This window comes from Pygocentrus nattereri, chromosome 3 (assembly GCF_015220715.1).
Source record: "Pygocentrus nattereri isolate fPygNat1 chromosome 3, fPygNat1.pri, whole genome shotgun sequence".
In the NCBI taxonomy this organism is placed as follows: Eukaryota; Metazoa; Chordata; class Actinopteri; order Characiformes; family Serrasalmidae; genus Pygocentrus; species Pygocentrus nattereri.
Window position 1 is genome coordinate 27,924,348 of NC_051213.1, and position 144,179 is coordinate 28,068,526.

Here is a 144,179-nt window from a genome sequence, read left to right on the forward strand (position 1 = left end):
GCCCAGCTCAGGCATGGATGTGAAAGATTTTGGTGTGTTGAGATTAAATCCAAGACTAAACAGACATCATTAGATAGAAAACCAGCCCTATATTTCTCAGTTTAACCACTGAATCTGATATACTGGACATAGAGTTCTCAATTACAATCAATAGCAATCATCCACAGTACAATAGCTGTAATAGTGGGTTCATTAGAAAAAGAGTTTTACTCCATCATCACTCAGTGTGATGGGAATTTGGATAAACTCACTGCTGCCATGTGAGAGAAACTATAACACAGTCATCACTGCAATCATGGGTTTCCCCAAACTATGTAAATAATGAAATACAGAGCAGCATTTCTAACAAAGCCGTCACTGAATCTCTAACTTCAAATGTGTTTGCTCATTACATTAAATTAGACACTCTCAGTTAAAATCATATGCAAGCACACATAAATTGTATAGACCACTAGTAAAAATACTTCTAAGTTAATACACAATTTCTCATTTGAAGTTATAATATCAGCAAAACAATTTGATTGACACATAGAATTTTTGAAATATTTACATGAATTTCAGAATTTTTTAGTATTTGGTATGTCCCCTTTTTGTTTTAATGATAGTATGCATTGGAGCTGGCATGGACTCCCTAGGTTTATGCTAAAAGTCTCTAATGAGTAGATCAAATATTCTTGTCTCAACACAAGCCTCAATGGAAGAGTAAGACAAAAAAAAAGATATTTTCTGAAAAAAAAAAATATAGCATAAAAAATTCACGAGACTTTTGGACCCCCTTGTAAATATAGTGATGATGAAGCAGAATGATTGTGAGCCCACAGGGCTCCATATAATTACCACTCAGGCAAAGCACCACTTTCAAAATATTATGCTTAATGTCACAACGTTCACGTTAACACAGTGAAAGGTGCCTTAGAAGGGCATATTGAGAAACAATGGGCAAATACACATAGCTCCTTGTGTTGAGCTACAGATTAGAATACAGAGATGGAGAAAGACGAATTAAGAAAGCTGTAAAGTATTACACTGAAAATTTGCTAAATTCATCCAAATTTTCAAATTCACCCACAAAGTCGTTTTCACTGCTGTGAATCTACTAAAACACACAAAGCATCCCTAGATTCTTTTGAATCACTGTGTTTCATTACCAAAACAATGACATGTAATGTGTTATTAAGGATAGGAGAGGGTATTCATGAGTTCTTTGTAATTCCCCATTTGATGGTTGGGCTTACAGCAATTATGATGTTTAATTTACGGATTTAGCTTGGAGTATTCAGATGAGGCGAAAGGCACGGGTGGCTAAAGTTTGGTCGAGCGTGTGGCAGCAGGCAGGGTGTGTGAATGTTGATGTCGCTCCTCTTGAAGTCTCTCTGGGACTGAGGATGTGGAGTGTTGATCGTTGCGTCGCACTGATAAGCTAAAATGTTTCCAGAGCGTAAAGAATTGCACGGTGTGCGAGAGGGATAAACCATAATCTAGCGCTGCACACTGAACTTGACTCGCTAATATTTGCATTGGAAATCAGGTGCAAGTTATGCTAAGCTCCCCATTATAGCCTCATGTATGTGAAAAGGTCTCCCCCCTTCATTTGAATATGGCCTCTACTGCATGGGGAAAAGATGGATAATAGAGTGCAGTTGGCAGCAAAAGCTTTACAAATGCACAATTTATTAAATTAGCTATTGGTAATATCATATCAATATCCATGTGCATCTACTATGTAGAGACTGGCACTGTGTAAGTAAAATATTTCATTAATAAACATTGTAACAGAATGATTCTGGTCAGGAATCCTCAAGCCCACCCCTTCATACAGTGAGAGAAGACTGAATGATCACTTCTGCTAGATTAAGGATCCATTCAAATGAAACGGCTGGGCTAAAATGGGAGTAAAGAGTTTCATATAGGATTATATTAATAATAATAAAGTAATACAGAGATCAAAAGAAGGCCGGCTATGGAGAGTCCTCCATTCATAATCCTCTAAGGCACGGTAATGCATATTTCACTCAGTCATTTTGTAAATGTCCAAAAATCCATTTGCAAGTGCTGCGGTCGCTCAGCATTTCAAATATTGCACATTTGTAAGAGAACAGACCACTTATTTTATTGCGTATACTTAGTGAGCTGTACTTATTCTTTTTGATTTATATGATTTAAATTGTATTATCTTTAGCTTTGCATACATGGCTTACATTGCACTGAAAGGTTGCGTGTACAGTAAACTGTATTGTAATAAATATTGCATATATTGTTTGTTTGACTTTTTTACCATTTCGTTATCACTGGTAAGAGCTCATGTAATACTCCCCGGGCATAAACTATGATTATATATAAAATATGATTATTCACTGTCAGCCATTTTACAATAATACAATAAATGAAAGATCAGCATTGTCAATGAAGCTGGCTTAGACCATGCGAATGTTCAACTGTACAGGTTTGCTATCTGCATCTCACTAATTTTGGCATTTAGGCTTATTACAATCCCTTTTTAAGAGGGTAACTGCAACAGAAAAGTGATTTAAGTCATTTTTTGTAATGGCAGAATTGCATAAAACTGTGTGAAATCGTGTGGATAATCGGCTAAATCTCTCAACATGAAAAGATAATTGCCCCCTGAAATTAGCGTACCTGGGGCCCGTTGCCTTTGGTCATGCCTAGTTTCTTACATAGTGATGATGGCGATATTACTGCTTAATTAAGATCGGGCTAGAGTTGCTGAAGGTCGGCCATTAGAGCCGGGATCATTGAAATGCTAATTATAAACAGATTAGAAAGTTACGCTCCTTTATGGGGGGTTATTAGATAATTACTCACAGTGTACGGTTTAGTGTAATAATGATTATAGGCCACACAGAGTGTGTGTGTGTGTGTGTGTGTGTGTGTGTGTGTGTGTGTGTGTGTGTGTGTGTGTGTGTGTGTGTGTGTGTGGATTACAGAAGGCTGAGCTGCTGGAGAAAGGCATTATATAAGAGAGCTACAAAGAGAGGTAGCTTTAGTTCACAATAAAGCAACATATAAGTTTAGCTAAGTTTCACATAGACTGCTTATGGATGTCATCTTTGATATACAGTCAAAGCCTAATTATATGCAAGCAAACATTTGTTGTTCACTTTTAATGAAACCTCTATCTTTTACGTTTACTTACCGGCTACTTAATGAAGTTCACCTGCCTTACAGATACACTATATAAGTAAAAATGTCCAAGAAAAGCTCAATGGTCAGAAAGTGACCATTGATGAAGGGCTAGAGGATGGCTAACACAAACTGTGCATCAACACATGACTTACAATCTCTAACTGTGCACTGTGCAAGGTGAAGCTACATTTGTAATATAGTAGGTTTATAATACAGTAGACACTGAGTGTTCTACTAAAAGGAGCATGAGTGTTAGACATCACCTTGGTTAACAGCAAAAACAAATCTGGTAAGGTCAATATACATTTCCAAGAAGTTCCACCCCAGGTTAGATAATGCAGCTGGCAAACAACTGTATCTGAAATGTTATTTGCTCAAGTTGTAGTGTTTCAGTAAAATACATTATAGATCAATGTTAACATGTAGGTTCCAAACGGCTGTGGAAATGGTGATAACTCCTTGCAACTGACCTGAGTTTTCAACTTTGATACCACACAGAAATGTACAACTCACTGAAATGTTTCTAGAAGGCTTAACACATATGCCAATTTTTAAGAAGCAGGATTTAGCAGATGACCAGTGATAAAAGTGTAATGTCCATCAGAGCATTTTATTCTTTAGCACTAGTCTTAGTTTTATCATAAACAGTTATGCAGTTAACCCTTTAAGGCTGATGTGAAACATGGCTATTACTGCTATTGTATCGGCTCACCTGCTTTAATAGTGCAACTTTTCAATGCTGTTGAAACATTTGTTTGATATATAAAGAACATGAGCTCATAAAGCTGCACATCTCTGGATTTTTATTCAATTTGTTTAACAATTAAAGTTCTGAATTAGAAAATACATGAATAAGAAAATATGCCACACTTACACAACAAGAAAAAGAAGAGATGTTATACCAGATTACAGTGGAAAACCAACATGTAAAGTACTTGGTGACTTTTGGCATTTTGAGTGTAAATGTATGCATTTTTGTTTACTTGCAAGTGGATAATATTCAGTCAGTTGTAATTTCTGATGAGTTACCGACAGTACTGTGCAAAAGTCAGAGACCACAGAACAATGGACTGACCTCCCCAGAGTCCAGACTGTAAAGTCACTGAATGTGTTTGGGATTACTTGAAAAATGGAAAGCAAATCAAGCTGCAATGGATGCTGGTATAAAGATACATTTCATACTGAAATAAGCGATATTACATTTAGCTGTTGGGGGTGTGTGTAATTTTCTATTAAATATATATTAAATATGTGTTGAATATTTACATTTTCTTTTTACTTTTTGATGCTGAATCTTGGCTGTTTTGATTGAAAATTGTGTTATTTTTTTCTTCGTTGTTGTATGTTGAGTCAAAACTATAAATTTATATAGCTATACAATTTTGTAGGTTGAAATATCCTCATCTTTGCAGATTGATTTCTGAGGTCTTCATTAATATGAAATAATTTAACAATAGCTCCTTGAACAGGGCCAATACAGCACTGAGGAGGAGAGGGTCTCTTCTGGGACCCTTCAGTGTGGGTTCAGTGGGGTCAGGTGTACCACTGTAGGAGGTGTGATGAGAAAGAGGTCACTCCTACAAAGAAAAAAATTATTTAAATACTTGTTTATCTTTTACAGCTGAGCAACAAAGCAAATGTAGGGACCAGCCCTTCAGCCAAAGTTTTGCAAAGAGCAGAGGCTACCATGAAAAAAACATTTGGGCAAAAAATTAAAAGTGACCAGGTTTCCGTTTATTCAATGTGATTACCCAAAACATGTTTGGTGTCTGAATTTTACTTAATTTTACAGTAGTGAGACTTCTGAATCAAGATCTTCTGCTTTAATAGTGCAACTTCTCAGTGATGTTGAACCATTTGTTTGATATATAAAGAACATGAGTTCATAAAGCTGCACATCTGTGTATTTTTATTCAATTTGTTTCACAAACTAAAGTTTTGAATTAGAAAACACATGAATAAGAAAAGGAAGTAGAAGATAGTGGAAGGTCATATCTGCACCTAAACTGTCACCTAGTCATTTAAAATCATAATAAGTTGTAAGCTCAGAGAGACTTGTAGGTGTGGTTTCTAACACTGTTTGTTAAAGATTTCAGACTACTATGGCTGTTTTTGGCCATGCCACATACTTTATTTGACTTTTCACCAAACTATTCTTTTAAGAGCTTTAGAACTACCAGCACATCACAGAGAGCCATGGGCAAGGAGGTGGTGGGGGTCTGCCCAACGCAGGCCGCCCAAAAAGAAATTGTTCTTAGAGCCAACAAATGCTTAGATGTGGCGAACATCAAGCATGTGTTTAATGGCCCAGTGTAAGTGGGGAGTGGAAGAGAGGGAAAAGACGATAAGCAACAACGAACACGTCTGGGATCACAGGGACGATTAGTCATCAACGGGTGGCGTAGCCCATTGGGTCCCCGAAACGACAAGCTTTACTCTCTGGCTTTCCTTGAGGAGTTCATCTCATGGCTGGAATCAAATGTCTAATTAGAACCTACAAATAATTCCTAAGATGTTCCCTACCACTTAACCCAAAGCTACTAGAATTGCCAAAGCATATAAAACCTTTTTGTGTGTTTTGGTGCTTGGCCCCAAGCAGATGTTGTTGTTGGGGTTGTTTATCAAGAGCGTGATTGATGAATAAAAAGGAAAGTCAGACTAAACACGTCCCCTGGTGTTCTGGTTCATTCTATTCACAGAGCATCCCTAGGTGTCCTTGTAAATGCAATAATTAAAATGATTACCACTGCGCACGACTGCGTGTATGAATACAGATTGCAGGGAGCTTATCATCAGCAAACTGCTATCGAAAACAAAGTGCTTGGGTTTCGCTGAGTGGCTAATCAGGAGCATGCCAGCTTATTTTCAGGAAGGATTCAATGAGATTTTTTCTTAGTCCGTAATATTGTGCTTTAGTTTTAAATAGGCTTATTTGAGCCTATTGTAAGCCAGTCCAATGTGAAATGCACAGGGACTAATGTTTTGGGAAAGCTGGAAAAAACAAACAAACAAAAAAAAACATTCCTAACATTAATTCAAACATTGGAACACTACCATGAGAGTGCAGAATGTAAGCTTTGATTCAATATAGGAACCATACAGATCTTTTATACAGTCTCCTTTTAGGTCATTTCATCTTAGTGGTCACCAAACCTTTTTGTGGAGATCTACCTTCATGCAAACTGTAGCTCAAGCCCTAATCACCTCCACCTGATCCATCTAATTGTTGCCTTTAGGAAACACTGATTAAGTGAATGAGGTGAGTTAGATTTGATCTACAGGTGAAATATCCACTAAAGGAGATTTTCAGGAAGAGGGTTGTGGCCACTCTTATGTATATTTTCCCCCTTTTTAGGTCGAATGGACCGTAGTTTATTGGCCAGTTGTGCCCTGCTGTTCTAGAGAGCTAAAGTAAGGTCTAGAGGTGATTCTAAATGTTGCATCTTCTTTTCTATCTCAGTATGTGTCACGCTTCCAGGTTCTCCTCCCTTGCCTAACATGCTCCAGGACTCCATTTCCCAGAACTCCTATCATCATGACGTCACCCTTTCCGCCAATCACAGGCCTCTGCCCCATTCATAGTTACTCGATTCCTAATGCAACACACCTGTGTTTGTTTGCTTCAGACTTTAAAAGAATCCTGGTTTGTTCTCCTTATTGCTAGGTATTGCCATTCTACTGATTTACTGAGCCTTGCTCTTCTGATTTCATGACTAGTGTACTGAAACTATTGCCTGTTTTCCGACTATTACTCTTTTGGATTTGCCCGTTTGCTCTGGTTGCTTGTGTTTTTGTATTTGCTGTTTTTTTTACTTTTTGCCTGTCTTTGGGTTCTGATTTTGGATATGCCCTGACTCTTTCCTTTCTCCCAAGTGTTCTCTCATTAGACCAACTTTTGTTTTTAAGAACCACGAGCGTCTTTCTGTGCTTGTGCAGCGTTACAGTATGAGTACTAAACATGCAACAGTGCCTGAAATATCAGGATCAATCAATTAACAACAGAGCCCATGAAGTTGGTGTGTCAAAATTATTAGAAAGACAACTACCAAATAGATAAAGATGTAGGTGGAATGTAGATGATTAAAAAGAGAAGAAAACACCAACATGACCTCAAATAGCTTTCTACTATGTACAGACCACAGAAGGGCAGAAAGGCCTGGTTAAGGTTCAATGGAAGAAAGGCATTTTCAATAAGGAGTAGGTATATAGTTTGAACAAAGGATGCAAATGAAAGTAAAGGCTGATCATTTGTATCAGTTTCCTAAATGTCTTCTGTTTTGCAGTCTGCTTGCGTTCCCTGCTGGACAACTAGAAACGTAAAATTTGCCTCAGCTCACCTGAGATTCACGATTCTAAGATGTCATGATGCTCAAATTGATTGTCACACCCCTGAGCAAAGTAGAGATGCGCCTTCCTCGTACAATGTGTTCTCCTGCTAATGAGGAATTTGTGAGCTGGTTTTTGTGTTTGGTTTGGGGCCGAGCGTGACCGCGCCTCTGTCAGTAGGCGAGATAGACCAGTCTCGCCCTCCCTCTTCTCTGCACTGGCGAGATTAACAACAAAGGGGCTCAATTAATCCATTTGAAGTGACATGGAATTTGAATGCAAAAAAAAAGAAAAAAATGGAGGAAAGAGGAAAGAGGAAACAGCAAACGTTGTTTGCAGCCGTGTGGGCAAAAGATAGAGGGGGAGAGTGAAATTAATTGACCTCCCTGTTTGCAATTAACCACAAAAGAGATGCCAAGCAATAATACTCTCTGAAAGCTGGATCTACTCTGCTAAAGTCAAAGAGAGAGAGAGAGGGAGAGAGGGAGAGAGAGAGAGAGAGAGAGAGAGAGAGAGAGAGAGAGAGAGAGAGAGAGAGAGAGAGAGAGAGAGAGAGAGGCCTGGATGACATCGCCCTAGAGCATTACATGCTAATCAGTAAATTCTATTTGCTTGTTTCCTGACAGACATGTCCCTATATGCCTGTTCAAACTCAGCAAAAACATGATGCTAAAGCTCCAGTGCTCTCTAATTTAGTTACTTTTAAACACAGGCCAGCTAGACAGTCTGACACATGTACAATTCCCAGCAAAGGCTTGAAGACACCTAGCTTCACAAAATGCTTTTAATAGATGATGTTCCTTTATTCCTTTAATAGATGATATTCCTTTATTCCTTTAATAGATGATATTCCTTTGTGAAAGTGTGGCGTAGCAACATATTATACTGTATACACTTTCAATTCAGTACACATAGGTATAGAGCAATACATTCAACAGACCGGAGCAAATTAATGTGTTTTCATACTGATCATAACGCTTCAAATTTAAAAAATAAAAGAAGCATGCATATATTGATGGCAGAGCCTACTTCCTCAGAAAATATAGCTTTCTCTTTACCTCAGAATTAAGATCAGATAGGAAAAGAACACATTCAAATATTAGCTATTACTTGTGGCTAGAACACTATTACATAATGTTGTACTTTTAGAGTCTTGAGTGTTCTAAAACACCAGAAAAGCAAATGTGAATGTATTAACCTCAGGCAGATTTTCAGGCAATCCTTTTTATTTTGTTGTATCACACCAGCACAGGGCAATACTTTATTTGGAAAGTCCACTTCAGATGCTTTGGAGATTCTTCATTTACTTTCAAGTTTGTTCTACTAAATAGCTACTAAATTGACTGTAATTCCAAACCTGGCTCTGATCTCAACGTTTACATTAACATCAACCTAAAACCTAAACCCAAGCCTTACCCTAGTGCTAGCCCTAACCTTAATCCAAATCCTAACCCTAACCAATCACAGTTTAGAATTGACTGAGTTTCAACAGATTCAACAGTTAATTGTTAACAATTTGAACATCTGTAGATAATCTATAAGTGACTATAGTGGACTGTGCAAATAAAGTGATACCCAAAACAGCACTGTATAGTATCTAACCAAGTTATGAATTGCTACACGTCTATCCTATTGTCAGTGTGCAAGAACATAAACGCTTGGATCATATCATTTTTATTTGCAAATACTGCAGAAGTGAAGGAAGAACTGATAAAAGACTTACCTGTACACCACACATTTTATGCACACCACATTGTTGTGATGTCAGCACTCATTAGCACTCAAACCTTTGAGGTGTTTAAATCCCCTTTAGGGCATTTTTTTCCATATATGGTTTTAAGAATAGCTTGGAAGGAGAGGACTGTCAAATCATTATTGAGACAAAACCTTGTCTTCATATCAAGGACGACACTTTGATAGACAAGATCTACACAAAGTATTAGGAAATGGTAGTTTTATAACAACAAAACATTTGAGTTTTTCTGATTGACTTGTAAGCTAACAGTGAAAATCATTACTTTGAAGATTGTAAAAGAAGAAAAGATGTCCCCAAACTTGTGATGTGCCCTGTGTTAGCCTTAGCATTACCATGAGCACGTTCACCCGGGAAAATCAGCTAGGCCGAGCAGTGGTGGAGCAGCCGGGTCGATTTCGTTTAGACAAATAATTGCCACCTTCAAACATGGCAAGGAATTAAAGAGCACCCAGTGCCGTACCTCCCAGGTTCACCTCTTGTCGGTTCATGCAGCGACATGAGTGTATGCTCAAGATCACATTGAGGCCTAATCCTCCTTCAGCCCTAAATACACCGCCGGACTTTTTTAATGACTGTTTGTAGTAGACGGCATAAAGCTTGTCTGCGGCACAAAGCTAACTCGGAGCCTAGGTGGAGATTAGGCTTGGACACCCATCAAGGGAAGCCTTCATTTCATCTCAGTGCGGTTATTACATGTGTATGATGGGAACAAATCCTTGATTGTGTTCCTGTGAATGGGAAAAGATTCCAAACATTTGACTGTCAAAGCTACAAGACAGAGTCTTTTTTGTGTGTATTAGCATGTGTCTGTGTGTGCACTTTCTGAAGATATAAAGTGTTTTCAGTTGCTTCAAGAGCTGGTTTTCTGCATGAAGAGAAAGCCTCAGCTTATTGAATGGGGAGCCCTTGCTTTGTTTCAAAAGCAGCCTTGCTTAAATGGGACTTACTAGCATCATCATCAAGAAGGTCTAACAGAGGCTTCTTCAACCGGAGAATTATGCAGTTAAAGAAGCAGCTGCTAAAGCATCTCTGTTCTACAATCATCCAAAGCATTCTGGCATCATCTATCACTTTCTGGTACAGCAGCACATGCTCTTACATTAACAGAAAACTTCAGATTGTGAGCAAAGCCTCAAAAAGTAATCAGACGTGATGTCCCATCAGTGCAGTCAAGGTAGATCACATACATCAAGAAAGGGGCTTTAAAAATGACCTCTGACTATTTCCACCTGGATCACTTTGCAGCACTGCTATGCACAGTTACAGTAATGTATAACCACACATAACCACACATTCCATCAGAAAATATCACTCTGGCATTTTATAAATGTCCAATCACTTGCTTGTTAGCTAGCTTAGCTATTTAAATACTTTAACAAGACTTGGTACACTTAAAAAGCATTTAAGCAGGGATTTGCAACACCAATTCCATCCAAATTTGGGATGCTGTGTAAAATGTAAATAAATGTAAAGAAATATAGAATGCAATGATTTGCAAATCTCATAGAACCATATTTTATTCACAGCATAACAATTTAAACAGAATCAGTGGTTGAAAGTGAGACATTTTACCAGTTCATGAAAAACATATACCCATTTAGAACTTAATGGCAGCAATGCATCTCAAAAAAGTTGGAACAAGGGCAACAAAAGGCTGGAAAAGTAAGTGGTACTAATAAAAAAACAGCTGGAGGAGCAATTTGCAACTAGTTCACATGAAAAGCATTTTAGAGAGGCAGAGTCTCTCAGAAGCAAAAATGGGTGGAGCTTCACCAATCTGTGAAAAACTACATCTAAAAATTGTGATATTGTATAGTAACAATTTCAGAAAAATGTTCCTCAATGTAAAATTGCGAAGACTTTCAATATCCCACAATCTACAGCACATACTATCATCAGAAGATTCAGGGAATCTGGAGAAATCCCTGTTCGCAAGGCCAACAGTCAGTATTGGATGCTTGTGATCTTCGGGCCCTCAGGAGGCACTTAAATTAAAAACAGGCATGACTCTGTACTGGAAATCACTGCATGGACTGAGGAACACCTCCAGAAATCATTGTCTGTGAACACAGGTTGTTGTGTAATCCACAAATGCAAGTTAAAGCTGTATCATGCAAAGAAGAAACCGTATGTCAACATGATCCAGAAACGCCACCATTTTCTCTGAGCCAAAGTTTATTTAAAAGGCACTGAGGCGAAATGGAAAACTTCTGTTTTAGAGGAATCAAAATTTTGAATTCTTTTTGGAAACCACAGACACCATATCCTGCGGACTCAAGAGGAGAGGGACCATCCAGCTTGTTACTAGCACCCAGACAAAAGCCTGCATCTCCGATGGTTTAGGGTTGGCCTGGGCAGTTTATACATCTGGAAAGGCATATTATTAATGTTCTCTTCAGATACACAGTGAAAACCTTTTAATCCTTCTTTCTAAAATTGTGGGTGTATTTTTCAAATAAGCACCAAGAATTTAAGAGTACAAATCCTTTCCTTGGTAATTGAAAACTTTAACTTAACATGCTGACCTTGAAAGATTGTCATACAGTATGATCATTTGAATCAGGATTTTCTCAAGGAAGGAGATACACATGATCCAAAATGTTCAGTCAAAAAGTTTGCATGAATGTATTTAGGCATAACGTGTACTATGACATCGCATTTTATACATGTGCTAGTTAAAATTTCAGCTCAGTGAAAATAACTTCAGCTTCAAATTCAACTGTTAAAAACATTTTCAGGTACAGAAATGACAGGAACTGACCTCAGCCCCCTCATTAGCAAAAGATGTGTTTGAATTCTGCTGATTCTAGAGCTGCCCTATTAGCTGGTGGCATGTTGTGTATTATTTTAATTCCCCACCCTATTATTAAACTTATAGCAATAACTAACAGCGTTTACCAGCAACAAAGATAACTTTGACCAAAAGCACACACACATGATTATTTAACTTCCAACAAATTAGAGGTCCCAGTATTTCAGTGTAAAGTCTGAAGTGTTGCTCTACAGCTGTACCATGTTTGAGTTCAGGCATATTTTCAACTCATGTCTTGTGTGTCATCTACAGGAAAACCAGCGGCATTCATTGTTCGCTATCAGAGGTCTAAATGGGACAGGCGCAGCTTTATCCCTCCATCCATTACCCATCTCTAATGAGTCCCTGATGGGTGCCGTATTTGAAGAGGAATGTTCCAACGAAAGCGTGAAGGGTTAATTTGGATTGGCTCAGGTGAGTTAATTATTCTCTTCACCCACTTCGCTGCACATCCATAATGATTATTAACAAGCTTAAAATACTCAAGGACCTCTGGGAGCTTTCGGGTAACAACAGACAGCATGAGAGAGAGGGAGAGAGAGAGAGAGAGAGAGAGAGAGAGAGCGAGCGAGAGAGAGAGAGATGAGGAAGGAGGGAAGAAGAGAAGGGGGAATCATTATGCTAATGAGAGTGCAGTAATGCTTTGCAATCACACAGTGGCCACAGCACTCCAGTGGGACTGGGCAGGGTCATGCTTTTGCTCTCTCTCTCTCTCTCTCTCTCTCTCTCGCTATCTCTCTCCCTTTCTCTGTCTCTCTCTCTGCTGCTAGGAGGAGAGCAGTGGATTGAAGATGATTAAAGAACATTCATGCATGGATCCCCAATCCTTTGTGTGCCTAAAGATGGGGATAATGGCAATTTAGCCAATCTGTTCTGGGATCTCAGCACACATGATTTGTTCTCTTCACAGTGATATTACATATAGCAGAATCTGACTGAATGCATTGATCTCTTCTCCACTTGGTATGTACACACACATATATAATACATACATATATATATATGATACAAAGAGGGGTGTGTAATGAAGTGGTGAATGCATAAATATATATATATATATATATATATATATTCATACCAATGTCAGAGCATATATATATATATATATATATATATATATATATATATATATATGCATTGACCACTTCATTACACACCCCTCTTTGTATCTAGTTTATTTTATGCTATTTTATAGTTACAGAGGGGCAGTCGTGGGCTGGAGGTCAGGGAACCAGCCTCGTGACCGGAAGGTCGCCGGTTCGATCCCCAGAGCCGACAGCACAAGACTGAGGTGTCCTTGAGCAAGACACCTAACCCCCAACTGCTCCCCGGGCGCTGCGAATCGGGCTGCCCACCGCTCCGGGCAAGTGTGCTCACTGCCCCCTAGTGTATATGTGGTGTTGCACTTCACGGATGGGTTAAATGCGGAGGTGAAATTTCCCCGTCGTGGGACTAATAAGGGTCACTTAATCTTAATCTTTCACCCTGTTCTGCAATGGTCAGGACAGTGATAGTGTGGTGGTAGTGCCGTGTTAGTGTGTGTTGCACTAGTCTGGGTGGATCAGATCAGTGCTGCTGGAGTTTTTAAAAGACTCATTGTGACTACTGGACTGAAAATAGTCCACCAACACAAAACATCTAGCAAACAGCATCCTGAGGGCAGCTTCCTGTGACCACTAATGGAGGACTACACAGCAGCAACAGATGAGCCAACTGTCTCTGACTTTACATCCAAAGAGAGGACCAAAAGGGTAGGTGGGTCTGTTAGAGTGGACAGTGAGTGTAAAATCCTTATGGGGACTGTGGAAAAATATAAATATATATACAAATAGGTGTTTTCCAGGCATCTTTAAAATTGCCTTGGTGAAGCCTCTGATAAAAAAGAGTAGCATGGATCCTTCTGCACTAAATGATTTTAGACCAATTTCAAACCTACCTTTTCTAAGTAAAGTCTTTTAACTGTTAGAAAACAACTTTTAAACATGCATATCTAATATCAAACAATTTAGATGAGAAGTTTCAGTCAGGTTTTCATTCTAACCATAGTACAGACACAGCATTTATTTGTGTTATGAATGGCTCAGTGCTGATGCACAAAATCCTTCTATTTTGGTTTTATTAGATCTTGCAGCTTTTGCTACTTTTGACTACAATCTAAGCTACTTTGGACTAAATAGTATCTAATTATCTAAATAGTTGTGGCCATCTGTGCACTTCTGGAGCCTTTCCATCACTCAGGTGCAGGTTAATCCCTTTAAAGGCCTAGGCCCACCGATACATTTTACAACACACACTTTTATAACCTAAGAATAGCTCAGCCTGTTTGCGCTGGAGTCTCTGTAGTTACTGAATAAGTCTTAGCATGTAAACAGTCAGGGATTTTAAGGAGGTAATCTCCATCTCTTTTTTGTCCTAGAACAGTTTTATGCACTTTGTAGCAAACTATAACTTGATCTTTCTGTTCTTGAGATCTACCACTGCTTTGCATCTGTTAAACAGTCTAAGATAATGCTGGTGTTTTCTTCTCTTCATGATCATCTCTGACACATCTACATATGCCCACATTCAGTATTCTTGCTCTACCCTGTAAAAATAGATCTGTTGTTTTAATTTAATATTGTAAGTATCGGCTGCCATAAACAATTGAGTTGACTGAACATCAACTATTAAGTTAACAGTACAATAATCTTTGTAAGGCAGCTTAGTTGATTTTTTGAAGTAAAACACCAAATTATCTTTTATAGCACAACTCCGGTCCTGGAGGGCCAGTGTCCAGCACAGTTTGATGATTTACCTGCTCAGGGGCAGTCGTGGGCTGGAGGTTAGGGATCTGGCCCTGTGACCGGAAGGTTGCCGGTTCAATCCCCAGCGCCGACAGTCCATGACTGAGGTGTCCTTGAGCAAGACACCTAACCCCCAATTGCTCCCCGGGCGCCGTGGATAGGGCTGCCCACCGCTCCGGGCAAGTGTGCTCACTGCCCCCTAGTGTGTGTGTGGTGTTTCACTTGCATGGATGGGTTAAATGCGGAGATGGAATTTCCCCGGTTGTGGGATCAAAACAGTATCACAAATAAATAAACAAACACACCTGATTACACTCATGTGTTAATGGCCTAGTTTAGTGGGTATGTTGGAGTAGAGACCAGAGTTGTGCACCTCTGTTTTACAGTATTTTTTACAGGTGTTGTTTATGCTGATTCTGAAACATATAATATTTAGCCATGTCTCTCATCGATTTGTTGGCCTCATAGCATAGCTTGTTTATGCTGGCTTTGACATTATATGTCAGCAATAGCCTCTAAATGCACTTAAAAAAACAAAAGTTGCATCACTGTCCAAATACTTGTGGACTTCAGACCACTTCCATATATTTAAATACTTTTAGTATCACAAATCCAAAATGAACAACACTTCTGCCTGTAAAAAAGCTGAAATGTCTTCGCCTGTCATCATCTGGCAGGGTTTGTTTTCACTGGGGTCTGACTAGTGAGGTGGAGGAGATGGTATTTCTCAGACATCTGTTCCTGGCAGCGGCTGTGGTGTGCGGCTGCCCATCGGGCCACTCCCTGGGGCTCCCTGATGGAGGAAGAGTGAAAGATTTGCAGTGGGCCGGTTAATGGTAATTATGCGAGGGGCCTCCAAAGACAGAGGCGGACCCACAGGGGCAGCCACCGAGAGACCTGCCCCAACTCCCCCCATGACCCCTTTATGGAAATCCTTATAATAAATAAATAAACATACTGTACATTAGCCTGTAGAACTGTACAGATGTCAGCCACTTTGTCCATTATTAAAACTTATTACCAGTGGCAATAACAAGATGCAATTTAATAAGAATTACTTCTTTTTAAAGAAGAAAAGACATCCTCTCAAAAGATTCTAAACTTAATTCATACCAAATTTAGGATAAATTGTTACATAGTAGAGAGATATTTTATACGATTTAAATTTTAGATTTGTTTTGCAAAAAAAAAAAAAAACTGAAGCAAAAAGTTGAAAGTGCAGACTCAAACCTGTTGATACAGAATGCAAATGAAATGTAATTATAATTCTGTATGTAATCAATTATATAAATCATAAACATAATGATGTAATTATGTGCAATTACATTTAAATAACTATGTAATTACAAGAGAGTTTAGTTATTTTAAATAAGCACTGAATGCATGAAAAAAATAAAAGCCTGAGAATAATCATACAGATCCAGTAGAGGTTAATATGTTATGCATCTGCAATCATAATTTGACTAGAATGAGTTTATTTCAGTGCTTTATTTCAGGCCTGTTTAAACCCTGAGGTGTGAAGGGAGGCTTTGGCATGGCTTGTTCAGGCTTTCTCAGGGCGTGTGAACTTTACTCCAGGATCAGGCTACTATTTTAAACAATTACAGATGGCAGAGGCAGAGGTGGAATTGACAGCAACATCAGCCATCTAGAGATGTCTTGACAGGCTTCACCAAGCAATGATTAATTACCACCAGGCTTCCTTGGGCATTTCAATTTCCTTTGGCTTTTAGCACTGGGCTGCAGGGGGATCGCTATACAGTAGCTCCTGTTACAACTTACACATACTACAGCAAGGAACGAGCCCTCTCTCTCTCTCTCTCTCTCTCTCTCTCTCTCTCTCTCTCTCTCTCTCTCTCTCTCTCTCTCTCTCTCGCTCTCTCGCTCTCCTCGCTCCTCTATCCTGTGGCCAATCAAACCAGAGGAGGTCAGCCAAACAAGGCCTGGCATGATAAGTCTATGTAATGCTTCTACCTGCCACGAATGTTAACTAGCACTCGAATCCTGTGCTGCGGATTCGAGATTATCTCCACCAGGAAGAATTGCAGCTCTCTCCTCTCCTCTCTTCCCACCTCCGACGTTAAGTTCCAATTTATTATTTGAAAGACTTTTATCGTGGAAGTTTACCATCCGAGCCCACTTCATTAATCACGGCAAACTCTTCATTTGTTTCCAGATAGTAGCCGGTTCCTGGCACCGATGCAAATATGGTTAAAAAAGAGGTCTGTTTATCACCAGTCCAAGGGATTAATAATAATAAAAAAGGTTTTGTAGATGTATGGGAGGGAAGATAACTTTGCACCGCACCTTATTTTGGAGTGCTAAGAAAATATTTATCAACTGGTTCGGTTTTTATTAAAAACGCAGGGAGAGGACCGGCTGGCATTTCACAGCATATAATGTATGGACGGCTGACGTAAGGATTCCGAGTGGCTCTGGAGAGCATCAACATGTTGACATGTGAAATGGTCTGAAATAGAGAAGCTCTTAAAAAGCACAATTAAGGAAAGGTGTCAGTGCATAGTGGGCTTGGAGGACATTGGTAGAAGTTCAGAGTGATTACTGTCATTTTGTGATAATACATTATTTTTTCCACTGTTCCAATGTTGAAAAAAAATAAATTGACACAGTTGACAAAATTTCTTCATTTGTAACTGCAGATTATAAACTAGTTACCTTCAAATTAAACATAGTTTTTTTTTTTCTTCTTTTTTTTTGTCTGTCCTTTTCTTCCAGTGTGCGCAAGTGGAATTGAATCATATGGTTTGCTGCTTTGGTCCTGTAATGTGGTTAAACACAGGGACAACAATGGCTGGAGGAGCACCACATGACCATAATGGGCAGTGGAGGAGGGAGGACGTGAATACCCGCTGACCCAGGAGGAATAGGACCCATATTGAAAGTTGGCCTTGAACTGTAAGGGGGTAATCCTGTTTTTCTGCCCCTGCCGACCACATCCTCATTGGGCCACTACATACTGCCTCTCCTTCTTAAAGACTCCATGTGGTTCTGCCGACTAATGACAATCAGCGGATTAGACAATATTACAATATTGGCAAGCACATCTGAGAGGTGTATACATATATTAGGACCAGTGGGGAATGCTTCAGAGAATGCCTAATGATTTCTGGGAATTAAAAATACATGTCTGTAATTTTTAGTTCCATTTTATTTCATATTATCACCAAGCTTGTAGTACTTAAACTCTTGAAGGTTTGCAATAATGCTCTTATTTTATTGTTAAGTTTTGGTAAAAAAATTGACTAAGATCTTAAAACAGCCAAGGGAAAATTGTCCAATTAAGATTTCTTCCTGTTGTGGTATCTAGTAACATACAGATAGAATAGTTCCCCTATTGCTTTAAAATTGAGATTTTATTGAAATATCAATAATAATTTAACAGAATATAAAAATAGATTAAGCATTGTGTTTGATGTTCAATGAAGCAGTAATAAGGCAGCCTGAGTACAACTATTTTAAGGGCCCATTTCTTACATTTTTCTTGTATTTAAATTTTTCCACTCCATGTGTGGCTTTGAAAATTTAAAATAGTCATATTTCATTGTTACAGAACCATTTTATTTTCCAACACCTTTTTCCAGGCACATCAAATGTTTCTATGTTTCTCTATGCTTGAGATATTATAACACAGAAGTATGGTTCAAACATTTCCTAAATCCATACAGTCGCCCTTTTAATTCCATCTTATTGTGAAATCCTACATGACTCACATCTGGAGTTATGAGGCTATGAATATGACATCTGCATTTCACCATGAGTAATTGGTGGATTTGTGTGTCTTTCTACATGTTGTGTGAAACTGACCAATGGACACTCAGGAAATCATTAAGGATTTACCTATTATCAAGAACTGTCAACAAATTGTCAAGAACCCTTCATTCTTTGTTCATTTGAAGCACTGAAGCAGTTTTGGAAAGAAAGATAACAAAGATAATGGAGCACTTTAATATAAAACATGTTATCATGTCATATACAAGTGTTTTATAAGAATAAGAATTTTATAGGATCTGCAAAAATCAATAAAATGCCCTTTGAGTCCAGAGGCATAAACAGTTTGTTTTTGTTACTGTGATATAAGAATGATATATGTAAATCAGCTCTGTTCTGATTGGCTGTGTCTACTTTAAATCCTCCTTATAACTTCAATATGAATGGGCAGAGCTAAACCGCTGTAAAGTGCTGTTTATGTAAATTTGCTAGTGTTTGCGACATCACAGACACAATGAACTCAACAACTCTTTTTGTCCAGTTCAGTTTCCATATATAGACTAGGTATATACTAGAAAGCCAAAGGTACATTTTCATTAACAATATTTATACATTACATCAAGTGTTTTTTTCTGAAAAAAAACAGGTTTTCTTGATATGGTTAAAACAATCAAAACAAAACAAAGCAATGGCTTTGAATATTGTATTTTTCTGATATTACCACTGCCACCCACACTACCTTACCTGTACCTGTGCCGCTGCTGTGTTGAGAATGATCCACCACCATAATAAAATCTGGTCAACAGTTATTGTATAGGCCAGCCAAACAAATTACTACAATAGGCCTACAGTTGATAACTGTACGCCCTTTATTGGATCTATAAGGTAGGCTGAACTTGTAAAGTGGCCTTTGAGTGGAAGTAAAGCATAGATATTCCTAATACAGAGCATGGTGAGCCAAAATGCTAAGCTGCTAACCTCAGTTAACAGATTATCACAGTGCAGCAATTATTTATGGCATTAGATGTGTTGATTAGGCTGATAAAAATAGATGCACCAGAATTCATGGCCATGTGATGTTGTCTTCATCTTCCTGGAAGGGGCCAAACACGATCAGATCAGAGATGCTGGGCCTTATTCACCAACATCTTTCTAAATTGTTTTCTTGTAAAAAGTCCTAATAAAAAGATGTGATACTGTTCTTAAACCCCAGAATTGTTCACACCTTTTTGCTCTTGAGTGCAACTTAAGAACAAATCCAAAACAAGTAAATATTGGTGAATGTCAGAATCTTCATTAAAAAACAAAACAAAACTGTGTTTTAAGGAAAAAATTCTTCACAAGAATGGCTGGTAAATGAGGCCCAGTGTTTGTTCACTACAGAACTTGAATGCGATCCTTTTGGAATGATCCTTCTGCCACCTGATCTATAGCAAGAACCACCTGTACCTTTTGTTTTGTGCACACTTCTGACATATCAGATTAAAACCACCCTGACGTTTCCAGTCATGAACTTGCTTTTAATGACCAAAGCCTGGATTTATTTATGGATTCAAACTTGCAAACAAGCCCTCTAAATAAATGTAGAATCATTTTTCTCTGGCTCATTTCACAACTTTTGTCTTTTTTCCATAACGTCACTGTTTCTGTAATAATGCCACCCTCTGGAGCATTGTGCAATGTTTGTGTTTTCGACAAGCAACTCCAATGCCCTAATTCGCCCAGAATCAATGATCTTTTTGTGTGCAGAAAGCAAAGGAGTGAGAGAGGAGAGGGATTCCCCAGCCGAGAGCTCGAGCTTGCTGTTTCGTCCCTCGGGCTGAGAGATGCAGATGAGCCAGGCAATTGGAGAGAAGGGAGAAGGAAAAAAGGAATTATTAAAATACACTGTGCAAGAGAAAGAGAGAGAGAGAGAGAGAGAGAGAGAGATAGAGAGAGAGGGAGAGAGAGAGAAAGAGAGAGAGAGAGAGAGAGAGAGAGAGAGAGAGAGAGAGAGAGAGAGAGAGAGAGAGGGAGAGAGGAGGCAGCTTCAAAAGACGATATTTTCCATTGCCGTAATACAACATGACAGGTTTATAAAACTTGCCACTTGCAGTTGAAGGGCTGGAAATTGACTCGGGCAGCGGTAAGCGATAGCATATTCGACTTTAAACAATGCCTTTAATGATGGGATTATTGTGTTACTGGAATGGAAATAAAACTTTAATTCCCTTGGCGAAGGGCGATCTGCATGCTTCAGTGTGCACACGCTCAAAAGGGGATTTCGTCTGGCTTTCCCATGGCCTAGTGCTCCGAAGCCTCTCTCAGTCTCTCTCTCTCTTTTTCTCTCTCACTGTCTCTCTCTCTCTCTCTCTCTCTCTCTCTCTTTTGCTTTCAGTTTGCAAAGGTAATGAGAAGCTAATGAAGCTTGACTTGAATTTTTTCAGTGTTCCACTCTGGTCATGTTCCCAGAGGGACTAAGGGAGATGTTTGGTTTCTATAGAGGCTGTGCTGATGGATAGATGGATGGATGGGTGAGTGAATGAGTGGATGCAAGAAAGCGAGCCATGGCGTTTGGGCTATTCAACACACTTGCAGAGGAGGGGAGGGAAAATGGCCATTGAGGAAGAGAACAGGAGCTCTCGAAGTGAGATGAAATCCAGACTGCAGGCTTGAAAAAGAAGAGGCGGTATCAGGCTGGGGCTGCTTTGGAGGTTCCCCTGCAGTAAATCGGCTTTGATGATCTGCAGGCCCATGCAGGTCTGCTGAATGTTTAGACAGGAGCTTAATTTAAGAAAGGGATAGAGAGAAGCAATTTCACTCCCCTCCCAGTATAAGGTCAAAACATAAATAATAAGTATTAAAATTATAAGGAAGCAGAAAAAATGTTAATTGGAAAAATATTACTACATCAGTTACAAAAGTCTTAACTTCCAACAGGTGCAATAAAAAGTCTTAACTTCCAACAGGTGCAGTAATGCCTTTAGAAGACAGGATCTTGTTTATTCACACTCACTTTGTAAAGAGTTTGCTAAAGTACCTGTAACTTGCTAGGCAGCCAATGCTGCATGCTATGATCACAACCCCAACCTTAAATGCACCGTTAGACTCTTAGACCACCTCTTCAAAGAGCACAGAAAAAAAAACAACATTTGACCTATGGCACTCCAGCACTTGACCTCCACTTTGGTCAAATGCTGACTTTTGAGAGAGGGAGAAAGAGAGAAGAAAAAAAACAATAAAAACCAGTCAGAAAAAAGAGTGCAGCTAAAGTTGAGTCTTCTCGCCATTGACCTTGCTGCAGCCTGCCAGGGCAGAATGACTTCCTGGGTGTAAATGACAGAGCTGGCCATGCCGCTGAGCTTTCGGGGCTCGTTTAATGAAGTCGTGCGAGTTTCTCCTGCTGATAGGCTCATTAATGAGCTCTACTTCTGAGACTCTGGTCCAGGGGAAGTGATGGGAGGGAGGGGGTGGGGATAGCAGGTAGGCATAGGCACCATGTTGGATCATTAGTGTAATTTAAGCCGAAAAAGGTCTTTGTTTCTCAACGAATTGCCAGCGAGGCCGGGGAGGGACCTTGGGCCCTCTCGAAAGCATTTTGCTGGCAAGCTCGTCGAGAATTGATTGTCTTTGTTGTGGTAATCTGAAATTAATTTGCACTTGAACCCATCTTTCTTCTAGGATCAATTTAAAACACGGTTATAATTATGTGCCCGGCATGAAACTGAGAGGAGACACTGATATGATATTTTAATTCCCCAGGTACTTAAGAGTCATTTTTTTTCTCCTACCCTCCCTGACTTATCTTCTGAGGTAATAAAACAAAACGCTCCCCATGCATAGGCTTAAGGGAGGGCTTATTTGCCTGAGGGGTACCAGGCATAAGTGCTGTATCGCTACACGTTTCTCCGTGTACTCTCTCGGCAGGTCACAGCTTTCTCTCCAGTGATGTTAAACGAGTGCTAATGCAAGCTGAAGCTTGAGCTGAACCAGCTGATGGCAGAGCTCTGACAAATTCTCGTTAGCCCAGCCAGCCATACTTGTCTTGTCTGTCCAATTTTGATGCAGTTTAAAACTATTAGAGACAGATTGCTAATATCATTTGATCCCAGTAGCATGGTCCCCACAGCTCATTCTCAGCATGAGCTTTTTTAGACCCTATCAACATTCTGATAAGTTCTTGCTTTTGATATGTGGTACTGTTATAGAATCTCATTAATGCTTAGAATACGAAGTGATTGCTGGCAATAACAAGTGCATGTTGTAGTTTTATTATAAAATTTGATCATATAATTTTATTACATTCATATTTCTTATAACTCATAAGAGAAGTTCTGCTCAAAGTGCACATGCAATAATTGTATTATTAAATATTTATTTGTATGTATTACAGCAAGAAATCAGCAATAATAACTTCATTTATTCAATATAGCACTGCCCTGTTGCAAGAGGCCACTGCCCTATTGCATATGGCCACTGAGGTCGCCACCCTGGGTGGGAGCAAACAGAGCAGCCATCATCGACTATCTGAATTAACATTCAGAGACATTCCTGGCCTATCAAAAGTGAGTTATTCCAATGCACTTACATTTTACTCATAAACTCAGGAAAGAGATAAAGGATGTTGTTCATCTTCTTAGAGCAATGACCAAAGTTTTTAAATCAAAAGGAGAACATGGTGCTCTGTTGCAAAGCCTTCCTCTGACTCGTTCCTCCAAGTGGGAATGTGCTGAAGATGATGTTGTCAAAAAAAAAAAACATCTGTGTCTCCAAAGATTAGTTCTTGGAAAACAAGAAGACAATGCACCATTAACAGAGTCTTATGTAAATAGAAGGGAAGGGAAAATACTGTTCATTTGTAATACACAAGCAATTTTTTATGATACATAATTCACTTTATGCACATTTTGTTCTCACAATTCACCCTGTTTTACTCAGTCTGAATATGCAAAAGCTTTAAATAATTAAACACGTCGGCGTTTGTTTTTATACTGTGCGCAACGAATGATTTGTTTGAATTTTGTAGCAGTTTGTTTTTTCACTTGTTTATGTGCCCTGTTTTTTCTTCCACCGGCTGTCGAGGCACTGGAACTGTGTCTTTGAGTGTACGTTTCTGAACGCAGGGGTCAAGAGAGTGCACGCACCGTGACCACACATGGTGCTGTCTACCTCTTGCCTACTCCGCTCACCTCCCTGGTCTCTCTCTCTTTTTTGGTCTAAAACCACACCTTATGTCAGACTGCTTAAACTTTATCTCCTCTCAGACAGTCTGGCGAAACAAATCAGGGTCAGCGGCTGCCTGTGCCGAGGCCCGGCCCCTGATGATCCAGACATTACCCAACCTGAGGCTGCTTCTGCCTGTTGATAAGATCTTCCCCTCAAAGATTATCGATCACCCATACTTAGACAGTGGGTGGGGGGGCTTTGTTTTTGCCCAAACTTTGACAGGGGACAGCAGGGGTGGCAAAAAATTGACACGGGCACCCAGGAATTAACCACTAGCCTTTTAAGAGAGTCAGAGTGCAGTATGTTAGGGGTGAAATTCCTGTAGAAGGAATTGAAGAAGCAAGGGTAGAGAGAGAGAGAGAGAGAGAAAGAGCGAGAGAGCGACAGAGAGAAGCAGCATGCTTAATCTTTCCTCTTATCTCCCCGCTGTTGCGAGTTCTTCTGGGCAATTTTCTATTCAGGCTATTGATTTTTATCACCTCTGCTAAACCTCTGTGACAGATTATTTTTCAAAGACTAAAGCTACTTTTCCCACACCGGCGACCCATATATTGTTTCAAATGAATGATAAATAGAGAAATAAAGTTTCAGCTATTACGCTGAGCGCACTGCGCTTTTGATTATCCCATCTGGAGCAAAAATGCCTGCCTCTATTTTTCTTGATACTGCTGCCATCTCAAAGGAACACATGCAAGAAATAAGCAAGTGGCCTATTTACAAGGTATTGAAGTTGTTGACAGAAATAAAACTTAAAATAACTGAAAAATGTAATATTGCTATGATGTATTTTACTATGTTGTGATTGTAATTTATGATTTTTATTTTGCCAGCTTTTCTCCAATCTGCTCCACAAGCTATCAATGCTGAAGAAAAGCTAACAGGGGTCTATTAAAATTAAGCAAAATAGATTATTGATTTCCACTGCCATTTAATCAGTGTTTACCACATTAGTTTTTTAAAAATAACGTATACATTTAAAAACAGAACAAGAAGGAAAGTTGAAGGGAGCTTATTATTAGCTCAATAGTAGGTACCAGTTTATCCACTGTTAATACCACTAACATTCAAAATATGAATGCTATTTTTAAAAATATACTAAAACCCTCAACAATGCAAACACTTCTTCTTTCTCATTGTTTTTAGCTCATCATTAGCTAGTACCTGCTATTTAAATGTTAAATGTGTTATAACAAGCCTTCACTCAGTCGACCCTTGATATGAGACTGAAACTCAGTTTCTGATTAATTCCTTCTACAGGAATTTCATTGATTATTCAGATTCTGTCTCGTATGGCGCCTTCCACAATGTTGTACTGAAGTAAACATTCAGGCTGTATAAATCCTCTCTGATAAAATCTCTCTCTCCCTCTCTCTCGTGCTCTCTCTCTCTTACACATGAAAGAATACTCATATTTTCTTCACAGTACACATTCAGCATGTTACTGCCTTTGCGTGACAAGTCAACTTCCCCTTACTCTCTTTCAATCATCCAGAACTGAATTAGTCATTGCCACTGTGGTGCACTTCATGGATGCCCCCCCGACCCCACCAACTGCTTTGCTCTTGCTCCCCCATGATTGCAAGGTTACAGGATGGCAGCGTGGTGACTTGTCGAGACCGCAGATCAGGTACGTTCTTATAGATTTCCTGTCAGAGAGCCGAGGCCTCAGTGCTCCGTGGCAGAGAGAACGACTTCAGACGGACGGTGAAGACAGAGGATGGGCGGGGCTGAGAACACCTCTCCCGCCTCTCCAGCTCAGCCAAGGTGCCGCTCCATCCATCAGCGCTGTCGATGACATGATGAATTACCCGTGTCACTGTCAGCGCCGTCAGAATCAGAACTTCTGATAAGGTGCACCAACCACCCGCGCCCAGCCCTGAGTGTCCGCTGTTCTCGCTCCTTGAAACAGAGCAGAAGCCACAGTGGGAGTGAATGGCAGTGATTGCAGGGGAGTCAAAAGTCTGGGGCCCTCTGCTTGATGTCAGCAACAGTGAACAAAAGTACATGAACCAGATTTGTGTACTGAACTAGATTTGTGCATAAAATGTATTAAGTTAATTTTGTTCATTTTACAAAGTAACCCAAACAACTTCACTGATGTTTACTGAAGGTTAAAGGCCCCACATTCAACATTTGCATTTTTCTGTTACCAAAAAGTGAGTTCTGTTCTGATTGCCCTGTATTGTGCCTCATGCAAACAACAGTGTGGGATGAAACATTCCTTATAACCTTAGTGTAAATGGACATGGCTAAACTGCCCTAGGCTTACTGACCAGATATACTGAAACACATTGTTTTGAAATCAAATCAGGCTGCTGGATGCTATGGACTGGGGTATGAACAATATATTTTAAAATATTTAAAAAATTTAAAAATTAAAAAAAAAAATTCACAATGTTTTTACACTAAAATCCAGTTTTCAATTATATAAGCTCTTTAAATGATTAAAGTGTCCAAGTACTCAGGGCCAGTGTATGCCACATATAAACAGCAAACAGCATAGTATCAGACATCTTTAAGTCTGGTTATATTTTTGTCTATTTTAATAAATTAATATGTTTCTTAAGGTGCCTAAAAACACATGAACAAGCCTATTTGAGAATAAGCGCAGTTCGTTTCAAGTGTGAGACTGAGAGCTGAGCTGGTTTGAGATGGTTTAGGCGTGTAGTTTGCAAGAAGCTAACTGGTGGAGTGAACCTAATCATTCGCTTATTCTAATTCTAGTATAAATTCTAATAACTACTTGCTAAACTATCCTTTTAAATTTGGAATATGTGAAAACACAACTACGGAATTTGGAAAACATTTGGTTTGCATGGATGATCTTTCCAAACAAACCTTTTGAATCTGGGAGTAATAATTTCACTTAATTATGATAACATATGCCAATATTAGAGAATATTTGGTAAGAGACACCAATGATTTTTGCCATGATTAACAGAAGAAGAGCATCAGTTAGTAGATGACTATGAAAATACTCATCTGTCAGGGAAACTCGGCGGTGGGAGCCGAACGAGGGGCTGACTAATGAACAGATAGGCACTAATGAGTATTCCAGCGGTGGCCCATTTGATAGAAACTCTTTAATTTCCATGATTGAATGTTTCTTTAATTACCTGAGACTCCCATGGTGGTTCTACACATATGAGAGGTCACTCTCTGCGCAGAGGTTGGAAGGGGGAGTTTCCACAGAGAAGCTACCGCGCTTTTGTGGGCCAAAGAATCCACACAACCCTGGGTTTGCACCTATAATGCAGATGCAACATTAGTAGCAAAGCATCTGATTATACAGTGCTCTTTTTATTTTCTTTGTGATTGGTTGAAAGTTGTAATTGTAGGAACTACACCAGCCATCCACTTTATTATAAATCCTTACATGCATTTTTACAGAGCTGCACTTGACTGTATGCTCTTGACATTCTCAACATAGCATGTAAACATATAAATATGTGAAAAAATCCTCTGTGCCAGTGTCACTGTTGTGTTCAGCATGCTCCACCACCCAAAAATATCTGATCAGAGCAGTCCCGTGGTCAGAAACTGGCCACTCATAAATCAGGGTGGTTGGCAAATTGTGCATAACTATCAATGGACAGCAGTCTGTAAATTGTACACCTATATAGTGGACCTTTAAGGAAGGTGGACCTCATATAGTGGTCGGTTCTTGTTCAGTGGAAGTACATGCGTGAAACACACTCATATCATACTTTCTTAAACCAACTCTGCAGAAGCAGGAAACATCACAGGACTCTTCAGGATGGTCATACTGTGCCTGCCTAGACAGTTCTTGTTGGATTGTTTTCAAATTTCTCTTAATTAGGTCTCCGCAGTCCTCGTCAGGGGTCTGACCTCAGGAATGGGCTACGGGGTCACTCCCGGCTCCTCGTCTTTGAAGCCGAATGCCCCTGCCTCTTGCCGCCACTCTGTGTGGCCTTGAATTGCAAATTGTTTTAAAGCAGGCATAATGAGCTCCAGTGCAAAAACGCTCGGCTCTTTGTCTTCCTCCCTCAGCCCTCAGCACAGCTAAATGAGTTACGATTGCTCCGCTGAATTACAAACGATTATTTCCCGCCGTCGGCATCCGTGGCCCACCACAGGCATACGGAGAGAGCAGAGGCAACTGGTATAGCAGGTTTCTGCGGCTGCAGTGAAAGGAGTCCCTTCGCTTAAAATGCTGAACATTAATTATGCCTGTAACTGACAGCTTCCTGCCTTCCTAGCATGCACTAACTAGTTACTGTTATAAAATAATCATAAGCAGCATACAAGAATTAATGGTGAGATGTGTTGACATGCTAGTGAGGAGCATCTCAGAGGCCTCACCATGCTGATGAACCTCTGTTATGCTATTGTTGTTCATACCTGTGAAAATTCCACATTGAGCGAAACTGCATACACTCAAAAGGTTCCATCACAGACAGTACCACCAAAAATGGAAAACATGATACTATTTGGTGAGCACCGCAAACTATCAGGTGAGCACCCAATAATATGTATGTATACTATGCAGCATCTGGTGCTCACCACACAGTATGTAGTGCTCACCTAATAGCATTTGATGCTCTCCAAATAGTATCTAGTGCTCACCTGATGGTATAGGGTGCTCACCAGATTTATACCTAAAAAAATACCTACATCCCTTTCACCTAAAAAAAAAATTAATAAAATACACCACGTCCCGTCAGGGGCTCCGTACCGTATGCATTTGATCTGTATTTTTATTACTTTGTTTGCTTTGCTTTTACTTTCTTTTTCTGAAACGACACACTGTAAAGATTTACAGCTTTTTGAGTTTTCTTCAGTTAACCAGTGCTTATGCTGAGTTAATTCAAATAAGTATTAAGTTCAGGTAGGTCTCTTAACAACTAGACACTAGACAAAGGTGTGATGATTTAACAAATTTCAGTCAACATGTCTTGGCTGACCTCATTTATTTTAACCCTTTAAGGCTGATCCAAAAACATGTCTTTTCTGCCATTTAATCTTCTCTTCTTCAATGTTCTGCTGCATTTATTTGATATGTGCAGAATATGTGATATACTAAAGCCAAAGGTTGTTAGATCTTTGTTTAAATTGTATTACAAAACACTTTTTGAACAAGAAAACACAGGAATAGTAAGAGGGCACACATCAGTCATGCTTTATCATGACTTTAATTAAGCAAATCAACAATAAGTGCTTGTTGAATAGCACTGTAGATGAGCTCCCTCAGAAAAAAAATCACATTCAACAATAAAGGAAGTCTTGTGCATCTTTTATACAGTGATACAAAACACGGTAGCGTCAGTTCAAGTCCAGAACTGAAAAATGGATTTTGACGTTCTAGACCTTATTTACCCACCCATGCTGACACGTTTCACTCTGGCCACGTGTTAAAAATTCTCAGAATAGATTACCAACGAGATGCTTGGTTTGATAGTGTTAAGATAAACATTGTGTACATTTGTTTTTGAGTCTTTCACCTGCCTATTGCTTTAATGGTAAAATATAACGAACAGAACTGAGCAAGAAACATAGCTGTTCAAAAGTGTTCTTCCTCTGGGGCTGAACAGATTTCTATAACGCAGATTCAAAGCTCACACTTGTCCCCTTTCTCTCTCTCTCTCTCTCTCTCTCTCTCTGTCTCTCTCTCTCTGTCTCTCTCTCTCTCTCTCTCTCTTAATATGAAATCTTTGTAATCCTATAAGCTGGTGTGTACAGAAGCTTGTTTTTGAAATTTGCCTGGTGTGTGTGTTCTGGCCTGCGGGTAAGCAGGTGAGAGCCCCCAAGGCCTGGTTGATATGCATGCTGGAGGCTCTACTGCGCCCTCAGTCCACAATCTCTTTTCTAATTAACTGCCTTTTACTCATGTTGGTTGTTTTGTTATTTATTTTTTTCCCTGCTATGAGGCGAACTGTGCTGCCTGTGAAGTCTGCGAGTGAGTTGTCCTGGCACTTTGTTGTCACCGAAGGCCTTTGCTGTGCATGTTCCATCTTTTTCCATTTTCTTTTTTAGCTCTTGTGGGGAAAGGGTTCAATTCTTTGAGGAGAATTTTGTAAGGGATGAATGGTAGTAATTGAATATGCTTGAGTGTGCATGACAAAATCAAATCACATTCAACCATCTAAGAGAAAAATTAAGGTTATATATCGGAAAAAGTCCCATCTTGATTAATAAAAAATAAAAAATATCAGTTAGCGTTGGTCAAAAAAGATGCTAAATGCTTAGCCATGTATTTTTTTGTGTGTGTGAACGTCTGTGTAACCCTTACTTAATTAATTAATAATCAAGCTATTATGACAAACAGATGTATTGATTTAATTGCATATGTACATATGTAAGCAAAATTTACATTTTGTTCTATCTGTCTTTGTTTCTTTGTTTTTCTCTGTTTGTTTAGTATGCTCTCCATTGGTTAATCATGGCTATTCGTCACAGACTTTCAGTTTGGGCCTTAAATGTGACATCTATGATAATGTTAAATTCTGATAGTGCCCCTATGGGATTCTAATAGTATGTTAGTGCTAAACCAACAGTGATTGAAATGAAAACATTTGTAAAATACATTCTATATTTATTTCAAGCTTGTAACAGACACATAAACATAATTTTACCTTGTAGCAGTTTTACAGAGACTCCCATGGTGTTTTACAGAGACTCCCATACTGTCTTCTATCAGGTTCAAATGCATTGGTAAGGCTACTTATACTCACAGAGACCTATCTAGAACCTATAAGCCTATAATGACATTTTTGGTCCCACCTCTTGTAAATCAAAATGTTATTAGTTTATTACTCCTTTTTCAATTCCTTATTATGTTAAAGGTTACTCTGACATATTAGGCCTTCTGAAGTCCTAGCCAATGGGAGAGATAGCTTGGCTGTATTAATCTAGATAATACAGGAGAAAAAAAAATCCTGAGTAAACAATTTTCTGTTGGGTATTTCACGAGTTTAACCCTTTTGTTTTCAATCAAAATTACCTCAAATGACCTGAAGAAGATCAATTATTAGGCAATAAATACACAACTGTGTGTGTGTGTGTGTGTGTGTGTGTGTGTGTGTGTGTGTGTGTGTGTGTGTGTGTGTGTGTGTGAGAGAAAGCTCCTTTCTGAGACTCAGTGACATCACCAGTGGTCGTATTAGGATACATTTCATGCTTGGCCCCCTCAAAAGTGCTGCACTGAAATATATACCTTTATTTGATGTTCCTCTCTCTGCTGTTAATTGGTAAAGGTCTCTCTGACCCTTTTGATCTCCTGGACAATCCCTTAAATTCCCAAATCTGCTGAGCCTCTCTGTGCAAGACACTCAACCTACACTCAATAACGTAGTCTCTCTCTCTCTCTCTCTCTCTCTCTCTCTCTCTCTCTCCTCTCCCCCTTTTTCCTCCCCAACTTTTTTTTTCTCGTTTTCTTGCCTTTGGTTCGAGTCCAGACTCCACAGAAAAAAGAGATGACAGTTGTTATAGATATGCTGGTTTAATTACTTGTCAGCTTATAGCCGATATCTCAGCTAGCCAATGCGGAAGCTTAACTTTCTTCTCTCTCTCTCTCTCTCTCTCTCTCTCTCTCTCTCTCTCTCTCTCTCTCTCCCTCTAGTAGCTTAAAGCACGCTCGGCCTCCAGCGCCTTTCAGCATTTAGCCGTAAAAACCCAGGAAATCTGAAAGATAAAAACAGGAACAGCTTTTCTAATTTTTATGGGGACGAGTGGGCAGTTTTCTGTCACTGCTGGAATTGGCTCTCTCTCCTTCTTTCCTTCCTGATGGAGAGAAAGAGAGACAAAGAGAAAAAGGGAGAGAGGGTGGACTCAAACAGAAATCTCATGGAGAGAATAAAATTACATCCTCAGAGGGCCGCATCAGTGGTGTGGTGTGAAGAGTGAGCAGAATTTTTTTTTTCAGGTTTGTGTTGAGGCTGCTTGTAAATTGAGAGATAGTCCAAAGCCTTTTACAGACCCAGAGCTGCCCTTCACTTCCAAAATCCTTTTAGGAGCATATGCTGAAACACAATCACTTATGCTACAAGCTGCAGGCTGTGGTCAACATGGCCAAGATAATTTGGTCAGAACAGATGGGCAGCAAACATACAAGCAAGAAAAAAATAATCAACATTTAATTTGTTTCAAGTTGCTATCACTGGCAATAACAAAAAGTAAATATGAATTCATGGAACCAGGATACACTGTGGGAAGAAGACAAGTTAGCGGAGGGAGTGTGATGCTCTGGGCAGTGTTATGTTGGGAAACCCTGGGTCATTCGTGTGGATGTCAACTGACACTTGCCACCTACCTAAACATCATTGTGAACCAGGTAAACACTTTCATGGCAAAGGCATGGCAGTGGCCACTTTCAACAGGATAATGCACCCTGTGACACTGCACACACTGTTCAGAGTGGTTTGATGAATGTAATGCAGAATTCAAGGTGTTGCCATGGCCTCCAAAGATTTCAATCCAATCGTGCATTAGGCACATAGAATTTCATTCAGGACAAACGGACACATTGGGTGGGCCACTCTCCAATTTGAAAGAGTATAGCTAATATATTATCATTGCTTTATTCAGGTGCTGAAAATTTCTGATAGCTTTCACATGTAACGCAGATGTTTGTAGCATCATTTGACAAAGCAGAAAACAAACGAATCTTTTTGATGTTTATTGAACGAAATAGTTGCTGGGAGCTGATCTGTCATTTTGACTGTCACCATGCCAACCACAGAGACCATTGTGACTAGTCAGTCAGTTTATGTCACCGGAGTAAAATGAAAAAGAGGATGCATAACATAATGTCACATTTCAACCATCCCAAAAATTATGCAAGATGTAATCAGTTTTACACGTGTTTGCATTAATTTATTGTTGTCCAAGTTGGGATTCTCCATTTTCTATTAATGCCACATATGTTGTTTGTAAGTAGAAGAACTAAAACACTGGACACCTTCCCCATGTCTCTCTTATTAACACCTATTAATATCCCCCACCATCTTACATACTTTCCATTCAGCACAGACAGGTTCTTTGTTACAATATCCTTGGTTACTATAGTATTGCTGCTCCGTCTCTGAGGAAAACCTTAATAAATTCCATTGTGGGGGTGGACAAACTCACAATACACATGAGATTTGCTATCTTTGATGTCATCTTTAGTGAATTTAGAGTATTTAGGGGAAATGCTAGAGCTTTGTCTACATAAAGTATATCGTCATTGTTCAAACCTCTGCCTTGTAGCTCCACCTTCCTTCTAAGTAATCACAGATTGTAGCTCATGTGTTGTCATGCACAGTTTGTCAAACATCCTCTACGCCATTCATCACTGTTCAGTTCCTGACCACAGAACTACTGTTGACTATTATTTGGCTGGTGGATCAACACAGCAATGACAGTAACATGGTAGTGGAATGGCAACAGTGCTGCTAGGGTGTCAAATTTAAGTTAAGAGTGGTCCACCACCCAAAGATATCCAGTCAATGCAGCAGCTCTTTGGCCAGAAACAGATCACTGATGAAGGGCAAGAGGACTACTAACAGAAATTGTGTATCAACAGGTGAACTACAGTCTCTACCAGCAAGATAAATCTATAAGGTTGGGTTTTCTAACAACGTAGAGAAGGAACAGCTTTCATAAGAATCTGGCTGGCTAGCAAATTTTGCTTACTGTTTATTTCATTTGTTATGCAAAAACAAAACAAACTGACAAACAAATGTGAACAGATGGGCTACAGTCTCTAACTGTACACCAGCAAGGTGAAGCTACAAGGTGGAGTTTTCCAATAAAGTGGCTGAATAGAACAACACTGACATGTAGTTTAGCCTCTTAAAATGTATTGGTTAGACAAGACAATATAACCCTAGTTATATATGGTTATCGTGCTATGCTCAGTAAGCTCATATGGCTTTGCTAGCTCTTCTTCTCAACTCTACTCATAGATTTTATATACTGCAGCAAAAACCATGTGGAGGTCACATGTGCTTCAGTGTGAATGTGTGCATTCATGCAACGGACGTCATAATGTATGTTGTTCTACAATGTAATATTATGATATCAAAGCCATCATCTTCTTATGTGTGTCCTTTGAAGTGCACACACACACTTGCCAAGACATGGGGATATAAGATCTGCATGACTGAACAATAAGGGTTTTTATTAATAATTGCATTTCTTTACTGCCTCTATTTAAATGGGTTTAAGACGGCTCATAAAGCAGGCCACTGTGTTGTGTGTGTGCTGAGGCTCATAAAAATGAAGATCATCTGAACGATTGCTCTATTTCCACAGGCTCATAATTTAATTTTGGCATTGCTATCAGAGGAGCTCACACTTAAGGCTGTGATTCACACCAGCGTGGGCAGCAAAGGCAGCATCACATGAGCACAGGAACAACTTTTAAAGCACTTAATGTGATGTTCCAACCACATAGCTTAATATCATGGTTATGAGATGGCTAATTAATGAGACGTTTCATCACCCAAGGAGATATGAGGAGAAAGAAAAACAAAGAATTTGCCTTTTTATGGAGCAAGAGGTGAATCAGAACGACCTCTTGTGTAACTCAACCCACCACGCTCAGCTCACTGTCTATTTTATTGTAAACTCCTACCTTGTAGCTGTACCTTCTTGGAGTACAATTAGAGACAGTAGCTTTCTGACCATAGAGCCACTCTTAGTTGGAGAGTTTTAGTTGGTGGACCATTCCTAACCTAGTGGTGACAATGACCACTACCATACCACTGCTATATTAGCATCGCTCAGCAGCAGCCAAATGGGGTAAAGGGTGTTTGAAAAATTGTGTATGACAACAGATGGTCAATAGTCTTTAATTATACTTCTGCAGAATTGTGCAAAGCTCAGAGACCACCCTTGATGTATTTACATTTCTATCAAAATGGCCATTACTAATAGAGATAAAATAATAAGAAAATTAGTAAGTCTATCTGCTCAGGTTGAACGAGTAGTGAGTAATCTAGGTGTACTATTTGATTCTGAATTAAATTTTAAATCCATAATTATTTGGATAGTGACACATTTTTGTAATTTTGCCTCTGTACACCACAATGGATTTGAAATGAAGCAGTCAAGATGGGTAAACATTGAGCTTTAATTCAAAGGGATGTAACAAAAATATGGCATTAACCATTCAGTAATTACAATCATTTTTACATAGCCTCACTATTTTCACATTGTCAAAAGTAACAGGACAAACTAACACAATTAGGAATACAAGGATTCTTTTTATACTTGGGTGCAGATCCTCTGCACTCAATGACTGCCTGAAGTCTGGAACCCACGGACCTCAAAGAATTCTGAGTTTCCTCCCTTGAGATGTTTTGCCTGACCTTTACTGAAGCTGCCTTCACTTGCTGCTTCTTTTTGGGTCTTTTTGCCTTCAGTTTTACCTTCAATAAGTGAAAAAAGCTCAATTGGGTTGAGGTCAGGTGACTGACATTTCATTTGCCTTAAGAAGCTCTTGGGTTGCTTTCAGAGTACGTTTTACTCTTCTCTTCCCATCATTCTGGTACAACCTATTATTGTTTTCATCTTTCTAAAGAGTCTTGTTCTTAAACTGAGCAGACTTCAGCATCTTTGAAAGTGTTTTGGATCACTTGGATCAAGAGAAGCAGAAAACGCAATGAATGTCTAAAACTGAACTTTAGAAGTGTGGAAGTATGTCCCTGTAGATTTCTTTGAAAAACTGAAAGCAAGTTGCCTGAAAAGAAAGGAAGCTGTAATAAAGGCAAAAAATCGACTAAATTCTGAATATTTTGACATTTAGCTGTTGAGGGATTCTGTTTAATTTTATGTTAAATATAGGTTTTCTTCCTTTTTCATGACACTGACAAATTAATAACTTAATACTTAGCAGATGTTTTAACTAGAAATTAATTTTGTTCTGTGAATAATTGATAATGTTCTCTGAATTTTGCACAGTACTGTATATAGTGGATCTATAAAGCAAGTGGGCCTCATAGTAACTTAGTGATTGGACTGATAAGGCAGGAATTTTTAATATAGTGGACACTGCATGTGCACAGAATTCTGAATATAAAATCAATGGTCTGCACTTGACTTGGGTCACCAATTACGAGTTCTGGACATCTCTCGGCCCATTAGTTCAGTTTGAACAAGGATGCAAATGTGATGATGTAATGGAGGAAAGGTCACCAGACAACAGAAGAATATGATGCAAAAATTGCTGTTTATTTAGAAATATTGTACCACATGTTTATGGGAAAATAATGCACTAACTGGGAAGATGATCATGTGTCAAATATTTGCGCAAATTTCTCTGTCTTGAGCAAGAATCGGAGGAAAACATGCCTCTTGCCGTTCAGTGTTAGCTATACCTCCGAGCCACAGCAGGCTATTTAGACACCCATCTCCCAATTATTTACAGTATTGATTTATTTAGTGAGCAATTGGGGGACTGGGATGGGAAAATGAAGTCAGCCATCATAGCCGCTTGCCTGGGGACGGAAACTCTGCAACAGAATCTCATGCACTGATCCGTGCTGAAACCTCTCACTTCTGTCATCACAAATGCTGATCTGAAGGTGGGAGATTAGCCTTTATAAGTCTCAGTTCTTGCTGGCAATAGCAGAAGCATATTGCAATTTTAAATGACCCTTATAGCTCATTGAAATATTTGGAAAATTCTGTTAAATGTGTGAATTCTAAACTTTTAATCGGTAACATGTTTGTGAACCTGTTGATACAGAATGGAAATCAAATGTAAATGTAATTCATTATGCAAATTACTATGAAATAAATAATGAAATTACACAATTTGCTTTAAATACGTATATAGGTTACAGGCCAAATGACAGTATCCCAATGAGTAATGAGTTTGTGCCTTTTGCAGTCATACAGTGCTTGTAGCAAAAATAAACAAAGGTAAGTTTTCAAAGTTAGACACCATGGATCTTGAAATTTGAAGTAGTAAATGCTTACCTGGTTCAATATTAGTGTCTGGTGATAGCCCTTCATTTGATTCACTGTCATTGCTTAGAGTTTTAAAGCTGCTTCTAATTATTTTTGGTACACTCCTCATAGCTGCCCTCTCTCCTGATGACAGGCCTCTGTGAATAACTGTATGTGTGTTTAGTTCTTTGTTGGGACCAAATGTTCCCAGCATGATGGAAAACGTCTGCAATTTGACATGGTGGGTACATTTAGCTGCTCTCCATGAAGGAAAATGCTTTTTCCCTCACTGCTTTCATTAGCAACAGCAAAGGAAGTTAAGGTTGGAATTGGGTTATGTTTTGAACAGCAGTAGTTACACACACTCATACAGAAGAACATGAAATAATCACAAAGACAGAGAAGTGTACTAGTGAGGAGGATGCATGCCCTGACATGTCCCTAGACTTAAAGAATTTGATTAATCTTCAGAATCTGATTCAGAATGCACACTCTTTGTTAATTAGGAATCACTTCTTTGTAGCTCTACGTTCAGGTATGTGGTTAGAGATCACATCTCATCTGTTCTTGATCAATTTCATTTTTATGTGATCAAGAATTTTTATTGTTTCACAAAACAACAAACAACAAGGGGATGGGGAGACACACATAACCAAAAAAAGAAATGAGACACTGACAGCAAGAATGGTCATGGGTACAACATCACAACATCAAAGAGGGGAGGTCTATATTCAATGCATACCTTGTAGGTAATCCAAAATATGTAACACAAAAGTTTGCCATGCTTCAACAGTCATGGGCTTAGAACAGTCAATTCGGCAGTACATTAAAGTTAAGTATGTTAAGTAAATTAACAGCCCAGAATGATTTCAAGTGACGTCCAGGGCTAATCCAGTTTGGTAGAATTGTCAAATCTAGCACATCTAGAAAACAACAGTTTACTCTGTATAACCTTTAAGCCTATATTGGATTTGTCATTCAGGAGACACAGACATGGGTCATAATTATATTCCATTCATAGTAAATCAGACAACACTGAATTTACATATTTCCAGAATTTGTCAACCAAGGGACATTCCAAGAAGATATATAAAAATGTACCAGAAGCAATGTACATATATGACAATAATGGCTCGTTTGGAGCTTCATTTTAAATCTTCTATACGGTGTAAGGTATGCTCTACGAATAACCTCGAAATGAATAAGTTGATGTGCTAGATTGTTGGATGATCTGCTAAAATTAGACCAAATTGTTCCCCTTTCTGGAGTATAATTTAAGACAGCAAGCTCTCTGTTCCATAATGCATTAACCGAAAGAGGTTTCATAGTAGCTTCAATCCACCATAGGATGAGCAGCTATAAGAAAGCCCCATGCAACCCCATAGGCTTTAAGCACTGATCTTAATTACAAATACACAAAGTAAGTAGAAGCTGGTAGACACAATGTAATCCTTAAAGCTTCAAAAGAGCTAAAACCTCCATCGTCATAAAGATCACCACAAACATTAACGCCCCTAGAAGACCAAGAAGGTTGAGTAAAAGGTTGTGCCCCTCTTAAGAGAATCAATTTCTGTTAAAGGTCCTCTAACTCTGCATCACAGGTCAATGAAGGATGGATTAAAGGGGCTGACAAATTGTACATCAACACATGGGCTACAATCTACTGCACACCAATTGATTTTTATCTATGTAGTAGTTGGGCCTAATAAAGTAGCCAGTGAGTGGATGTATAACGCAAGACTTTCTAATAAAGTGGACAGTAAATGTATCTATGCCTGTACAAACATTTTTGAAGGGTTATTAGTATATTTAATGTGGCAGTCATTGACTCCTTCCACATATGCAGGCATGGTTTGGTTCTGATCTGGGTCTTAAGTTATTCTCAAAAGCCTGAAGAAGCTTCCTCTGCCTTTTCAACCACAGGGCGATGGATTTACCACAGCGGAATCGAAAACACGCTGTGAAAATCGCTAATTGACACTTGTTGTTTTAGCTGCACTCACTTGTTCTTCTCCAACCTGCCAACATGTGGCATTTGTAAAGTTCCCGAGGAGAGACGAGACGTGCCCTCTGGAGCCTCTGAGCCACCGCGGAAAGTTTTATTTAGAAAATCAGACCTCAGTGAGGGAGTTCTCCACGGTCGAAAGGTTAGGCTTTTGATCTGAGCAAACGGATCCTTTTAAAGAGAGACGGAGAAAAGGAGAAATATTGAATGCGTGTTTGCGTTCACCCTCACCTTATTTTAGTCAAACACTGTGCCTTTGAAGTCCTGTTTGTTCTCCTGGAGCAAAGCTCAAGAAACAGTGAAGTACACAGTCAGCTAACTGCAACCCAAATCTACTTAAGTAGAATAGGGAGAGAGGTTACGGTGATGGTGAATGGTTTAAAATACAATTAGCTTTCATTTGATAGCCTGGATTCAGAAAATAATAATAATAATAATAATAATAATAATAATAATAATAATAATAATAATGATGATGATGATAATAAAGAAGGTTTTCATTGAAAATTAGTTAGCTTGTGACTTGTGAAAAGAAATTTCCAAAAGAAATTTTCATTTTTTACTTTTTAGAAATTTAAGGAATCTAGTACTATGTTACTATATGTTTTTCCATATCACTATGTCTATGAAAAATTACACAGTGAATATATATATATATATATATATATATATATATATATATATATATATATATATATATATATATATATATATATGTATATATGTATGTTACCCTTTGACTAACATCTTTGCGTTCGATGGATCTGTGTTTGAAATTTTGAGTTTGGATTGTTTGTGAGCTAAACACCAGCTAAACGCAAGGACAGATCATAGTCTAGCAAGGCCCCTGGGCACATGTGTCTGGAGATCCCACCCCCACCCCCCACCCACACAAACACACATATACACACACACACACACACACACACACACACACACACACACTCACACACGCACACACACACACACACACACACACACACACAACAGTGCTTAAAATAAAATACCTGAAGTGAGTACACAATATTTCATGTTTATATGCACTTTGCAAAATGTACTTGTAACACTTGATACCCTGCTGTGTCTACATTTTAACAGAGTGCTTTTTGTGTAAGATTTGAATCATGATTCCTTTTATTTTTTCTTTTAAGTCAAGTCATGGAACACCACTATGACATACCGTCTAAAACATCATATTTGAGTGACAACATCCCATGAGGCAATAGTAACATAAATCTTGAGAGGCCTGAGAACCAATAACATTTTTTCATATATTACATTTATTTAGTCATTTGTAATAAAATAATCTAATGTTTACATCTACTGTAGATTTGTGTGCATGTTTGGGTTACCTTATGCCTCATGATCTTTAGGGCCCTTGGCAGTCAGAAACCCCTGGCTAGTTATCCCTCCCTGTACCCAACCCAACTTATCTAGAGAGACAGATATGTCTCTTCAAAAACTAACACCAAACTCATCAAAATGCAGGCCAAGTTCTGCCCAGAATGAATGGGAAAAGGAAAGAGAGGGTTCAGATATCTCCTGGCTGAGGCCTGCTGAGGATGAGAGAGGACGGCCCCGCCATCTTTTGGAGTATATGTCTGTGATGGGCCCATGATAAATGAGAGGGCTCTTGTGGCCGCTGTGTTTGCTTAGACCTCTTGTTTTTGACATCGTCTCGCTTCAGTCCAGCCTCGGAGTGTCCACTATTAAAACATAACCCAAACTGACAACGACCAGTCCTCTGGGTATTCTACCCACATGGCTTTTCTGTCTGTCTCTCTCTCTCTCTCTCTCTCTCTCTCTCTCTCTCTCTCTCTCAGACTGGTGCTGTTCTGGACCAGAGCCTGCTGCGCTTGACTGTGGCCGGCTTTCCAGTACATTAGGAGTATATGAGAGAGCTGGCCAGAGTCCGTCCTGCTTCTCCACACATGCACATATGGGAAAGTGCTAGCTCCCTACCTGCATGAAGCTTTATTTATCCAAGCTGCTCAGACCCCTAAGAAAGACTCTCACTGTGGCCCAAGCTTGGGGGCATGCACATCCCAATAAATAACAGTTTCCTGGACGCCACTTCCGCTCTTCACGCATCTGTTTGAGAAAGAAAGTGGAGAAGTTTCAGCTTGTAAAGCATCTCAGCAATCCAGCAGGGTGGTGGAGGGGGACGGTCTGGCCAGTTGTTCTGAATCTGCCCACTTCTGGTGTGCTTGTTATGTCTTGGACCACTCGACGGCCTCCCGCCTACACTGAATAAGAGCTGCAGGCCGCGGCGCTTTTATTCAGAGCCGGAACAGTGAGAAAATCTTGAGGCGGCAGGGGGTCTGGGAAATGCGAGACACTTCTCACTCCAGTTTATGTTTTTACAAATGTTCAGAGCAGACAAGCGACGGCACAGGCCATCAAAGCCTAATGCCGTGTGTGAAGAGGAGAAAAGTGAGGGAGAACACAATGCATGGCCCCTCTGTGAGGGTGTGTGTGTTGGTACTGAAGCCTGTAATACAAAACTAAGCAAGCAGCAACCAAGCTTAGACAAAATGTACACTTTTTAAACTTAATTGAAATCTATATTTTATGGCTTATTGGTGCATGTGCAGTTAATTTATAATCAAAATGACCATTAAGGAGACGTTTTTCAGTATTAGTACCAAAACAGTAAAATATATTGGTAACACGTTCTTTGCAGTGGTGCTTTGTAGATGACTTATAAACCCTTAATAGATTATCAATAACACATCAACAACATATCAGTGAAGTAGTGATAGTGAAGCATCTGAATATACTGAAGTAAATATCTTGCAGATTTACTGTCGATACATTATTTATATTAAGTAGATGTGTTGTCAGTATATTACTTCTATTACACAAAACCTAACCTAACCCAACGTTACCCAAAACGTGACACTAAACCTGGCCCTAATCCTAACCCTAACCTTAACCTCAACCCTAAACCTAATCCTAACCCTCATGTTTTGACATGTTATTGAGGCTTACATTTTGCTTACATTTTCACAGTCAGAGTAATACAAAAACATTCAATGATGTTGAGGTCTGGGTTTTTTCTTCATTATTCTGAGAGCACCAGAAGCATCTTTGTTTAATTTGACAGCTACACATCCTTTCAGACTCATAGTGTTGAGTTGTCTTCTCACAGTGGAAGGATGGACAGAAAAAACCTGTGGATTTTTTCAGATCTAATGCAAGAACTGAGCTTTATTTTCTCCTCTCTCTCTCAAAGATGAAAGCTTTAAGAACTATTTATCTGATGGTGACAGTTTTGGTGGTCTACTGGGTCTTGCACAGGAGTCTACTTTGTTTTCTTTGACTTTCCCCTTCCTTATGCAAGTGGATTATCTTATATCGAATCTCCCAAGAAATATCTGCTAAAATAACTTGGCCGGTTTGACTAGAAATTAAATAAATGAAAGGTGGTCTCCTGGACTGCTGCATGTGCATGTATATGGAGTGAATGTATATGTGTATGTGTGAGTGCATTATAGAGTGAAAGAAATGGAGGAATAATTTTCTATTTTGTCAAATGTGTTTAGGTGAAATTGGAAGCTATGTGTGTGTATGTACTGTAAGTGTGTGTGTGTGCCTGTGTGTGATGGGGTGGTGTGTGGGGGGTGGTTTTTCAGCTCGTTATTCAGTAGTAGTGTCCTGGATTTAAATCCTGTCGGTCTCAAGTGGGCACATCACAAACCCAGCAGACTTTGGCAGGGAGCTGGCAGCCAGAGCTCTTAGGAGGCCTCCAGTTTAATGAGCATGAATAATGAATAACACTCGCTACACACCGCACACCGAGGGGGGATGCCAGTTTATTAGGCCAAGCCCTTCTTCTTTCCTCTTTCCTCCCTCTCTCCCTCCATCTCTCTCTCTTTCTCTCTCCACGGCCCTGCCGTCTTCAGCGAAGGCAAACTGCCTCTCCACATTCGCCGTGCGTCTGATGTGCTGAAAATAACTTTTCCGACACGCCGAATAAACAGCAGCTGTCATTCCTCGTCCAAGCTATAAATAAAAGGGGTCGTTTATCCGCCATGCATCGGAATAACATGGCCACAAGCTCACAAACGAGTGGGAGACGCAAGGAATAACGGAGAGGGGCCTGAAAAATGGACATGATGAGAAGGACAGCAGGGGGCTGCTGGTTTTATGATGACAATGTAAATATGAAACACACACACACACACACACACACACACACACACACTGAAAGACAAAGCAGGTTAAGCCAAGCCAAGCATGAGCATTCTCTTTTTGTGAGTGTTTCTGAATTATTGATAGATCTGATCAATATTTCCCCAGCCCTTAATACGCCCATCGATTCCTCCATTACCGTCAGCTTTATTTACCGGCCTGTCTCTCTTCATATCGGCTGTAACAAGCTACCACCGACCAGCGCAGCGCTGTAAATCTGGCCTTTAGGAGCAGCGCCTCTCAGGAAGGCCTGTGTTAGACTTCAGAAGGTCTCATCATCATCTAGTCAAACGTTTTGACACATCTAACTGAACCACATGTTGCCTTTACATTACAACTAACTGTTCCAAGCCCACTGGCTGCTTGGTGGGCTTGTTACTACTATACAAGTAAGTTTAGTTCTAGGCTTTTTTCTGTGTTCTGAATAGATGCAGGTGAGAAATAGTCTAACACTGTCAATCAACCAAATGTCAACTGATGTAAAAGCCTCCTGCTAACTTTTCCATCATCTTAACACTGATTTCACCATGTAGTTTAAATATAGGTGTGTGTCTCATTAAAGTCCATTAGTGGGGTCTTTATCCTTGCAATGTGCTTTAGCCAATCGGTTGTGTTGTGAGATCATTTTAAATCAGTGATCAAAATGGACCAAAATGCACCAGAACATCATTCTGGGAGTGAACGATGGAATGGTATTTCCAAGTGTGATTTCGAAAAATCTCCGGAGTTGTTTTTATATGTGAAACTTTGTAGTTGTTTTGCACTTCTGTCTAAAGTGTATGAATGATGTGAAGTATATTTTCTTGCCATGAATGCACTCCAAATGCAGCCCACAGTCTGTACAGCCCATGAGAGAGTATTGTACTGCAGGGTCTGCCTAAATAGTCCCCAAATTGGCCTGTTTTGCTGAAATATAGTGAAAACAGTAAAGAAACTCCATAATCAACAATAATAGTAGTTGCTAATTTTCTCATTTCCTCAAATCTAAGTGACATCATTGGGATATGCATAGGCAATATAATATTACTGAATGTTCTTATGTTACAAGTGTATTTTGAAATGTCTACAAGTTAGTTAATTCATTAGCTAATATAATTAGCTGATATGTAACAAATAGAAGATAATCATCTAGCTAGCAAGCCTGCTTATATCAGCTATTCACAGTGATCAGTCTTTCTTAATATCTGATAATATTTCTATATTTGGCATTTGGACATTTTGACTTTCTAGCTAAGTACATCACATTGTACATGAATCAGTTAGTTTAGTAACTTAGCTCTCTTTGTTCTGAGATTTTTCCCGTTTCCACGTAGCGCTCTTTGTTATAAATAAAGCTTGTCTTCTAACTGTTAGGGAACTAATGTTCATTTAAAATGCTGCTTGTCTTCCTTTTCAGTTGTAGGAAATCTTCTTAGGAATTCTTCTTAAGCTCCTGTTCATTTAACAAAATGTTTATTAATAAATTCATATGATGTTCATTTTTTTTATTTCCTTTCCTACATTTTTTAAATGAAGTGTCTCATATCTTTAAAAAATATATTTTTATCTCTAATTATGAAAAACAATGTGTAGCAAATGTATTTAATGCATTTAATTTAAGCAAATTTATTAAATCATGCTAATTGTAAAAATGTGCAATGACAATGTCAAAACTGGAAAGACACCTGTATATGTTTGCAACAATTTCTTTATTAGCATCTTTCAGTTTTTAAGTAGCTTAAAAAAGAGAGAGACCTCTGAGACCTGTGATGTAATATAAAAGTCAAACAGTCAACAGTCAAATTATAAATTTTAACAGAAAAATCTACATTTTCAAATGTACGAAATGCTTCAGACTCAAGCATTTAATTGTTTTTGAAATCAATACACATAAAAATCTGTAGTAGTAGTAAAGGTAATTGCACTATTTGGTTGAAGGTCTAACCCTCTGACTGTTGTAATTCCATAAGTGTTATTTCATAGTTTTGATTCATATTCTTCATTTCATATTCTAGGTCATAGGCTTCACTCTGATTCTAATGTAGAGAACAATACAAAAATAAAGAAATACCTTCTGTGAGTAGGTATGTCTAAACAGATGATTGATACTAGTACTTTACTTAGTCTTCTGAACGCAGACACATGCAGTGCTGACCTCCAGAATGAACGTGGTCCTGCATCAAACGCTCCAGATCTGTCAGTCATGCTGGCTGTTGTTACAGGGCCACACGATGACAGACGAAAGGGAAAGACTTAATTATTGATCAGACTGTAGGTTTCTCTTTTTTCTTCACCCTTTTAAAGCTACACCCCATGCTCTGGTTTCAAAAGGATTATAGTGGTGAGGTGTTCAGGGAGAGGCAGTGATTGTGAGAGTGAACAACATCATTTTATGAATTGTATCTTTTTTTTCTCTGCATCATGTGACTATAATATAACATCAACTTTGATTCAATTCTCTTGCTGCTCTTGTTCATTCCTCTCTTTTGATGGATCTGTCTTACATGAAGGAGGGTTAAGTAATAAACAGCACTACCATCAGTCTCAATCTCAGTCTGGGAATACCTCAGTGTGAGTGTTAGAAAAATAAAGAGAGAGACAGAGAGAGAGAGAGAGAGAGAGAGAGAGAGAGCAGAACATCTGTGCAATGGTATTTTATTAACATCAGCTTATACAATTTCTTGCTAACTTCTCCAATGCTAGCATCAAACAAATTTGGAAACATATTTTAGCTTTTTATTATGATATGTCAACAGAATCCCAATCACAAAATCAGATTCCAGATACCCACTGAGTTCATTCAAACCTGAATGCTTTAAAATGTGACTCTTTATGTTCACACAAACTTTTCTATTGACCGAGCAGATCTACTGGTCCTGCTAAAACATACACCACTTTATATACTACTACTTTAGTCCACAGCTTCATTCCTTCTCTTGTCAGAAATAACCTTCAGATAAATGTGTTTGCTATTGACATACAGCTAGTGGGGGAAAAAAAAAACTCTGCAGAGCACATCAAGCCGTCCACCATGTTCTGTGAGGCACTATGGAGGTAAAGCTCAGTGACAGCATTCGCGGATGCTGCCTGGAACTTTTTTCAACTGTGATTGCTGTCAACCATCCATGTCCTCCCATGTCCTCCCATGAAGGCAAGAGAAAAGGTGTTAGAGAGAGAGCACAGCCAAGACATAGGAAATTGATGATATTACTGTTGTAGAAAAAAAAATCTGTCCCTAAAAGTGTAATATGGCAGTGAAAATTGTACTCATCTCATCTTGTCCACGGTTTGTCCTCTCCTATGCTTATCCTGTTTACATCCTGTCCCGTCCCATTCTCATCCCATGCCTTCTTTTTTTCATCCCATCCTCATTCTATCCTATACCACCCTCATCCTGTTCCAACCTCATCTCACACATCATCATCTTGTTCTATCCTATCCTCATCCTGTCCTGTTGCATCCTCATCCCATCCATGTGTCATGTCATCCCAACTCTTCCTCATCCTGTCCCATCCTCATTTTGTCCCATCCCTTCCTCATCCTGTCCCAACCTGTCCTCATCCCTGCCCACCCTTATATTGTCCTATGCCATACAATCTCTATCCTGTACTTGTACAGTCCCATATCATTCTTATCCCATTGCATACCATTTTCATTCCATCCAGGCTTATCCTCATCATGTCCTTGTTCCATCTGTCCCATCCTATCATCATCCAGTTTCATCCTCACTGTATCCTTATCCTGTCTTGTCCTCTTGTCCTATCCTGTCCCATTCTCATCCCATCTAAATCCCACCCGTATCTGTGGTTCTACAGACCTTCCTTACAAAGCAGCAGCGATGGAGTTGTTTCCTCATGCCGAGGTTGCTCTTTTAGTGGTCAGGACATGAGTTGTCAGGTAGCTCATGAAAAAGTAATCACCACCCCTTTCCCCTCCTTCCCAGCCCTCCCCTTCCTCATCTGTCTCTCACTGTCACACGACATCATGTCTCAGCCTCGTCCGCCTGCCGGAGGAGGAGGAGGCGGAGGAGGGCGCCTTGTGCAGGTACGCCGCCACTTCCTGTCCCAGCCCATATGTTCCTGCCTCTTCTGACAGCGAAATCACGTCTTACGCCGGCGGCTCGAGTTGTTTACAGAAGTTTAAACTCCTGTGATATGCCCGGTGCACCCCTCCTCCTCACCCCACCTTGCCTGTTTTTAGACCCATAGATAATACATGAGCATGAGGTTTTAAAGGAGCCTGCCATATGCATGAAGGCATTAAGCGGAGAGCCAAACTGACAGCTCCATCTGCCAAACAAGCTCGGCATCGAGGAGAGACGAGACCCCTGGAGCTCTCCTCTCCTCTGTCTCCCTTTGCTCCTCACTCTGTCCCTCCCCTCTGTTCACCTCCTTTCTCCTCCTCTCTCCTCTCCTCTCTTTTTTCCACATCTCTCTGGAGGACGCCACGCTGTCATCAGTGCTGATACTAAATATTAATAATTTGTTGACCTCAAAGTGTTTAGGAAGTCTTGCACAGGCACAAGCACGTCCCCTTTGCAAATGCTGAATGGCATATGCAGATGTCAGGTGAGCCTTTCTCTCGCTCTCTGTTTTCCAGCCGCCCAGAAAACAGACAAGTTGCTGCAGAATTTGTCATGAATATTGCATTGTGGACGCCTGCACACACACACGCGCACACACACGCCACTCCTCCCACTCCAGACACAGGCTGAATTTGTAACAACAAAGCAAAGTCTGCACTTCTGTAGAGTATTTTTTGTGCAAACATTACATGCCTCCCGACATGCTTCCAGGACAAACCCAAAAAGGAAGGTGGCTCGCACAGATCCACTCAAATTAAGGAGTGCGTGTGGGATATGCACTTCATCCCTTGAACAGCAAATGAAACAGCCACTCGTCTTGAAAATACAAACAAACAAAAAAATAAACAAACAAAAAACACCCAGTAACTTATACGACTGAACCCTCTTTCTTCCAAGAGCACAAATAAACACAAGTTGCATCTGAGGACCTACACTTCTCACATTTCTACAGTTTAACTATCAAACGTGCAGATTCCTGCCTGAAATGTAACCTGACAAATAAAAAATAAAGAAAAAAAACACTGGCCCCATGTGTCTGCAAACAAACACTGTGTTTCAGTGCTTTAGCTGTCGACAGGCCATGTGTATGTGTATCTCCTTCAGCCCCAACGTCTTTATTGGGTCTTAACTGATGCCGCTCGGTGGGAAGTCGCTTGATGAGTATCGGAGTGTCAGTGAGACTCATTTATTCCACCACACTTGTCGGGCATCTGTGCCAATAACCCTCTCCCTCCGTCTCTCTCTTTCTCTGTCTTTGTCTTTCTCTCTCTCTCGCACTCTCCCTCCACATCTCTATCATACTCTCTCTGTCTCTTTCTATCTCTCTATAGCACCATGGATGGGACTGTATGCTGCAAGAGCTCCTGTTTCACAGACCCTGTATTGTGTCAAAAGCTTGGGGACACCTACAAACATGTGAAGTAAGTACACCCCATGAAAACTTTTTCAACATATTTGGAGATACAGATATCAAGTCTTTCAAATAAACAGTATTTATAGGTAAAGATGATGTAATTGAACAAGTGAAACTTAAAATTAACATTTGTAATTGTATATACTTTTTTATCTTTATGTAGTTTATGAATTTATATAATTGAAATAAACAGTAATGTTGTTTTTTCATGTGAAAAAAGTAAGTACACCTCTACGCATTTCACTACTTCAAACGTGTCAGTTTGAAATCAGGTGTACCTAATCACATGCTAATAATTAGAACACCATTAGGGTAATTTCAACCTCAGATATCCTGTCTGCTTTGCTTTTTTTATTGCACCATGTAGTATGCCTAGATAAAAAGAGCTCTCTGAGGCCTTCAGAAAGGTGGTTTTAGTTGCCTATAAGTTTCAGTCTCAGGGGTTTCAGAGACTGAAATATTGGAAATCAGTCCTTCTACTGTCTGGAAGATCATCAACAACTTTTCTGTGCCAGGCTGGCCCAGCACATTTATCTAAGAGCAAACACCAAGATGCCTTTGTAAGAAACATTTCATCACAGGATTTGTGGGTAGCTCTTGCCACTTTTGATGTAAAAGTGCATTTAAATGGAGAATTTAGAAAAAGACTGCATACATTTGACTTACATGGATAGGCTGGGGGAGGCACCAGGATGAAATCTTTGCTGTCTAAAAAGAACATCAAGGAAGACTTAAGTTTACTAATAAATATCTAGGTGAAGTCCTGGTTATTCTGGAACAATGTGCTCTGGACAGACAAGTCAAAGATAGAGCTGTTTGGCCACAGTACCAGAAACATGTTTGGCTAAAGACAAAGACAGCATTTAATCAGATGAACTTCATAGCAGCTATAAAGCATGGTGTTGGAAATGTTATGGCTTGGGGCTGGTTTGCTGCCTCAGGGCCTGGCCGACTTGCAATCAGAGAATTCCCCTTTATACCAGAGAGTGCTTGAGGATAATGTGTACCATATGTAAAAAGGGTGAAGCTGAATAAGTGGACCTTCTAACAGGATAATGATCATAAACCTATAAGTAAATCCACCTAATCAAGGAATGGCTTAGCCAAAAAAAAAGCAAGAAGTGGAAATGAAATGGAATGAACACGCAAGATGCTCTTCAAACACTGCACAGTTAAGAAAATTCTGCTTGGAGGAGTGGACAAAGATTTCTTCAAGTAGATACCAGAAACTGGTAGACAGTTATAGAAAATGGCTACATAAAGTTGTTTCTTTCAAAAGGGGCAGTACCAGTTACTAAAGCCAGGGATGTGCTTACTTTTTCAACATACAAAAATGACATCTCAGTTAACATTTTTCTCAAATTGCCTTTGTTTTTTGTTCTATTAAATAACATTTAGCCATACATACTGTTTAAATGATGATCAAGTACTGATATGACCATGCATGCTAAAAAAAAGAGAAAAAATCATTACTTTTCATGTGACTACAGCATTTGAAAATGGCAATGTAAACAAACATGTTTTCCTGGTTAGTCTGCAGTAACTTAACATTTGAAATATAATGTTATTCAAATATTACAACAGCAAAACAGGAAAAAACTGACAAAAGTTCTACCTCAATCAATCCCCTTGTTGTAATATCAGCATTCATCACTAGGACATAATTTCACCTGAAAGCTCAAACATTTCCAATGTTTAAATCATTTTTGTAAAAGCAAAATGGCCATTTCATGTCCATCAAATGTTTACAGGAATTTTAGTCTGACTGATTTGGAAAGTAAAATCAAGTTAGTCAAAAAGTAGCATCAAAAATGTGTGCCTAAACTTTTGGGAATTGTGATTACAACACCAGGGTCAACACAGCAAGATTTCTTACATTATCTAGACTACAGTGACACCACTTTAGTGTCTGTAATTGCAAGTGGAAGGCCTCTCTGTTGTAAATAGGGTTTGTTGAATGATTATTTCCATGTACATTAAACCTAAAGAACAACTTACAAAGATCAAAACAGCAGTTTCAGACATGTAGACATCCAATCACAGCAGACTCAGCTGTTGCTAGAATGCAACATGACCTCAGTGGTGAATTACATAATGTGAGACTGCATTCCAGCCTACGCTAGAGTTACTGTAGAATACAAATCACTGCAGATGATAAATGAAACATTCTAGCATAAGACCTGTGCAGAATCTTTCATGATCAATCATCATCTAATGGCTGTATTCATGTATACAGTTGTTGTTGATGTCACTCCCCTGCCAGAACTCTGTCCTGTGCTTCACACAGCTGATACCACTGCCTCACCCTGCGGTCTCAGCTCCTCCTCAAATATCACAGAGATGGAACCTTAGACGAAAGATTTGAAGACCCAGAGAGGTATCAGCACAACTGCCCAGTCAGTTCTCAGTAATGCCATAACAATCGCTGAAAGGCTTAACACTCTCACTCGGCTTTATTAGGAACTCCTATCATGTACGTCCCCACAAGGGTTACTTATTGAGCTCTGTCTAACTTTTAGATTCACTATATGGGTATACAATTGCAGACTGTGGCCCATTTGTTGCACAATTTATTATTCACCCTCAACCCCTTTCATCATTATTTAGATGGTGGGCTGTTTTTAAAAACTACTTTTTTGATCTTTGACATGGTAGTGACACTGTGGTGTGGCTGGAGTTTGTACACAAGTCAATGTCACAATGCCATTGCTAGGTTAAAGGTTCTTCATCACCCACAAAAATCCAGCCAAGAATGGCTGTGTGGCCAGAAACTGATAACTGATAGATAGTTAGAGGATGGCATGTGCATGACAGCAGAGGGGATACAGTCACTACCTATACACCAGCATATGAACTTTCTACAAGTCCTATAAAGTATTGGTTTCTAATAAAGTGTAGTTGCTCCTAAAGTGTAGTTGCTCCATTCTGTGGTGTCGTAAAATTCTGATTGCACTTTATTGCTTTGCTCTACAATGTGTTTTCCATAAACTGACTTTTACCTCAATACTTATAAGAACAGATTGGTACTGACTAAAAATGTAAATGACTAATCAATTAACCGTTAACTGACAAATAAACCATTGTTTGACGAATACTATAATTTAAAACAACATTCATTTCATTTCCAGCAAACGACAGTGCCTATTTGAACAGATGGCTTCATCAAGTTGAGGAACTTTTCTGAATTACAACAGGCAACTGGTTCCAGTAGATAGCCATGCAAAAAATTCACACTGCTAAAAGAGTGGTGTTCTAGAACCAGTTTTCTAAAGGACAATAAACAAATGCAATATATCATATCAAAAGCAAAGAATAAGAAAGACAAATATTTTGTTAATGTTCGCAGAGAGAAAGTATGATGTATGGTGGTTTGAGGAAATCACATGGGAGTGTACAAAATTCTAGAGAAGGCAAGCTACTGATACACTGGGCAAGACGATAAAGTCATCATGTGGTCAATTAACATAGTTCTATAGCCATTTCCTTCATGTGTATGTTTGTGCCTGGCCACATCTATCAGGACTATAAGGAACACATTTTAGTATCTCAGTGCATTAATACAGAATTCAGTTGAATTCAGCACCTAAGATATGCATAATAAGTATTTTGCAATGGCTTCAGACATGGTTTAGCCAGGTTTGAAGCCTCTCTTAGCCAGGTTAGTCAGGTTTCAGAACTGAAACTGTCCATTTTTTCAATTGATAATTTGATGGGTCATGTCCATGATTTTAGGTTTGGTAGTTAATACTTAACCACCAATTAACCACAGTTGGTTAGCAGGAATCAGCTAAAACTTGCTTCTCTACAACCCAGCTGTTTAGACCACTAGGTCAATCCATTTACACCAGACAGGCCCGGCATTCTTCTGGTTAGCGGATCTGTGAGAAGGAAAGTCTTGCACGTCACTGCAGAAGCCGGAACAGCTCAATTACCCCCTACTGCCAGTCTCATAACCCATTGCCTCTGTGCGCCTCCATTGATTGGTCTGGCTCTCAGCAGAGCACCAATGCATTTTTGTGGGCAGGCTGCCGAAGCCCTCACAAAAGGGGGGTGGGGAGGGGGTGGGGGCGGGTGTCAGCTTTTAATTGTAACTGTCTTACCGAATAGCGTCGTTTTAATATCCTGTATAGATTTTTATGTAATACACTTACTTGCAGGCAGCCTGGAGCAAGAATCAATTCGGCACAGGAATCTCCTTTTGTTAAAAGCCAATCTTGTTTTAATGATGCATGAAGAAATATTCAAGCATTGACATTTTCCTGTCAGGTTTCTTTAGAAAAAAATCAATTAAGATAATACCGCTTTGACCCAGTTATCCAGTTAATGCTTATTAGGAATGTAATATGATTTACTGTCAGCATAATTTTTTTTTCTTTTTTTGTATCTCATCCTATTAGTTTGTGCATGTTTCATAGGGCGACAAAGCAGTGGCTCCCTTTTTAGTGGAGGCTGAAGACGTGAAGGAGAGAGGAGGTGGAGGATCGACATTGATTGGAGCTGCTAGATAGGTTAAACACACAGCTGCAGGCCATTCTTTCCAATGGGTGGATCTGTTCTCATGTGTTTATTTTAGTCCCTTTAGTCCTTTTAGTCCCTTTGTTTCTCTTTTTTACCCTACCGCAGCGGCGAAAGAGACACGGTTCCGCTCAGATGTGTATTTGCATTCATTAACAGCACCAACTTAAGGCAGATTGCAATGATTTGCACATGGTTATAAACAGAGTAAAAGATGCCAACACTAACTGAAGCAAGTGAAGCCCATTGCAGTATTTGAACCAACACTGTGGTAAAGTTTATAGTCACTGATGACGACACCTTATGTACTTCATGAAGGTGTTGCACAGTTGCATTACACACTTAATAACTGTTTTAATAAAGATATTTGACACCATGCCACCTGTCATGAACAACTCTTCTTCTGCTTAATCTATATTCAAAATATTTTTAAAAACTCCACCGTGAACATAAAGCCAAATAAGTAAATGCTAACTCCAATGGTGGTATGTTCATAAATGTTTATGTCCTGCATTTTGAAAATCATTAAAGACATTAAAAGATATTATGTAATGATAGAAAAAAAAATCAGAACTGGCTAAGATTTTAGACAGTAACAGCAGCTCCTCTTTGCCTTGATGCAATGAAACACAATCTTGGCATTCTCTCAAGCATCGTCATGAGGAGACACTTGGGATGTTTTTCTAACAGTCTTGAAGAAGTACCCAATATTGAGCACTTGTTGGCTGTTTAACTACTTGTTAAGGGGGCAAAAAAGAAAGGAAACACAAAGGGGAAAATAAGAACAGAAAGAAAGGAAAAACTGACAAAATTAGCTATCCCACTGTGACATGCGAACAAAGTGCTCTATCCCAAGGGCTCAAGGATCACTGGTGGCTTTATAATGGGAAATTTTAAACCTGTTTTATGCTGTTTAATGTCTTTTCTTCTTTAAATCCTATGACAGCCTTTGTTTTATTCCTAATTGTCTTGTCTGCATGTGAAGAGGACAGCTAAGATGAAATAAAGCTCCATGTCTTGCTCTAGCTCCTATTCTCGCTCTTGCCTGGCCCACGCTGAACCCAGACACACTTGTGACATTTGATGCTGACAGTGGTGTCTCTACAGAGAACGTGGCATTCTCGCGTAGGTCTCCTGCTCAACACGGAGACAGGTGGCGAGGTGAACACGGAAAGTTTCAGGTGGCTTCATGTGTTCTTCTTGCTTGACTACTGCTGGCTGTTGTCAAGTTTCACACAACTGCTATGTGTACCGCCGTCCACAAGTCATGATATGCAAATTGGATAAGAAATGAACCCTATTTGTCCAGTTTGGATTTTGGATGGGATATTTGCAGCCAAGTGTGTCACTAACAACCGTTATGAACATAGTGACGAAAGTACTGGGACACATACAGGAGCTTAAACGACATCCCATTCTAAATCCTAAAGTGGAGTTAGTCCCCAATTGCAGCTATAACAGCTTTCACTTTTCCGGTTAGCTCTCTACAAGATTTTGGAATGTGTCTCTGGGAATTTTTTGCCCATTCATCCAGAAGAGCATTTGTGAAGTCAGACACTGATGTTGGATGAGAGGGCCTGGCTTGCAATCTCTGTTCTTCTTCATCCTAAAGGTGTTTAATGGGGTTGAGGTAAGGGCTCAGTGCTAAACTCACCCAACCATGCCTTTATATACCTTGCTTTGTGCACTGGGGCACAGTCATACTAGAACAGGAAAGGGCCTTCCCCAAAGTGTTTCCACAAAGTTGGATGCAAACAGTTGTCCAAAATGTCTTGGTCTGCTGAAACATTAGAATTTCCCTAGCACAACCTCTGAAAAACAACCCATAGCATTGTCCCTCCTCATTTTCAGTTGGCACAATAAAGGCTGGCAGGTAACGTTCTCCTGGCATTTGTCAAACCTGGACTCATCCATCAGTCTACCAGATAGAAAAGCATAATTTGTCCCTCCACAGAATATGTTTCCTCTGCTTCAGAGTCTAGCGTTGGCATCTTTTACACCACTCCATCTGATGCTTGGAAAATCAACCTGAAACAGTTGGTTAACATAGTTTATATAGCAGCACAATAGCTATCATAGCTAAAGTAGCCTGTTAATCTATCTGTTTTACAAATCATATTTATATAACACATAACTCACACTTGCACCCCATAGATTCATGAACCTGTGAAGATACAAAGAAGGGTTTTGTAATAAAATTGACAATAAATATATGATTATTACATTTTACATATTGGAGGCCTCCAGTAGAGGTTGACGCTCAAATAATGATCAATACAGAAGACTTTGTGCACAAAGTCACTTTTATTTACCAACTCAAAGCAGAACCCTAACACGCCGGTATCTGATCACTCATCTGATCATTCCCTTCAGAAACTACAAATCACTTCAAACAACTGCCTCCCAGATCTGGAAAGCCATTTGAGCGAGTTCAAATAGGTCATCTGTGGTGGTCTGTCCATGTCCCCAGCTTCCTCTGCACCTGGAGGACAATATGGCTGTCCTGCTAAGATAACTGAGCCTTCAGCTCATCTTTCAGGAAGGTCAGAGGTCAAATGCTGCAGAACCTGAGCCTGCTGAAATGTTGAGTAACATATTGACTGAAAGATAGCTCATCTGGGAGCTTTAGACTTTGAGTTTAATATCATCACACACATCACAATTTATGATTAGTATCCCAAGTGACATCCCAATATTAGAAAAGGCTTCAAAAGATTTAAAGAAATTATGAACTGATCTGGGGCAAGGGAAATTCTCTCTAAGAGATTATACCTTTCGCTTGTTCAGATCAGATTTGAACAAATAGGTCAGGAAGCTGTGTTTTTTTTTTTTTTTTACTCTACATAAGCCTGTTGTACACAACTGAAAGTGCAGATCTTAGACAAAGGCAGTCTTTGCACACTCTCTTTCCAAACGGCAGTCATGTTGGATCCTGAATCTCAATGGGATCTCAGTGTGACCTGAAGCCCATCTGCTCTGTCACAGGAGCTTAGCCACCGAGTGGCAAACTTCGCTCCCCCTGTAGCTTTCCCAAGGCCCATCAGGATTTGTCCAGCCCTCAAGAGCCATTGTGTGCCTGCTCCAGATCACAAATTGTATATTCATTGTAAGTGTAGGAGGCAACCCTTTTTATTCCCCCAAGTCCTTAGTGCACACTCAACATATTGCTATTTAACGGCACAAAAGAACTGCTTTTTCACCTTTTGTGGTTATATTAGAACAAGCCAGTATACTCATGCATTAAATTACAGCAGAAGTTGTTGTCATTAGTGTTGAGCTCAACAGAGCTCTCTGACCCATATTTGTGTAAACTTCAACAAGTATGAAATTAAGGCCTAAAAGATTCGATACTCGTCATTAAATCACACTTCTTACAAACGTGTAGAGGGATATACGTAACTGGATGTTAGAAGACTCAAGTTCTAATTACATAATTAATTAGCCTACATTTACATACAACTTACATTCTGTATTGACAGGTTTGTCCCCACACCTCTGACAGTTTTCCATTTTTGCTGATGTCAAAGCACGACAAAAACATGGAATGCGAAGGATGTTTTTTTTTTTTCTTTCTGCCAAATAAGATTGTACATGCAGCAATAGCTGCTCATCAAATGCTACTACTCTATTAACAAACACAAACCTAATATCATTTGAAAGCTTGGAAGCCATACTTTCAGCTGAATATCTCTACCTCAATCAACCACGATTGAGAACTAATTCACATATAATTCCAGCATGCTTTTCTTATTACCAGCAATAGCTACCACTTATAAGGGACATAAGAATCTAATATGAAGGTCTATGAACTTTATCATGCTTTGTATGAAAATGTACAACAGTATCAGACAATTAAGGTTGGTGTGGTGTAGTGGTTAACACCTTTGCCTTCTACCTGTAGACTAGGGTTCAATCCCCCACCTGGGCAAGCACCCTACACTATGCCAAATATGAGTCCTTGGACAAGACTCCTAACACCACCTTCGCCTACTTGTGTAAAACGGCTCTGGATAAGAGCGTCAGCCAAATGCCATCAATGTAAACGTAAATTAAGCCAGCATGCTGGGTGCCCGGGTGCATATAGCTGTGTGTCACCACTGGCTTAAGGCCACGTTAGCCGAGTTAGGCGAGTGTGCTCTTCATAAACACTATGGCGTTACCTCATCTCTCACATTATTTTAACGTGCAGTGGTGCTACCGTGGTTATTCAATGTCATTCGTCTTCGTCAACGTATGCCGTGGAGAGGCAGCCAGGGGGTGGGTGAGTTGACAGGCAGGAATTAATTCTCTAACACGTAATTATGGAGCAAAATGTTGACTGGCTTGCAGAAAGTGCGCTGTGACACTTCCGCGGTTCCGGGGAGACATGGCAGCGACATTAGCATTGGTCATTAGCGGCACCCATCCCTGCCGCGGTGGCGGGTAGCGACTCGCGTGCAGACCTATTTGGTTGCCTGCGTGACAGGCTTGTTCAGGACAGCAGAAACAGCTGTCTTGGCCCGTGTGAGCCGAAATAATTAGGCCTGTCATCTTCCCCGCTCTGATATCCCCCCCTTCAACCCTGCTCTGCGAGCGAGAGAGAAAAAAAAATGCAAATATTTTGCTTTCATTGTCACGTTCACCTTGACACGGATATTGCCTGGGCGCCTAACTGGATGAGATGACTTCTAAATTTGCATTGTTCGTTCTAATAAATTTGCTTCTTTCGGGAGGGCCCCGTGGCAGGGACCCATCAGATAAAGTCCCGCCGAGTGTCATCAATCACTGAGGTGGGGGGGTGGCCTGACAGACGGCTTTCGCCTTCATTTGTTACATACGCGAACACGCTTAATTATTTGTACTGTAATTAGTTGGGAAAATGTCAGGAAATGTCAGCTCTCTGTTCGGTGTGGAAACGGGGGGGGAGTGGCGCTTGAAAGCTGCGGTGACTGAAGTATCATTAATGCCACGGAACAAGATGAGGATCAGCTGGGGAGGAGTGAGGGCTTCTTAGAATGTAATCATGGCAAGGAGGGGGAAGAGAGAGAGAGAGAGAGAGAGAGAGAGAGAGAGAGAGAGAGAGAGAGAGGCAAATCAGTCGAGCTAACATGATGGGCATCTTATTAGTGAGCAGCAACATTTCTCCTCCATGTCTTGTTTTCCCTTTCTCTCTCTCTCTCTCTCGCTCTCTTCACTTTTCCTCCCAGCCGTGAGAAATAAAGGCAGCGAGCAGGAGAAATAAAGTCGGGTAAACAACCGCGGCTGCCCTCACACAGAGCTGCTGTCAAACTGGGCACATTTTACCATGTTGTGCCCGCCTGTCACATATATACACACACACATTATGCACAAACAAAATAGAATGGGGAGAGACTTTCTGTCAAAAAATTTTCAAACTTAGAGGCTTTTTTTTTTTAAAATAAACTGCATTAAATCCATGGCTAAAAACTTTCATTATGGAAATTGGTTGATGGGATCTGCATGGATTAAAGGCCCTGCATGGCTAATTAGGGACTGGGCAGTGGTCAGGAGATAGACTGCCGCTTAAAATCTGTCCAGAAGCCTGATCGGGCCTGATTGTTTGAATAAATCCAATCGGAATGTGTTTTTCGTGGGTAGGGGGGGGTGAATGAGGGAGAATTAGAGGCTCTCTTGGGGGGTTCTCATCATTCGACTTCCAAGGCCTCACACCAGGAGAGCGGGAGGGGGATCGGCTCTGAGCTACCTTACCCAGAAAGAGCTACTGATGGTCATCCAAGAGCTCCTTAATTAGCTGGCAATCTGGCAACAGCGTGTGTTTCCCGGGCCGTGGCAGGCCTGCTAGGATACTGCGCCAGATGCAGTTCCACCTTCAGCATGTCATTTCATTGTGTAGGCAGAAAGGCGGGGAGGTGGGGGGGCTGGTGGTGGTGGAAGGGCACGGACAGACAGGCCACGGTCCAGCCGGCTGCCTCTCTCTCCCCCACTCTCTTTCATACCACAGCTGAGAGTCAGGACAGTAGAGGTGACCTCGGCCGACCTCGACCTTGAGCAGAGAGACTAATGCCGCTGTTGGAGGCCCTAACCTCTCTGAATCCAGTCCTTCTTCCATTTGGAAATGGCTGCAGCTTCACGAGTGGGTTAGAGACAAATGCCAGAAGACTCTGAGACTTTTTATTTAGAGGCAAGCAAGGCATTCTCGTCTACTTAGTGTCCATATAGTTGCGATTATTACTAGTGATAAAAAAGTGTTGTAAGGAAAAAAAAAGATGCTGTAAAATGAACTGTAATTATTTAAATGTGAAAGTGAATTATTTCTCAGTCACAGCTCAGTAACACAAGTGGAGAAAAATGAGAATTCCAAACTAAAACTATTTTTGTGTTTACATATAGAAGAGAAGAAATTTGAATGTGATGAAAAGTTATTGCTGGGTCTTCTTTTGTAGAAACACCACTCAGATTCTGTCCTGAAATTGAAATGAAGACTGAAATCTGATGATACTGAATGTAAATGTAATTTATTATAATTGTATAATTCAAAAGTATTACATAAGAATGTATGTGTGCAATTATGCAATTGCATTTTAATAATTATGCATTGTCAATCAAATGTATAACAAAAAATAATAACTTTTATAACTTTTAAGGGTTAATGGTAGACTTTTAAAGGTTAAAGTATTTTGGGATATATAGTTTTTACTACACCTTATAACATTAACATTCACTGTTGAGAAGTCAGTATGGTGTCATAATTTGGTCTACTGTCATAGTAAATGTAAACTGAAATAAATAGGGGTTAGAATGCGTTACCTGCTGCTGAAATGTTGGAATTGAACCTTCACTATTTTTCAGTGTTTTCCACAATTTTTCCCCCTGGCAGACAGTCTGTCTAAATGTCATGTGTGTTGTATTCTTTCCCCCCTGACTGTCTGTTCGGGATTTCAATTCATTAACCGAAAAGACGCCTGCCATCTTGGCAGTGTGGAGCTTTTGCTTGGGAGTATGAATACGCTCTGGGTTTGCAAATGAAAAAAAAAGTACTCTGCTTGTGGCAGATATCGTCCATGTGAGCTGACCACAGCCCTCAAATCAGGATGTTCATGTAAAGGTGTTTAACAAAAACCACTTAGGTTCCAGCTCATAGTTCGCTATTAAGCTAATCAGGTGTTCGATTTGCAGTCTTAAGCAAAGGGAAGCATCCAAGCTTGTGTAAACACTTCCAAAAGCCTCCTCCAATACTTCTAATAGTTTTTTTTCACATGTGTAAGTAGTCGTTTTTGCTGTGTAGTTGTGGCTTCGGCATTAAGCTTTTTTACTGAAGTATTGGATTGGCCTCACTTCAGCTGTAATTACTACAGCAGAGTTGTTGAGTTTGAAGAAAAACTCCAGGAGAGAGAGAGAGAGAGAGAGAGAGAGAGAGAGAAGTGGAGGCATCAGCTCCTGACAAAGCACTAGATGGGTGACAGCCTAATAAACTAGCATGACATGCCATCAAATAAACAAATGATCTCCTCTCCCAGATTCCTCCCGGCTGCTGGATGCACCCCAAAATCTACCACGGTGCACTGCTTTCACCCTTAAGCTCACTTTTTCACAACAAACAGGGCTACTACTGTACCTTCCCCTGGATGTATGATGTGTGTGCCACAGTATTGCTATACTGCAATTAGAGACTGTAGATCATCTGTTGATGCACCATTTGTGTTACCCATTCATCAATGGTCAGTTTCTGACCACAGAGCTGGTCTTGGCTGGATTATTGAGTGGTGGACTACTCTCAACCTCACAGTGATGCTGATGCGTGTACAACCTCCAGCCACACCACTGTACCTGATACATTCATGCCAGCTCCACTACCATACTACTACCACGTCAGTGTCACTGCTGTGTTGAGAATGATCCACCACCCAAGGAATATCTGGTCAACAGTGGTCCTGCATTCAGAAACTGACTAATAATGAATGGGCCACACTACTAGAAAAAAATGGTACTAAACTGTCAGGAGGGGGGACCCTTCTGATGTACCTTTGAGGGTGCATTTCCATTGTTTGTACCTTAAAGCACGAAAAATGTACCTTCACAGTAGAGTAGACGTTCCAAACATTTTCATGCTAGGACCCACATAGACTGAAAAAAATGTAGTTTTAAATCACATAGTTACCATGCTTGAGTTAGTTGAATTGCAAATGTTAAGTTAACAGAACAACAGAATCTCTGTTTTAGTTCAAATACCCCAAAACTTTAAAGAAAACTGATAAAAAATGTTTCAAAGTTAAAATCTCATGTTTTCTTATACAGTGAGCTGAAGGCCCGGGGAGCAATTGGGGGTTAGATGTTTTGCTCGAGGACACCTCAGTCATGTGCTGCTGGCATTGGGGACTGAACCAGCGACCTTCCGGTCATAGGACCAATTCCCTAACCTCCAGCACACGACTGCCCCTTAACCCACACGGACACAGGGAGAACATGCATACTCCACACAGTAAGGACCCGCTTGGGGATCGAACCCAGACTGCATGTTTTTGGAGTGTGGGAGGAAACCAGAGAACCCGGAGGAAACCCACGCAGACACGGGGAGAACATTTATATTTATATACATATATACATTCATATTATAATATCTATAAATTTATATATATATATATATATATATATATATATATATCAAACACTGAGTATATATTCACCCTCCTGTAAAGTTAATGGCTAATCATAACACATTTATCCAACATGTTTTAAAATGATTCAGTCCCAAATATTTGGAAAATGTAGACTTTAAATGACTTTAAACTTTTTCTAAGTACTACATGGATATTCTCACCCTTCCTGTCAACCAATTAAGTAGACAGCAATGGGGAAAGCCAACAAATGGATGCTAAAAGATGGCTTTGAATCAATGATAGCCTTTGAACATGAGATGCCAGTTTCTTTGTGCTTGTGCATTACAGAGCCCCATCAGCTCCTTGAAGAACTTGGTTCTAAAGTTATGGATGAGAGGCTCATATGTGTCTCTTAGAATATGTGTGTGTGTGTGTGTGTGTGTTTATGTGGCCAGGGGGCTGATAATCTAATAAAATTAAGAAAGCAAAGGCACAAACAAAAGGAGGTGAAATCAAACTGTCCAGCAAAACGGCAAAGCCTCTTAGAACATTGTACGTCTTTATTCTTCCCACCATTATCACACCCGTTTCTCATTGCGGAGATTACTCTGAAAAGAATTGCAGGCGTTGCTTGTGTTGTATGTCTTTATAATTACACCTTAAAGCCATAACTGGATTTTTTAACCCCCCCTCCCCCTTTCCTTTTTATTACATATTCATGAAAAGCAGAGTTGTAATTTGATAAAGGCAGGCTTGTGTTCTCAACTTCACTGAGGCGACGAGCGTCGGCGTTGCCGTATTGAAGTGGCCGTGTGTGTTCTGCGAGCATTAATCTGCTCCAGCACATCCCGGCTGCTGTGACGTGCAGGCCGGAGATAAGTCTTAAACAGTCTAAAGCTAAGCAAACCAGACAACTCTATTATTGCCTTCATAATTGCTTAATTAAACTTTTGTCACTAATCATTATGAGGGCAATAGAGCTGTTATACAGGCCTGGGCCGAGGCAGGAAAAAAGAGAAAAAAAAAAAAAATCAATAAACGGTTGGAGTTAATTTCACTGCATTCTCTCTCTCTCCCTCTCCCTCTCTTTCTCTCCCTTTTTTTGTCCTACAAATGAAATTCATTGCTGGTGGTTAGTGATGTGTGGTGCTGCGAGGAAGCTGATATGGCCTGCCATCACCATTTGAATTGAGGGGTATTCAGCAGCACATGAATATGAACAAATGGTGAACATAAATCTCCTGCATGAAGTACACCTTCTATCCCTTTATTAGGGAACAATTGACCCATCTAAAATGAATTCTAATGCCAGGAAAGCATTTAGATTTAAATTACACCGTGCTCTCCCAGACCTGAAAGATGACGGCATAAAAAAGATTAATATGCTAATTATCCCCGCTCCCCTTATTCCTCTTTTCGACATTTGCGGTGGGTTTATTGTGGAGCGTGTAAATAAGATGACTGTTTTGTCAACGGATGACGATGGGCCACGCGCCCCCTAGACGCCTCTGATCGCTGGAATGCATCTGCCCAGGACGTTATCTTTTATTATTTTTATTAGTGTGCTTTCAAAAAGGCACTTCATAAAAAGCATGTTTATGTGCGTATAATTCTTCTTGCACCTTTCTGACCCAGGAAGCACATCAGATGGAGACAAATCAGAGATAGACAGGGAAAGAGAGAGGTGAAAAAAAAATGAAAAGAAAAAAAAAAACAACAGAAGCAGGCAGCCTTCTCTCAGGGGCTGGATGCAGCGGGGCACGAAAGAGTGTCCAGAGATCCAAATGATCCAGCGGCGCAATTTAATGCATCAAAAGATGTTTAATTAGGCCAGCTTTGAGATTTAGCCCTCTACTCCTCAGATATTTCCACATGCACGCCAGTTGGCGTGCCCACAAAAGTGGCAAAAGGGCCATTTTTAGCTGTTAAGGGTGGTTTATGCTTGGCTAGGCATCAGAATCAATTGAAAAAAGCAAGGAAAATGTGGCCCTGTACCACCTTGATTATTTGCTACTGCGCCACTGTGGCAGCATTTCTGCCACTCCAATGCTTAATGTCAGTGGTATCACTGAAAACCAGTGCTCTACAATCTTTGGTATCTTCTCTATACTTTTGGATTTATTAAATATTTTTTCATTTACTGTATGGACAATGCTTCTTGCACATGACAATCTAATAATTATTTTCTGTACACTAGCACTGCATCTAAACTTGATACTTGTTATGTCTACACTTTCTGTGTTCACACTAATGCTGTGTCAACACTATTTACTGTGTCTACACCGATGCTGTTTCTAACTAATCAGTAACTAATTATTGTGCCTACACTAAAACTGTGTTAAAAGCAGTTACTGTGTCCAAACTAGTTCTGTCAAAACTAGTTACTAGGTCTACATTAGTACTATGTCAAAACCAGGCACTGTGTCTATTGTGTCTACACTAATGCTGTGTCAAAACTAGTTACTATGTCTATAGTAATACTGTGTCAAAACCAGTTACTATGTCTATACTAATACTGTGTCAAAACTAGTTAATGTGTGTACACGAGTAATGTGTCAAAACTAGTTACTTTGTCTACACTAATACTGTGTCAAAACCAGTTACTATGTCTATACTAATACTGTGTCAAAACCAGTTACTATGTCTATACTAATACTGTGTCAAAACCAGTTACTATGTCTACACTAATACTGTGTCAAAACCAGTTACTATGTCTATACTAATACTGTGTCAAAACCAGTTACTATGTCTACACTAATACTGTGTCAAAACCAGTTACTATGTCTATACTAATACTGTGTCAAACTAGTTAATGTGTTTACACGAGTAATGTGCCAAAACTAGTTACTATGTCTACACTAGTACTGTGTCAAAACTAGTTACTATGTCTACACTAATACTGTGTCAAAACCAGTTACTATGTCTATACTAATACTGTGTCAAAACCAGTTACTATGTCTATACTAATACTGTGTCAAAACCAGTTACTATGTCTACACTAATACTGTGTCAAAACCAGTTACTATGTCTATACTAATACTGTGTCAAAACCAGTTACTTTGTCTACACTAATACTGTGTCAAAACCAGTTACTATGTCTATACTAATACTGTGTCAAAACCAGTTACTATGTCTATACTAATACTGTGTCAAAACCAGTTACTATGTCTACACTAATACTGTGTCAAAACCAGTTACTATGTCTATACTAATACTGTGTCAAAACCAGTTACTATGTCTACACTAATACTGTGTCAAAACCAGTTACTATGTCTATACTAATACTGTGTCAAACTAGTTAATGTGTTTACACGAGTAATGTGCCAAAACTAGTTACTATGTCTACACTAGTACTGTGTCAAAACTAGTTACTATGTCTACACTAGTACTGTGTCAAAACTAGTTACTATGTCTACACTAATACTGTGTCAAAACCAGTTACTATGTCTACACTAGTACTGTGTCAAAACTAGTTACTATGTCTACACTAGTACTGTGTCAAAACTAGTTACTATGTCTACACTAATACTGTGTCAAAACTAGTTACTGTGTCTACACTAGTACTGTGTCAAAACCAGTTACTGTGTCTACACTAATACTGTGTCAAAAGTAGTTACTATGTCTACACTGGTACTGTGTCAAAACTAGTTACTATGTCTACACTAGTACTGTGTCAAAACTAGTTACTATGTCTACACTAATACTGTGTCAAAACTAGTTACTCTGTCTACATTAGTATTGTGTCAAAACTAGTTACTATGTCTACACTAATACTGTGTCAAAACTAGTTACTCTGTCTACACTAGTACTGTGTCAAAACTAGTTACTATGTCTACACTAATACTGTGTCAAAACTAGTTACTGTGTCTACACTAGTACTGTGTCAAAAACAGTTACTGTGTCTACACTAATACTGTGTCAAAACCAGTTACTATGTCTATACTAATACTGTGTCAAAACTAGTTACTATGTCTACACTAATAGTGTGTCAAAACTAGTTACTATGTCTACACTAATACTGTGTCAAAACTAGTTACTCTGTCTACACTAGTATTGTGTCAAAACTAGTTACTATGTCTACACTAATACTGTGTCAAAACTAGTTACTGTGTCTACACTAGTACTGTGTCAAAACCAGTTACTGTGTCTACACTAATACTGTGTCAAAAGTAGTTACTATGTCTACACTAATACTGTGCCAAAACTAGTTACAATGTCTACACTAGTACTGTGTCAAAACTAGTTACTATGTCTACACTAATACTGTGTCAAAACTAGTTACACTGTCTACACTAGTTCTGTGTCAAAACCAGTTACACTGTCTACACTAGTACTGTGTCAAAACTAGTTACTATGTCTACACTAATACTGTGTCAAAACTAGTTACACTGTCTACACTAGTACTGTGTCAAAACCAGTTACTGTGTCTACACTAATACTGTGTCAAAAGTAGTTACTATGTCTACACTAATACTGTGCCAAAACTAGTTACTATGTCTACACTAATACTGTGTCAAAACCAGTTACTCTGTCTACACTAGTACTGTGTCAAAACTAGTTACTATGTCTACACTAATACTGTGTCAAAACCAGTTATTATGTCTATCCTAATACTGTGTCAAAACTAGTTACTATGTCTACACTAATACTGTGTCAAAACTAGTTACTATGTCTACACTAATACTGTGTCAAAACTAGTTACTCTGTCTACACTAGTACTGTGTCAAAACTAGTTACTATGTCTACACTAATACTGTGTCAAAACTAGTTACTGTGTCTACACTAGTACTGTGTCAAAACCAGTTACTGTGTCTACACTAATACTGTGTCAAAAGTAGTTACTATGTCTACACTAATACTGTGCCAAAACTAGTTACTATGTCTACACGAATACTGTGTCAAAACCAGTTACACTGTCTACACAAGTACTGTGTCAAAACTAGTTACTATGTCTACACTAGTACTGTGTCAAAACTAGGTACTCTGTCTACACTAGTACTGTGTCAAAACTAGTTACTGTGTCTATGCTAGTACTGTGTCAAAACTAGTTACTATGTCTACACTAATACTGTGCCAAAACTAGTTACTATGTCTACACTAATACTGTGTCAAAACCAGTTACTCTGTCTACACTAGTACTGTGTCAAAACTAGTTACTATGTCTACACTAATACTGTGTCAAAAGTAGTTAGTCTGTCTACACTAGTACTGTGTCAAAACCAGTTAATATGTCTACAATAATACTGTGTCAAAACTAGTTACTATGTCTACACTAATACTGTGTCAAAACTAGTTACTGTGTCTACACTAGTACTGTGTCAAAAGTAGTTACTATGTCTACACTAATACTGTGTCAAAACTATTTACTGTGTCTATACTAATACTGTGTCAAAACCAGTTACTATGTCTACACTAATACTGTGTCAAAACCAGTTACTCTGTCTACACTAGTACTGTGTCAAAACCAGTTACACTGTCTACACTAGTACTGTGTCAAATCCAGTTACTGTGTCTACACTAATACTGTGTCAAAAGTAGTTACTATGTCTACACTAATACTGTGCCAAAACTAGTTACTATGTCTACACTAATACTGTGTCAAAACCAGGTACACTGTCTACACTAGTACTGTGTCAAAACTAGGTACTCTGTCTACACTAGTACTGTGTCAAAACTAGTTACTCTGTCTACACTATTACTGTGCCAAAACTAGTTACTATGTCTACACTAATACTGTGTCAAAACCAGTTACTCTGTCTACACTAGTACTGTGTCAAATCTAGTTACTATGTCTACACTAATACTGTGTCAAAACTAGTTGCTCTGTCTACACTAGTACTGTGTCAAAACCAGTTACTATGTCTACATTTATACTGTGTCAAAACTAGTTACTATGTCTACACTAATACTGTGTCAAAACCAGTTACACTGTCTACACTAATACTGTGTCAAAACCAGTTACTATATCTACACTAATACTGTGTCAAAACCAGTTACTATATCTACACAAATACTGTGTCAAAACCAGTTACTATTTCTACACTAATACTGTGTCAAAACTGTTTACTATGTCTACACTAATACTGTGTCAAAACTAGTTCCTATTTCTACACTAATACTGTGTCAAAACTAGTTACTATATCTACACTAATACTGTGTCAAAACTAGTTACTTTGTCTACACTAGTACTGTCAAAACCAGTTACTGTGTCTACACTAATACTGTGTCAAAACCAGTTACTGTGTCTACACTAGTACTGCGTCAAAACTAGTTACTATGTCTACACTAATACTGTGTCAAAACCAGTTACACTGTCTACACAAGTACTGTGTCAAAACTAGTTACTATGTCTACACTAGTACTGTGTCAAAACTAGGTACTCTGTCTACACTAGTACTGTGTCAAAACTAGTTACTGTGTCTATGCTAGTACTGTGTCAAAACTAGTTACTATGTCTACACTAATACTGTGCCAAAACTAGTTACTATGTCTACACTAATACTGTGTCAAAACCAGTTACTCTGTCTACACTAGTACTGTGTCAAAACTAGTTACTATGTCTACACTAATACTGTGTCAAAAGTAGTTAGTCTGTCTACACTAGTACTGTGTCAAAACCAGTTAATATGTCTACAATAATACTGTGTCAAAACTAGTTACTATGTCTACACTAATACTGTGTCAAAACTAGTTACTGTGTCTACACTAGTACTGTGTCAAAAGTAGTTACTATGTCTACACTAATACTGTGTCAAAACTATTTACTGTGTCTATACTAATACTGTGTCAAAACCAGTTACTATGTCTACACTAATACTGTGTCAAAACCAGTTACTCTGTCTACACTAGTACTGTGTCAAAACCAGTTACACTGTCTACACTAGTACTGTGTCAAATCCAGTTACTGTGTCTACACTAATACTGTGTCAAAAGTAGTTACTATGTCTACACTAATACTGTGCCAAAACTAGTTACTATGTCTACACTAATACTGTGTCAAAACCAGGTACACTGTCTACACTAGTACTGTGTCAAAACTAGGTACTCTGTCTACACTAGTACTGTGTCAAAACTAGTTACTCTGTCTACACTATTACTGTGCCAAAACTAGTTACTATGTCTACACTAATACTGTGTCAAAACCAGTTACTCTGTCTACACTAGTACTGTGTCAAAACTAGTTACTATGTCTACACTAATACTGTGTCAAAACCAGTTATTATGTCTATCCTAATACTGTGTCAAAACTAGTTACTATGTCTACACTAATACTGTGTCAAAACTAGTTACTATGTCTACACTAATACTGTGTCAAAACTAGTTACTCTGTCTACACTAGTACTGTGTCAAAACTAGTTACTATGTCTACACTAATACTGTGTCAAAACTAGTTACTGTGTCTACACTAGTACTGTGTCAAAACCAGTTACTGTGTCTACACTAATACTGTGTCAAAAGTAGTTACTATGTCTACACTAATACTGTGCCAAAACTAGTTACTATGTCTACACGAATACTGTGTCAAAACCAGTTACACTGTCTACACAAGTACTGTGTCAAAACTAGTTACTATGTCTACACTAGTACTGTGTCAAAACTAGGTACTCTGTCTACACTATTACTGTGTCAAAACTAGTTACTGTGTCTATGCTAGTACTGTGTCAAAACTAGTTACTATGTCTACACTAATACTGTGCCAAAACTAGTTACTATGTCTACACTAATACTGTGTCAAAACCAGTTACTCTGTCTACACTAGTACTGTGTCAAAACTAGTTACTATGTCTACACTAATACTGTGTCAAAAGTAGTTAGTCTGTCTACACTAGTACTGTGTCAAAACCAGTTAATATGTCTACAATAATACTGTGTCAAAACTAGTTACTATGTCTACACTAATACTGTGTCAAAACTAGTTACTGTGTCTACACTAGTACTGTGTCAAAAGTAGTTACTATGTCTACACTAATACTGTGTCAAAACTATTTACTGTGTCTACACTAATACTGTGTCAAAACCAGTTACTATGTCTATACTAATACTGTGTCAAAACTAGTTACTATGTCTACACTAATAGTGTGTCAAAACTAGTTACTATGTCTACACTAATACTGTGTCAAAACTAGTTACTCTGTCTACACTAGTATTGTGTCAAAACTAGTTACTATGTCTACACTAATACTGTGTCAAAACTAGTTACTGTGTCTACACTAGTACTGTGTCAAAACCAGTTACTGTGTCTACACTAATACTGTGTCAAAAGTAGTTACTATGTCTACACTAATACTGTGCCAAAACTAGTTACAATGTCTACACTAGTACTGTGTCAAAACTAGTTACTATGTCTACACTAATACTGTGTCAAAACTAGTTACACTGTCTACACTAGTTCTGTGTCAAAACCAGTTACACTGTCTACACTAGTACTGTGTCAAAACTAGTTACTATGTCTACACTAATACTGTGTCAAAACTAGTTACACTGTCTACACTAGTACTGTGTCAAAACCAGTTACTGTGTCTACACTAATACTGTGTCAAAAGTAGTTACTATGTCTACACTAATACTGTGCCAAAACTAGTTACTATGTCTACACTAATACTGTGTCAAAACCAGTTACTCTGTCTACACTAGTACTGTGTCAAAACTAGTTACTATGTCTACACTAATACTGTGTCAAAACCAGTTATTATGTCTATCCTAATACTGTGTCAAAACTAGTTACTATGTCTACACTAATACTGTGTCAAAACTAGTTACTATGTCTACACTAATACTGTGTCAAAACTAGTTACTCTGTCTACACTAGTACTGTGTCAAAACTAGTTACTATGTCTACACTAATACTGTGTCAAAACTAGTTACTGTGTCTACACTAGTACTGTGTCAAAACCAGTTACTGTGTCTACACTAATACTGTGTCAAAAGTAGTTACTATGTCTACACTAATACTGTGCCAAAACTAGTTACTATGTCTACACGAATACTGTGTCAAAACCAGTTACACTGTCTACACAAGTACTGTGTCAAAACTAGTTACTATGTCTACACTAGTACTGTGTCAAAACTAGGTACTCTGTCTACACTAGTACTGTGTCAAAACTAGTTACTGTGTCTATGCTAGTACTGTGTCAAAACTAGTTACTATGTCTACACTAATACTGTGCCAAAACTAGTTACTATGTCTACACTAATACTGTGTCAAAACCAGTTACTCTGTCTACACTAGTACTGTGTCAAAACTAGTTACTATGTCTACACTAATACTGTGTCAAAAGTAGTTAGTCTGTCTACACTAGTACTGTGTCAAAACCAGTTAATATGTCTACAATAATACTGTGTCAAAACTAGTTACTATGTCTACACTAATACTGTGTCAAAACTAGTTACTGTGTCTACACTAGTACTGTGTCAAAAGTAGTTACTATGTCTACACTAATACTGTGTCAAAACTATTTACTGTGTCTATACTAATACTGTGTCAAAACCAGTTACTATGTCTACACTAATACTGTGTCAAAACCAGTTACTCTGTCTACACTAGTACTGTGTCAAAACCAGTTACACTGTCTACACTAGTACTGTGTCAAATCCAGTTACTGTGTCTACACTAATACTGTGTCAAAAGTAGTTACTATGTCTACACTAATACTGTGCCAAAACTAGTTACTATGTCTACACTAATACTGTGTCAAAACCAGGTACACTGTCTACACTAGTACTGTGTCAAAACTAGTTACTCTGTCTACACTAGTACTGTGTCAAAACTAGTTACTCTGTCTACACTATTACTGTGCCAAAACTAGTTACTATGTCTACACTAATACTGTGTCAAAACCAGTTACTCTGTCTACACTAGTACTGTGTCAAATCTAGTTACTATGTCTACACTAATACTGTGTCAAAACTAGTTGCTCTGTCTACACTAGTACTGTGTCAAAACCAGTTACTATGTCTACATTTATACTGTGTCAAAACTAGTTACTATGTCTACACTAATACTGTGTCAAAACCAGTTACACTGTCTACACTAATACTGTGTCAAAACCAGTTACTATATCTACACTAATACTGTGTCAAAACCAGTTACTATATCTACACAAATACTGTGTCAAAACCAGTTACTATTTCTACACTAATACTGTGTCAAAACTGTTTACTATGTCTACACTAATACTGTGTCAAAACTAGTTCCTATTTCTACACTAATACTGTGTCAAAACTAGTTACTATATCTACACTAATACTGTGTCAAAACTAGTTACTTTGTCTACACTAGTACTGTCAAAACCAGTTACTGTGTCTACACTAATACTGTGTCAAAACCAGTTACTGTGTCTACACTAGTACTGCGTCAAAACTAGTTACTATGTCTACACTAATACTGTGTCAAAACCAGTTACACTGTCTACACAAGTACTGTGTCAAAACTAGTTACTATGTCTACACTAGTACTGTGTCAAAACTAGGTACTCTGTCTACACTAGTACTGTGTCAAAACTAGTTACTGTGTCTATGCTAGTACTGTGTCAAAACTAGTTACTATGTCTACACTAATACTGTGCCAAAACTAGTTACTATGTCTACACTAATACTGTGTCAAAACCAGTTACTCTGTCTACACTAGTACTGTGTCAAAACTAGTTACTATGTCTACACTAATACTGTGTCAAAAGTAGTTAGTCTGTCTACACTAGTACTGTGTCAAAACCAGTTAATATGTCTACAATAATACTGTGTCAAAACTAGTTACTATGTCTACACTAATACTGTGTCAAAACTAGTTACTGTGTCTACACTAGTACTGTGTCAAAAGTAGTTACTATGTCTACACTAATACTGTGTCAAAACTATTTACTGTGTCTATACTAATACTGTGTCAAAACCAGTTACTATGTCTACACTAATACTGTGTCAAAACCAGTTACTCTGTCTACACTAGTACTGTGTCAAAACCAGTTACACTGTCTACACTAGTACTGTGTCAAATCCAGTTACTGTGTCTACACTAATACTGTGTCAAAAGTAGTTACTATGTCTACACTAATACTGTGCCAAAACTAGTTACTATGTCTACACTAATACTGTGTCAAAACCAGGTACACTGTCTACACTAGTACTGTGTCAAAACTAGGTACTCTGTCTACACTAGTACTGTGTCAAAACTAGTTACTCTGTCTACACTATTACTGTGCCAAAACTAGTTACTATGTCTACACTAATACTGTGTCAAAACCAGTTACTCTGTCTACACTAGTACTGTGTCAAATCTAGTTACTATGTCTACACTAATACTGTGTCAAAACTAGTTGCTCTGTCTACACTAGTACTGTGTCAAAACCAGTTACTATGTCTACATTTATACTGTGTCAAAACTAGTTACTATGTCTACACTAATACTGTGTCAAAACCAGTTACACTGTCTACACTAATACTGTGTCAAAACCAGTTACTATATCTACACTAATACTGTGTCAAAACCAGTTACTATATCTACACAAATACTGTGTCAAAACCAGTTACTATTTCTACACTAATACTGTGTCAAAACTGTTTACTATGTCTACACTAATACTGTGTCAAAACTAGTTCCTATTTCTACACTAATACTGTGTCAAAACTAGTTACTATATCTACACTAATACTGTGTCAAAACTAGTTACTTTGTCTACACTAGTACTGTCAAAACCAGTTCCTGTGTCTACACTAATACTGTGCCAAAACTAGTTACTATGTCTACACTAATACTGTGTCAAAACTAGTTACTATGTCTACACTAATACTGTGTCAAAACTAGTTCCTATTTCTACACTAATACTGTGTCAAAACTAGTTACTATATCTACACTAATACTGTGTCAAAACTAGTTACTATGTCTACACTAATACTGTGTCAAAACCAGTTACTGTGTCTACACTAATACTGTGTCAAAACCAGTTACTGTGTCTACACTAGTACTGCGTCAAAACTAGTTACTATGTCTACACTAATACTGTGTCAAAACTAGTTACTATGTCTACACTAGTACTGTGTCAAAACTAGTTACTATGTCTACACTAGCACTGTGTCAAAACTATTTACTGTATCTACACTAGTGCTGCGTCAAAATTAGTTACTATGTCTACACTAATACTGTGTCAAAACTAGTTACTATGTCTACACTAGTACTGCGTCTTAACTAGTTACTATGTCTACACTAGCACTGTGTCAAAACCATTTACTGTATCTACACTAGTACAATGTCAAAACCAGTTACTTTGTCTACTGTGTCTACACTCCTACTGTGTTATTGTGTTTAGTGTTTCATATTGTAGTGTCAATACTCTCTTACATTATTTACAATGCTCTGTCTATATTCATAGTTTATGTACACTTATACGCTCTCAGAAAAAAAAGGTACGGCACTGTCACTGAGGCAGTACCCCTCTTGTCACTGTGGTCGTACCCTCAGTGGTACATCCCAGTACCTTTAATCAGGGAACCTAACTGTACCATAATCCACCTAAATTATATTTTCTAAGATGTACTGACTCAACGCACCCTGTCTCATCTCCAGGCTTTTTATTTTATTGTTCTGTTTTAAAACATTAAGTTATGAAAAGGTACAAATATCTACTTTTGCACAAGGAAAAACTGATGTATGGTACTCCATTGGACCTTAAAACCTCTGCTGTACCTTTGAGGATACATTTCCATTGTTTGTACCTTGATGAATGAATCATGTACATTCATCTACATTTATTTCTACACAAGTGTTTATACTTGCACTGCAGCCACCTTAATATTGTGTTTATATTATGAATATGCTAATTTTGATTACAATTATATCATGTCTACACACTTAATATGTGTAGATATTGTGTTTACACTTATACTTTGTATACAATTATATTGTGCTCACAATCACATTGTGTCTACCTAATATTGTATTTACACCTGTACTGTGTCTACACTCATATCGTGTTTACAGGCGCACTGATTCTAGACTCGCATTGTGCCGACATTTGTAATGGGTCTACGTTCATAATCTGTCTACACTCATATTGGGTCTACACGCATACTGTGTCCACACTCATATTGTGTCTACATTCATATTTTGTCTACAATAGCATTGTGTTTACAGTTCTTTTGTATTTTTATGTGTACTGTTCATGTTACACCTATAAGTCTAGTGATTAAGCTTTTTGCTATGCTTTACATATTAATACATTATATAATTAAATTGAAGAATTGTTAATGCACATATTCTTCATCAATCAAAAACATTCTCCATTGTAACCAGAGTTTGTATATTCAGTTGTTTCTGAGCCGCATGCACATGGCATTTGTTACACCACTATGTGCTAAATGAACCCATAACTAGTTTAATGAAATGCATTTTAAGCCTAGAGGGAAATGTTGAGCTGTTTAATTCAACACTGGGGTTAATAGTTGGTAGGCAGGTGTTTTATGCATTGTAAATATATAACACCTAAAACACCTGCCTACTAACTATTATCCCCAGTGTTGAATTAAACAGTTCAACATTTCCCTGCAGAGGGGATACTATGTAAAAGTATCATGATAAAGGCACTGCAATGATTTAGTGAGTATGCTGATCTGTGAATTACTTAATGCATTAAACATAATAAAGCCATGATTCTACAGATCCACAGTGGTTTGAAGCAAAGAAGCCGCTGAGTATCACACACAGGCCCGTGATATTTAATTTAGTATATTTTGTGGAATGTGCTTTTTTAATCTCTCCCTGCATGGTGTTAGTTTACCACCCTCCTCTGGGACGACCGTTGCCAGAGTGTGCATTTTTCAAAAATCTTTAAAGTGCAATTCCTGAACAATTAATCATTTTGGGCTGCTTGTGAAAATATAAGCTTTCAAATAGCAGTTCAGTTACAAACCAAGGGGAATAACGTGAGTTAAAATGCTCCCAAAGCCACTCTGTGAGTCTGAAAAGTTCCCTCGCTACTTTCATACATCCCATAAATGATATGGTGTGGATGGTTTTGCGTCTCCTAGTCTTGAAATGTAATCTGCTCTGGACCTACAACAGCAGGCAATTTTCCTGTACCTGCTCTAAATTCTTGACTATACATAAACAGTGTATCTACAAGTAACTGCTGAATTAAGAGTATTTGCATGGTTCATAATAAGAATATATAAAAATAAATAAAAACACCTATATCTGTTTTAGTATAATTAAAGTTTCATATATGAGGCATAAAATGAAAAATCATCACTGGTTGAGATTAGAGCCTGGAGGAGATTTTGGTCTGAATGTTTTTTTTTTTCCTATTAGCAATTATATGCCAGCACTTACATTGTAACCATGACATTTCTTAAACCAAATTTTCATTGTTCTACAGTAACAAACAGCAGCCTTTTCAAAAATATGCTAAAAAATGTGCTGATTGTCATCTATCATTTTAAAGTATAGAGTAAAACAGTATATAGAGAGAATTTAAATGGGCTGCTGGTTGGTCAAGAGTGCTATATTAGTGCATTTTAAAATCTTTTTGTTGTAAATATATGTATATAAAAGTGCCGATCAGTGCATTTATTCATGTTCTTTACATATGTATCAAATTACAATGTTTGCTAAATATGGTAATTACATAGTATTTACACACTTGAAAAACTAAATGGCAGATTAACATACGATTATCAAGGCTTGATTTTATTCTTTATTGATGAGATTGATATTTGTAACAACAAAAGTGTAACAATCACACAGTATTAATTACATTTTCAAAAGTATAAAAAAGATCTTATTGCAATTCACGTGAATGAGTGAAAATAAACCAGTACTTTACAAAGTTATCACTCAATTTTTTTTAACCTTCAATTTAAACTACAACAATTGCTAAATGTTAAACAAGAGTACCTAGGACAGTAGGTCTGCTTAGCTAGCAGGCTAACAGCTTCACGCAACTAATCACACAATCTTCACACAATCTAATTAAATGCTCCACTGACACATGTTAAGAGAATAAAGACTCAAATCTGCATGAGTGAAGTAGAGTGACTGGTGTTGGAGTAACAGTCAGCCACCATGTGGTATGTTGAGCTGTTATCTTGCAACTTATGCTGGGACTAGCATTAAAGCTAACTCTATTTTGTTGTCCTAGCACTGTTAACATTGGCTAACAGTTGAACAGCTGATTGATGGTGTAGTATTTACTAAGTGATGAATGGTGAATGGTTCAGTTTCTGTTCTGCTCCATCTCGTTTTCATAAAGCCCCTCTTCTGCTAAGCCACTGTGGCCCCACTGGCTTTCTTGCAATATTCTCCTTGTTAGGAATTAAGGAATTAAACCTCCAGATATTTGAAATAATTTTTGTTTCTGTCTGCAGGAGAAACAGGAACAGCCCAATCCCACTCGCACCAGAACAATATTGGAGATATATATATATATATATATATATATATATATATATATATATATATATATATAATTAATTCGCATATAGAACCAGCTATATTTTGCAACAGAGAAATACTGTAAAAAACAAACAAAAAATAACAAAACAAATCATTGCAATAGTTAATTCATGTTATTAAGTACAATATGTACTGCATTTTAGAATCATAGTCCAGAACATAGGTGCTGATGGTTTAGCACAAAACTCATCAATAGTCCATTTCTGACCACAGAGCCACTCTTGGCTGTCAACCTAGCAGTGACAGTCATATTTGTAAAAAATAAACAGCAATATTTATGCACTCATACACCATACTTATGAACACTCTCACACCACACACACCACTATACCATTACCATTTTAATTTCAAAATTGGTCCACCATCCAAATAATATCTGGTCAACAATGGTCCTGAACAAACTGAGTCGACCTAGATGGACTTCATCCTCTCATCTCTTTGCATTTCACAAACCGTAGAAGACATCTCATTGGTCTATACTTGTGAATTGCTGTGTCATGTTTCATAAACCCAAAGTACGGGTTCCACTGGTTGGTTTAAGAATAGTTCTGCAAAGCTGCATGGCCTTCCGCCTTCATGAAAAAGAAAAAAAAAAAAAAACAGAACAAATGCAGCCGCGTATCTCACAACCACACTTGCTACCATCCCAGAAACGAACGTGTTTAAAAAGCATTGTTCCTAATGACTCTCAACAGTGCGGCAAATGAAGATTTCACATCGGCAAGTGGCTAATGAGAAAGCATAATTGTACCGTAATGGGCAACAAAGTTCTCCAGGAGGCTGGAAAGGAAAAAAAGGAAAAGTTGAAGGTCTTTAATGTGTTAAGTTGCTGTGTAATTACGTAGTGTTTTTTTAACACATTAGGCAGGAATGAGTGGAGTTAATGAATTGCTCGGGAAGCATCTGAAGACAGACTTAATTGCAAACCCAACAGTTCTAGCATCATTGTGCTGTATCCCCAGCTGAATAGCATTCTGCGGCTAGATAAACAAATTTCATGGCAGCCGCTGTGGCGTTACTTTCTGGCCAAGCATTGATACCACTGTTTATTCTCTACGATTCGCAGAGCGTGGCAGGCATAAAAATGTGGTATTAAAAAGTAAAATCCTTTATTTTCATCTCATTAATAAAACCTGAGTGGAATGCAAATGCCAAATTAGTGGAGCTAGGCTCAGTATTTGGGGCTTTAGATGAAGCCTACACTCTGACTTCAACTATTATAAGTATTACGGTTGGAAATATCATAGCATGCTTTCTATTTATTGGTTTCTCTTTAGCAAACTAGTCAGGATTCGTTGTAATGTAAATCATGGTAGCACTGCAGTTTTGGACTAACTGAAAATTTGGACTCTGAAAATTTGGTCTAGTCTACAGACAGTCTCAGGCACTCTGACAATAACCCTTTGAGAGTCTGAAAAATGGGCATCATTTATGACGTGAGGCTCAGAGCAATTTAGTTTACATAATTGGGAAATCACGATACATCAAAAAGAAGCAAAGTGACACGTGGTAATGTGAGAAAGCCGTCTGCTGGTGATCTCTAGAAAGCTGAAATGCATTTGCTATTGCCTCTTTGTATAAACTGTGGGGCGTTTGCTTAGCCAAACAACGAATGCATTGTGTGTGTAAGGGTGTTTGTGTGTGTCTGTGTGTGTATGTGTGTGTGAGATACTGAGAGAGAGAGAGAGAGAGAGAGAGAGAGCAGCTGTGTCCCCTGTCCATAGTGCCCTTCACAGCATCACTGAGACCTGTACTACATCCGCAGATGACACACGCTACTCTTACCTGAGATAAACTCAAGAGGTCAAGAGGTCACTCTCATCACTCAGACCCCACTGAATGAACAGACAACGTCTCGCAAAACATCTGGTGGCAAAATGTAACAAGTCAATACATGAAATGTAATGTATTAGCTGCTGATTTTTACCTAAAAGAAAAAAAAAAGAATAAGGAAAATAAGACACTACTGCATTACATATCACATAATCAAACAGGCCTGGTTAAAGACGAATTCCACCAATTTTTCAAAGATGCAGACTAATTATTTAAATTACATTTTCAAAAGTATAAAAAGATCTTATTGCAGTTCATGTGAATGAGTGAAAATAAACCAGTACTTTACAAAGTCGATGGTATGTTGGTACATTAAACGGATGCAAAGACTTTTTGTCTGGCTTCTTTGAAACAGTGCCATTTCTAATCAAATGAGATGCATGTCCTAGTCACTGACAATGGAATGTAATGTTGATATCTAAAAAGTTCAATGCCTCTTAAAGCACACGCACACACACACATATATATATATATATATGTGTGTGTGTGTGTGTGTGTGTGTGTGTGTGTGTGTGTGTGTGTGTGTTTCTTTTGTTTTTTTAAGTGGAGAGAGTGGAGTGGAGGAAAGAGTGGAGTGTTAAATGTGAGGTGTGGTTAGGTAAAAAAAAGTCCCTAAAGAAAACATGGAGTATATAAAAGGCTGTATTTGTTTTGTGGACATCATGACCCCCATTTCAGCATTTCACATCAAACCATTCTGAATGACTATGTTATGAACTATGCAGAAAGTTTTAAAAATCTGTTAAATTCATCTTTAAATGAACACTTTTGTCTTTGAAAGTGGTTATATGTTAACATATAAATGTTAATACATTTTATATTTGCCATGTATGTTTATTAAAATATGCTGTATATTTCCTGAGTTCAATTTCTATTTGATATCCTCCAAATTAACATATAATGTTTGGATACACATATAAAAGTACAAAAAAAAAAAACAATTCAGAATCTGAACACCCCATAAATTGGCTCAAATTCTATTTCCTTCCTTCCAGTAAAATCTCAAGACTGCCTGGCAAAGCCCTGACAGCACTCTCTGCATTGGCGGCTCATTGGCTGTGGCAGAAGGACTCATGGCGAGTGAGGGAGAGGAGGAAGATGAAAGCCGTAGTCAGTGATGTGCTTGTTGCGGCAATGACCCCTGCACCAAAAGTGACACTGGACTCACAGTAACACCTCCACAACAGTAGCACTGCCTCTCTCACTTTCACTCTCTCTCTGAGTCTGGGTACATATGTGTTTTGGTGGCTGTCACTCTCCCGACCCCATCATTAACAGTAGGTGTCTCTAATTCCTTGTCCATCCTCTGGTGGAATGGCATTCCGTTACAGATCTGTGACTGCCTGAGCTCCGGACTTCTAACCCACCAACCCCCATCCCCCAACCCTGCTCGGTCGCTAAACCCTCCACAAGCCCAATAGTTGGAGAGATAAAGCCATGGCAACGGCAGGTCAGCGGATCAGCCATATTGTTAAGATGATTGTTCTGCCAGCCTTGTGTCTCTGCTGATGTGGCTGGAGCAGGCCCTGGTGCAAAGCCGCTTTGCTGAAGGCACTTCTGGCTCTGTGAGGCTCTATTGTGTCCCCCCCCGCCCCGCCTGTTAGTGTCCGCTCTGGGCTAGCGTCTGGCCGAGGGTCTGCTGGGGGCCTCAGCGAGCCAGCCAAGCCTGAAGCCTGCACGGCTGCCATGGACCGCCGCGGAGCCTGCCGTGGCCCGCCTGGATCGGCCATTGTTCAGGGCCCCCGGCTCCTTGGTAGTGGCTGCGCTCCAGCCAAATTTCGACACAGCAGCGGGGAATTGGGCAGATTAAAGAGGACATATTTGGTACACTTCTCTCCTGGCTCTTTGTGATATCGGGAGATGAGGGTGTTTTTCACTGGGGGAGGTTTGGCAGCATTAAACTGATTTCGTTTCTGCTGCATCAATTTGGCCCAATTTTTATAATGACAATTTATTAGATTTGAATGGATGGAACAGGATTTTGCACTTCTGTAAACACATGGCTTGAATCATATGGCTGGATACATGGACCCATTGCACTGTGCACCATATAGTTCAATAGTTTTTCATGTATTCATCTCAGGCTGCTAGCTTTTGTAGGCAAACATACAAAAATGAAGCAGAATTATCACACAGCTGAGTGGAAAACGTGCTACTTAAGATTACTTCACAGTGCTGTCTATTGTTGTAGACAAATCCGTCCTGTTTTGTCACATATCCTCCCCTCCCCGAGTTTTTGAAAATGATATGATTCCTTCCCAGCAATAGTTAACCCTTCCAAAACAACTCTGGAACGAACATGCCCCTGTCGCCTCCCTCCTGCTCCTGGGCCCAAGCAGCCACAAAAAGGAGGAGGTGGGAGGGTGGTGGTGATTGGGAGGGGTTGATTGCCCCAGTATTTTCTGGGGCTAGGCTCGAGCTGCACGGGGGCTCATTTAGGGCCCTCGTCCTCAGCTGCCGTCGCTCCGCTCCCCGGTAATTAGCCCAGTTGAGGCAGCCACCTCATGTGGCTCTTCCCTGAGAGAGACACTTGACACAGGAAGACATCAGAGGGATTTTTCAGGAGGTGCCCCAACAGCTCTTAATTAACCACTTAGGTATCCCCCTCTCTTTCACTCGCTCTCATACTCTCTCTCTCTCCCTCTCTCTCTGTCTGTCTGTCTCTCTCTACCTCCCTTGCTCCCTCTCTCCTGCTCTCATTACCCCCCTCCAAATGGTGGGGGCCGCACCGCCGATCTAAACACCGGCGGGGGGAAGTGCACTATCAAAAGATCTTGTAAATGAAGGCTTGTGTAAATTATTTTTAATGATTCCCTCCTGGCACATCATTATGTTTGTAGTTACACACAGGCACTTCTGAGACGGCTCATCTTCCGCCGGGGTCAGCGGCAGGACCCGCCGTAACTAGCTGCAGTCAGTAAGTGGCTTATTAATTAGCGCTGTGGTTTTTACACAGCTCCCGGGCTCTGATGTATGGAGCTGGAATCGTAATTGTACGGATCGAGGAACGATAACCCATCTCAGGGCTACTTATGCAAATTGCCACATTAGAAAACCATTACCTATCCAAACACCGCGGCACAATGCGCATCATCATGATGGATTTTATGATAATTGCGATTTAATTTCTGCCGCCCGGAGTTTTCGGAAATGATCTGGCCATTTTTTGAGTGTGATTAATTCTGTATTAGTTGGACCCTCATCGGTGGTGGTTGGTGTAATTGATTTTTCTCAGAATTCAAATGAATACTGTCTTGGGTTTTATGAAACAGGAGATCACTTGTTGCGTCCTACTGAGAACAACGAGCCATAAGACAATTTTGCTCTTGCCGGACCCCTTGAGTGAAAATCCTTCAAGCTGAGATGGCATACATAGCCTTGTGATGGAGGAACTGCAGTCTACTGTCTTCAGCACTTTTAGCCTGCTATCAATAAGTGATGAGGCCTTCTTCAAAGGTTAAATGTTGAAAAGCAAGTTTTATTGCTTTTAACTTGATCCTAGCATGGATTATTGATACTGAAGGCCTGTGGCTTATGCTTTGTGACAAAGGATGGCGGCACATCACATCATGTCTTTCCTTATCATGTTGCTGATCAGTTCTATCATTCATGTGTCGTGCTTTTACAACTTCTTTTTTTGGTGTGACAGCAGCGGCCTACTAAAAAAAACACCATCATGAATTCAAATAACTTCAAACCAACATTCAATGAAGTGTTTTGGATGTGGTTAGTGGCCTACCTAACTAGCTTTACATAGGGAGGGCAAATGCAGCAGCAACCCACCATGACCTTGATAAATTGTGTATTTTATCTAAGGCTATAAAAGGAAAATGAGAAACGATGGTATGTTGGCACGTTAAACGGATGCAAAGACTTTTAGTCTGGCATCTTTGAAACAGTGCCATTTCTAATCAAATGAGATGTGTGTCCTAGTCACTGATAATGTAAAAACTCGATCTGCTGAAATAAAAAGAGGTTGGAAATGGGATCTGGTTTAAGGGAGAAGTGTTTACTACTACATGAATGCTGGAAACCCCCTGCTGGCCACCATTGCCTAAATAAATATTTTTTTTTAGGTGTTTTTTGTACATGTAAGATGCACCATAACAAGCTACCTTGCTAACCAGGACTTTTGAAAAAAGTATTTCCATATTATACCTGTACTTCTGTAGACATGATGGATTATAATAGTGCATAATAATGTCACTATTGCGTCAGAAACTTGATTTGATTAAAACTTACCTGTGCTCCCGTGAACATGTCTTAATAACGACTGAATGGCTCAGCAGTGTTCTCCCCAGAGCAGAAAGTCAGCAAATCCTTGAACATGGAAGACATAACCTAGGCTTTTTTGCAGCCAGAGTCAGGATGGTTCTGTTCTGTCAGCAGCAAGAAGGTAAGAAAAGCTGTCATATTGTGCCTTTAAAGCAAATGTCTTTAATTGCATCCCCAGATATAACAATTCTGACCCAACTGAGGCTGCGTTGGCTGGTTAGCTATCTTGCTAGCTTAGTTTACAAGTATACTACTACACTGAGCAGTGATATGAAACATACTGCATTGGTATATACATACAAAACTCACAAAAACAATGACAATTACACAGAATCTTGTCTAAAATGAAAATCCAAGCAAATGTGCATTGTAGATGTTAGCATACGTGCAAATATTGTAGAGCTAGCTAGCAAAAGTTACAATAGTAAACTATGCTAGTGTAAACTGGCAGGTATAGAAAACAAAAAGCAATCAACACATTAACGTATCACTATATTTGAAGTTTGCTCATGGTAGTTTATGCTGGTATAACAGGAGTATGCTGGCCTGGTGCAGGTTTAGCTGGTGTATGCTGGTGTGTGCTGGTCTGGTGTTGGTTTAGCTGGTGTGTGCTGGTCTGGTGTTGGTTTAGCTGGTGTATGCTGGTCTGGTGTTGGTTTAGCTGGTGTATGCTGGTGTGTGCTGGTCTGGTGTTGGTTTAGCTGGTGTATGCTGGTCTGGTGCTGGTTTAGCTGGTGTGTGCTGATCTGGTGCTGGTTTAGCTGGTGTGTGCTGGTGTGGTGCCGGTTTAGGTGGTGTATGCTGGTCTGGTGCTGGTTTAGCTGGTGTATGCTGGTCTGGTGTTGTTTTATTTGGTGTATGCTGGTCTGTTGTTGGTTTAGTTGGTGTATTCTGGTCTGGTGTTGTTTTATTTGGTGTATGCTGGTCTGGTGTTGGTTTAGCTGATGTATGCTGGTCTAGTGTTGGTTTAGCTGGTGTATGCTGGTCTGGTGTTGTTTTATTTGGTGTATGCTGGTCTGTTGTTGGTTTAGCTGGTGTATTCTGGTCTGGTGTTGTTATATTTGGTGTATGCTGGTCTGGTGTTGGTTTAGCTGGTGTATTCTGGTCTGGTGTTGTTTTATTTGGTGTATGCTGGTCTAGTGTTGGTTTAGCTGGTGTATTCTGGTCTGGTGTTGTTTTATTTGGTGTATGCTGGTCTGTTGTTGGTTTAGCTGGTGTGTTCTGGTCTGGTGTTGTTTTATTTGGTGTATGCTGGTCTGGTGCTGGTTTAGCTGGTGTATGCTGGTCTGGTGCTGGTTTAGCTGGTGTATCCTGGTCAGGTGTTGGTTTAGCTGGTGTATGCTGGTCAGGTGTTGTTTTATTTGGTGTATGCTGGTCAGGTGTTGGTTTAGCTGGTGTATGCTGGTCTGGTGCTGGTTTAGCTGGTGTATCCTGGTCTGGTGCTGGTTTAGCTGGTGTATGCTGGTCAGGTGTTGTTTTATTTGGTGTATGCTGGTCAGGTGTTGGTTTAGCTGGTGTATACTGGTCAGGTGTTGGTTTAGCTGGTGTATGCTGGTCTGGTGCTGGTTTAGCTGGTGTATCCTGGTCAGGTGTTGGTTTAGCTGGTGTATGCTGGTCAGGTGTTGTTTTATTTGGTGTATGCTGGTCAGGTGTTGGTTTAGCTGGTGTATGCTGGTCTGGTGCTGGTTTAGCTGGTGTATCCTGGTCTGGTGCTGGTTTAGCTGGTGTATGCTGGTCAGGTGTTGTTTTATTTGGTGTATGCTGGTCAGGTGTTGGTTTAGCTGGTGTATACTGGTCAGGTGTTGGTTTAGCTGGTGTATGCTGGTCAGGTGTTGGTTTAGCTGGTGTATACTGGTCAGGTGTTGGTTTAGCTGGTGTATGCTGGTCAGGTGTTGGTTTAGCTGGTGTATGCTGAGCTGGTGCTGGTTTAGCTGGTGTATGCTGGTCAGGTTATGCTTTAGCTGGTGTAAGCTGAGCTGCTGCTGGTTTAGCTGGTGTATGCTGGTCAGGTGTTGGTTTAGCTGGTCTATGCTGGTCAGGTGTTGGTTTAGCTGGTGTATGCTGGTCAGGTTATGCTTTAGCTGGTGTATGCTGAGCTGGTGCTGGTTTAGCTGGTCTATGCTGGTCAGGTGTTGTTTTATTTGGTGTATGCTGGTCAGGTGTTGGTTTAGCTGGTGTATGCTGGTCTGGTGTTGGTTTAGCTGGTGTACTGGTTGGTGCTGGTTTAGCTGCTCACCCAGTAAACTTGGATTAAAGTTATCTGGTTGTGGGAGGAGTCCTGTGCTTTTTGAAATGCCTCCCAATTCAGGAAACTCGAAAATCTCGGTCAGAGAGGAGATCTAGTTTTACACGATGACCATCCAGCCATGGTTGGATCCGGGATTGTTTTTTTTTTTTTTTTTTAAGCCTCTCAGGGCTGGAACGCAATCAACATCTGTTAATTTTCGTCTATTAAACGGTTTGTGGCGAACACACCACCGCGATGTTTTGTTTGTAGGGCTGGACTGAGACTTATGACCGTAATCCATCATCTTCCTGTCATAATTTTATGTGTTGTCTGTGGATTCTCCGCAGCCCAGAGCAAGAGTATTACAAGCCCTTGTCTAAGTTATTGACCAGCTGCTCCAGTGCCCAGCTGAAGAGTTCATTGTGTTTCTGTTTTTTTTTCTCCTACTGGCTCTGCTTTTCCGAATATCACACTGTTGCTCACTCAAAGCCAAGCATAATACAAACCGTATGTCCCGAGAAGCTATCAGTTGCATTAACCGTGTCTGAATATTTTAGCAGGCTTCACCCCATCACACATAGCCTACACACGCACACACACGCACACGCGCACACACACACGCACACGCGCACACACACACGCACGCACACACACGCACGCACACACACTGCTCAAACTCGACTTCATAACACTTGGCCCTGTCTTGTCCACTGAACAGCACATTTTCTATGTCAACCCTTATCTGGCATATTAATGTGTATATTTTATGCTCTAAACAATACAATGCAGATTTCTTTCTGAAGCGAGCAGTTGGCAAATACTACATGATAGATGTGTAGACAGCTGCTGGCTGATCTGTGCCACAGAATACCTGAGGCTCACCAATAAATGTGTTTATCTCAGATCCGCCTTTAATGCCTGTGCTAGGCTGCAGGGCTTTCCACGCCAGAGAAAGATAATAAAGCTGCATCTGATTCAGCACATGCTGATTCCAACAGGATTACTACAGGAGCTTTCCTGAAAGCCTGTAATAATAATAATAATAATAATAATAATAATAATAATAATAATAATAATAATAATAATAAAGAAAAATACACACAGCGTTAAAAATAACGGCAAATTATATATTATTATTATTATTATTATTATTATTATTATTATTATTGTTATTATTATTATTATTCAATGTAAGGATGTAATGATACGATTCTTATCTCATTAGTATAATAATAATAATAACAACAATAATAATGTTATCAATAATGTATTATTAGGATAAAGAACTACTAGTATAATTATTTAACATGTAATTAAACACTTAATGAATTACAAATATGTAAAATATGATAAACGGATAATAATAATAAAATAAAAAATAGTAATAGACGTTGTTGTTGTTGTTTTCCTGGTGAGAGGTGCCAGCGCTCCTGCCCGTTACAGAGGAGCTGTGTGACAGAGCGAGCGGTCTGGCTCTGGAGGAGATGAACAGGAGGTAAAGTGCTGCTTCTCCTGCGCGCGCAGAGCGCTGAGCGCTGACGGACGCGCGCTGTTTTTCTAAAAGAGCCTCTGTTTATTCTGCTGCTAACGATCCGCATCCTACAGACAGTCGCCCCTCAGGAGGAGAAGCGCTCACTCACTTTTGGCAGTCGGTGTCCGCTGTGAAAGCCATTAGACGAGCGCGGCCCTCTCTCTCCCCGCGCCGCGCGCTGGATGTGTGGAGCTGTTTGAGGGACGGCGCTGTTTCTCGCAGAATGACTCTGTCACCGCCGGTTTGATGAAACAATTAACAGTGTATGAGTGCGTGGGGCTGTTATTTTCATCCCTCCCCCGCTCCTCCATACACACAACACAGAGAGATCAGAACAACACACACACACACACACACACACACACACACACACACACATGCACACATGCACACACACACGCACTCATATACTGTATATCCATACACATACAGTACCGTGCAAAAGCCATTAAGTACAAGATATACATTTCTCAGCAACAGAAAAAGGAAAAAAAAAAAACAGAAACAATATTTAACCGAATATTATCCATACATTTTAACAACTCAATATAATTTCAACATTTTCAGTATTTAGTGTGTTCACAATGTACCTTTATACAGCTTTTTGGGGGCGAAATCTGCAGGGATTTTTTCACTCTTGCAGAGTTCTATCTTAGAGCTTGGTTGTATTTTCTGCTTCTCACATCCAAGTAAGCCCAAACACATTCAGTGATGTTGAGGTCTGGACTTTAGGGTGGTCAGTACATTGTTCTGAGATCACAGCTTCTTTATTTCCTTTTCTCAGTAAGAGTGAATTTTTCAGATCTGAAGCAAGAGTGGAGCTTGATTTTCTCCTCTGTCTCTAAGATCAGTGCTTCAGAGGCCCAGATTCCTGTTTTGAACTAAAAGAGTTTTGCACAGTATGAAACTTTTAAAGTCTCAAAATATACCATTTACTCCCCAGTCCATACAGGGACACTAAGCTACAAAATCATTCCATTATTAGTTCATTGTTTTTTTGATGTTGCACATTCTACACATTTACATTTATTTTTCTATCCAGCCTGCAGTTTAATTTCACTCATTGATGATGGAATTACTAGGAGTTTTTCTGTCTGGACTGCTTTTTGAATGAGGCACAATACAGGACAGCCAGTCAGAAAATAAATCATTAACATACAGCAGTCTTAAAGGCACAGCAAGAAAAACAGCCTGTTTAATTGGGGGGGGGGGGGTCGAAAGAGAAATTGGAAAATGATCATGCAAAAATGAATAATGACTGTTTTTGTTACATAAACCACATAAAGCTCAAGATTTAAGAAAGATGCTGAATCTAGACCCTTATAATTGTTAGGTGTTGTTATTTGTAATAAATTTAAAAAATATTTTAAACATCATTTTTCTAAATTCCTGTTTTTCACTCATTTTCCTTTGACTTCCCTCTTCTTTATGGAAGTATATTATCTTATATGTACTTTTCTCAGAAATATCTCCTGAAAATGAGTTTTTACCCTATGGCTGTTTTTGAAATGAAATGAGTGGGGCTTTTCCACAGTACTGTACACACACACACACACACACACACACACATGCATACACAGACAGTAAGGGGAGGTTATACTGTACTGAGGCAGTGTAGCAACACAATCTGCATTTACATCACCCCTCAGTCACTGTTCCTGATCTAATCTGCTTTATTGTTTTTTTGTTAACCCCTGTCAAAAATACACAAATAAATAAAACCTCAAGCACAATAAACAAAGCATGCTGTGGCCAGCTAATACACTTAATTGTGTGAGCATTGCCGTGGCTGCCCAGGTCCAAACAGCTGGTCAGCCTGGCACATGGCACCACTTCAGCCTCGCCTTTTCTGATAATAACTCAGGCATCTGCCAAAGGAACGGTCTGTTACTGCCCGCAGAATTTACAACTCACAAGTGGAAGTGGAGACTCCGACAGAATTTTTTATGCGGGGGGCCCTTTGAATTTTATTAATGTAATGCAAACACAAGCCTTCCAACACATTAAATTGTTGATGTTATGCGAATACACTCTGGAATTGCAGATCCTCATTAACATTATTTGCATGTTAATCTGCATCTTTTTAATTAGTGATATTATTTATGCACATAATTTCCACCTCGCGATGCCAAGTCAGAGGCACATTAATTAATCTACCGAGATGCCAAACTGTTTTTCCCCCACTTTTATTTGTTTACATGCTGTTCTGGATTCAGGAAAAGTGACTGAGGAAGGGAAAAAAAGAGAGGCCTAAAGAATAAAAGTAGAAAGACAAGATTAACTAAAAGCTCTTTTTGTTTTCATAATTCATATTGTAATATTAGCCAAATGTCGTGTTTCTTCCCTAAGAGATCGGTTATTCAGTTACACTACCTTGATGTATTATTAAAATTTATAATGGACTCTGGAGGCCTTCCTTAGTTCTCCCCTTCATTTACACAATCTACTCAATGTTATTTTAATCTGCCTACAACGCCTCCATGCATAGGCAATGAGACCCCTCAGTCTCTCTCCCTCTCTCTCTCTTTCTGTCCTCTAGAGAGCCTCCACTCTCCATCACAGATAAACATTAAACATACAGATATCCCTAAGAACAGGAATAGCACACTCACACACACAGACACAATCCACTGTGTGTGTGAAATGCACATTTCATTGCTTGTGCGTTCGTTCACTGACTCCAGCGTGACAGCCGTTGTCTGCCGAAGGAGAGATTACCACCTAATCATTTGTATGTGAGGGACAATAAGGTGGTCATTAAATAAATGCAGTGTTGTAATGGCATTTTCTCTTTCACAGACATCATTTCTGCTGGCTGTAATGAAGAGTATTTCTCCTTAATGTCGGTGTCAACAAGCGAGCTCAGACATGATGTGTATCTCCACTAAATAAGAGCCCTACAATCTCAAAACACAGCCTGGTGCAAAGAGGTGTGGAGGCATAACATAACTACTGGATTCCAGACATTTTTTTCCAGTAAGCTTGAAAAGAAAGAAGTCAGAAAATCAGATTTAGCCAACTGTTAATCATCACCGCAAGTGTTACACGCTGCCAAATCCACAAGAAATGGATGGCAGAATAACTGATTAATTGGCATCCATCTTCTTAGCGACTGATTTCGCGTTATGAGCTGCCGTGCTCCCACACACTGCGACCTCCTGGGTTTCATTAAGCCGGCCTGTTAGGGACTGGAGGCTTTCCAAAAGAGCACTTCACTCTTCCTGCTGTATTACATGTAACAATTAATATAGAATTCAGTGAAATGGGCACCAAGTCCTCTTTGGCAGTGAATCGACTGCCAAAAGGTCTTAATACATTAGGATAAATACGTTCATTTAAATTGATTGGGAGTATCTGTGAATTTGGATTGTTTTTGGAAAATGTCTAGTATGCATACACTGAAATTTGAAGGTACAGTCGTAGGCAAAAGTTTTGATGTTTCAAAGTCAAAGTTTTGTCAATTTTCTCAGTAAAAAACAGCACACATCTGTAGAGACCACACATCTGTGTATTTTAATGCACAGCTGCTTTTTATTTACAGAGTTTAACATAGTAGGGGGAAAATGTGCAAAGGTTATGGCACATTTTATATTTTATGTTTTATTTTTTCAGTATGTTAAACTCAGCAAAAGAGGGGTGTTTAAACCATTGCATAGGACTGTATATTGGATATTATACACATACATTATACACAAAATCAGAAGTTGGTTACATTTAAGTACATGTTTAAATGTTTTTTAATATGTAACACCACCATATAAACTGTGCAACTTTGTTTTATAAATCAGAATAGGAGGAAACATTCCTGCTCTCCCCGGCCATCACAGTGGTAACTGATAGAAGGCTTGCCTAAAGTGATGCACACCATGGTACTGAAAAGCATAAATGTATCAAATATATGAACAAATAATTCTGATGCATCGTCCTCTCAGCTCAGGAAGCAATTCTGTAGCACTATTCTTGTAGCCTATTCTTGGTGATTCTGAGCCACATGTTTAATGCGGTTAACAGTTATGAAGCTGGTCAGCTTACAGTGACATTCATGCCAGCAGACCCAGGAATTTCTGTGTTTTCTTTATGGTTGGAGTGGGGGTTGAAGGCTGTAATTCAATCAAAATGAAGTCCCAAATTTTAGTTTTCCTTGTCAGAATGTCTAAAAAAAATGGCTCCACTTTGGAAATGACCACATAATTTAAGTTGTAATATATTTAGCAGTGTCACTGCATGATGGAATAACTGTATTTATGGGATTTTCTACCTCAAGTGTGGTCAATGAACTAAAACAGGTGTTGCGGGTTTAAGTCTGTGGTATCACAACGGAGTTGCAAAGGAAAAATTACGTATAGGTACTTGGTAAAAGTAATATTGCTAGTATGCTAACAAGTAAGCTTGGTGCTATCTGTGCACTAAAATCATCATTCAGTTTCAAACAATTCCTAAAACTAAGCTCACACAAGGCTACACGCATGGATACCTACTGTGGCTTGTAGGAATGTTTCAGAATGGATTTTTTTTACAACGGGTGGGTTTGTTAGCCTTTGACATAAGCAGTGGTTTCCCAGAAAAGGTGCATGCTAGCACTGTTTTCGCCTAACATAGATGTGTACAAAATGGTACCTAACTTCACATCGTTATTTCTTGGAATTTTGTAAACATCTGCACAGAAGCAGCCTTACACAAGCACTCCCACAGCACACATGCAATAGGTTTTGAAGTAACACAACAGCCCCGCTGTCTCTGGTCAGAACAGGTAGCCGTGATCAGGATGAGAATATAATTTAGCTTTGAATAAAAATACAAAACCAGACAGGTGTTTCCAGACATTCACAGTAGCACTGTCTAAACAAACTGTTTTGATGGAATGTGCACTGACTGATTTCAGTATACGATTTGTGTTCATTTCCTGAAGCACTACGCTAGCGAGTGTAAGTTAGCCTTCACTGCTTGTTAGCAATGCTGCCATGACAAAACCGATGCTGGTTAGTCAGTCATAAATGAGAAAAAAGGAAAAATCCCCCAGAAAATCAGAATAACAGTATTCTATTTAACCCTTAAATGGCTGGGGCCACCAGCAGGCCCAAAGTTTTATTACACACTTCTATGTCCTGAGAATAGCTCAGTCAGTTTGCACTGAAGTCCCGTAGTTACTGGATAATAAGTTTGTGTTTGTTATACGCCTGAAATTACATTTACGTTAAGTCTATTCAGCCTACAGCAATTTGACCCTGTCCATTCTCACTGAAGTTATAAGCAGTGTTTAATTCAGCCTGTACTGCTTTTTGAATGAGGCACAGTACAGAGCTCATTTGCATGTACCAGTGTGAACAGCACAGTAACCAAAACAGGCTTTTTAATTCTAAAGGATAAAGAGAGACTAAAAAATGATCATGAAAAACAAAGAATTATTATTGTTTTAGTAAATTCTACCTCAAAAATATTGTATGTAGATCTCAGAGAAAAATAAATTGCAAGAATTGTTTAGGATATGGGTCTTTTAAATATTGTCTTAAGCAAAGAAAATGGAATTTTTGATTTTTAGATAACTTATAGACACACACACACACACACACACACACACACAAACAAAAACATACAGCATGTTAGCTGGACAAAATAGCAATTGAAAAACCAAACGAATAAAATGAGAGTTTTCTAAAGACTTACACAAAAGCAATGTGTACTCTGACAAAATTGAACAAATCACATAATTTCCTACTTAAATATGCCTCTGTGAGTTCATGTACTAGCCATATTTCAACAGAGGCTGGGATCATTTACAGACTGTAAAAATGACGTTTTGAATCCATGATGTGCCCTGTCATTCCTGCCACAAGGTCAGTGAGGAAAGGTGATCAGATCGCTGCAGGTTTACAGGCCATCTCGATTCGAGACAGCTCCTCAGTTTTCCCTGCTTCCAGCGACATCTTTATGATGGAGCCTGCTACGGCCAGAGTGCTCTTCTTTAGAGCGGCAGCAGATACAGCAGACCGTAGCAATCTGCAGACAATAAGACAAATGACAACGGAGAGGTTTGATCTGCACTTGGTTCTCAAGCCTCCGCTTCTCAGCCCAGGCCGGCACCACTGATCCTCCAGGTAATTCAGCATATCGTGTCCAGTAACCAGATCCATGGAGAGAATGAAGAACAAATTAAAAAAAAAAAAAAGAAAAGAAAAGGAGGGGGGGAAAAAAGAAGTCTTGTGGGAAAAGAGCTGGGCCCAAACCCCAGCATTCCAGTGGCCACTCACATGAAACTGATCAGTCTGATGAAACATGTCCCCCTCCTAGTTTTTTTTTTTTTTGCCCCACCTGCCCCTCCTCTTTCTCCTCTTCTTCTTCTTCCCTGATACCAGTGTCGACTGCTGCTGCCCTGCCCAAGTGTCCCCATGTTGTGGGACCAGGACTGCTGTCAACCAGAAGCAAACACGATCAAAGTGGCGCAAGGGGTGTTTGAAGGCTAATTTAGGATCCCTTTAATCCATGACGGACATGCTAGTTTGTTCTAGAGCTCTGCAACTGTGCAAATTAATCGCAGACAATTGCATGTTTCCAATCTGTGCATGAGGGCCATATCAGTTCAGCAGAGGTACAGACTTCTATGCATGGACTGTGTATTGAAATGATGGAAGTCTGGATTTAAGCGAATTTCCTGTAACCCCAGAAATGGTTGATCAAATATCTTGTACATAAGAAGCACACTGATATTCCACCAATTAGCATCATGCAAACTGCTTGCCATAATCTTGACATATTTGCCTCAAAACACTTTTAACACTTTTAACACTTTTAACGCTGTTAAGTAGCTTAAAATTGTTTATATGGTTTCTGACACTTTATGACACACTGTTATAAAAAAAGGAAAATATGGCTTGAGGCTAACATGTGATGATTCAGACATGCAGTTTGCACAATGCTAATTGGTGGGATAAAATTTTCCATTGCTTATCTAGCTGCATAGCTCAAGTCCAAGCTTTGGACACCAAACTTGTCTTGGCTGCTCGACTACATTTGGGGAAATGGGAAAATTGTGTAAATGTGATTTTTCACTGAACCATCACTTTCGGCCTGAGGCAGAGAAAGTCTCAAATATTTTTGCACATTTCCCAAACATGCACTTTGGAAGATGGAAAGAGTTAAGCCATGGTAAAAAAAAAACAAAAACACATAGCCACCTGAAACATTTGCACAGGCCCTAAGCATACAGGACTGCCGTTGTTGGGCGACGCAGGTGGACAGGCTTTAAGGCGGCTGTAGCTGACGAGCTGAGGACAGCGTACGCTTCCCTCCTGCTTCCTGACACCTTGTGTTTCTCGTCCGCACCTGGCGTGGAGCAGTGTGACAGCCGCGGCCCCCTCAGCCATCTGTCAGACCACCACGCAGCCAGGCCGAGCAGCGGAGCGGCCCGTATAGCCGCCCCGCATGCGTCACTCACGCATGATAATCTCCACCTGGAGCCGCTCGACCTGACATCTGTCTGTCTGCATCCAAATTACTGCAACAAACTACGGCCTCAACCTGGGCCCCGGGCCCCGGCCCCCCGATCATATCGGCTCACCCGCTGAACCGACACAGGCGGCCAGTTTAGCCCTGCGCAGTTAAAACTTAATCATCCTTATGCCTGAACGGCACCACAGGGAGCAGCTAAGGCTAGCAGCACTGTTAAAGTGATGGCATGTAGAATAGGATGATCTCAGATGACACCATGTATTAAATTCTTTTTCTACACATAACAGCTTCACTGTAGTGCATTATGGACACATTTGGAAGCAAGTTGTTGCTTTTGTAACCCTCTTTTCTTTAAACGAGAAGGCTTATATTTTCCAAGCCATTTTGGACCATTTCTATTGGTCTGTGGTTCACCCAATCTAAAGGGCAGCCAACATGTTTTAAATAAGTAAATACCCCCTCCTCCAAAAAATAAATAAATAAAAAACTAAACTTCCACGTTTTTATAGGTTGGCTCTGCACCCAACATAAAGTGTAATTAAACTGAGTAAAATGATAGTAATTAACAAAGTTCCGCTGTAATTCCCACATCAAGCAGGAAAGTAAATCAGAAAAACCTCAAAGTAGCAGGGTGAAAAAGCAGGACACAAGAGTTCTTTATACTATGGAATGTTTTAATATCAAGAAATGAAACTAAATCTGGGATGTGAAAAAGAGCATTTAGTTAGAGATTGTTATTATTAATTGCTTAACTGTGTGACATTTACCACCTTGTTTTTCCTGAAAAATAATCCAGTTGTGAGATAATTTACTATGGCCTTCTTCACTTTAATATCTAGCACGTTTGTCAGTGTATTTTTTTAACTAGACTCAATGGGTGATTATTCCGGTTTTACCTAAAATAGTTACACAGCACTTTAAAGACTGTGCCACACTCTAACCCACTTAATACTTTGAACTTGTTGGGCAATTCAGTGTAATTTAGTTAAACTCTCTTAGATCGTACCATCATGTTACCAAAAATAATGACCTAGTTCTTTGTATCACACACATACCTGGTTAATACCTAGAGCTTAATAGAAAGTGCCTCTGATGTGTTTCTACAATAATCCACTGGTCTGCGTATATATACAGCTATTCTAATGTGTGATTTGGGAAATATCTCCATGCACTTTGTAGGTAACAGTTTGTTTCAGTGAGCAGCTTTTAAGTCCTAATTTAACACATCTGATTCAAGTCTGCAGGAGTGTCTGAATGTGGGAATCAGGTGGATATGATTAAAGGTGTAACTCAGTAGTCAGAGCTAAACTAATTAGGATTCATACAGTTTTACACTGTATTTATTGCTGTAGATCTTTAATCGTGTCAATATTACTGCCAACATTTTCCTGTGATCATTTTCACAGTTGGTTCTCCAAATTTTGGGCCTGTAGTGTAGGCTTGTAAACATTTGAAATTTCTGAAAGTATAAATGTACACGTGAATGTGTGAAATGCAGGTAAAGATTATCCTGAGATTGTGACCAGTCAGAGTATATTTTCGTCTGCCTCATTCGCAGACAATTTGTAATTATTGCACTCAATTACCTGAGGAAGTTTCTACCCCACCTTCAGAGCAGGGGGATACAGAGGTTTAAGATTTCTGCAGTTCATTTTGTAGTAGCCATCGTGAGCGGGCAGCATCAAGATGTACCTCTGACCTTAATGACAGGAGACTGCCGGCCCAGTATGCCTTTGGGGGAGGAGAGGAGGAGGGTGTAGTGGCTTTTTAATCCTAAACTAACCATGCTGCACACTGCATATAGTGTTCAGGTGAAAAGTTCTTTCCACCAGGCCCATTATTCTGGGGGTGAGTTGGCCTGTAACCTGAATCAGCGGCAAAATAATGCTCTAAGCCTCTCTACTGTATAGGAGTTACAGCGCAACAATGCCATGCTTTCTTTTGGCCCATGCCATTGACTGCCCTTTGATGCGGCTCTGCAGTAGTCCACTGCCACGGGCTATTTTCTACCCCCCCCACCCCTCCTGACTCCCTTTTGCAGGGCCTCAATGCCGCCTCTGTCTGGCCTGTTTGTTTTCGGCTAATTGCCTTGGAGATCTAATAAGTTAGTGATGATGTACGGCCAGCGCGACTGACCCCTCCTCTCCCGCCAAAAGAAATATTATGTCGCACTAAAACTGACCGAGGCCCAGGTCTTTATCAGTCCAAACATTTCTCCCTCGCCCCCCTCTGGTTTCAGATGTGCAGGTCACTATGTGCTAAAGCAGGGGTCATGGGAGCTCTGTAATGACCAGTATAATGCGAGGCATTTAAGGGCAGTGCGAGGGGAATGCTGGGAGAGCCCAGAGCAGACGCTACGCCATCACTGCCCACCTCCACCATGCAACGGCCGCAACAGGATCCGCTTAAGGCCCTTTGTCTCCCTCTCTCTCTCTCTCTCTCTCTCATCTATCTCTTCTGGACCAAATTAGAAAATGACACAGGCCTTTTTGGAGAAGTTATCAAACAGTCCAGACTGCAGTTGTTTAAGGCTGTTTGTGCAATGGAAACATTACACAGTAGCAGCTCTCTGTGCAGATAGACCTTTTTGTATTTTTGTGTTTATTGTGTCAGGTAGAACCAAAGGGGTGTAAAGATTTATGGATAAACATAGTACATACAATTTTCTGCGTATGTCTTGGGTGTGATCAGTACTTGACCAAATGGATTCCATTTTTCATTGAAAATCCTGTTTAATTGGCTTTAGTGCAGTGCATGTAGAACGTTGATTATTTTTGATACTTTTTTTGGCACTGCTGGTGTATTTTTGTCTGTTTTGGCTTGTCAGACCTCAGGAAAATGACACATTGTGTTACATATTATACATACATATTGTGCATCATGAAAATGTCTTGAAGTATATAATATTTTCCCATGTCGTCCACCCTTAGGAACAAATTTAATAATTCAAATTATTGTGAAAAGAGTGTTTTTCTTTCTCATTGTAACACTATGAGATGAATCACTGTAAGACTGGTTGAGTTTGCGTAATCTCTATTGTCAGATTTTTGCAAATTTGTGACATCCAAGGGATTATTTTAAAAGATAGATATATGATTAAAACAAATAAAGATAATTATTAATGAGCAGTTTAATTAAATAACTGCATGCACTCTTAAATCAGACAATTGTGCAATTGTGTTAAAACATAATTTGTCCTTAACAAGGCAAATTGTTATGTTTAGTTAAGGACGGCACATTTTTTGTCTTACTTTTAACACAAAATGTGTTAAAGCAGGTCATTTAACACACCTCTTCTAAGAGTGTACAAATACATAAATGTAAAGTGAGCCTTTTAATTTCATTTTTTTCCAAAAATAGTGTAGAGAAAAAATAAAATCTAGACTTGTCCACGTTCAACAGGAAAGCATAGTTTGGTCCAGTGCTGCTTTTAGAGCCACGCCACACTAGAACTTAAAACACATGCCTGGCCGCCTGCAGCTCATACATTTTTATTGCATGTGTTTTTGTCAGGTATTTATATTTTTTCACACTCAAGTCTCTCTGATTTCTCTCTCTCTCTCTCTCTCTCTCTCTCTCTCTCTCTCTCTCTGTTTCTCCCCGCCTTTCTTTTATTTTCTTGAACGACAGACAGCACTCCAAGCCAGGAAGCCATTTCACCTGCATTAATACACAATGAATAATTTATAAATCCCAATTATTTGGTATCATTTATGCAAAGAGTGCCACAGAAGGCATACATAACGCATTAAGGATGGTTAACCCATAAAGGAGACTCAGAGACTCCTCTGAGAAGTAGAAGGTCATATCTGACAGTCAAGATGTTTTTTTCTCCCCTCCGTGCTTTTATGGATTTGTCCAACTCCCTCTCTGTTACAATGGCTGTGTTCTTATTGTGTTCGTTGTAGCACTTCCACTGCAATAAGACCCATTCTGAACTGCACAAGTGCACTGGCTAGAGCTATTTTCTGTTTTCTTGTAATCAACTAATTAGGTTTTCTTTCTTTTGCAGATCTTTCCTCTGCCTGATCCCAGTGCCTCTGTTTAATCTTGCTTGTAAACTTGTTCTGCTTGTATCATAAGTCTACTATCTGGTGATGTCCAGAGGAGGATGGGTTTTCTTGGTTCCTCTCAGTGTTCCGTCTTCATGCTCTTAGGGAGATTTTGTTGAAACGGTCTCCCTCAGCTTGATCATCAGGGGTCTGGAAAGCTGCCTGTTATAGAAAGAACGGACTAAAACTCAACTGAAAGATTTTGTTCTGAAAACAAAATCTCAATGTGGTCAGCGCGGCTTCTATGTGTGCGTCCCCCCCCGAAAAAAATATCCCCCTTTAACCAGATTTGATGATGATTCCTCAGCCCTAGTCACCAAGGCCCCTGTTTGTCCCGAGGGACAGACTGTCCCCCTCACTAGCCCCCATTTCCCTACTAATCCTGTCTTAGAAGGTTTTTCTGTTAACATGGATAAGCACTGGCTGCCTATGCCAGACTAGCGGGCTAAGCTTATGTACAGAACGCTATTGAGAGAGGTGCAGCCCTGCAGCTATTGGACTCTGTAAATGTCCATATAATTCAAGCTGGATGAATACTGAGGAATTTGCAGTGGTTAAATCTGGGGGCCTGACATGGACATGCGTTCCGATAAGAGGGGGCCTAAGCGCAGAGTCTTATTTGGAATCAAAATTGATGCATTATTGGACAGCAGCAACTATGATCTGGTTTTCTCGCTGACAAATCCATCAAGCAAAAGTAACCTCATCCGGAGAACATGGGCCAGAGCATGGATACTGCGATTTCCGGATTGTGCGCCAAAGCCTCCATTTCAGCCATGACAACAATGGCTATTCCAGAGTGGAGAAAATGGACAAATACACTCTTTTCATTTGACAACATTTGATTGTAGGGGAAAAGCCATAAGTGTGCATTGTCACAAATTTCAAAAGTCATATAATAAACAATGACACTTGACCATTTTGAATAATTTGTGGTCATGTTATCCCTGAAAATGCACATATCATCACTGTAGGAACACCACCTTTTTTCTTCAACTGGAACTTTACAGGAGAAGGAACATTCTATGTAATGGAAGTTGATTTAATGATTTTGGACAATTTACATTGATCTGAACTTTTACCACAATGTAAGGGGCAACTTTGATACAAATAGTAAAAATGTTTTTGTGTAACAGTGACTGTGTTTTCAAGTGAAGTGGGAGTAGAGTGTGTTAACATGAAAAATATAAATACACCATGAAATTATGTATTGATTCTAGTGAAAATGAATGGGTAGTGATGTGACATCACATTAAAAATAAACAAATTCATTACATATGGGAAGTGTGAAAAAAATAGTCATATGAGCAATTAATGCAAATTTCTCTTTAAGGGAAAACACATAAAGGATAAGTACTGAGTTTAGTAATCAGAGCAGATATCATAGTTCACATTTAGGGCACTAAATGAGGATGCACGGATGCAGCAGTGGAGATGCTAGGTTTTTATTTACTGTCAGTGCATCCCAGGAGAGCAGGGTGTTGACATGTTAAAAGGTTAAGGAGGTGGATGTGTTCTGTAGATTTATGAAGTGCCTTTCTGTGGCAGCGAGGCCTCGGTGCACCTCTGTGTGAGTGTGTGTGTGTGGGTGTGTGTGTGCGTGTGGGTGTGTGTGTGTGTGTGTGTGTGTGTATGTGTGAATCCCACTAGCCATTATGACATTAAGTACTTCACACCAGTGCATGTGTGCAGTTTAACTCTCATGGTGTGAACAAATTTAGTCAGGATTTCACACTTGCACAAAAAGCTTTTATCACTGTTTTATTTCTTTTTTTTTTTGTTGACACCCACTCTCCTTGACACTCAAACTTTTGCTTGTGTGGAAAGAACACTGTGAAAAAAGCATGCACCCATACCCATCATAACCAAGGGCGCAGACTCAATGTAGAATTCAAGACTTTCATAGCAGTGCAAAGCCCTGACTTTCAAATGACTTCTGTACTGTAACTGCTGAAGTACAGTGGCCAAAAATTTCACAATGGAAGACCAGGAAAAAATGAAGAGGCCTTCTATGGATGAGTGGCCTTACAATAATAATAATAATAATAATAATAATAATAATAATAATAATAGATTTTCATTTATAAGCATCTCTTAACTAAGATAATGGTAGAAGGACTTAATATATAATGGAATCCTTTATGTGTTCTCTCATTTCATGTGGAAGTATATATGAAGGCTCAGTGCTTCGGTGCATAAGTATTTAATGTAAGTGGGCTAATCATTTTTTTGCACTGAAAGGTTCAATTTATTCATAATTCCAGTTGCTAATCGTTCTGATAAGCAAAAAGAGCAGGTAGTTCATCTTTACTCAAAGGTATCTGTAATTCTGGAGGATGCTGTGTGAGTTGGAAGACCACCACTCAGACTGGTAGCTGGGCCCATGCTTTCCGACATTTCATGTTTGTATTACTCAACCGCAGCATTTATTAAAGCATAGATCTGTCTGTAATGTCATATATTGTACAATACATGGCCACATCAGTCATATTTTCCACCACTGTATTCAAATTTCCAGTAAGTACGAAAGAAACTTCACTGTTCTGTAATGTATGAAATGTTTCCTACAGTATTACTCACGCTGTCAAATCAGGAAAGTTATCCCGACTCAATGTGGCCAATTGCAACAAGAGTTGCTGGGTTTTAATTACCACAACAATACTGGATTGACAAGCCAAACCCTGTTTGCCTTTAAATTATAAGTTTGCCTTTATATTACAAATGCGCCTCTGTGATGTATGAAAACATAGTCAATCATGGGGCGTCTGTGGACGGCCTAATCCCCTGCTTGGACTTTGGCTGACTTAGAACTGCCACGGCTCAGATATGTGGCTCTGAGCTCTACGGTTGTTTCCAGTGTTTCTGTAGCACAGCTGAAGCCTTGTGCTCTGCCTGCCCTCCACCACATCAGGGAAGAGATGGTAAAATCACTGGTTTACACCAGAGCAAAGTTTTGGAGACAGTTTTCTCAACTCTTAGTTTTTGCTAGTCTTTCCTATTAAAATGTTCTGTTAAATAAGAAAACTGTTAAAGAGATTTATAGACATAAAATAGCTATTTGCTAATCATTTTGGTACATTTTGAAGCACTCAGCATCAAGTTCTTCAACAAATCTACCTGGTTTGAAGAGCCTGATTTGACAGTTTCACTTTAAATGCTAAAAGCACATATTGATCACTGAATCACATTGAATCTCATTGAATCACATATTGAATCTCATTGAATCACATGTCTTTTATCTTTTGTGGTGTAAACACATGAATATATCCTAATGATCACTAACTATCAGAACAAGTGTGTTTGTAAAGAAAATTAGTAGGACCAAAACAGATTGCCCTTGAATATGTGATATTATTGGAAACTGCTAATTTGTTAAAAGCAAATTGAAAAGTGAAGTGACCTCAAACATTTAACAAGAATAGTTTTTCATAATTATCACTTTGACCTACTAACATGTCCCGATGCTTGACCTGGACAGCTATCAACAGTTCAATTATTTACTCACTGGATTGGATGAACAAATTAATTCACATAAGCTAATGTGGCACTGTGACTAAAGCACACAGATTGATGTACACCATAAAACTAGTGCTATGTAAAGTCATAAATCCATCTCTATGATTAGATACAACTGCTGAGTTCAGACAATGTGTCATTATCTGTTATTATACAGTAGCCTATACAGTACAATAAACAGAAAATGATGAATTGTTCTAAAACTATGCCTGTCTTCCTACTCTATTAATATTACTACTCTCGATTCCATCTAGGTCTTTTGGCCAATGTGCTTCTGAGTCATTTTATAGTAATAGCGAATACATCAAAATTCTGAAGTAAAACATGACATTACTACAGTCAGAAACACTGGTCTCATTGGAGTTATTTAGACCAGCTGTACCTTACAATGTACCTGATTGGCTAAATGCATAACAAGGACAGGCATTCTACTAACTTAACTTTTAGTGATGGGCGCATAGTAATTAGGAAGATGTAATGAGCTGAAAATTTCACTGAATTTCTGAATCACAAATACACATCTGACAGACGGGGGGGGGGGATATACATTCATACACAGGCATGAACTTAAGTACAACTATTCATATTTCAAACATTTTAATAGAAAGGATAATAAAGTTGAATATTATGAAAAACACTCAATCAGTCTCCTGTATACAAAATTATGACTCCTAATGTGAGCGGAAGGCACGCTGGCTGTTTGTGCTTTGACAGACTTTCCAGGGTTTGAGGCATAAGCGCTCTTTGTTGCTCGATTCCCCATTGAAAAACATGGGTTCAAAGTAGCAACATCTGGATAAAGTGTTACACAGGCTATTAGGAAGCGCGTGTGTGTGGAGGCATCTTCCGACTGAACGTATGGAGCTGCTCTGAGGGGAAGGAAGGGAGGTAAATGTTCTCATCATACAGCAAGCAGTTAAAAGGTTGTATGTTTTTCATAATGGTAAATACATTTTGCACTTCAGCCTGAAAATGAGTTAGTTGAAGCCAGTATATGACTAAAATCATGTTTTTTTTTGTTTTTTTTTATGAAATGCCCCCCCAACAATTAGTTCTCAGCAACTAGTTCTCAGCATATGTAGAACTCTTTCAAGACTGTTAAAGAAACCTCCCAGACGGCTCCTCTTAAAGCTGCTTAAGAGAATTCAGTAACACGATCTTTGAAGGTTACATGCATAGGAGCTACATACCATGCATATGTATTACAGAAAAATTCAAAAAGCAATAATAGACTTAGTATTTATAAGCGGTTTATGTCAGTATTTGCAAGATGACATCAGATGTTTTATGAAGTCAATGTCATTATTTTGACATAAGGGATTTAACCTGAAGTGGTGGACATTAAAACTTAAAACTTGTGTTATGAAGCATCATTTCTAAGTAATAGAATTTATAAGGCAGAGGCCTAAAACATATAAAGTTTGATGAAAGATTTTGATGTACCCAAACAACAAAGTGATCATTTTCGCACATATATTCTTGTGTTGTTTTGTTTTAGGGCCTCCAAGGTCCATAATAAAAACTGCCCATCACTTCAGTTTAAGGCCCGCTATGCCAACACAATGTTATTAGTTCATTAAAGATTGTATGTCATCTTTTGATTACTCACACAAGCTATTCATAAATGTTCAAGTATTGCTTTATAAAGGCACTATTCAAAGCCTGTGCATGTGTTCTGAAGTCTCTATGAAGCATTCACATCAAGTATTGCAGAAAATACCAGGAGTGTATTTGTATTTAAACGTAGTATTTGACTTGTACAATGCTGTATTGTTCACTGTATAATTCCCTATATATAACACCACTGCAACACCCACTCGTAATGCTAGTTTGGACAGACCTGACTGAATATAAACTTGAAAACTTTTGATCTAAAGGATTATGATTCATTACTTGAAACATGTTCCTAATTTTGCATTTGGACAGCCTTTTCAATAGACAACTGTCACATTACCAAATTATAACTACCATATTTTTGTTGAAGTGGTAATCAGTAACTGAGGCAGGGATGGAGTAATGATATATAACTGATACAGACCATTCACAACATTTATAACTGACACAACATATAAAACAGAATTTGAAGTGTTGTTTATATATTTACCGTTAACTTGGTAGATCACAATATTGAATTCACTTGGTATCACAGAATATTCTGACTGTGGTTGGTGATACATAAAAACTGATAAAATCATGGACAACATGGAGCTTATTCAAGTTTATGACTTTGCTAGCTGTTCAGCTGCAACTTTCTTGTGAAAATACGGAAAAAAGATTGTTGTTGTTTATAAGGACTGCATGAGTGCAACGTAAGATGAATATAAACAGAGAAGCCAATGCTTCTTCAACGAGTATTTGTCATTTAGAACTTTAGTGAAACGTAGAGCTGGGGAATGTTGAAGCACAATCATAGTAATCATCCTAATTACTATGTGTGCCTCGTTAAAAGTTAATTAACAGAATGTCTGTCCTCATTAGTGCAGTATGAGCCAATCAGATATTGCAGTGAAGTAGAGTGGGTCTAAATAGCTATTTTGTAGAATAGGCTAATATTTCTGACTGTAGTAACTCTTTATGTAAATGTAATGTAAATGTTTGTATTATTTCATAATTTTGACATGTTCACTGTTAATCTAAAACATGGAAAACAGTAAAGCAAAAAAGGTAAGAAAATGTGTTCTGGGAGTAGGTGTGTCCAAACATTTTGAGTGGTACTGTACATATGGGTACAGGAAGTGGCACCTGATGTGGATAATTGACAGGTTTGCTCAAGGTTGAGTACAGGCAGCGTAAAGGCGTGGGCTTTCTTGCTGAGGACTGAATTACCCCTGTGCTGAAGTGCTCTGGAGAAACCTTTGCCAAAGGGGATGGGTTTAGTCTTTGTCTGGCCTCATAACTGCATTTTGTGGATATGTGTGTGTGTGTGTGTGTTTGAATTATTGCTGTACTGCAGTTATTTTGGCTGCGCTATCCTGTTTGTGCTATAAAAAAAGAGATGAGATTTGCATTACAGTGCTGGTGGAGTTTGCCAAAATATTCCCCATTAGTTTCAGCTGGGTGTGTAAATTATTGTTCAAATTGATGAGCTTGGTAATACAAATAAAGGTCAAATCGCAGTTTCCAGATGTGCTGCTGCAAGCGAAGATGTGGCGGGTGTCGCTTTCTTTTCTGGAAATGAAAACAGCACGTCCTGCTGCTGTTGGTTTGGGCCTCGCGATACTGAAAACTAACTGGGGTGACTAGAGTCAGAAGAAAAAAAAAAATGTTTAGAACTGAGCTAGCCAGGGACTGGACGCTTCCAAGTGATGGAAGTTCAACAGAAGTCAGAAACACTTGAACATTTGAGGCTTCATTTTCAGCCACAGTTATGATGGACTGAAGCACAAAATCTGCAGTTTGGGGGAAAAAAAAAAAAAAAACAAGATGGACATACAAGATGGAAGTAAACTGGAATGAAGAATGTTGTTGTGAGGAGGTGTGTGTGGTGGGGGGCTAATGGAAGTGTTTGGTAGCGTAATGCGGGGGTTTGGGGGGGGTGCATTATCAGAGCTGTGCAGACATGGCCGGCGGCCATTATGCTTGGGCAGAAAAAGAGAGACGCACAGTTCAGCCACCAGCGTTCCCTCTGGGGACCACCACCTGAATAATCTGTGTCAACAGGTTCCAAGTAGCCCAGAAGAATACGTGGAGAGAGAGAGAGAGAGAGAGAGAGAGAGAGAGAGAGAGAGAGAGAGAGAGAGAGAGAGAGAGTCTTACAAAATAATTGTCTTCTCTGATTTTTCAGTTCCATTAAGTTTTAGCTGTACTGCACTTTCTAAAGCAAACATTATTCCAAAGCAGCAACACAGGATTAGAACCCTAATGATCAAGCTGAGGTTCAGAAAAATCTCCCTAAGAGCAAAACGAAGAAACTCAATAGACTCAAAAAGGGGGAAACCCTTCTCTGGACCACACCAGATATAGGAGTTATAATGTGATATGAATAAGATTAAGCAGAGGCACTGGGATCATGCAGAGGAGCGATTTGTCAGATAACCTAGTGTTCCAGTTTGTCTGAGAATGTTTAAAGTCAAGTGATCTATCTTCATAGCTGCTGCTGCTGCAATGTCAGATAAGCTTTACTAAACAACAGCAAAAATCCCATTAAAGCTGATTTGACATTGTAGTGCACAACACAATTTTGTTTCATGAAAGTCATAATAATATGTTTACATGCCCACAATAGCCTGATTAAGTTAGTCTATGAAACTAGATTCAGCCAAGACATTTACAAGAGCTGTATAAAGGACTTGTCCATTTTTATTATAACATGAACGTGCCTTTGTGACATTTGAGTTTCACACCATTTAAAATACCTACTTAAATACGCAATCATGTCAATTTCAGGCAAAATGGAAATCATTTATTATCTGCAATGGTCTGAAACCTTATGCATTTTGTGAATCGTCTTTGTTTTGGTGTCAAAAATTTGAATGTTATTAACAAAAAAGTGACAAAAAGTTACAAAAGCTCCTGCTGGTCAGTAAAGTGATCTCATCTATCTCAAACAGTCCAGCCACAACATCCTGGTTTAATCGAGCAAAGCTTAGGTTGACTAAGACTTTAGCCAGAATCTGTTCTGTTTACATGAACAAACTACTGCATGTAAACTCAGATATTGTAATAATAAAATAGACTGTTTTTTATATTTGGTGTTGTCTTGGTAGCAAATCTGTTGTTTCCAACCAGACTACTAAACCAATACTACAGCATTTATGTTATGTAGCGACTTCTTCAGCCTCTAACCTAATTCATTGGGCTGAATGGAATTTTTGTCAGCCTTCAGTAAAGGTGTTGGTACATTAGAACTTATTTGGTGGTAGAGCATGCAAATGTCAATCTCCAACTGCTAGGCCTGCAAGAGTCTGACCTCGCAATCAAAAAGATGAGAAGAAAAGAGGAGAAAAAAGCTAGGGAGACAGAGATAATGGAGAGTGTTTTACCTTGCGGTGAAGAGAATCCAAGATTATTGTCTATTTGTGGTGGAGAAAGTGGGATGTAGGAGGGGGAAAAAGGTCTCGTTTGTTTCAGGGTCAAATGCAATTTACTGCAAAAATGTTTTTGCAACATGTCCATTTTTTCCCCAGTTCCTATAAAAGAAATGCGGTTAAGCAAGTCGCTGGCAGCTACAGCCACTGTACTGTGTAAACAATTACAGTGCACTTTATTCCATCTCGCTGTTCAGGGTTTGTTCGTGTGTCATTAGATACCGTCGCTGGTGTCGGCTCCAGAAGCGGTGACCTTGGTCTCAGAGTGTGTGGCTGATCTCGTTTTTTTTTTTTTTTCCCTTTTTTTCGGTTTCAGTGATAGCGAGGATTAGTTTCTTCTGTTCTTAGTCCTGCAAACCCCTCAGGTGTCTGTGCTGAATTGATCTGCTGCAGTTTTTCACTGACACCTCCTGCAGGCAGCTGTCTGTAATGTGTGTGTGCACACGTGTGTCTGTGTGTGAGAGTGTGTGTTACCTTTCTCACTTCATGCCTTCAGGATTACAAGGCAAAGATCTAACTGGGTTGGAGCCCAATCACAGTTTGTGTCTCTCAGATAAGTCAGGACAGGAGAGAGAGAGAGAGAGAGAGAGAGATAGAGAGAAATCAAGACATTCTGAAAGACAGACACACAGACGTGGGGCAATAACACCCTTTTCTGGCCACATCGCACTTCTTGTTTGATCAAAAAATCACAGGCCGAATCAAAGCCCAACAAGTCCTACTGGGCTTCATTGAAATAAACAGCGTAAGGCGTAAACAACAAACTTGGAACAACAAAGCTGGGGGTAAGAGGGGGGAGCAAATAAAGTGACCCATTCATCCAGTCCGTCTGTCTTTACCAAAATCATCTATTTATAATAAGTCTGGCTGATAAATGTTTTAATAAATGCACTGCATAATTCATCTGCCTCAGCCTAGTTTTAATTGACTTATACAAGTGCTGTAGAGAAGATCAAAGTGCTGATTAAAGCCACGTATACATTAGTGGCCGGCGTGCTCACTCAGCAACCGACTTCACAGAGATCTGAGAGGAAGTCTGGAATGAGAGCCCTTCAATAATTCACCAGATTAATTAATTAACTGATTGATTATTTGATTATTTTCAACATTGCTGCTAGTGAGATCTCTCTTTGGCAGCTGGATCATGGAATCAAAGGCTTTCCAGCGCAGTCAGCCCCATTTATTGTTTTTTCAATGTCAGTGGCACACTTGGACAGAAAGGACAGAAAACAGGCCAGTGGTTTGGGATAGAGCTCAAAGGCATCTGTTTCTAGGACACACAGCAAAATGGCCAGTGTTGAATTTGCATCTACCTGAAATGTCCAATGAACACCTATAAGGTGCTGAATTATAGCTTTTCACACATTTACTTCGCAGTTAGAACAGTAACACTCTGATTGGACCAAACTATGTACATTTTCTATGCTTGAATATATGTATGAATACAGGCTTGAATGTAGTATGTATTCACCAGTACATGCTATATTGTATTTTGTTTCCAAAATTGTTGCATTCACTTCTTATTCATCCTTTAGCAAAACCGTATTACTAGGGTTCAATTAGCAAATCGCTGCTGTCGTAACAAAACCTTGTATCTCCATTTTTGTTGTTTTTCAGGTTTAGACATAATTAGGAAGTGCCTGTTGGCCTTTACATTGTGTGTAGATTTCATGATGAATGGACCAAAAGAAATGGCCCAAAATGAGTTTGAAAAAAAGTCTGGCTCCATTAACTTACATTAACAGAAAAATATGTATTTTCTTCTCCTCTAAAGTTAATATTTTGGAAATATAAGGTTTTGATCAAACAGCAGTGAAATGCTTGCCGACACTGTTGCAAAACTGTTACACCAAACATCAAAATGTAACCCAAAAAGAAACATTTGAGTTTGCCAGGTCAAAATTATAATATTGTTCAAAAATCAAAGCCCAAAAATGAAAATGATTATGAAGCAAACTGCTCACTGGGAAAATGTTAATAGTCCAGTCACAACTGATTCTAATCTGAGCTGAGGTTCTACTCAGGTGTTGACCCCCTTTTTTTAAATTGGTGACTTCTGGAGTTACTCTGATTGACAAAGTAGTCTTGATACATTTGTGGGATTTTGATAGCTGTAGATAAAATGAACTGATATTCAAAACTGCACATTTCTGCAGAGAAGTGTTCAAAAATGTGTGGATTTAGTTATTCTGGAACAAAAGTCCCCTCGGTAAGCACAGTTTTAAAGGGGCTATATATTACATTTTTTCTTTTCTTTTTTTCACTTATAACAGTTTTATGTACAAGAAACATTCATAATTATTTTTAGGTGACCATTTTTCAGTCTTTCTTAATACCTCAGAATTACACAAGCTGTTTTTGTGACTGTGCCTTTAAGACTGGTATATTTAAATAATCTGTGTTCTAATTGGTTGTCTTGTACTGTGACTCATTCCTTAAAAAATTTATATGAATAAGTGGTGCTAGATTGCCATTGGTTGAATAGGAGGACATATGTAAATTGAGTTGATTCCCTTGGTATTGCATAAAAAAATAAATAAAAAATGGACTGTTTTTGCAAACCAGTTTCAAAATATGGACTACATAGACTGGGTACTGAATGGAATGTTTTGAAACTTTAATAATGTTACTTCAAACTCCTTTACTTAAAAAAGCAAGGCTAGCTTTTCCATGATATGCACCCTTTAAACTAGTTGAGTCTCTGGGTTCCTGCAGGAAATAACAGTCTACACTGCAAAAATTATAACTTGGCAGGTGAAAACATGTTAAATGTTGTTATACCTAAGTTAGAAATTGTTGTAAGAATATTGTAAGATTTTTATGATCCGTTCTGGCTGAAGAAACAGAGTCAGCTTTGAGAGGTCAGCAACAATTTTTTGGCTGGTTGTTAAAATATATCTATAAAAATTGGTAAACATTTATCACTGTCTTATCAGCAAGCCCTATTAAAATTATTGTATTGAACACCAGTACATTGTTACAATCCTGTTTCCAAATAAATTAAGATGTACATAAAAACAAAATACAATTATGTGCAAATAATTTAAATATATTTCTTTCAAAAACGTTGAGACAGGGACAACAAAATGGAAGTAGTAAATAAAGTTCTGTAATGCTAAAAACCACCTGGTGCAACATCTCACATGTAATCTAATAATAATTGTTATTATTACAAACAACCTCACAATTAGATGAATTGGCAACAGGTCTGTAGAGAATCTGGAGAAGTATGCAAGGCCGAAAACCAGTATTTGCTGGCCATAATCTTCAGGCCCTCAGGTGTCACTGTATTAAAAACAGACATTATTCTGGAATGGAAATCACTGCATGGGCTCAGGAACACTTCTAAGAAGAAATCATATATAACCAGGATCCAGAAACACTGCCACCTTCTCTGGGCCCAAGCTCATTCAAGATGGACTGAGGTAAGGTAGAAATGTGTCTTGTGGTTTGACAAATTAAAATGTGAAATTCTGTAATTTTGGAGGACATGGATGCTACATCCTCCAAGCTAAAGAGAAGTGGAACCATCTGGCTTGTTTTCAGTGCACTGCTCAAAGGCTAGCATCCATGATGGTGTGGGGGTGCATTAGGGCACATGGCATTCAAAACACAAGTTTTGGAGCAACATATACTGTCAACATCTTTTCCAGGGAAGTCCTCAGCAACATAATGTCAAACCACATTCGGCATGGCTCCATAGTAAAAGAGTTCAGGTGCTAAACTGGCCTGCCTGCAGTCCAGACCTGTCCCCCAGTGGAAACATTTCATCCACTATGATATGAAAAAAAAATGTCATTATGAAATCTATGTCACAACTTTTTGGAAATGTGTTGCTGACATTAAATTGAAAACAGGCATACATTTAATGTGTTGACTTGATACTATTTCCGATTAAATATAGAGTTTACATAATTTGCACGTTAATGCTAATTGCAATGTGTTTTTATATTCACATTTTGCATAGCATCCCAACTTTTTTGCAAACAAGACTGTAGATTAATATCCTTATTAATACCAAAAGCATGTGTGGAAATTTTTTTCTTTACAATTGGATCAAGACCAGCAGTGTTCATTTAAACTCAGCTGGATGCAAATAAACACTGTAAGAATAAATCAAACACTCTGGCCTTCTCTGTGCAGCACTGGAGACATCTGAAATTTAGACTTATTCTCACATTCTGACACTATAATAAAGGGATTTTAATGAGGGCTGTTCTGGAGGTGTGTTAGCTCAGTCAGAGCCCTCTAATTATCTCATCCGGTCTCTGAATAGCGACAGCACTGCATGAAACCCATTCAGAGAGCATTTCTCGTGAGTTCTGCCAGCCCAGCAGTAGGTGTAGGAAGTTGTAGGTTTGCTTTCCTCATTGCTTCTACATTAGGCACCGTGCTGCCTCATGTTTTGCAGGAAGCTCAGCCTGCGAGGAACTTTAAGAGGCGAAGGAGGCATCGTTTGATGTTTAACTCTTCACATTGTTCCAAGCACTGTGCATTCCTTCAACACTCTCAGCCACCAGGCACCACAATGCCAACATCCTGAAAAGAAAAGAAAGACTCTAGAAAATATTAAGCTTGGTCATGAATCACCATGTTTTCAGCTCTCTGTTAACCACTTAAACCACTAAAAACCTTTAAGACTTATCATCCCGTCATAAAATATATATACATATATATATATATATATATATATATAGTCATTTAGAAATCACTACATAGTATTTAATAGGTACTATGTAATTAATATGTAAAGTGTGGAGTCAGAATTGTGTAGAGAGTTGGCGTTACTCTACTACTGTAGTGCTATTTCACTTCAGTACAAATAAGTGATAAAAAAGACTCAAGCATGCTTAAAGGAATTATGTGGAGACAAAAGTAACAAATTTTGTCCTTAATCCTACTTGATCAAACAAGATGTACAGGTTCTGCTGCTTCCTTTTTTATGTTTTATTTTACACTGGACCTGCAAAATGTTTAGCCTTTTGCAATCTGCAAGTTTATATTGAGTAGTTCAGAAATCTCAAATGCACTTGCTTGGTTGTGGTTTCTGATATGGTATGGCAAACTACATAGCTAAACGCTTTCACAAAACTTAAAAGCTGAATTTTATCTTAATAATTTTCTTAAAAATTATTAGTGGGGAATAAGCATCAATTACACACTAGCTACATTAGCCTTATGGCTTCAGGGCAAAAATAAATAAGCTAAGTTCAGATAAACATGTCTTGACTGGTCAATAACAGTAAACTTAAGAGAAGGTGTGCAAATTACATGTTGTGTGTTTCAGAAAATATATGAAACGTGTGAAAGACTGTTAAAGAAATCTCTGTCTCACTTTATATTAAGTGTCTCTAATAACTGTAGTTACAGATGATTAACATATGCAACAACACTGTAACTACTGATGATTTAGTCACTGTTACAGATGGATTACAGAAGTACAGCTAATGTTATTACACATGTATACTTTCTACACAGGAACTTTCCAATGTCAAAGTTACAGTTTAAAATAAGTGGACAGTTTCTGTGGAGTTGTTCTGCAGGTACTGTTTAATAATGGAGCGGTAATACAGAAATTGTGTTAGAGGTAATGCAATATATTTAATTCATATTATAAAAGTTACATGTTAAGATAAATGGACGTCTGCTGTCCTCTCACATATATATATACAGGATGGTTTAAAGTTCAAACTGGTTACAGTGTCACAGCACTAGTAAAATAAATGCTGACTAATTGTTAGGAAAGCTGGCAGATACAGTGTGATGTCTTAGTGTAAGTTATTATATGCGTCCTTTTACTGCTGGGGGAAAAAAAAAAGAAAAAAGGCTGTTCCAGGCTGATTACCCTCGTGTAATTACACAAGAGAGAATAGGCTGTTATAAATATTATGATACACTTGTGTAATTACTTAATGTGAACTTCTGTAATCCTGTAATAATCTGTAACATTGAGTAAATCATTAGTAGTGACATTGTTGTTCACATGTCACTACACAATTATTAGAGACATTTAATATAAAGTGGGACCGAAATCCCATTAGTTGAACTGGATGTTCACACTGCTGAACATGAGAAAAATGAGAAAAAAAAGTCAGTGTCATATTCATAAACTTTTACCAGAATAAGTTTTCTGAATACGAAGAGTCGCACCACTTTGCGTTTGCAGGTTCTCTTTTCCTTGATTGCTTGACTGGAATTAGTTAGCCATTAGAGAGAGAGAGAGAGAGAGAGAGAGAGAGAGAAGTGCTTCATTTTTTCATGTTGAATCTCTTGCATTGCCCGAGGCACACTTCAAAGCGTTCACTGCTCTGCCGTGTCTCCGCCTGCCCTTATCGCTCTGGGCTGTGTGAGTCAAAATGTATCACTGTTATTATATTGCATTCATGACTTAATAATGGGCCTCAAACACTCTACAAACACTCCGGCAGTCCCACCTGTTTAAAGATCACACACGAACGCTTTCATTTCGCTGCCGATAATTACACACAAGCAGAAAGAATGGCTGCCTCATAATATGTAATCAAGAGATAAGTATGATGGGGTTTAGCCATGAACGCTCACTGTGTGTGTATACGTGTATGTGTGTCGCTGTGGTGGTGCGGAGAGACGCCCTTTCTTTGCTTGGAAGTGCATATTTAATCGGGAGTATAATAAAGACCTTGTGTGTAGATATTGGTCATAAGTGTTACTGCTACATCTCAGGGCGTAACCGGTGGCTTAAAGGTAAAGATAAGCTTACTTTGATCTTAGTTCATAGAAATAAAGAAAAAACACAATGGTTTATATATCATATCTGTAGTTCATTCTTAGGCGTGAAAGAAAGCAGGGTTGCTTTTAGGCCTAGTTTGGCCTAATTTTTTTTTTTTTTTTTTTTATGGGCAGCTGGGGTCAAACTTGGTGGGTGTGGAATTTGACAGTCATCCACCCCCTGCACCCCCACTCCTGTGGGACCCCCCCCAAAGCTGCATTAATTATTACACACCTGAACAATAGCGTGGTCTTCCCGGACCAGGCTGCCCATAGATCACAGGAAGTCAGGAGCATTTCATTCAGACGATGTAATGGTTTGACCTTTGGGCCCCTTTAGAAGACTGAAAGGAAAAGAGAGAGAGAGATAGAGAGAGGGAGGAGAAGCTGCTAAGACCTGGACTAACACCAAGACAGGGATGAGAAAGTAGGGGTCTTCTTTCCTGCCGCTTATGGCTAGTAATTGCCATGTAATGAAGTTAATGTTTTGTGGAATTTACAGCCCTGATATTAATGGTGTTTCCAACCCTCCTACTCCCCCTTCACTCTGCAGGCCTTGCTCGGCCTTTCTTTTGATGGCCTCCACAAAAGAAACAGAGACAATATGTGAAGGGTCATTAATTTCTTCTCCTTGTTGTCCTTTTTTTCAGTGTGTTTTCTTTTATCCTGTCCACCTCTCCTTTGCCTCATTCTGCCTGCCACATTGAGACCTTCAGTAGCAATGGTTCAGCAAAAAATCTAATGTTTAGTGTCTGAAGTTTGCTTCTTCAGTTTTGCATGGGAGCTGTGAGGCTAATATAGCAAACAGATAGATAAAGGTACTATTTATCATGTAAACACTATCTGTGCTAATACAAGTTTTTCTCAAACTGTGTCAAGTTGTTAAATAAACTCAAATACACTTGCATATGTTTTACTTTACACTGTATGGCATACGGCTATGTATACAAAAGAAAAAAATATAGACAAAATTCAAGCTGAACGCTACTGTTTTTAGCTATACAACAGATTTTTGTAGTTTTGTACTTGTATCAACTTTTATAAATATGCATGCAGTGTCAGAAACCACATAAGCAAATCTACTTGACATTACAAAAGAGCTTTTAGATTAGTTTAGCTTAAAACAGTGGTTCAGCACAAAATCAAATGTTTGCTGTCTGAGATTTGCTTCTTTAGTTTTGCGCTGGAGCTATGAGGCTAATGTAGCTAACAATTAACAAATGATGCTGTTTAACAATTAACAAAAGGCCCTGTTTTTGTGCAAACTACCTTTACGTCAACATCAAGTTGTTAAGTGGTCTCAACTATACTTGTATGCATGGTGTCTGACTCTGTATGACAGATAGCATTATATGGTAGCTGAAAGTTACCAAACATCGAATAACATGTATGACTGTATGTACTGTTTTCCACAAAAGTAAGTAAACGTACAGACTGCACTCAGGCTGCAAACTGCTGTTTTTAGCAATGCAACATATACATTATATCAGGCAGCATCAGAAATACACCTACCTGACATTAACAAACAACATCTCAGTGTGATTTAAAACATGTCTTTGATACTTTAGCCATGCAATTTGCCCAATGCTAACCAGTGGTTTTAAGCTTCCATTAATTGTTAGCTGCATTAGCTCTGCTGCTTCAGTGCAAAATTCAAGAACTAAAATTTGGTTTAAAACATGCCTTGACTATCTGACTACAGGGGAAACTGGTAAACTTGATTTTTCACCAAGCTATCACTTTAAGACTGCATGGGTTATCTCTTCTCCATTGACTGAGTCATGCTGTTTTATGGCTAATCATAATCAACCAGTTACACACCCAGCAACAGTGTAAGCACTGCTCAAACTCACTGGGCCTAATTGGCAGTGTGTGAATAGATCAGGCAGAGAAGCCTGCAAAAATCAAGTCCACATTCGAACTGTAATGCCTGCCAGGGCTGGTGACCCTGGGCTGTCCTCTGTACCACCCTGTCTGACCCCAGAGTGCCAGGAGGAAGCAGCCTCTGCTCTGGCTATCTGGAGACCCAGAGCGCAGGGCGTTGAATCGATGGCCATGAACCAGCGGGGGTGATAAATTATTGGTCAGGGCAGTACGCAGACAAATTGGGGACCAGCAGGAGATCCCCGAAACCTCTTTTTTTTCCTTTTGTGAGTGTGATTTAGCCTCATTTCCCAGCCCTCTGAGGCAGTAAATCGTCCTGAGTGAGCTCATTTGCACACAGTGATACAGCAGAACCAGAGCCAGGCTCAAGCCTCTACCCTTACAGCTACCATCAAGACATCCCCTACTACTGTTTAGCATTAACCTCTAGTAACATCACTGACAACCAACTTAAAGTAGTTCTGTGAAATTCTGATAAAAGTACAGATTCTAAACACAGAGTCAGTGTTATAACCATGCATGCAGTCTTGTTTTGCAGAAAGAAACATCATGCTTTACATTTTTGCCATTTTATGTTTTTGGACAGAGAAAATGAGAAAAATATGGTGCAGACTCAATTTTGTTGATTCAGAATGCAAATGACAAGTAAATGTAATTTATTATTATTATTAAAACGTGTTTTTAAAAGACGTGCACAGTGTAGAGATACATGCAATGTATTATTAAGCAAAATAGTTCCCTCACAAAAAGGATTCACTACTATTTTATTCCCATCCACATCACTTATAAAAATGACATGACATGAGAAGGTTCACTGGTCAATTTGAGTAGCAAATAAAATGGCTGGGTAACACATTTGGAGAGCCTGTAAATGCTTGATAGATGCTTGTCTTGCATTTAACTTGCTTTCTACTAATTCCACCTTAATTTTTCCCCAACCCTAAACCTTGATCTAACACTGACCCTAACCTTAACCTCAACCCAAAACCTAAATCTAAATCTTACCCTGGTCCTAAGACTAATCCTAATTCTAACACTGACTTTCAACAGATAGTTTGCTGATAAATTGAAAATCTATAGAAAATCAATTGGGGTCTATATAAATAAAGTGACACCAGTGTTTGTATTTGTTGCATTGAGATCATGACCCCTGTATCCCATCATCACCATTATACAGAAATCAAAGCTAGAAAGTTTCTCTACAATGAATTTCATCCTAATAATTGAATTATACAGGAATAAATTAAAATAATAATTAACAGATCCATCAAATCCCTGTCTCAGTGCAGGTCCTACCCATGCCCATATTGCAGGCCTCTTCTCCAGCATGCGTCTTTCTCCCTCCAGGCCTCCTCCTGTAGCCACTCAGTGCTCTGCCATGCGAGGAGTGTGTGTGACAGAGTTTGGTCAGCTGCACTGGGCCGAGTAATTAACTAGAATTAAGTCATTAAACTGTCCCAGATGTGGCCATGAATACGTAGGCTTAGGCATCACTGGCAGCCCACTCCGATGTGAAGGTGCTGAAGGCTGGGGAGGGGTACAGCGGGGTGATCCCCACACACCAACAAAGAAGAGGCACCCCTCCTCTACAGCCAGTTTACCTCTTGACCCCACAGCTTCCTTTTAAGTCCTGAGTTCCACAAGGCATAGTTAACATGTGCTAAAAGGCTAATTGTTTCATGCTCTTGGAAATAAAACTAACTAGTGACACATGCAGTTCCTGCTCTTTGACTAATGTTCAAAGCAAGAGACGTGATTCTTCTGCACTGTAATGTTGCCCCAGTCACTTTAATCTACCGTATATGGCTTTAAGATGTTTGGAAGCGAGAAGAAAGGAAGTAGATCACTGAATTTACACCATGAATAAAAACATTGTAACATGTGTTATAGATGATCTATGTAGGCATGAATAGACAAAAAATATTTTTACACCACACCCAATTCATAAAACATAGTAATAGTAACTTTTTAGCCAAGACAATGCTAGCGCTAACAGACGTCTCACTAACAGTCTCCATGATAACGATCACTTAGGCTTATTTGTGGAGCCACAGCTTGCATCTAACCACAGGTTTTCATTAGATTTGGTCTAAATGACAATGAAACCATGCTGTTGGCCTTCTCTGAGATCCTCATATGCTGTTGCAAGCCCTGTACACAATTCCCTGTACACAAGTCAACTAACTACAGTCTTAGTGATCATAATGAGTATATTAACCTTTTAAGGTTCAAAAAGTTAAATGCTAACAGATTAGAAGGTTTAGAAATCATGTCAAACTGCAGTCACCCACTGGTTTTGTATACTTGTGCCAGTCTAATCAGAAGCTGTTTGGAGGCTGGACAGAACCAGTTGTTTACTTTTACGTTGGCACCACATGCCAACCTGTTACACTGTAATACAAAACACTATCATGGTCCATACAACATATACCTGTAAAATGCATTCAAAACTCACCCTTAGCATAAAGATATCATGTTACAACCCAATACTAACTTCTTCTGAACATTGATTAAAAAAAAGAAAAATGTGCACTCAGAACCAACAAAACCACGAAGAATGCTTTGCTACTTAATTAAATCGAAACCCTACTAAATCAGTTTACCAGTTTTATGAACTTAAGCAAGAGGAGTGAAACAGCAGTTTATCTAATGTCAGTGTTGAGTCCTGACTTCATTCATTTAATGGATTTCAACATCAGGGTTTACAGTGCAGATAATTTGTTTGCATTTTGAGGCGAGTTTAATTCAATTAAATTCTTTCCAGTGTTACACAATCGAGGCTTCTTTTGCTTCCAAAGATTGTAATTGTTCTTGTTGGGCCAAGACATATTTGACACAAGAAGATGGATCACATTTCCCAATTTTTTGAGCAGTGCTGCTTCACACCGATGCTTAGTCTTTAGCCTAAGCCTGGTAATCATAGCCATGCATGGCTGAGATTACCATTCTTGCAAGTGCATTGTATACTTTCATTAAAGCTAGTCAGGCCTTTCATATTGGGATTCTCCAGGTTATGTTATTATTGCATATTTACTTTTATTTAATTTGTATTAATTTACTTAACTACTTCATTAGCTTGGAATGCTTTTCTGTCAGAAAGAAAACATGTACTGTACTAAATGAAATTTGTTGTTGCAGCGGCTTGAAAGTGAAAGCTAGAAGATACTAGCAGTCAGTGGTTAATTTATCATTCTTTTGAAAAGACACTGATTTACATTGCAACGTTAACGACTGGTTGTTAGGCAGACCACAACAAATATGTAAAACATGTACAGGCGTGGGAGTGGAAGGAGCTTTTGAAGACCTGGGCTTGATAAATAGGCTGAATATGAGTGCAGGGCTTTGTGGTGGTTCATGTGTGTGAACACCTCGCCTCTGCTCTCACCCAACAGGAATGCTGCCTGTCTGCCTTTTCACTTGCACTCTGTTCACAGAGTAATCTGCTGTTCAAGTAGGACAAGAGGAATTGCTAATAATACCTATTAGCTAATGGGCTTATTCCCATTCTTCCGTGTTCATCAGGTCTTTAAATAAAGAAGTTGAAGTGAGGCATTCAGCCATTGTTTAACACATTGTACAGCTATGTTTATTATCACACAACAATAACAATAATAATAATAATAATAATACTTAAAAAAGCTAATATTTTAATGTTGGAATTAACAGAAAGCTACTGGCTGAACTAAATGCACTGAATTTAAACCTCTTTTTTTGTTTTTCCCACTTACAAAACTGAAGGAAAACGGCAGTTTCCACACTTGCCTTTTGCACCTTGCCATGTAGTTAGCAAGGGTGTGATTAGCAATGAAAATTTGGGTGGGCAGGAGAAGACGGAGTGGGGTCGGGGTAAAGATTGGCAGCGATGATGAAAGCGAGTGAGGTGGGCCGGGTGCTGCTGGAGTTGTCTGCTATCCGTGAACCTGTAAACTCTTATTAAAGTGTCATTTAGGCAGGGCACTCCTTGCAGTCTGGCCCCAAGGCCTGCAGATAGTAATCAGCCGGATAATTATTGCCTTTTCCAGAGCCTGTGTCGCTGAGCTGCTTAAGGAAAACAGCAGCACATTATCTGGCAGTCAGTTTCTTTCTTTCTCTTTTTTTTTGAAAGTAGTACATCGACTTATTTAGCTGGCTCATTCTTTAGCAGAGGAAGGAGGCCACTTTGCTTTGAACCCAATGCATATCACATTGTAGGAAATGATTTTGCTCTGCTTTTCTTTCTCCATGTCTTTACACATGCCTATTTGATCTGTGTAAACTGTGTAGACTGACACTAATGTGGGATCCAGCCCCTAAAAACCATAGCAATTATAAACATAGGCAACCTCTAGGACTTGATACTGTAACCTGAATGATGAAATAGGTATTAAGAGTGTCGTAGATTATTATAATAGATTAATTTATGATATTTTGACTTGTTTCCTCATGATGAAGTGCAGATCTGGCACATGTCATTACAACTTTTGCGCTTGCACAATCTTGCATAATGGTACTCATATGAGACTTATCAGAAGATGGAGAGATTGCAAATTATGTTTTGCAAGTAGAAGTGTATCTGTAATGAAATACACAGTTTGCTTCTTGTTTATGCTAAGAGTCTCTATCGGGGCCTTCCTGAAACACCGGCTTCACCCTCTGAAACTTCCTCGATGCGACTCTGAAGCAGCTCCGACAACAAAAGCCCGTGTTTGCACTCATGATAAGAATTATCTGCGTCTTTCTAGCCAGCAAATCACTTCCCTCAACGCTGTTTAACAAACAACGGCATAGCATTTTTAGAGGTGAACATCACCCAAGGCTCACCGTATGAAAAATAATTACAGCGAACCTTCAAAGGAAGGAACAGGCGATGGCTGGAAGAAGCAGGCCAGCTTTGATGCCGATAGTGACAGCAGTGCAGTCTGACAGCACCGCCGCTTGTTGAACTGTGACTTCAACCTCTTTAGGTCTCTATCTTTGCTGTGCTTCCATCACTTGACTATTTAAAGATACTGTGCCATTCTCGCAGAGGCTTGCTCCTGCTCGTGAGATGTACGATGACAAGAGCTATCTTTCCTTTTAACCTTTTGCCGCCCTACTCTAAAAGTGTTATCGCAAGGCCTCCTCGAAGCATTCGAAACAGATAATGGTCATTCAAAGTCTGAGACGTATCTCTTCGGTGACTTTGCCAGCATAAATGGCTCATGGGAATGAAGACCCAGGCGTATTATTCTTGTAGCATGACTCACTGATTTTATCGAGCTAAGTGAACACAATTACATCTTCATATCCTCAAGTTATGTAGATCTGGTAATTCTTGCTAGCAGTGGAAAAGGTGTAACAAATTTGAGTGAGTGGTCTTAAAGGGGGATTTCACTTAAAAATAATAACGTGCCTAACAACATATGAAAAATACTGGCGGCCAGTTAGCAACTGACCATAACTTTCTTTCCTTATAAGCACTGCTGGAATTTTATATGAAATCTTTCTTAAAGCAAGAAATCCAATATCACAGATTTTTTAATTAGTTTGTTAATGGGGTAAGACTGTATACACTCAAAGCCCACCTTAACACTAACTTGTAGCTCCACCTTGCTGGTGCAGAGGTAGAGACTGTAGCCTGTTTGTTCATGCACAATTTATCTTAGTTATCCTCTAGTGCTTTATTAGTGGTCAGTTTCTGACCACAGATCTGCTCTTGGTTAGATAACTTTGAGTGGTGGCATATTTTCAACCTAGCAGACACTGATGTGTGTTGAAAACCACAGTAACACCACTGTACCTCATACACCAGCCTCATACATACCAGCACCACAAACACTACCATTTCACTACCACCTCAGTGTCACTGCTGTGTTGAGAACGATCCACCACCCAAATAATATCTGGTCAACAGCAGTCCTGTGATCAGACATTGAACAATAAATGCGCGACTAATTATTGGCAGGATTTCACAATTTTTTGAATACATACTTTTTTCACAGCAAAAACTGGCCAACACATCTTAAGGTATTTTCTGTAATAACATAGCAAATTACATTTAAAAATGCATAGTTGTGCATATGTAGTGCAAAAATGGTGATTGAATATATTCATTGATATACACTGCTCAAAAAAATGGAACACTCAAATAACACATCCTAGATCTAAATGAATGAAATATTCTCATTGAATACTTTGTTCTGTACAAAGTTGAATGTGCTGACAACAAAATCACACAAAAATCATCAATGGAAATCAAATTTATTAACCAATGGAGGCCTGGATTTGGAGTCACACACAAAATTAAAGTGGGAAAACACACTACAGGCTGATCCAACTTTGATGTAATGTCCTTAAAACAAGTCAAAATGAGGCTCAGTATTGTGTGTGGCCTCCACGTGCCTGTATGACCTCCCTACAATGCCTGGGCGTGCTCCTAATGAGGTGGCGGATGGGCTCCTGAGGGATCTCCTCCCAGACCTGGACTAAAGCATCCGTCAACTCCTGGACAGTCTGTGGTGCAACGTGGCGTTGGTGGATGGAGCGAGACATGATGTCCCAGATGTACTCAATCGGATTCAGGTCTGGGGAACGGACGGGCCAGTCCATAGCTTCAATGCTTTCATCTTGCAGGAACTGCTGACACACTCCAGCCACATGAGGTCTAGCATTGTCCTGCATTAGGAGGAACCCAGGACCAACCGCACCAGCATATGGTCTCACAAGGGGTCTGAGGATCTCATCTCGGTACCTAATGGCAGTCAGGCTACCTCTGCCGAGCACATGGAGGCCTATGCGGCCCTCCAAAGAAATGCCACCCCACACCATTATTGACCCACTGCCGAACTGGTCATGCTGAAGGATGTTGCAGGCAGGAGATCACTCTCCACGGTGTCTCCAGACTCTGTCACGTCTGTCACATGTGCTCAGTGTGAACTTGCTTTCATCTGTGAAGAGCACAGGGCGCCAGTGGCGAATTTGTCAATCCTGGTGTTCTCTGGCAAATGCCAAGCGTCCTGCACGGTGTTGGGGTGTAAGCACAACCCCAATCTGTGGACATCGGGCCCTCATGCCATTCTCACGGAGTCGGTTTCTAACCATTTGTGCAGACACATGCACATTTGTGGCCTGCTGGAGGTCATTTTGCAGGGCTCTGGCAGTGCTCCTCCTGTTCCTCCTTGCACAAAGGCAGAGGTAGCAGTCCTGCTGCTGGGTTGTTGCCCTCATACGGCCTCCTCCACATCTCTTGGTGTACTGGCCTGTCTCCTGGTAGCGCCTCCAGCCTCTGGACACTACGCTGACAGACACAGCGAACCTTCTTGCCACAGCTCGCATTGATGTGCCATCCTGGATGAGCTGCACTACCTGAGCCACTTGTGTGGGTTGTAGAGTCCGTCTCATACTACCACAAGTGTGAAAGCACCACCAACATTCAAAAGTGACCAAAACATCAGCCAGAAAGCAGAAAGGTACTGAGAAGTGGTCTGTGGTCCCCACCTGCAGAACCACTCCTTTATTGAGTGTGTCTTGCTAATTGCCAATAATCTCCACCTGTTGTCTGTTCCATTTGCACAACAGCTGTGAAATTGATTGTCAATCAGTGTTGCTTCCTAAGTGGACAGTTTGATTTCACAGAAGTTTGATTTACTTGGAGTTATATTGTGTTGTTTAAGTGTTCCCTTTATTTTTTTGAGCAGTGTAGTTTTTTTTTTTTTTTTTTCTTTATTTTAGTTTTCATTTTCTGGTAAGAATTGAAAGTCTGTTATTTCAGATGTAAATGTATTATTGGCTGCTGAGTTTAATAACTTTTATGGATGTTTAGTAAAAATATTATATATTGCAGTTACATCATGGTAAACTTGTGGTCCAGGTGATGCTGAATTCACAATATAAAGCTGTCATTTTACTGTATTTTACAGAAAATTACTGTGAAAGTAATGAAAATAAGCAGTAATTTAACTGTGATTTTTACCGTATGCATTAGATGGAGAAAAAATGAGCATGACAGGCAGACTCAAAGACATTTGGAGTGTAAATTTAACATAATGTATGCAAGACAATGAACTGCAGACAGTCTTACCAAGAGAGGCAATTAAATGATGTTTCAGAGGAGAGCAAATGCTCCCACCTGACGAGGGATTTGAACCCTCATCTCCAGCACTGCATCCACTCTTCTGTGTCTTGTATTTAAGAGCTCTTCAGAGTATGGCAAAAATCACAGTTTTTGAAATGTTTTCACATATTGTTTGATTGAATGTAACACTTTCTTAAAGAGACATGTGGCATGCGCCCGCCCCCCGGGCCCAGATGATGACGGCTGCGAGAGGCGGCAGGAAAGCGGGGACGAACACTCAGCGGCGACGCACGTGGGCGAGAACGCCTGGGAGAGAGCCGCGAGTGTGGAAGGGACGGAGCGCAAAGCCCGAGCTCCCCGGACAGACACGACTCACAAGAGTGGCGACGGCAGGAAGAGGACGAGGACCAACCGCAAGAGGCACCAGAGCAAGGAGTCCCGAGCTCCGCTGCCTAGGCCACGCCCCTGGTTACGCAGCAAGGCCTCCTCACGTTTGACCCAGGCGGCCAAGTTGCCAGGTGGGCGCGGTAACGAGGAGGCGGAGCAGCGAGCTCTTGTTCCCTCTTGGCTCTGGTGCTCAAGCTGCCCTTAATGAGACCCATCTGATTACCCGCCTTTAAAAGAGCTGAGAGGGAACAGCTCCAGAGAGGGACAAGCAGAAGCAAAAAGAGCCTGAAGAGCCGAAAAGCTCAAGCGACTGAGAAGTCTAGCTTAAGCCACCGAATAGGGGCTTAGTGTTGGGTGGTTTTGTTTGTTGTGTTTATTTTGTATGAGAATTAAAGTAATGGCTGCTGTAAACGTGAATCCTGCCTCCAGCGTCCTTCTTGAGCCCAGGGTATGCCGTGCTACAAGACATTATGAAGGTCTCTTGATAGTATCATCATAGGTGGGATTTTCCTAAGGGCAAATGACCACAGGGGCTGGGACTGCACCAGAGGGGGTGCCCATAAGCAATAGAGCTCTTGGAACTTGCACCGAGTTACTCAAACGGACTCGTACTGATCCTGCAAGCCTGAACCATGAGGTTTCTGGACCAACACTGAGCTAAGCCTTGCTGAAGTGGATCTTGAAGAGTGGTCATATTAAACACAATTACGAGAAATGCAGACCAAGAGGGCAGAATGAAAACACAGGACCTCATGCCCCTCCTGCGGTCTTGTTATTGTACGTCTATATAGTGAACCTATAAGGGAGGCGGATCTCATGAAGTGGTCAGTGAGTGGAAGGGCATGTTAGGGATTTGTAATAAAGTGGAAGGTGAGTGTATGTCAACACTGAGATTAACCGCTGTATTACTGTACATATTGATTGAAGAGGTATTGTTGAAAACTCAAGCAGCTGAAGTGAGATGTACTGTTTGCTCATGCTAGTTGTTTCTGTAAGTGGGATCATCTATAATCCATATTAAACCCCTGACCCTGTGTGAGTCATACACTTCATTTGTTCACGTTCAACTTTCCAGGTAAGCCAGGACAGGCGCTGTCCCTGCATGTTCCTTTTCCCTTCAGCTCAGGTTAGGCTGCCGTTCTAATTAGCCCTGAAAAAAGCTGTGTGAAACGCATTGTGAAATGTTCATGTTGGAGATAACTCATGAGCTGATGTAACCTCGACAGTGATTCATACATGCATTTCTCCAAGGGTGGAAACTTTTTTTTTTCTGTAATCTTGTGGCCAACGTTTGGTTTCTGGAACAAACAGTAGTGGCCATGATTCACAATCCAGATATACACATCCTACTCACATACACACACAAACACTCTCCACCTATTTAATTTCCTTTGCCCATGTCTGTTTTGGCTAGGTGGCGAGTTGACTGGTCAGCTGCAAGGCTTTCTCCTTTCGTCCCAACTGGCTGTGACTCTTGTGCACACTGAAAGGGCCAGAGAGGATCATTCAGATTAGGTGGATGTGGCATGTTTAACCAAGGCCTCTGTGCACGCTGGTGCTTTTGTTATTATAGGAAAGCGATAATGCCTTGCACTTCAAACCTAACCTCCGCCTAAGACTCTTCTCAGCTTACGTCTGAGGCAGAAGGCCCTATGCTTGCGCACAGATGTCTCTGATTAACTCGCGTCTCCTAGTTGTCCCAGTGGTCTGGCCACTGCTTGAACGGCCCCGTAGGCGACCACTAAATTGCTTTGGTTTAAGTATACGCGGGGAAGCTAGCTCAGGCATGCCGGATCCAGATCCCCCACTCCACCCCCACCTACAGATTTGACGGCAGCCTTTAGCACCATTATTGACCGAGAAAAGATGATTAGGTGTAATTGAAGAAGACTCATGCTACCTGTAAACTCAGCTGGAGGCGGCAGGGATTGAGCCGGCATTCAAATTCAGCCTGACGTGAAGGAGGAAGTCTGCCGCTCTGCTCGGCAGAGGTGTATTTACATGGTCAATAAACTTTAATAAAACCTCACAGCAGACATGCTAGTCACCCAATAGGGTAAAAAGGAAGGTTTATAGAGACTGGCTAAGTGGAACATCGAACATTCTGCTGAGAGGACCGAGTGCTTCATGATTTTGCTTATTAAAGACCTGTATGGTCCTATATTACAGCAATTACTTGTAATATTGAGAGGATATTTTTTAACATATTATTATAAAATCCTATTTTATATTTTAAAGAATTCATTTGGATGTTTTTAATACAGCAGTTGAGCATCGTTTTGTAGATTCCTAAGACCCCAGACATGCTGTTTAGTCCATTTGTAATTTCTAATTGCTCCATGTAACTAGCATTACCTTCTAACTATGGAAAAATTAACAAGATTTGTGAAAAAGACGATGCCTTTATGAGACAGTGGGTTGATTTCCTTGTAACCTTTTAAAATCACCTGAGTATAATAAGCAAGTAACTGTCTTGAGTGTAAAATTAAGTAAGCAGTTTGTTGTTTTTTTACTTGTGCAATTAAAACAAATAAACATAAAATGAAGTATACAATCTCTACTAGTGGTCTGTTACCCGATCTGAGCCCGACAGGGCCTGACAAAACATTTGGCTGATTTCATTGGACGAATTATGGACAAATTCTTTATTGTTATCATTTTTTTTATTTGAAGAAATATGTCTCAAATAACCCCCCTGCCATCAGTCACAATCTCTCCATGGATGATGAGAGGCATGTGAGACTTTTAGCACAGTAGGACTAAACACACAACAATGCAAAGGGCTGTTAAACCGTACACACAGTAATCCATCTCAGGTTTGGATTTGGTCACACTGAGTCTCAAAGTCATAGGTACAAGTTGGGTTTTGACTTCTGAACTGTACAGTTGTTTAGAATACATTAAAATGTGTTCATTCTGAAAAATGTAAACCATATTTGGTTAAATCCCTACAATATACAGAACTGAGTGCTTCCTACAAAATTCTAATTTATTAAAAATAAGTAAAGTAATAAGTAAGTGTGGTTTATGATTCAAGTAATATACTATATTAGGCTGCAGTTCATTTGCTAGGTTTGAATTTATGGTGAAATTGTAACATTATCTTGGTACTGAATGTTAAATGTCATGCTGGCTTGTAAATATCACAAAAGTGTCAAACAAATGCATCAGACCAATCTACAAACTTTGATAACTGTAAATAAACAAATTTTAATGGTAATACATGATGTTATGTTGTACAGTGCCGATATTTTTATGAGTTTGTCTTACAAGACCGCGTTTGTTGACATGGATGTCTTTTTTAAAATGCCAAAGCACATGTATTACTATTGATACCACTAGACAGCAGCACAATCTGTCCTTATTTGTGAATATCAGTTCTAATTTGATGGAGAAGAAATAATGCACAGGGCACAAAGAGGCTGAAATACGACACCCTCTTATAAAGGTGAGCAGTCTAAGTAAGCTATAGCACCTTCATCACTAATGTTTACATCCTCATTGATAGCACTCTTTTGAGTCCATTTTCAAAGTAGCCAATGAAACATATTGCTGCTGTCTGGACAAAACCTTGTATCTCCATTTTTGTCATTTTTTAGTTTTGGACATTAGAAAATTCCTGTATTTCTTTACACTTTGTACAACCCCAATTCCAGTGAAGTTGGGACGTTGTGTAAAACATAAATAAAAACAAAATACAACAATTTGCAAATCCTTTTCAACCTATATTCAATTGTATACACTACAAAGACAAGATATTTAATTTTCAAACGGATAAACTTTATTGTTTTTTGCAAATATTCACTTATTTTGAATTTGATGCCTGCAACACATTCCAAAGAAGTTGGGACAGGGGTAACAAAAGACTGGGAAAGTTGAGGAATGCTCAAAAAACACCTGTTTGGAACATTCCACAGGTGAACAGGTTAATTGGAAACAGGTGAGTGTCATGATTGGGTATAAAGGGAGCATCCCTGAAAGGCTCAGTTGTTCACAAGCAAGGACGGGGCGAGGTTCACCACTTCGTGAACAACTGCCTGAGCAAATAGTCCCAAAGTTTAAGAACAACGTTTCTCAACGTGCAAGTGCAAGGAATTTAGGGATTTCATGGACTGACACAAAGTGAAAAAGTGTCCTGTGGTCTGACGAATCCACATTTAAAATTTTTTGGAAAGTTTTTGGAAATCATGGACGTCGTGTCCTCCAGGCCAAAGAGCAAAAGGACTGTCCGGATTGTTATCAGCATCTCTGATGGTGTGGGGGTGTGTTAGTGCCCATGGCGTGGGTAACTTGCACATCTGTGAAGGCACCATTAATGCTGAAAGGTACATACAGGTTTTGGAGCAACATATGCTGCCATCCAAGCAACGTCTTTTTCAGGGTTGTCCTGCTTATTTCAGCAAGACAATGCCAAGCCACATTCTGCACGTGTTACAACAGCGTGGCTTCGTAGTAAAACAGTGCGGGTACTAGACTGGCCTGCCTGCAGTCCAGACCTGTCTCCCATTGAAAATGTGTGGCGCATTCAACAATTAGTGTCTTCAGTTCCCAAACGCTTATTGAGTGTTGTTAAAAGGAAAGGTGATGTAACATAGTGGTAAACATGCCCCTGTCCCAACTTCTTTGGAACGTGTTCCAGGCATGAAATTCAAAATGAGTGAATATTTGCAAAAAACAATAAAGTTTATCCGTTTGAACATTAAATATCTTGTCTTTGTATTGTATTCGATTGAATATAGTTTGAAAAGGATTTGCAAAGCATCGTATTGTGTTTTTATTTGTTTTGCACAATGTCCCGACTTCATTGGAATTGGGGTTATAAATGTCATAATAAAAGTCTCAAAATGACTTGGAAAAAATTATGGTTCCATTGACTTACATTGAAAGTAAAGTAGGAGTTTTCCTTCTCCTCTAAAGTGGAGATACAAGGTTTTGGTCCAATAACAGCAATATGCATTACATTGCTAATTCTAGCATTTAAAAGTTTTCAAATAAATTTGGCAACCTTCTGAAAACACGTTTTACTTTAGACATTTTAAAACTGTGTACAAAAGTCAGAGACCACTAGTGAAAAAGCTTCTATTTTGCTTCTTTTCTTATTTAATACAAAGTTGTTGTTTACAAGTGAAAGTGATGTTATCAGCAAAAAAAAATGAATGCAAGCAGAATCAAAATATTTGCATGAATTTCTTAGTATCTGGTTTTTCCTCGTTGCTTAAATGACAATGTGTGCTAGAGTTGAGATGGACTCCACAAATTTGTGCAAAATTTGATCAGTAAGTCAAATCCACCTGAGAGTCTTCTGAACATGAGCTTCAGTGAGTAATGAGAGTAAAAAAACACATAAATCTTGAATATTGCATCTTCATTTTATGTGTCATAACTTTTCTTTGCTGTTCATTTTTCTTCATTGTTGTGTTGTTTATCTGAAGGTTTAAATAAATAAAAAAAACAGATTATCAATGTTTGTACACCTCACTGTATGCCATTATATATATTTGAAACATGTTCTAGCTGATCTGCTCGATCTTGTATACCTATTATTTTATTTAATCTAAAGTTCAAAATATATTTATTTGAAATTTATTCAGATAAAATAACTGATACATAATCTGTAGGCCACCAGATCATTAACCAGCTTTAACATCGGTTACTGGTTTATCTGACACGTTTCCTCTATATGATTCGGCTCATCTGTTTAATCTTCCTTGCAAACTTATTCTACTTGTATTATCTGGTGCAGTCTAGAGGAGGGCGGTTCTTGGTTCCCCTCAGTGTTTCTTCCTCATTGTCTCCCCCAGCTTGATCATTAGGGGTCTAAACCTGCATTTCTAGAAAGCTGCTTTGGAACAGTCTCTGTTGATGAAAGAACCATAAAAATAAAACTGAATTCCGCCTGATTTTAAACAGCCATGGTAACTGGTGTCCTGGAGTGAGAAGAGCACAGGCCTAATCACACTCTGTCTCTAATGGGTCTCCCAGGAAGCTGCTAAAAGCTGCCACGTTACGTGGCCAATCGCTGTGGGCATCACAATGCACTGAATGGGGCCAAATGCTCTCCTAATGAATTCCACCGTGCCAGGTAGAGCGGCAGCCATCACTGCCCAATGCCCCGGTTCAGCTGATCTGAAGCCCCTCCATCCCCGGCTCCATGCTCTGCCAGAGAACACAGCTCCATGTGGATCAAGAGAGACTGGCAGCAATCTCTCTCTCTCTCTCTCTCTCTCTCTCTCTCTCTCTCTCTCTCTCTCTCTCTCTCTCTCTCGCTCTCTCGCTCTTTCTCCTTTCAGTGGAATTGACTTGCTCTTTTCCATATATGATGTAACTGCTGTAATGAATAGGAGTAAGAATATTTCATTGTTCATTTAAAACATTTGCAATGTCTTCATGCACGCATTGTCCACTTAGAAGTCTCTAACTTCTATTTTAGCTCACTGGCCACTTCATGAGGTACAATCCCTCTCCAATGACATGGTGTCATGTATAAATGAAAATGCACCACATACACTTTGAGGTGCAAAACACTCTCTGGCAGTGTGCAGCAGCACTTAGCTAGCCTAAAACCTAACCCCACTACCTTTTACTTCAATATTATGCAATTACTACCAATATCTGCCATGTCTAAATTAGGAATGTTAGTTTGTCAGAAAAGGATCTGCCATCTGAAGCAGTCTATTCATATCACCTTGTATTAAATGCATTTCTGCCTATTACTTTTAGTAGACTCATATATATATATATATATATATATATATATATATATATATATATATATATATATATATAAGCGCTGACCTGGCCTGCTTTTCTACATTAAGGTGTTGTCTTTAGTTAATGCTTAACACTTATTTATCATACTACAATTATTGGTTGGTTTATGTCATTACATTATTTTATTTCCTTTCCTCCTGTCACATTTAGCATTATTAAAGGGTTTTTTTTTCAGGTCAGACAAAGAATGTTTTGTATTTCAACATATTTCAGGAACAGAACTTTCTGCTGTAAAGAGCAAGAATTTACTGAACATGTATCAAAAAATATGATTTCTGTTAATAATGTTGTCTTTTGTTTCTGTTTTTGAATATTGATTTACAAGCTATTAGATAAATGACAAGATAATAACTGCAACTGCAGCCTCAGAACATTGGTCCCCCCTTGAGAGACTAAATTTGCACTCGTGGTGCTGCTACCTCATCGAAACATCCACTATAAAAGTGGTTAACTATTATTATTATATTAACAGATGAGCTACTGTCTATAACTGTGCAGCAAGGTGGAACTAAAAGCAGAAGGTTTTTAATAAAGTGGGCAATGAGTGAATGATTCCTCCTTTTCCCAGCCATTAGAGTGTTACATTGCATTTACCACTGTCCTTCACTGGTGTCTTCACATGTTAGAATCCAGAGCGAGTTACTGAGTTGCAGGGTTACCCTTATGAATTGTCCAGTGTGAGCAGAGCCCCGAAGCCAAACTGTTGGCACGAGTGGTGCAATGTGATCTCCAAACTTGGGTTCCACAGAAGGAAATAAAACACTGGATGTTAAACCATTTATAGACCGTGTACGTGGGATTTTGCCAGGCCACCAAGCGAGAGACACTACAGCGAAATAAGGGAACAGGCCGTGGAAAATATTCTTATCCCTCCAGAATTTGCCAGCTCTACTCTCTATCTCCCTCTCTCTCCAGCTCTCCCTCAGTTTCCACCCAACATCTGACATCAAGTGCCAGAGATATCTGTTAGTGCTGATAGATTTGGGAGGACTTCTGCATGTTCCTTTCAGGTCTGGTTGAGTTATGTGTGTTTACTGCTCCGGTTAGCCTTTTAGTCATCCCACCCAGTCTGCCGTAAACCCACTCAATGTGGATGAATATAGAAGAATCTTAGCAGTCAGCTACCGGCGCTCATAGGCAAGACAGATGAGGAGGGTGTGGAGATAGTATGAGGTTTCAGCCTGGCTCCAGATTAATCTGGACTCTCCCAAATGAGAGCTGACAGGCTCAACCAGTGGCGCATCATCACTGGTGAGCGGTGCAGTCTGTGGCAGCCTCTCCTGCGGTGCAGAGGTGAGGCAGTGCGGGTGATAACTCATACCCTTAATTGAATCGTGCCTTTAAATTTCATAATACAAGACGCCCGCATGACAGCCGGCAGAAAAAAATGAGGTGACGGAGCCGAGGGTGTAGCATAATAAGCGGATGAGGGGTGGGAGGGAATGGGCTGTTCTAGAAGGCATCTCTGCCACACAGAACCAGGGAGCCTGGGCCTATATTTTCCTTTGATAACGGATAGCCTCCAGTTGTATGGGCCATTATTCCAAGCATCCCCTACAAAGCAAATGAACTTGACAGATGGTCGTGTCACCCAAACCCTTGACTACTGGCCCCGATTATGCAGAAAACAATACAATAGAAAAGGGAATCATTACCAAAAGGAAGCCAGGGCCAGTCCGTCGAGGACAATGCCATGCAGAGGGGGACGAAATTACACTCGTGAAATTGAACAGCGAGAATGAGTTTAACATAAAGTGGGTTACAGCCAGGCAATCTGTCATAGCTAAAGCCACTGTCTGGGCCCGGCTTGCATGGCATATGAAGTCATCTGTCATCTGCGCAACCACGTTAATGGCCAAGGCTCACTTTTTAAATGCTAGCTTTCAGCGTGGCGAAAGCTAGAGCCGCCCACTGCCAATGGCATGCCTTGGGAAAGCAGCACTTTAGACTGCATCCGTAAATAGAATATGTATGATAGTATTATTCCTGTTAATATTATTATTTGTTGTTATATTGTAATATTGTCAAAAAGAACAAAATATATCAGTATGATGGGTGTAATTGTAGCCATGCTTTATTTACTCACTTTTCAATATGTAGCCTTAATCCACCTGATGTTCATCCCCTTGTTTGTCAAACCAAATTTGCACCCCTGTAAACCACACAAGAATACCACAAACACTTAAACCTTCACCAAAAAAGACCACAGACCACAAGCTACAATGTCTGAAAATGAACCATCTAGTCAGGTTTGTTTATAATGTCCAGCATGAACCAAATTTAGATAGGTGGTTAGTAATAGAAACATGGTTATAATCCTAATCTGTCTACTGTTATCCCTGAGAAACCAACTGAGAATAAAATGTATGAAGTAATAGCATAATTGTGTTAAGGAATCCATGAACAGCTGCAGGAGAATGTGTAGATTCCAGTGGCATGATAAATAGACAAACTCTCACTAGCATGAAGAAACACAGACCGAAAGACATCCACCATAGAAAGACCTTTTCTTGGTCAACCCTTGGCCAGGGTCTGCTGGGGGGCCCAAAGTTTTATTGCACACATCTATAACCTAAGAATACCTCCAACAGTTTGCATTAGGTTAGTGAATAATAAGCCGTAGATTGTAATAAGCCTGAGGTTTTAAGAGGTTAAGAGCTCCTGAAACGCTTCCTTCCAGGGTTTGTAAATGTCTTAATAAAATCCTCATCATATTTCCTGTTTAGTTGGTGTATAGAGTTCAATGACGACTTTTATGGTAAAATGAAAATTTAAATTCAATAGTGATACTAAACTAAATGCTGTGCATATAGGTCCCAACCCATCTCAGTGAATATAACATTTGAAACATGTGCATGTCACAACCTTGAACTTAGAGAACCTTTTTTTTCTCCTGATTCTGCAGCTCAGGCATCTCAAGACAAGCGAATGAAGAAAGTAAGATGTCCTTTTAACATAAGCTTAATGTGCAGCAGCAGTTCAGTCTACAGGGCCACATAACGTTTTCTCTTTCCTGCGAATGCACAAACGGAGAAGAAAAAAAATGCAGTCTGCTGCATGAAAATATAATGTGTGGCATCATTCATGTCTCATGATTGACAGTCAGGCAGTCTGGCATCTTCCCAGCATATATTTATCCCGAAGTAATCACATCTGAAAGTGAAAAATCGCAGTGTCATAAGACATAATGCCTCAATATGGGAGCTGTTGAGAGAGGAGTCATAAGAGATATGTTTGATTTCCCTCGATTGCCATAACAGAGTTTGTACAGGAAGATATATAGACATATATCAGCTCTTAAACGAAACTGGAATTTTAAAACTTTGCCAGGCTTTAAATGTGACACTGGAATTTAAAATTATTGCTTCTGCTCATACAATAATATCAGCTTCTCTTCTGCTCTTCTCGCATGCTGATTTACATGACAGGCCAAGCAGTATGAAAGCAGGCAGTGATCTTTACAGTTTTAAAAATATTTTACAGTTAAAGGAGAACACCACCATTCAGACTGGTTTGCTCTGAGAAACCTAAGTCAGAGTAGAATTGTTTACAGTGATAGTGATGGGAATCACACATCTGAAGAGTTTAATGCCTCTGAATCTCCCTTACAGAAAGTTATTGCATGAAATTGTTAAACATATGCTGCCCGTTGCCTGACATATTGTTTTATGCTAGTTTTGTGATAAGATCATGGCTTAAAATGCAATCGGTTTATTTCAATCCATTCAAGGATAGGGGTATATGCAGGCCATTGTAAGGCAAAATGTCTCAAGAAAACTTATTGTCAGATTTTTGCATATTTTATCATTGTCAACATTACATAAAAATCTCAGAATACATATATGGGTTCACTGGTGGTTTTGGATAGAAAAAATATGGCTATATTTGTCTTGACATTGTGATGCCTGGTTTCTATCATCACTAATTTAAGGAAGTATGTCAGTTTCTGTACAATGAAGCTTTTCACTTCAAACCAATCTGAATGACTTTGTTTACATCTCAAGTGAATTATTCCAAAATTTTGAATATTTGTGGAATTCCCCTTTAAAGCCATTCAAATTGGTTTGATGTGAACAGCTGCCATAATGCAAAAAAATTGTTGACCTCAAGCCCTATCCAACACTAAACCTAACTACTTTTTTTTCTAAATTATTCCACACTGCTTGCCGCAGTGTACATAAAGTCCTGATTTGACACAGCTCTTCGAGCTCTGAGGAGCATCTGAATGTGGGGATCATGTGGATATGATTACAGATACAATAGAACTCTGCAAGAGAATCACCAAGAGTAAAACTAATTTACACAAATTTGTTATGTTTATTTTTCACAGAGCTGGTGTTGATTTCAGACTTTGGACATGAGTGTGAGATATATTAACCTTAGAACAAGAACAACTGAAGAAAAAAAAACCTGAATGACCATATAACATAGGAATCTGGTATAACAGTGAGTATTATACCTCCTTTAATTTAAGAAACAAGTAGAACAGAAAATACTTGCATCTTAAAACTGTAAGAAAATCATTACAGGAAGAGTGTTAGTTTGATTAGCTCTAGTGTAGTGCAGGCTCAGTAGAGGAAAGTCTGGCTAAACAAATAGCCTAGAGGTCAGATTTTCTCTTTAATTATGTGTATTTGTGGAGTGTGCAGGCTGAAAGTAGCTTAGGCTGGTTAAACTACAGAGGTCATGTTTGTTATAGGCTAACATTGCTTTCTCAGAACTGTCCTTTCTTAAACTGCTGGCGTAGAAGCCAGGCTGGATTGGCTGATGATGCCACTCTATCATTTAGAGAAATAAGTTGTATAATATCAGAGATATCACACTGGGGATACCTTGCCCATCAAATTTCAGAGATGCCTTTCTTTTCGCTTCTTTTCCAAACAATTTTCAATTTCCCTGCTGCCTTTCAGCTGCACACTTTCATAAATAAAGGTAGTAATCTGTCAGTGAGGCAGTGTCTCCCTTGTTACTGGGTTGGCATCCCTGAAGAGTGCATATTAGTACCTTTAATCAGGGAACATAATTGTACCATAAACCTGAAGTTTTAAAACATTAGGTTATGAAAAGGTACAAACATATCCTTTTCCCATGGGAAAAACACATTTAAGATACACAGTTGAACCCTGTATTAGGTATAATGTCTGCAAAAATTTGTTAATATAAAACAGCTTATAAGTAGTATTGTTGGCTATTTTAGGGGATGTTTTATATTGATCAGCTTCATGTTCATTAAGGTGTCTTCCTTGGTACATTCAGAAAAAAGGCTACTGTACACATACATTTTGGTTAATCACAAACAATATAAATATATCCTTAAAAGTAAAGTAAAGTAAAATAAAAAGAATAGAGTCAAACCAGAGTGGTAAAGAGCCAGTAGAATGTATTACAACAGAAGGCAATAACAAATAAGCAACTTTTTGGAAAGCAAAACCACAATCCCTGATTCCTATTATCACCACCCACCACTGGTCAAACATCTAAGTCAGTGAGTTTCTACAATGCACCATTTCACTTCTTTCCCCTTTGAGGAGCTTTGTTTACATCTCAATGATTGAGTTATGCAGCTATGTTGAAATATTTTCAGGTATTAAAACCTGAAAACTAAAACACATTCATGTATTAAACATATTTTAAAGATAAGTGTCCACAAAAAAGCAGTGTATATATATATATATATATATATATATATATATATGAGAGAGAGAGAGAAAGAGAGTGAGAGAGAGAGAGAGAGAGAGAGAGAGAGAGAGAACAGTCTTTGTAAACGATTTCGATCTCTGGTGCGATGAATCACACCGAGTTGCAAATCCTTTTTAGCTAATTGTTACCAGCTCGTGAGATTCTCTCTCCACACCACCCATGTTCAATATCAATTTTCAGGGCCAGAAGAGAGAGAGCATCTCCCCCGAGTCCTCCAGCGACCCCTCGATAAAAACTGCACCAACAGCACTTAACGGTTTCAGCAGGAGTAGGAGGAGGAGGAGGAGGAGGAGGAGAAAGTGAAAAAAGAGGCCGTCTTACCATCTTATTCACAGCTGTTTGGAGTAATGAAGGAGAACGATTGGGCCAATGAAAAGGAGATCTGTAACTCTCCAAGGGGCCGCCGGACACTTGAGCACATTCAGTATACGTCTGAGAGAGAGGACACGGAGAAAGGCACAAGATCAGTGTGGTTACAATTTAAAGTGAAAGATGACAAAAAAATCAAACATCCTCCTTACCATAAACATAGCTGACCAGCACAGAGATGTTTGGTCTTCAACGTGTGCTTTTTGAATTTTGCACTGGAGTTATGAGGCTAATGTGGCTAGTGATGCAAGTGTTTAACCTTATTAACAAGCATTGTACAAACTGCATTGCCAAAACATATTTTACATAAACTCAAATAGACTTGCTTATGTGGTTTATGACAAGTGTTTTTATTCAGACAATGCAGGTGCTTTTTTTGGTTTGAATCTTTTTGTTGTTTTAAAGATATTTTTGAGATATTCTCTGCATATACAGGGCAAAACATGATGAATGAATGTTTTTTATTGCTTTTATTGATACATTTATACGTCAGGTAAAATTACATTATTTATTTGAAAAATTCAATTATTATAAAATGTATTACTTCAGAGTTATATTTATAGTAAAATAAAAAACTAATGTTAAAGTTGTTAATTTACTGTATTGTTAATAAAGTTCAGTAAGCAATAACTGAGCATGTATTAAATATGGAGTAAATAGTGTAATAGCAGACAGATCAAATGTTGTCTGTAACCATTTCTGAGACCATTCCAAATGTCTTAGCTAGTCACCTACATTTGTTACATTTAGGATAAGGGGAAAAATTGTATAAGCTTTTTTCAGCCAAACTATTCCATTTAATCATTAACTTTCATGTATTTGTGGTAGACCCCATTCTTTGGATCGATCCTTTGGCAGTTTTTCTTTATGGAGTTTCAGTGGTGGTCTATGAAATCCATGAAATGTACAGCTCCAGTAAAGATTTATAGAATCCAGTCTGTGTATTTTATGAATCAATATAACTACTAACAGTGCACTGTAGGATCTCTCTGGCTGTTTGAACATAATTTGTTTCACCTGTTCCATGATGCTTTAGTAAAAGTTAACACGCCTGCGCACATACACACACACACACACACACACACACACATACACACACACACATATGCTCCCAAAATCCCTCTTTCACCCTGCAGGTCACCTTTACTCCTTGCTTCTTAATCCACAGTAATGAGCTCGGACAGGGAGGTTCAAGGCTTTCACCAAAACTTTGTTTCAGAAGTGAGCTGAGGCACTCTAACAATGTTAGCACACACTTACTCAGCGAGTGAAAAGAAATTAAGTCACTTACTCTTGTGTTTAAGCTAAAAGGCTGATTAAGTGACAGGCTGGTTTTGACATCACTATTTTAACAATACTACATGCAATGTATTAATTACTAAACAGAACTGCAGACTTTTTGGAGAAAGCAGTGTTTTTGAGTTAATTGCAGCAATGCAACTATCTAGTTACGTAGCTATCTGATACGATAGCCGCACATCTCAGACAGTGGCCCTTACAATCACTGTGGCCTGTTCTGGCCTCTTTGTCTGGAGTCTGTGTGTTCACTAACCCTATGTGCTTTCCCACTCTACTGTTTGCACAGATGGTTCTGCATTCTGGCCTCCTGATGTAGCCGCTACAGAGTAAAGGGCAAAGCCAAACCCTTCTTCTACAAAGGAAAGAAAATAAAATAGTTGCCTTTTCTTATTAACCCACTGTGGTTATTATGATTGACTTTGTATGAAGGTAGATACTGCAAACTACATGTATTATATTTAAAAAATTTTATATCCCAGTACAACAACTCCACAAGACAGACAGTCTTAGGTTTTTTAGCTAATTTGATGCTTCATCACATCAAAAAAACAAAAAAAAACCAAGCATAAATAAATAAATAAAATCTTAGGTGTCCGCATACATGCTGGCAAATGATAAATTGAATGAATGCAAGGAGTTTCCATGCTCATTCACTGGGCAACTTGCACTAATTATCTGATTGATGCAGAGATGAAATAGTTGGAGGGCTGTATTATGCGCAATGCGTGGAACTATAGGGCAGAGACTTTGGAGTTCTTTCCCCCCTCCCGTTTAAGCTATCAGCTCAAAGGAGGAGCTTCAGACAGCAGGCTTAGCTCTGCCACTGTGCCGGTGGTGGAGGGTTTCTCTTGGATTGGGCCTAGCGTGGCCCTGCTGGCCTCCGCCTCGCCCCCTCTTCCCTCTCGCCTAATCTGATTTTTACCAGCCATCTTTGATCTAGCAGGGCCAAGCCAGTAGGGTCTGCAGTACAGATGGAGTAAATATGGAGATTAGCTGCTTTCCCTTACAGCTTCACTGGTTAATACCTGATTAAGGGCCGAGGCGAGCAATTGTCTCCTGGCCGGCTACGGGAGGGCTGCTGGCTCTGGAGGAGGGGGCTGGAGCATGGAGGTTGATTCTGTAATGGATACTCATTTTATCCTGGTCCACTAAGAAGATTAGGCCTTGGGTGTCATATTAGGCTTGATCTCAGGGCCTGGCCTAGTCCCTGCTGGCTTTGGTGAAGCAATGTGGCTTCAGCCTCTGAGTAAATACACAGCTTGGATTCTGTGGGCCCCATGTTGTGGCATGGATAATGTGCAGCATTACAAAGCAGCTCTGGTTCTCCAAGCTCTGAGACTTGTGTGAATGACCCCCTGATTTTAAAAAGGCACATAGATATGGTCAAGAGTGATAGAGCCCTTAGTCAAAGTAAATTGTCTCTGGGGGAGTTAGACTGAATGAAAAAGACAAGCACACTTCAACCAGTCTTACTCTTGTGTTTGGTTTCATTTGATTGTTGCTGTGTTGTGAAATGGGCTGTGTTGTGAAATAGGACAACTGTCAAGCAGAGGCAAAATAAAGGCAATGTCAGTTACTCTCTTCTGCAACGTGTGGAACTTTTACTGTAGTGGACACAAGGCACATGTACTGTAGTGGACACAAGGCACATGTTTTACCCTGTAGTTAATTGGTCATGCATAGTTAATGAAAATGAATTAAAATCTCAGTGTTGCTGCGGCTCAGCTGAGGAGTTTCCTGAAACACATTCTTAGAGTACTAGGGATCTGAAAGCCTTTGTAACCATGTCACCCAACCAGACATTAGTAGACATTAATTCCTGGGGCTCTGCATATTTCTTTCATCCTCAAATAGCAGGAGTAAATGACTACAAAGCCGGGACACTGGTGAGAACCAAATGGCTGCCAATTAGCCCGCTCACATACACACCTAATGCTTAACTGCCACCAGCCGCAGCCTGCGCCCAAATCCAATGTTGATAAACCGTTGGAAATAATTGGTTGGTTTCGACTGGGACTTACTTTAAGAGCAATTTGCACTGAGTGGGGAAGGAATTTGCTTCATTGACCGGAGTTTATGTAGGCTTGTTAGGCAGACACGTTTGGAGCCATTGGAAAGGCCAATTAGTGTATAAGTATCACGGGGTCCTGCTTTGCATTCAATAGCGAGAGTGGTATTCTTATGAGGGGAATCATTATGCATGCTTTCAGAGTTGTAAAAGATGTATTCAAATTTCTTACAATTTTGGAAGTATGTCTATGACATTATGCATCAAGTGACATTCTTTAGCTCCTGAGCCAACAGAGAATGTCTGGTCCTAGAACGCATGGATTGTGCATTTCCATTGCCTGCTATATACACTCTTTAGGTCTATGCCAGTGGGGATGCACCAAGCTCCCCCCACCTCTGTCACCAATTACTGTGTTCTTCCCTTTGTTCTAATTCCTGGTGCTCATAAGAGAGTGTTGAAACCTTATTATGCAAGTCAGTGAGCCCTTCTGTAAAAAAAATAAATAAATAAATAAATAAATTTTTAAAAGCAGCATTACGGTGATTACTGCTGCATTTCACCCTGGGTTGTTATGGGGGGAGAATTAGGGCTGGACGGACCAAACTCAGGCTCTTGATGAGAGTCTCATTATCACAAGCCTTTATCTCAGCCTTGTTAGTGTAAGCAGCCCATTTGTGTTTCTAAAACTCCTGCATCAGTCATTTCTGTCCTGCTAATTACTGAGGAGGGAACAATCTTGTTACCTAACTGCTTGGGAATTTCATGTTTTTTCAAGAGAAGCATTAGAACAGAGATGCTTTCGCTGGTCCAAGAGAGGAAGAGAAGATAGTCGTTATCATTACATGGCAGTTGCACAGCATCTTTGCCGAAGCTATGCACACAAATCTCACTTCTTAAATGCCTCGACCACTAGTGTTATCATATACAATGTAGCAAAACAAAAAGGAGCAACATTGAAGTGATACATTAAGGCAGTACATGCAACTAGCTTTGTTAGCCATATTAGCTAGTTATCCAAATGAAAAGACAAATGAAACCTCTGGCTTTGTACTGCTGCTTTCGACTTTGCCTTTGGGGCTGGTTTTGTCTGTAAGGTCACAGCTGATGGAAAACTCAAGCAATAATTGAAATAACTTTCCTGTAGTGAGCAGCAGCTCTGAGAGCAGGGTGGCTAAGTGAGTACGTGTGTCCCCATGGGATGACCTAGTTAGCACCTCTGCTCCCCTCTGGTCAGCTAATGAGCAGTGCCTGCAGTTTGCCTCCCTATCGTCCCCATCCTCCTTCCCTCCCCTCGCTCTGGCTGCAATCGATCCCTGATGTCAGAGGCCTAACATTTGGCCCGCTAAGCTACTTTCTCCCCTGTGAGCCAAATTAGGGCCCTATCGCACCATGGCACCAGCATCCGCCATTGTCCACGGATGCTCAAGCAGTTGGGTTCTGCGGTGCAGGTTCCCAAAGGATCTTGCAGAGAGTTAATGGAGAGTTCATAGCCTACACACTGAATACAGAGAGAAGTGTTTATGTGTATTCAGTCTCTTCAGTTAACACTACACACCACATATGACCAGCTGCCATGATGGCTTGAAATTGCTCCACTGCTTCTCAAAGAAACTACTCCAGGTTTTTTTCTTAACTATTTTCAGTGAGATAGATCAGTCACTCATCATTCATTTTATAATTTCAGAAATAAAGGTACTAAACTGTCATTGGGGTTGTATCCCTCACATCAGTGGGGATCTACCCTCAAGGGTATATCTACAGTATCTTTAATTAGCAAACATAACTGCACTGTATTCAAATGCATTTGCATTTTTTTAATTGTAGTGACTTCACACACGTCTGACGTTTTTTACTTTATTGTTCTATTTAAAAAAAAAAAAAAAAAAACAGTTGATATGAAAAGGTACCAATACGTACATTTCCCCTGGAAAAACAAAACTTATTTAAGATACACAACTGGAACTTTGAGAATCTTTTTTTACATTTTTGGACCTTGAAGAACAAAAAATAGACCTGCACTGTAGCTTTTTCCAACAGTATATTTGTACGATTCAAAGTGCAATGTATGTACAATGTATGTACTATATGTAATTTCTAGAGATCATTCTCAAACAATAATTTCTGTAAAAAACACTGAACTTTCATAGATTATTTCAATGCTTCTGTATAACAGTGTCTGCTATACGTTTCTTTACTCCTCTTGTTTTTTTTTTTTGTTTTTTTTTCTTGAATAAAGCCTCAAATGACCTGCTAGAGAGTGTGTAGTGACACACTGATAAATAAGAAACATAAAAAGGCCCAGTACATAGCAGGAGGAGATTGAAAGAGGCATACAGTTGCAGCAATCCCTCTTCAATGCCATCTTGAATTTTCAACCAATTTGATATTGATATTCATCAGACTCAACCCCCACCCCCACCTACTACCCCAACACACTGTATACAGAGAAGATTAGACAATTTATTTTGCCATTTATTATTCAGCAGTAATGAATTCTTCTCTGTAAAATTGAGATCTGCATTTAGCTGTCAGCATCACTTTGGATGAGAGATGATTGACATTTTGTTCTGGGTGATTCGTGAGAACTTGTCTGGTCTCATATCTCAGCCATTTGAGAGAGCGTGCGATAGATTATTCCACGGCTAGATTATGTTGTGAAATATTCAAATGATCATTCTCGGCTATGAAGGCAAACAAAAAGCCCTCACCAGAGGCATTATTGTTTGCATTGTCATAACAGCCTTGGTGGTCTGTCCCCGTTTAGAAGAAAGACTGGGGGTATCGACCACAATAAAGTGAGTTGAAATTTGATGGTAGAACAAAGGCTGGTGGCATTGGCATCACATTATACAGAGATAAAAACTTTATTTCTCTTAGGTTATGTTTATGTCTCTACAAGATATATTTTATGAGCCCAGATCAGCTGTTTCTCACTTCTCAGATTCTATTATCACTTAGTGTAAAAAAAAAAAACAAGAAAAATGGTCACCAAAGTAAGCTTTGGCATTTTGGAGACTCAAATGACTATTTAAATATAGGTTTTTCAGGGTAATATGTCAGAATTTCGTGAGTAGGTATCTGGATTTTGAAAAGGCAATATTCAGAATACAGTCATGTGTTGCATTTCAGGAGAGCACTTTTAGAATACTTACTCACTGAATGTATACCATCTTTAACAGAAACATCATCAATGACTGTGACATGTACAAGTGCAGTTGTTAGGCACACACTGAGGAATTCAACAAACAACTTCTTTACAAACACTGAACCTTCTACTAAACCCTGAGTGAACTGATAAATCAGTGTGATGATCGCTATTTACCTCAATGCTCTTTTGAGGAATGATGGAACTGAACAGTCTCCTCAGTATTGAACATATTTAGGAGTGATAGGCTCAGCATCTGTGTTGTACTGGACTTGTGCATGTGCTTAGTGGTATGATGTTAACAGAACATCATAGCTGCCCACCTTATAATCAAAAAAGTTTGAAGATATTGTTATTGTTTTGTTTCGTATGGTGAAAATATCATTAACTAATATTATCTTAGTTTCTGGTTGCAAATGTGGGACAATATGCATTTGACAATATGAATAGGAGAAAAGTACCCCTAATAGGCCCACCCACTGCTTAATTTCAGAAAACATATTCATTTTAAGAAATTAGAAGCTTATACACAACAAAAAGACATATAAAACAGACTAATAACAAATATTTTTATTGGCATCTGAAAACAGAGATTAACTGTCTGGATTAGGTAAACTAAAAACAGCCAATTTTTAAAAATATTCTGTATATTCTGACAATATATATTCTGGATGTATTCTGTACTGGTACTGGAATGGAATGGAATATGTTACTGGATATGTTTAGCAGAGTGTATTCAGCAACCATTGCTTTTACAAAAAAGTATTCTTCTTAACATTGTTAGATTTTTTGTTTAATTAACTGTAAAGCATCATGTGAACCAAGTGACACCAAGTACAGTATCAGTACTGGTTGTACTGAACTACCAACGAACTAGTTTTTGTACAATTTTCCACTACTAACTTCCAGTTGGACAATGTGTGTGTGTGTGTGTGTGTGTGTGTGTGTGTGTGTGTGCACCTGCAGCTGACATCAATATGGTTGGAAAGTAAGTCTCAGGTACTCAGTAAGTCTTCACAATATTTGCATTTCAAATTCTGTAGTACTGTCTCACACACACACACACACACACACACACACACACACACAC

General features: G+C 39.3%; 1 long non-coding RNA gene across 1 annotated transcript; it reads right to left on the reverse strand.

Moving 5' to 3' along the window:
- Positions 1–24,750: 24,750 nt before the first annotated feature.
- On the reverse strand, positions 24,751–86,909 carry LOC108434879. Its single transcript, XR_001858398.1, has 4 exons — positions 86,813–86,909; positions 82,913–83,049; positions 26,872–27,001; positions 24,751–25,654 (listed from the first exon to the last, which is right to left on the reverse strand). It is a non-coding gene; the product is annotated as an uncharacterized LOC108434879 (long non-coding RNA).
- Between the last annotated feature and the right edge of the window lie 57,270 nt (positions 86,910–144,179).